The following is a 144,179-nucleotide window of genomic DNA, read 5'->3' as shown; positions in this document are numbered from 1 at the left end:
TGGGTTTGAGCCTTTTCGACCCTTAAGTGACCACTTGGTCTTTCTATGCCTCAGTTTGTTCATCTGTGAAATGGAGATTAGGTCGTTGTAAGGATTAAGTAGTTAATATATATGAAGTGCTCAGCACAGAACCTGGCACATAGTAGGAGGTCTATAAAGATTAGCTATAATTTACTGAGCACCTACTACATGCTAGGCCTGGGGCTAGAGTTTGGAGATAAGCAACACAAGGCCTAGTCCTTGCTCTCTTTGGTCCAGTGCAGGGGGAAACAACAAATAATAATCACAAGTAAGGGGCTTCCCTGGTGGTACAGTGGTTAAGAGTCTGCCCGCCAATGCAGGGGACACAGGTTCGAGCCCTGGTCCGGGAAGATCCCACATGCCACGGAGCAACTAAGCCCGTGTGCAACAACTACTGAGCCTGCGCTCTAGAGCTCACGTGCCACAACTACTGAGCCCGTGTGCCACAACTACTGAAGCCTGCGCACCTAGAGCCTGTGCTCCGCAACAAGAGAAGCCACTGCAATGAGAAGCCCGTTCACCGCAACGAAGAGCAGCCCCCGCTCGCCGCAACCAGAGAAAGCCCGCACACAGCAACAAAGACCCAATGCAACCAAAAATAAAAAAATAAATTAATTAAAAAAAAAATAATCACAAGTAAATAGGAAAAGCTTTGTGGGAAGTTGTGATCTGAGAGATGGAGGGGTATATGCTAAAGAGGCAAGGAGGAGGGTACAGGGCTCCAGGCTGAGTGAAAGTATGTTCCTGGGCTTGAAAGGTATTATTAGATCATCTGGGTTTTTGAGACCCTTTCTATTAAGAATCCTCTGAGCTTGTGCGCTGGTTTCCATTACTCCAAAGACAAAGTCACATCCTGAAAGCTGATCTTTGGACCAAAGCCTTCACAAAGATCAGCAGTGGTTCTACCAAAGATTCTTCTGGGGAAGTAACAAAATACGATTAGTACTGGGTCCAAGCCAAGTGAGTGGTTAAAAAGGTGAGTTTGGATTAAGACCAAACTGGGCCTAAGTGTTCAACTTTTGGTGGGTTTCAGGTCACCTGTGGAGACTTTTCAGTACATCCCAGGGCCAGACTCTAGGAAATCCTGAGTTGGTGACTTTAGGTGGAGTCTGGTAATCTCCATTTTCTCATGCTTAGCAAGGGATGAAAACCATAATGCTCTCACTTTGGATGCTGCCTCCTTCACCTGCCATCTGGGTGACCTTGGGCAAGTTTTGTAACCTCTTTGAGACTCAGTTTCTTCAATGAGAATAATAATATCTACCCATAGGGCTATCATAAAGATGAAATAATATTAATACACAGAAACATTTCTATTAACACAGTCCTTGGCATGTGGTAAACATTCCAAATATGGGAGTTATTTTTATTAACATTTTTGGCCAACAATGAATTATTCTTTTTAAGGTTGGCAATGGGCATGGGAATCCTGTTCCATTGCAGGCTGTCAGTGGTTCGTATACCAGCCGCCAGATGGATCAGAGATATTTTTATATTACGTTCTTGTCCTTCCCTTCTCAGTTTCTCTTCTTTGAACTCCTGACCTGAGTGAACATAACAGCACTCTGGCCTTAGGGGAACGTCAGGGCAAGAGTGAATTCATTCCTTCTACAAATCTTTGTTGAGGCCTACTGACAGCTAGAGACTTATCTAGGTGCAGGGGTGGGGACAGTGGGGGAGGGGTACAGAAGGGACAACAATCATTTCCTATAGTGATCAGTGATGAAAAGAAAACAAAACAGGGCTTCCCTGGTGGCGCAGTGCTTAAGAATCCGCCTGTCAATGCAGGGGACGCAAATTCGAGCCCTGGTCCAGGAAGATCCCACATGCCACGGAGCAACTAAGCCCGTGTGCCACAACTACTGAGCCCACGTGCCACAACTACTGAAGCCCGCATGCCTAGAGCCCGTGCTCCACAACAAGAGAAGCCACCGCAATGAGAAACCCGTGCACCGCAACAAAGAGTAGCCCCTGCTTGCCGCAACTAGAGAAAGCCCGCGTGCAGCAGCGAAGACCCAACGCAGCCAAAAATAAAATAAATTAAATAAATTTTAAAAAAAAGAAAAGAAAACAAGTAAAGGGGTAGAAAGGAAAGGGGGAGGTGCAGAGTCTGAATAACTTATCATGCTTCCTTCAAATTAGTCACTTTGAGCTGCTTTACACTTAGTCCAAAGACGTTGATATTATTCATTATGATTTTCCTTCTCTTGGAATAGCTTTCAAAGACCAGAGCACATACTTTTGGATACTCTTTATAGTGGCCAATGTTTATCCATTAAGGGAAAAATATCCTTATGGAAAAAATTTTTTTAAATTGAAGTTTAGTTGATTCACAATGTTGTGTTAATTTCTGCTGTAGAACAAAGTGACTCAGTTTATATACATATATATATTCTTTTTTTATATTCTTTTTCATTATGGTTTATCCCAGGACATTGAATATAGTTCCCTGTGCTATACAGTAGGACCTTGTTGTCCATCCATTCTGTATGTAATAGTTTGCATCTACTAACCCCAAACTCCCAGTCCATCCCTCCCCCACTCTCCCTCCGCCTTGGCAACCACAAGTCTGTTCTCTATGTCTGTGAGGCTGTTTCTGCTTTGTATATAGGTTCATTTGTGTCATATTTTAGATTCCACATATAAGTGATATCATATGGTTATTTGTCTTTCTCTTTCTGACTTACTTCATTTAGTATGATTATCTCTAGTTGCAGCCATGTTGCTGCAAATGGTGTTATTTTGTTCTTTTTTACGGCTGAGTAGTATTCTATTGTATATATGTACCACATCTTCTTTACCCATTCATCTGTCGATGGACATTTATGTTGTTTCCATGTCTTGGCTATTGTGAATACTGCTGCTATAAAGATAGGGGTGCATGTATCTTTCTGAATTAGAGTTTTGTCTGGATATATGCCCAGGAGTGGGATTGCTGGATCCCAATTATTTTTAGTTTTCTGAGGAACCTCCATACTGTTTTCCACAGTGGCTGCACCAATTTCCATTCCCACCAACAGTGTAGGAGGGTTCCATTTTCTCCAAACCCTCTCCAGCATTTGTTATTTGTAGACTTTTTAATGATGGCCTTTCTGACTGGTGTGAGATGGTACCTCTTTGTAGTTTTGATTTGCATTTCTCTAAAAATTAGCAATGTTGAGCATCTTTTCATATGCCTATTGGCCATCTGTATTTCTTCTTTGGAGAAATGTCTGTTTAGGTCTTCTGCCCATTTTCAATTGGATTGTTTTGTTGTTGTTGTTGAGTTGTATGAGCTGTTTGTATATTTTGGAAATTAAGTCCTTGTCGGTCACGTAATTTGCAAATATTTTCTCCCATTCTGTAGGTTGTCTTTTAGTTTTTTCTATGGTTGCCTTTGCTGTGCAAAATCTTGTAAGGTTGATTAGGTACCATTTGTTTATTTTTGTTTTTATTTCTATTGCCTTGGGAGACTGACCTAAGAAAACACTGGTACAATTTATGTCAGAGAATGTTTTGCCTATGTTCTCTTCTAGGATTTTTATGGTGTCTTGTCTTATATTTAAGTCATTAAGCCATTTTGAGTTTTTTTGTGTGTGTGCATGGAGTGAGGGTGTGTTCTTCATTGATTTACATGCAGCTGCCAAATTTCCCAGCAACACTTGCTGAAGAGACTATCTTTTTCCCATTTTATATTCTTGCCTCCTTTATCAAAGATTAATTGACCGTAGGTGTGTGGGTTTATTTCTGGGCTCTCTATTCTGTTCCATTGGTCCATATGTCTGTTTTTGTGCCAATACAACACTGTTTTGATTACTATAGCTTTGTAGTATTGTCTGAAGTCTGGGAGGGTTATATCTCCTGCTTTGTTCTTCTTCCTCAGGATTACTTTGGCAATCCTGGGTCTTTTATGGTTCCATATAAATTTTAGGATTATTTGTTCTAGTTCTGTGAAAAATGTCATGGGTAATTTGATAGGGATTGTGTTAAACCTGTATATTGCTTTGGGTAGTGTGGCCATTTAAAAAATATTAATTCTTCCAATCCAAGAGCATGGGATATCTTTCCATTTCTTTGATTCATCTTTAATTTCCTTTATTCATGTTTTATAGCTCTCAGCATATAAGTCGTTCACCTCCTTGGTCAGGTTTATTCCTTATGGAAAATTTTAATCATGCAGAAAAATAGAAAGAAAAAAAATTACAATGGCTTCTATTTCTAACATTCAAATATTAAATATTCAAATGTAAAATATTAATATTTTAGAGTATTTATTCCCAGGAATTTTTATGCATTTAAACATTATTGTAATACTTTCTATCCTTTTAGACTTATGTCATAAGCACTTTTCATGTTAATGCAAATCTTTATGAATACAACTTTTAAAGTTGCATAATATACCATTGAGTGGCCATATTATAATTAAATTACCAAACCTTGTTGGTGAAATTTAGGTTGTTCCTTTTCCCTCCCCTTTAATAAAGTACATAGTGAGGGACTTCCCTGGTGGTCCAGTGGCTAAGACTCCACACTCCCAATGCAGGGGGCCAGGGTTCGATCCCTGGTCAGGGAACTAGACCCCGCATGCCACAACTAAAAGACCCCACATGCTGCAACTAAAAGACCCCTGCATACTGCAACTAAAAGACCCTGCAAGCTGCAACTAAGACCCAGTGCAGCCAAATAAATAAATAAAGATTTTTTTTTTTTTAAAGCTGCATTGGACTTCCCTGGTGGCGCAGTGGTTAAGAATCCACCTGCCAATGCAGGGGACACGGGTTCAATCCCTAGTCTGGGAAGATCCCACATGCCATGGAGCAACTAAGCCTGTGTGCCACAACTACTGAGCCTGCGCTCTAGAGCCCACGAGCCACAACTACTGAAGCCCATGTGCCTAGAGCCCGTGCTCCGCACCAAGAGAAGCCGCCGCAATGAGAAGCCCGAGCACCGCAACAAAGAGTAGTCCCCGCTCGCCACAACTAGAGAAAGCCCGCGCACAGCAACGAAGACCCAACGCAGCCAAAAATTAATTAAAAAAAATAAAAACAACCTATCCCTCAGAGTGAAAAACAATATAAAATAGTGGGGTTTTCAAATAACGTACAATGAGAATACCTATCAAAACTTGTCCAGATGACCCTAGGACCAATCTCCAGCAATCATACCTTTCTACTTTGTGACTTAACCTCTTTCGAGTTTAATGGGCTAAGATCTTTGATCTAAATTACAAGGACAAGGAGAGTTCCTTGGCGGTCCAGTGGTTAGGACTTGGAGCTTTCACTGCTGTAGCCCCAGGTTCAGTCCCTGATTGGGGAACTAAGATTCCGCAAGCTGAGCGGCCAAAAAAAAGAAAAAAAATTACAAGGGCACATAAAGGTCATGCCCGATGGAGAAATAACCCTTGAATTCCCTGACCAACCCGAATCGCAATTATTATGTGCTCTACAATTTGCTATAGATAGTATTGAAGATGTTTCACCCTATGAGTTATCTGAAGTTCCCCAGAATCTGTGGGCAAGTTTATCATCAGACACTGGAAAAATCAAGAGTGCTGAACCCATAAAAATACACTCTACCAAACCTTTGCCTAAATTGATTCAATATCCACTAATATCAGAGCTACACAAGGACTCATCCCCATTGCTGAATCTTTAATTTTACTGCGGTTACTTGTCCCTCGCACCAGCCCTTGTAACACTCCCATCCTCCCAATTAAAAAGCTAAGTGGGCAAGGATGGCGATTTTTCCAAGACCTAAGGGCAATAAATAAAATTGTGATTCCTCATCTTCCAGTGGTACCCAATACAAAGACGTTATTATCACAGGTCCCACCAACTGCTAAGAGTTTCGCAGTGGTAGACTTCAGCTCATCTTTCTTTAGCATCCCTTTGGATCCAAATCACCAACATTTTTTTGCCTTTCCTGGAACAATCGGCAATATACTTGGACCATAATGCCTCAGGGACTTACTAGAACTTCCACATATTTTCCCAAGCTCTCTAGCAAGATCTGAGCACCCTACATTCCCTCACTTTTACAATATGTGGATGATCTGTTGCTGTGTTCTTCCACACAGGAAGCCTCTAAATTAGACTCAATGCATTTACTCCAACAGTTTGCAAGCAAAGGTCGCAAGTCCTCAAAGGAAAAACTTGAGTTTTGTGATCAGGTTATTTGCTATTTAGGACATGATTTACAGCACTAGGGGAGGTTCTTCCCTGGTGGCTCAGTGGTTAAGAATCTGCCTGCCAATGCGGGGGACACGGGTTCTAAGCCCTAGTCCGGGAAGATCCCACATGCTGTGGAGCAACTAAGCCCGTGCGCCACAACTACTGAGCCTGCGCTCTAGAGCCCACGAGCCACAACTACTGAGCCCACGAGCCACAACTACTGAGCCCATGTGCCACAATTACTGAAGCCCGCACTCTAGCACCCAAGAGAAGCCACCGCAATGAGAAGCCTGTGCACCACGACGAAGAGTAGCCCCCACTCGCTGCAACTACAGAAAGCCCGTGCACAGCAACGAAGACCCAAGGCAGCCAAAAATAAATAAATAAATGAATAAATTACCAAAAAAAAAAAAAAAAAAAGCACTAGGGGATTTCACTTTTCTCTGAAGTACATACAATGAATACAAAACTGTCCAAAACCTACCACAAAAAAACAACTTAGAGAGGCTTTAGGCCTGGCAGGATATTGCAGGCTTTGGGTTCCTAATTTTTCCTCAGGAGCTTCCCTGCTTTATGAACTCACCAGAACCACCACACCAGAACCACCATTGTGGGAAGACAAACACAAACAAGCACCTACTGACCTTAAGACAGCCCTCCAAAATCCTCCAGCACTGGGTCTACCCAACTATGACAAATCTTTGACCGTAGTTGTCCAAGAAAGGAATAATCAGGCTTTAGGAATGTTAACTCAAGACTGCAGTGGAAGAATGACACCTGCCGAATATTACCGCAGGCCGCCAAACTCAGTAACCAGAGTTGACCCAAATCAGCTTAAGGCAGTCGCAGCTGCAACTCAGTTAATAGAAGCCTCAACAGGTCTGACCTTAGGAAATGTATTTATCTTCCAACATCTTCTGCTGTTGGTCTAAGATCAGCATCTTTCCTCAAGTAGACCCACTACTTATGGACTCCTCCTTTTTTTTTTTTTTTTAAGGTCTTTATTGAATTTGTTAACAATATTGCTTCTGTTTTATGTTTTGGTTTTTTTGGCTGCCAGGCATGTGGGATCTCAGTGTTAAGCCAAGTTCTCGAGTTTGTGTGCCCGACTCACAGTGAGGCCAAATAAACTGAAACGTCGGAGTTTGGAGCAGAGAAAGGTTTATTGCAAGGCCATGCAAGGAGACCAGGTGGCTCACGCCCTGAAAAGCCTCGAGCTCCCTGAAGGGTTTTGGCAAATCATTTTTAAAGGCCAGGAGGTGGGGGGGTCGCAGGGTACGTGAGCAGCTTGTACTCAGTTCTCTGATTGGCTGGTGGTGAGGCAGCAGGGTGGTGTCACAGGGGTTAACATTATCAGTCCTTAGGCTCCAGGAGGCCTGGAGCTATGTGCTCATGGTCATCAAGTAGTTCTTCCATTTGGTGGGCGGGAGTGGTTCACATCTGCAAAACAACTCAGGAAATGTGCATCAAATACTATTACCTAGGTACTTCAGAACAGGGCTGAAGCAGAGGATGTGGGGAAGCACTGTCCCGGGAAGGCCCCATAGGGTCCTGCTCACTTATATTAGCTCCCCGACCAGGGATTGAACCCGCACCCCCTCCACTGGAAGGTGAAGTCTTAACCACTGGACCACCAGGGAAGTCCCTGGACTCCTACTTTTTTTTTTTTTTTAATATTTTAAACTGCTTATTTATGTATGTATGTATGTATTTATTTTTGGCCGTGTTGGGTCTTCGTTGCTATGTGCGGGCTTTCTCTAGTTGCAGCGAGCGCAGGCTACTCTTCATTGTGGTGCGCGGGCTTCTCATTGCGGTGGCTTCTCTTGTTGCGGAGCACGGGCTCTAGGTGCGCAGGCTCAGTAGTTGTGGCTCGCGGGCTCTAGAGCGCAGGGTCAGTAGTGGTGGCGCACGGGCCCAGTTGCTCCGTGGCATGTGGGATCTTCCCGGACCAGGGCTCGACCCCGTGTCCCCTGCATTGGCAGGTGTATTCTTAACCACTGCGCCACCAGGGAAGTCCTGGACTCCTGCTTTTATGTCCATCTAACATACATCTTAAACTCTGCGACGTTCTTTTTTTTTTTTAATTAATTAAAAAAATTTTTTTTTAAATTTTTTGGCCTTACTGTGAGGCATGAGGGATCTTAGTTCCCCGACCAGGGATCAAACCTGTTCCCCCCTGCAGTGGAAGCACGGAGTCCTAACCACTGGACCACTAGGGAATTCCCTTTTTTTTCTTTTTTGAATTTTATTTTATTTATTTTTTTATACAGCAGGTTCTTATTAGTTATCTATTTTATACATATTAGTGTATATATGTCAATCCCAATCTCCCAAAGGGAATTCCCATTTTTTAATTTTAATTTTTGTTTATTTTTTATTTTTGGTGCAACGTTCTTAATCCTCCTGCCTTACTTCCCTTATCATATGTGAAAGAAGAACATGTCTGTGAGACCGTCACTTTCCAATTAGTTACCCCACGTTCAGATCTAAAGGACATAGGCCTACATAACCTAGATTTAATTCTCTGTGTGGATGGGTCTTATACCGAAAATAAACAGGGAAAATATCAAGCTGGTGATGCAGTCCCTACTCAATATGAGTTCATTGAACACAGACCTTTCCCGCAAGGTAATTCAGCACAACAGGCAGAATTATTTGCCTTGACCAGAAGAGCATGCGTAATCGCTCAAGAAAAATCAGTTAACATTTACACTGATAGCTGCTGTGCCTTTGGCGAGGAACATGGCTATGGAATGTTATGGAAACAAAGAGGTTTTCCAACTTCAAGCGGCACTCCTATTCAAAAGAGGGTATAAGTAGAAGTACTTCTCTCTGCCATTCTCCTCCCTTCTAAACTCGCTCTCATTAAGATTAAGGCTCACACTAAAAGAACTGAGCCCGAATACCAGAGAAAGGCATGGGCAGATTTTCATGCCAAAGCCACTGCGTCCACAGAGAGGGATGAAATTTACTGCATGGTTCAAAGGTCCATTAATATTCCAACTCAACCTCTAACATCATAGGTCATCATTTTAGAACACACTTCTTCGCCTCCTGGGGAACACCGATACTGGAAGTCAAAGGGTCTTATATAAGTAAGACCTCCAAACTCTGGGAGAGTCAGGATGGCCACTTGGTTCTCCCATAATCTCTCAGGGTACCACTTCTCCATACCTTATGTTCCATGACACACCATGCGAACAGAAAAAAGCTTTTACCAGGTATCAGCACGTTTCTTTCATTTGGGGGAAGGAGTGAGGAAAGTACCAAACAGCAGCAGACTTTTAAACTTTAAATAGTTCTGAGTGCCTGAACTTGCTTTTTTTTTTTTTTTTTAATTTATTTATTTATTTTTGGCTGTGTTGGGTCTTCGTTTCTGTGCGAGGGCTTTCTCCAGTTGTGGTGAGCGGGGGGGCCACTCTTCATCGCGGTGCGGCCACTCTTCATCGCGGTGCGCAGGCCTCTCACCGTCGCGGCCTCTCGTTGCGGAGCACGGCTCCAGACGCGCAGGCTCAGTAGCTGCGGCTCACGGGCCCAGTCGCTCCGCGGCATGTGGGATCCTCCCAGACCAGGGCTCGAACCCGCGTCCCCTGCATTAGCAGGCGGACTCTCAGCCACTGCGTCACCAGGGAATCCCCCTGAACTTGCTTTTTTATTTTATTTCATCCCTTAAGGACTTTAATCACTTGGCATGTCTACTTCACTTCTTTTAAGAGAAAGAATACGTTTTTTTTAAAAAGAATTTACCTATTTCTTTTTCTACAAGGAAAACTTTTCTAAATTTTTTTTTTTAATATTTATTTATTTATTTATTTGGCTGCACTTGGTCTTAGTTGCAGCGTGCAGGATCTTTTAGTTGCAGCAGGTAGGATCTAGTTCCCTGACCAGGGATCGAACCCAGACCCCCTGCATTAGGAGCGCAGAGTCTTAACCACTGGATCACCAGGGAAGTCCCTCTAAAGTTGTAAAATGTAGCTTTGATATAATACTGTAAATGGAATGATGAACTTGAAAGTGCCTGTAAAGTTAAAATTAAACTTATGATATTTATTTTTTGACTGTTAAAAAGTTTTCTTTTAATAATGCAACAGGTAAATAAAATTCAGATCTTTCTGATTAGAATAAAGAACTAATTTACTGGGAAAAAAAAAAGGTCCAAATTATGCCATAAGGCTACAACTATAGTTTTTAATCGGTGCTTAACCTGTCAAATTTATAATCCTGGTAAAACCATCCAAGTTTCGGGGGAATAACTCCACCCCCAAACGTACCATTTGAATATTTGTAACTCCCCTCAATTTGCATTATCGAGCCAAACAGGAATTACCAGGAGGCATTCATGATTCAGAATTCCCTTCCTTTAGCAGATCCCTCCTCCTCTGGCTTGAAGTAAGTGCAAAGGAGGCTATGATCAGGAATCTTTCCTTAACTCCCGAAGCCACCACAGAATCTGCTACTAAAGCAATAGCTGTCCAACAAAAATCCCTGGACTCTCTGGCCAAAATTGTTGTTAATAGGATAGCCCTTGATTATCTTTTAGATGAGCAAGGAGGTATCTGTGCTGTGCCCAGCACCACTTTCTGCACTTGGATTAATAGTCTGAGGAAGTTGAGACTCAGCTACATACCACTGAGCAAGCCATTTGGTTTAAGAAGGTGACTCCTTCAACAGGGTCTTTCTTTGATCTTTCTGATCTGAGTTGGTTTGGGTCATGGCACCTTGGCCTCAGAGTCAGAGTGCCCTCCAAATGTTGGGTACCATCCTGCTTATAATCATTCTAATAGTCTCCCTTGTGTGCTGTGTTCTCTCAAAGGCTATAAATGCATGCATGCAGCCGCTGGGGACCAGACAAATGATCTCCCTTTGCCTAGAATGCCAAAAATGGCATGAATTCCAGTCAGAGATCCAACCTGACCCCAGCATTCACAAAAAGCAGTAGCTCAGAGCTGAGTTAACACGTTAAATTTTGATCAATACTCTAGTACAACTGAGAGTATTGATCAAAAGTGGAGAATTGATAAAGGACATTCCTATATCGGTACCCACAAAATGGAGGCTGCCCAGTGGCCTGGCCCAAGTTACAAATCTAAACCTAAGTCAGCCCACATGGACTGAAAACACCTCACTGTCTAGGAAACCTAACTACACCAATAACAGTCCTCCAACTCAGCTAAAGCTAGTTCACCTTATCCTAGAAAACAGGACCTGCTGGCCTTATAAGGAATCCCTGACCTCCTAGCCAATCATGCCCTGTTTCTGCATTGCCTCATCTAATGCTCTGTAAAACTCGCTTTTGCCCAGAATCCCTCAGAAGGAGTGCTCCACTACTTGTGAGGCACTGTACTCCCCCAATCCATGGGTTGTTTTCCCTTAAGTGAAGGACATGATACTCATTACGAAATTGTATTATTTTTGTCATTTGACAGTTCAAATCCTATTACCTGAAAAATGGGTTTGCCTCTTGGTGGGTGTTGAACCAAAGACACACCAAGCCAAAGATGGGGAGAAGGAAGGATTTATTATTACTTGCAGGAAGTAAGGAGATCACTGGGGATCTTTCCCAAAGCAGTGTCTACCCAACAGCAAAATTGGGGAATTTTTAAGCTAAGTGTACATGCATATTCATGAAGGGGCTTGAGCAAAGGAGGATTCACCGTAGAATTGGGGCCAAGGTCACAGAGTCTAAGCTTTAGTTGATTGAAGTCAGGAGGGTCAACAGCATCATTCCATTCCCCACCTGGGTGGAGGCCTTAGTTCATGAAGAACTCAAAGATATATTGTTATGTATATCCCTTGAGGAGGAACTAGGACTTTGCTTTATCACTGCACTGTTGTTTGACTGCCTTTTCTCTGCTCCTGCATTCCTTTGTTCTTGAAGATCATTGATTACTGAGACCTGTTCAAGGGCAAGCATTGTGGCCAGGCTTAGATTACAAAATGGCTTAGGCCAAAATGGCTTCTCTTACGTCAAGAAAGCCATTCCCGGTTCTCTTTCTCCAGGGACCCTGTAACCTATCTTCTTACAATCCTACAGCCCCAGTTTATAAGCCAGAGGGCTCTCAGTGCCTCAGTCTCCTCATCTGTTAAAGGGTGATAATAGTACTGACCTCATAGATTTTACAGAACTGAATAAGATAAAGCATATATTATCCCAGTGCCTGCAAAATAATAAGCTCTTAAAGAATGCCGCTGCTTTTTTTTTTTTTATGGGAGACAGTTTTGGGTGTCAATGTACTGTTTTACATAGTTGAAATTTTCAATTTTATTCTTACTAAAGAAGTCTTTTCTTTATGAAATGCTGATAGTACATAATAATAGTGATTTGGTGACCTTACCTGGCAAAATGAAGGGTTGGCATCCCTAAGCTTGTCCTCCACCAGTAAAATGTAGATAACGATACTTTCTAGATAATGTTGTTGTGATAATTAAAGGAGAGAAATGTGAGGCGGTGTCCTACGTAGGTCGGCTGAGCTGGAATTAGAGTTTTCTGTACTAGCTCAGCCTTAGAGAAATACAATGTGAGCCACATATATAACTGAAAATTTTCTGGTAGCGATATTAAAAACGTCGAAAGAAATGGGTAGGGGACTTCCGTGGCAATCCAGTGGTTAAGACTTCACCTTCCAGCGCAGGGGGTGCGGGTTCAATCCCTGGTCGTGGAGCTAAGATCCCACATGCCTCCGGGCCAAAAAAACCAAAACATAAAACAGAAGCAATATTGTAACTAATTCAATAAAGACTTTAAAAATGGCCCACATCAAAAAATCTTTAAAAAAAAAAAAAAGAAATGGGTAAGATTAACTCTAATAATGTATTTTACTTTATTTTTAAATTTTATTTATTTATTTATTTTTGGCTGCATTGGGTTTTCATTGCTGCTCCGTGCCCCACAGTGGAAGCACCGGGTCTTAACCACTGGACCATCAAGGAAGTCCTAATTCTGCATTTCTAGATCTAGGTGCTAACAATCACTGAGCTATGCTCACTGTGATTTTGGTTCTATGTTAAGCACTTCATATATGTTACATAATTTAAAAAACAAGCCCTAGAGGAAGGTAGTTATTATTATTATTTTAAAATTTATTTATTTATTTTTGGCTGCGTTGGGTCTTTGTTGCTGCGCGCGGGCTTTCTCTAGTTGCGGCGAGCAGGGGCTACTCTTCGTTGCGGTGCGCGGGCTTCTCACTGCGGTGGCTTCTCTTGTTCCGGAGCACGGGCTCTAGGCGCGTAGGCTTCCGCAGTCATGGCACGCGGGCTCAGTAGTTGTGGCTCGCGGGCTCTAGAGCACAGGCTCAGTAGTTGTGGCGTAGGGGCTTACTTGCTCCGTGGCATGTGGGATCTTCCCGGACCAGGGCTCGAACCCGTGTCTCCTGAATTAGCAGGCAGATTCTTAACCACTGTGCCACCAGGGAAGTCCCAATGTATTTTATTGATATTTTAAAATATCATTCCAGGGACTTCCCTGGCAGTCCAGTGGTTAAGACTCCATGCTTCCACGTCAGGGGGCATGGGTTTGATCCCTGGTTGGGGAACTAAGATCCCATACGCCGCATGGTGCAGCCAAAAAAAAATCATTCCAATGGGAAATCAGTATAAAAATTATCAATGGGATATTTATTTTTTTAATTTAATTGTTTATTTTTATTGAAGTATAGTTGCTTTACAGTGTTGTGTTAATTACTGCTGTATAGCAAAGTGATTCAGTTATACATATATATACATTCTTTTTTTATATATTCTTTTCCATTATGGTTTATCATAGGATGTTGAGTATAGTTCTCTGTGCTATACAATAGGACCTTGTTGTTTCCAATGGGATATTTTATAATATTTTTCTCCTACCAAGTCTTTAAGATGCAGTGTGTGTTTTATATTTACATCACATCTCAATTTGGACCAGGTACATTTCATGTTTCCAGTAACCACACGAGGCTGCCGGCCACCGTGTTGGGCAGCATAACTCTGTAGGTATTAGCAGCAAGGCTATAGAGAGATACAGATTTCCACTCTTCCCTTGTCTGAATCTTTTAAAAATGTGAACTCAAGCTATGAAAAGCATCTTTCTAATTCACCTTCCTCTCTTTGGAATGTCATTGTTTCAAGTGCTCTGTTCCTTGGCTGACACAAAGGAAAGGCTTTGGGCTCTGGGTGAACCTGGAAGAGGGGTGTAGATTTTCTCTTTTTGTGTGTGACCAGAAGTTCTAGCAGGAAAGAGTACTTTCTAATTTTGGAATAACAGAAACCACTTATTAACCCTCAGGCACAGTGCTAAGTGATTTACATGCATTACTTTATTTAATCCTCACAATGACTTATGAAGTAGGTTCTATTATCATGTTTTTACAGATGGAGAAATAGAGGCTCAGAGAAGTTAAGTAACCTGCCCAAAGTCACACAGCAGGGAAATGGCAGGACTTGATCTCAGTGAATCTGAAGTCATTGCCTGTACTAATGAGCTATTGTGCCATCCTTTATCATTAGTAAATTGGAGAGTTAGCATTCAAATTCACCTCTGACTCCAAGTTTACCCATTCAAACACTCTCTGAAGCCGCTGGTTTCTCAATTTAAAAGGGAATAATAACAGTCACTTTGCAGGGTAATTTTAGGGATTAAATGAGCTAATTTACTTGCAAATCTGTACTGGAAATGGAAGTGTTTTGTCTCACTACAGGAACTCTAGTTCTAGCCTTTCACTAGGGGCTCATCATGATCTGATTACCATAAATTCGATAACGTTCAGTAACAGTCCCAGAAAGTATGCCCAGTGCTTGGCACAAAAGGCCAAGAAGTTAGAAAATCTGGGGTGAGAACATGGGCCCTACGCGCACCCCTGATGATGGAGTGCAGTGAGCAGTTGGCCAGGAGTCAGGACTGTCATATTCCAGTCGGAGCTGTCTCTCCAAGGGCTGAGAAACCTTGGGCAAGTCCTTTCTCTTCTGTAAACCGAGGGGACAGAACCACAAGGGGTCTGAGCCCCTCCCCAGTTCTGAACCTTCCCTCTGCATGGCAGAGGACCGCCTCCCCGCCACGCGCCACCCCCCTACTCTCCTCCCCCCCCCCCCCCCGCCACGCTCTGCTCCCCCCACCCCGGGGTTTAAAGGCCCAATGAGTCAGCCACGTGACTGCGAATGGACCTGGTGCCTGTTCCGCAGTGGGCGGAAAACGCAGAGGTGGCCTTATTATGAATGAATATCCAGCAGAAACCATAGGGTTGAGGCTTCAGAGAGAAGTCACTATGGTGACCAAAGCAGAGAGAAGGAGCGCGGGCTCCAAGAGCCCTCCAAGGTCTCTAGTCTTTCGTTCCCGGACTCTGCCGGGCTCTTCCCCACTGCTAGCTCTGCTGAGTTAAGTGCCTCAAGGTCAAGGGAACAAAGAGAGGAGGACAACTAAATTGGCTTGTCCGTTCCCTTCTTCGTCAGCATCCATAGACCTGGGTGGAGTGGGCTGAGTCTGGAAGGAATTCGTATTTGGATACGGGGGCCAACACTTACAGAAGAGGGTCGCCTCTGAGGGTTCAGGGACTGTTTGGGGCGGGCGGGGAGGGTGTGGGAGCGGCACCACCTCCAACACAGCAACGCGAAGACAGCCAAGGTCTATGAGCTCCCTATGAATCATTTACAATCCTTGAAAAACACTTTTGGGACTTGCTTCTTGCTTTCACCCAGTAAACACACGAGAGCAAAAAAACGATGTCTTGTGGGCCAAAGGAAAACGGGAAGGGCAGGCTGGTGGAACCCTTGGGTTCTAGGATGGGGACTCCTGTTCCTTCTCCCCGTCAGATCCCAGGCAACGGAGTCATGCACACCCTGTCCAGGCAGCCCATGTTTGGAATCTTCCTATTACAAGGCTACCCAGGCTCCATTTTATTCACTTATTTATGTATTTATTTGCTGAAGTAAGGTTTTAAACATTTTCCATAAGAAATACTTGTTCATTGTAGAAAAATGAGAAAATTAGGATAACTGGGACATGTAGATGGGCAAAAAGAAAAAAACCCACAGTGATCCTACTCCCTAGAAATAACCATTCATTTAGTCATTTGTTTATGAATTCTACAAATATTTTTGAAGGCCTACTGTACTCCAGGCACTGTGCTCTGTAGGAGAGGTGCAAATGATGCACAAGACAGACATCACAAGGGTTTTTTTCTATGTATAGCTGTACATACATTCCTTCCTAAAAAACCTCTGCTGTTTTAAAAACAAACAAATACAAATAAAACAGAGAGTAGGAATTTGGTATAAAAATGAACCAAAGCTACTTAGAACTGAATATTCAGTTCATTTTTTATTTGCATATGTAGCAACTGTGTAGTGAGAGAAATTACTGGGGGTAAACACTGAATTAGCTGCGTGGAAGTGAATAGCCATGAACTAAATGCTAAGACCAGGGCCTGGCCTGCAGCTTCTGGCTCAGAATTTACACTGGACGAACCAAATGACCTCCATGCTCCCGCCCAGGCCTCCAGACCTTTGGGAGGGATAATAAGAATAGTTGCTGCTTCTTAGACCTGGTCCAGTTTTTTTGAGGTAGAGATGATGATTATCATTTGACGTAGAGATGAGGAAACCAATACAGAGAGAAACTGTGATGACACAGAAGCAATTCTATCAAAATGATCATGGGTTCATGGTTTTTCAAGAATGGATGGCATATCATATGTACCTCTTTAGCTGAGGTTTCCACCCATTTTTCAGAAAGCTTCACTTAAGTCTGTCAGAACAAATGATAGTCTTTCCAGAAAAAAACACAGGGAACTCTTTATAATCAATGAGCAAATAGATATTACTCTTTGGTACCTATACTTGCTAGCTGTGTGACCTTGGGCAACTTACTTAACCTCTCTGTGCCTCAGTTTCCTATATCTGTAATGGTGATAATTATGCAATGTACCTCATAGGGATATAAAAGGCTTAATTGATTTAAGGCCTGGTGTGAAGTAAGCACTTGATAAATATTAGATATTACTTGGCCCAGCACTGTGCTAAGGAAGCTATAAAATAAAGTCCTTACTTTACAAGGGTCTAAAAATCTAATAATAGCTATCACATTTGAAATGATGGCAGAACCCAACCTAGAGGAATGTCAAGTAAATACAAGTTCTTAGAATTTTTTGATGGGGTGGGTACAATCAGGGGTGTTTAGAATCTAAGGTCAGGTTTTGTTTTTTCATATTTTCTACTTTTATTTTTAAGGTTAGATTTAACCTGTGGGCTTGGAACTAGAAGGCTAGACACAAAAATGCACACTGATATGCTATTTACCCAAGGATCCTGTCCCAGGGGATGGCTAAGGAAACACAAGAAACAGCCAAAAGATCAAAGTTGCTGAGAGCATATTCTTTGGAGACTGAGGGGCCCAGTCTTTAGCTTTGGAAGCTTTCTTTAACCTCTCTGAGGCTCCCTTTCTTGCTGGGTTGTTGCAAAGGTCAGTGTTCATTTCTGCAGGACACAAAGCATGAACCCTGACCAACCATTAGGGTTTGCCTAGGACTGTCCCACTTTTAACACTGAACATCCTGTGTCCCAGGAAACCCTTCAGTCCCAGACAAACTGAGATGATCAGCCTAGAACTACTCCCTCCCTTGAGGTCCATTTTTTTTTTTTTTTTTTTTTTTTTTTTTTTTTTTTAAACATCTTTATTGAAGTATAATTGCTTTACAATGGTGTGCTAGCTTCTGCTTTACAACAAAGTGAATCAGTTACATATATACATATGTTGCCATATCTCTTCCCTCTTGCATCTCCCTCCCTCCCACCCTCCCTATCCCACCCCTCTAGGTGGTCACAAAGCACCGAGCTGATCTCCCTGTGCTATGCGGCTGCTTCCCACTAGTTATCTATTTTACATTTGGTAGTGTATATATGTCCATGACACTCTCTCACCCTGTCACATCTCACCCCTCCCCCTCCCCATATCCTCAAGTCCATTCTCTAGTAGGTCTGTGTCTTTATTCCCATCTTGCCACTAGGTTCTTCATGACCTCTTTTTTTTTTTTTTTTTTTTTTTTTTTTCCCTTAGATTCCATATATATGTGTTAGCATACTGTATTTGTTTTTCTCTTTCTGACTTACTTCACTCTGTATGACAGACTCTAACTCCATCCACCTCATTACAAACACCTCCATTTCGTTTCTTTTTATGGCTGAGTAATATTCCATTGTATATATGTGCCACATCTTCTTTATCCATTCATCCGATGATGGACACCTAGGTTGCTTCCATGTCCTGGCTATTGTAAACAGAGCTGCAATGAATATTTTGGTACATGACTCTTTCTGAATTATGGTTTTCTCAGGGTATATGCCCAGTAGTGGGATTGCTGGGTCATATGGTAGTTCTATTTTTAGTTTTTTAAGGAACCTCCATACTGTTCTCCATAGTGGCTGTATCAATTTACATTCCCACCAACTTGAGGTCCATTTTTAAGGAACTATGTTGACATGGCAGCTATTGAAAATATACGGAGAGGGGAGGGGAGCATATGAAAGGACACCCAAGACCATGGAGGAAGATGTCTCAGGACAGTGCCCACCTTTGATGTACTTGATCCCCACCAGGCTCATCTGGCTGCTGTCTCAGCCTGACACATAGTAGGTGCTCAATAATGGTTGGGTCAATGATGGCTCTCCTTATAGGGATTGTCCTCAATACTGGGATTTACTTTTTTAATATGATGGCCTCTTCCACCTGCCAGTTTGAAGTGAGGATCTGTTACGAGGGAGCAGGTAGTGTGGGGTGGAAAGCATCCACATCGAACAAGAGGCTTTAGCAGCATCTGTGGATGAGTATGTGGGGGTGCGGGGAGGTTTGGGGAAACATCTGGATTACTTTTCCTTTTCATGTTTTAAAATCTTTAAATGATGTGACCCTCAGCTCCCAATGATCCCTGCCTCTTGGTATTCATGCCCCTGTATGATCTTCTCCCCTTGTGTTTGGGCTGGATCTAGTGACTTGCTTCTGAACGGAATACAGCACAAGTGACAGGATGCCTCTTCTGAGATTAGGCTATAAAAGACTGTGACTTCTCTCTTCCTTGCATCATTTCTCTCCGGCTCTTCTCATATGCTTGCTCTGATGAAGCGAGCTCTAAATCACAAACTGTTCTATGGAGAGGGCCACTTGGCAAGCTGAGCACAGCCACTGAGGAACTGAATCCTGCCAAGATCATATGAATGAGCTTAGAAGTGGGCCCTTCCCTAGTCAAACTTTCAGAAGAGACTGCAGCCCCTGCTGGCATCTTGATTATAGCCTGGAGAGAGACCCTAAATAGAGGACCCAGCTAAGCCATGCCTGGATTTCTGCCCCCAGACACTATAAAATAAATATATGTTGTTTCAGACACTTACCAGTAAAAGATAACTAATATAAATCTGTACACAGAAAAGCACATATGTGCACAGCTTGATGAATTTTTATAAGCTGAACCTTCCTGTATAACTAGTGAGTAGATGAAAAACAGAAAATTGTCAGAATCCCAGAAAACTCCACTCATATTCTCTTTTAGTCACTACCTGTACTGCCCCCCTCCCCCTGCCAAGAATAACCTCTATCTTGACTTCTAACAGCATAAATTTGTTTTGCTTGTTTTTGTATTTTATATAAATGTGATCACACAGTATGTAAAACATACCTTTTTAGCAGATTCTCAGAGAGATTCCTCAATACATTGAGAACTGCTGAGACACATGGAGAGAGAGCCAGTGATTGACATGTCTGTCAGTAGTTATCCATCACAATCTTGGTCTGGAAGTGGGCGATCTGATTTTAGAAGAGAAATATTGGTTACTTGGACAAAAATAGGCCTAGAACAGGAGGAGCAATTTATTCGGCACTGTGGTTTCTCAGCCACGTGCTATCAGTTAGTTCCTTTTGTCCTGAGTCTCCACTACCCACGCTTGGTCTGTCGGTAATTTGATTTCCTGAGAGGCCAGGCCCAGAAAACAAAAACAAAAACTACTAAGCCATAAGTAGCCATTTATCCCTCTTCATGTCACCCCAGTGTCTGGGTTTTTACTTAGTCTCTCACAAGTTTGGTTATTGGGAGTCAGAGCCCCTGGAGTATGATCAGCCCCAGATGCAATGATAATTCTGCATTTCTTCTTTTTTTTGGCCATGCTGTGCAGCATGTGGGATCTTAGTTTCCAGACCAGGGATTGAACCCGTGCCCCACAGTGAAAGCACCGAGTCTTAACCACTGGACCACCAGGGAAGTCCTAATTCTGCATTTCTAGATCTAGGTGCTAACAATTATTGAGCTATGCTCACTATGATTTTGGTTCTATGTTAAACACTTCATATATGTTACATAATTTAAAAAACAAGCCCTATAGGAAGGTAGTTATTATTATTATTATCTTAAAATTTATTTATTTTTGTCTGCATTGGGTCCTTGTTGCTGTGCACAGGCTTTCTCTAGTTGCAGTGAGTGGGGGCTACTCTTCGTTGCGGTGCGCGGGCTTCTCATTGCGGTAGCTTCTCTTGTTGCGGAGCACAGGCTCTAGGCGTGCGGGCTTCAGTAGTTGTGGCACACGGGCTCAGTAGTTGTGGCTCACAGGCTCTAGAGTGCAGGTTCAGTAATTGTTGCACACAGGCTTAGTTGCTCCATGGCATGTGGGATCTTCCCGGACCAGGGCTCGAACCTGTGTTCCCTGCATTGGCAGGCGGACTCTTAACCACTGTGCCACCAGGGAAGTCCCGGAAGGTAGTTATTATTAAGACATTTTATAAATGAAGTTAAGCAACTTGCCTAAGATTATGCCCAGATCATACGCTAGTGAGAGGCCAACTGAGGAGTCACATACAGGTTCATTTGTTCCACTCTCTGAGTTTTTAGCCACCAAACTGTAGTACCCACAGAGCTCAGAGATCAAAGTCGGCTTGTGACAGTGAGGATGCACTTGGGTAGTCAGCTGGATTCCTTATCCCTGCCATTCATCTATCCACCCCTCCATCCACCCATCCATCCATCTATTCAACGATTTGCCCAATCAACCAACTATTCATCTGTTACGGTCTGAATGTTTGTGTCCCTCCAAAATTCATTTGCTGAAATCTTAACCATCCAGGTGGTTATTAGGAGGTGGGGCTTTTGGGAGGTGATTAGCTCATGAGGACAGGGCCTTTATGAAAGAGACTAATGCACTTATAAAAGAGGTCCAAGAGAGCACCCTTGCCTCCTTCTGCCAGTGAGCATACAACAAGAATTCTGCAGCCAGGAAGAGGGCCCTCACCTGACTGTGCTGGCACCCTGATCTTGTACTTCCAGGCTCCATAGCTGTAAGAAATAAATTTCTGTTGTTTATAAGCCACTCAGTCTGTGGCATTTTGTTCTAGCAGTATGAATGGACTAAGACATCATCCAACCTTCCAACCATTCATGAAAACCTCTATCCATTCAGCACCAAATACCATGTGGCTATCCATTCCACAAATACCAAGGGCCTCTTCTATGCTGATCCTACGCCAGGAGGAGACAGAAGGCAGGGGAGACTAGGATACAACAGCACATGTAAAAGCTGGGGTCCCAGTATATTTGGAACCCCCTGAGGGCAGAATCTCGATTTTGTATTTGCAGTACATAAAATATGATTTGACTCCTGTCTTCCTTTCCAACCTTATCTCAGCTATTTATCTTCTTGCTTATTACTCTTCAACCACATTGGTCTCTTCCTGTTTCTGGAGTAAGCCAAGCCCTCTTTTGCCACAGGACTTTAGCAATTGCTGCTCCTTTTGACCCAAGTGGTCTTGTCTTCAGAGAGGTATTTTCTGACCACCTTATCTAAATGAGACACTCTCTGCCCCTCCCCCAGCTATTCCCTATCACCTCACCCTGTTTATTTCTTTTATGGCATTGCTCATAATCTGTGAATCATGTTACTTATTCACTGCTTATTTTCTAGCTCCCTGACTAGAAAAATAACTCCGAAGAGGCTTTCATGTTCTTTCTGCATGCCTTCTGACTGCCTAGCCCAGTAACTGACATATAGTAGGCCTTGAATATTTATCTGTGGAATAAATCGATGAAAGATCTTCCCAGTATTAGAAAGCTTGAAGAGTAGTAGAGAACAGACCTTGAAAGATAAAGTAGGAACAGAGAGGGCCTTGAATGACAAGCAGAAGAGGATACACTTGATGTGAACATAGGGAGCCAGTAGAGGATCTTGAGTTGCATGCTGAAAATGGTGATTTAGAAGGGTGACTTGATATGCCACCATCTGCTATAAATCCTTAATTTAAAGGATTTACTGCAGCGTCTTGCAATGAATTACTGCAAGAGGTAATCAGGTCGTAGGACCTGAACTGTATTTTTTTCCATGTGGGGTATTATACAATGTGGGAACTCAATGTGGGTCTACAAGTTTCATAGGACTATATGCTTTGTTTAATTAATTGATTATGTTGAAATATAGAAAATTGATCATGGCGAAAACTCTGTAAGATAGGATCCATGCCTGTTTTCTGGAGGCATCTAGCCTGCAGGGGATAAATTATTTGCTCAGTGAATGAGTTAAACAATCATGCACTTGGAAAGACCTGGGTTCTATAGGATCTGCTGCTAGCTATCTGTGTGACTGCTAAGAAGACCTTTAACCTGGCTAAGGATCAGTATCCTCACCTGTAAAAGAGGGAGAAGACTTAACTCACAGGATTTTAAATGAGAACTTATGGGAAAATCTCTGGTACAGAGTGGACACTCAGTAAATTTATTTCCTTCTGTTACTTTGGAGATGCTGATCCTGCCCTGACTGGGATTTCCTACTTGCCTTTCCCAAGAGCCCCAGGGCTTGAAATAGAGCATATGGTGATATTTACTTTTTCCCATTTTCAGTCCTTTCAATGTAAAACTGGAATTTTTTTCTTTTTGCTGTTTTATTTTTTTAATTGAAGTATAGTTGATTTATAATGTGTTAGTTATAGGTGTATAGCAAAGTGATTCAGATATATATAGATATAGATATTCTTTTCCAGATTCTTTTCCATTATAGGTTATTACAAGATATTGAGTATAGTTCCCTGTGCTATACAGTAGGTCCTTGCTGTTTATCTATTTTATATATACTAGTGTGTATCTGTTAATCCCAATCTCCTAATTTATCTCCGCCCCCCCCCAAAAAAAACTGGAATTCTGACTATGCAACTTACTAGCTGAGTGACCTTGAGCACCCTTTTTGTGCCTCAGTTTCTTTATTTATAAGACGGGTATAATAAAAGTACCTGCCTTATAGGAGTATTGTAAGGATTAAATGAGGTGTTATACTAAATGTCTGTACTAGTGCCTGGCACATAGGGGGTGCCCAATAAATGTTGGCTGTAATTAGTCTTTAGAATTTCATTTTTTACTCCCCCTCATGTTGGCAACTTTTCTCCCCTCGCTCCTGCAGGCATTCTCAGTGCTTACAATCTCTTCTGGAGAAAAGGTTCACTCTGAGCCTTTTGAAAGAAATAGGTTCAGTAGATTCTTCCAGACAAAACAAATCAAGAAACTTAAAGTGGGAATAGAGAAGTAGGGGCATTAGAACGCTGGAGAGGCTTTTTGCACCTGTGGCATACGAGCGGCAAGGAAAGATAAAGGCTGAAGCAAGTAACCAGGTGCGACCACTTTCCAGTGAATTTGGGTTGAAAATTGGTGTTCACGTGGAAGTTCAGCAATGCCTCTGTACTGCTCTGTGGAACATTCATCAGCTTAATCCAGTGTGCATGGTATCCTTCCTGTTTTCATTAGCATTTTCCTACTTTGAAATAAGTAGGTGCATTGTTCCTAGAAAGTGGAGAGAACTCAAGGAAACACCCCTTGTGTGGGAGCTGGAGTGGCTGCCATGAGGTTATGGAGAACGTCTTGCACATCATTCTATCCCCAGCACCTAGCACAGTGCCTAGCATAGTAGGAGCTCAAATACTGTTTGTAGAATTAGCTTCAAACTTTAGTTGTTCTTCCCAAAGAAGCCTGTCGTGCCCACACGCGGCTGCAAGCAGGTCCGCGCCTAGAAATAACATTTATTCTAAGGACCTCTGCGCAGAGATTCTTGGGAAGCGGTTCCCCTCCCTCATTACCTCGTTACTCCTCCCCTCCGTAGCCTTTGAAAGAACAGGCACGGCACGTGATTCCCTCCTTTATCCCACCTCTGAAACCCTGGCTGATAATGGGCAGGAGCATAGGCCAACCATAAGACTATATTTTCTCTTCCATCCAATAGAAAGAGGCAATAAGTATAAGGCTCAGCTTTTGGCTTCTCCCCGCCCCCTTTGAGCCCGCCCCCCACTCCTCCTCTAAGATTCGACATTTGACAACTAGTCTGGCCAATGAGAAGTTCCTACTCCGTATGGGAGGGATGGACTGACTGGATGATAGACGTCCCCACCTGGCCAATGGAATATTGCAAGGGCGGGAGGGCTGTAGGACAGAACCAATGGCGCGGTGCCAATAACAAGTATCGGGTAAGGGCGGGACAAAACTGTTCGCTGAAGGGAGGGGAAGGCCCAGGGAACCAAGCAGCGCTGCCGCCGCCGCTGTAGCCTGAGTTGGAGGAGGGAGAAGCCAGGAAGAAAATGGCGGCCGTGGCTGCAGAGGCGGCAGCGACTGCAGCGTCCCCCGGGGAGGGGGGCGCCGGCGAGGCCGAGCCGGAGATGGAGCCCATTCCCGGCAGCGAGGCCGGCACTGACCCCCTCCCGGTCACGGCCACTGAAGCATCTGTGCCAGACGGCGAGGCCGACGGGCAGCAGTCCTCTCCTCAGGCCGACGAGCCGCCGTTCCCGCCGCCGCCGCCGCCGCCGCCGCCGCCGCCGCCGGGGGAGCTAGCCCGCAGCCCGGAGGCGGCGGGGCCGGAGCTGCAGCCCGAGGAGAAGCTGCCCGCCCGGGTGGTGGAGCCGGCGGCAGCCGCGCCACAGGAAGGGCCTGGCCTTTCACCTTCCCCTGCATCGCCGCCCGAGGAGCCCGCGGCTCCCGAGGAGCGCCAGGAACCGCCGCTGCCCCAGCCCTCAGCCCCGGCGCTCGTGCCGCCGGCGGGCGGGGACTCCGCGGTGTCGCAACTGATCCCCGGCTCGGAGGTGCGGGTCACGCTGGACCACATCATTGAGGACGCGCTCGTCGTGTCGTTCCGCCTCGGGGAGAAGCTTTTCTCCGGGGTCCTCATGGATCTGTCCAAAAGGTACCGCGCCCGCCCCCAGCACGCCCCGGCCCGCTCGGTCCCCGGGAGGGAGCGAGCCTGGGCGGCCCCTTCACGCCGGGCTCCCGCCTCTCCGGCGCCCCACCGCCTGCGCCGCCCTCGGGTCCCGCGCGGCGTGTGGCGCGCGCTCCGAGTGGGGCAGGCGCGCGGGGCTGTCAGAGGGCGGTCCCTGCCCCCAGGTGGGCGCCTGCGAGGCAGGTGTGCCGCCGGGTGCGGGGACGCGCTGCTTGACGGGTTCGCGGGTCTCACCCCACCCAGCCCTGGCCTCCTTCCGTGACCCGGCCCTGGCTCACCCACACTGCGGCGGGTGGGTCAGTGCAAAACGCAGAAGGATTTTCGCAGAGAACGCGGTGCTGGGTAGGGGAGATTGCTCTGTTCTCAAATTAACCTTTAACTTTAATGAGGTCGGAGAGAGGGGTGTGTGCATTGGGGTTCCCAAAAGGTTAACTGCCACTCCTTATAAAGGGAAGAACATTTATTAAAAATGAGCTCTTCGACTGTTATTCTTACGGTTAGAACTAATTCCCCCTAGCACATTTGGCTAATTGGCTAATGATAACTTTTAAGAAAAGTCTAAAGAAGAGATGGGATTTTTTTTTAAACCTTTAATATCAAGATGGTGTGGTATAAAAGTGTTAAGATACTAACTTCTAAAACCGTAGATACAGTTTAAATGGTTGAGTTCACCCACAAACCTCGTTTTAGCACATTTTCATTTTTTAATTTAAATTGTTTATGGGCATTGCTTTAAACAGATGAAGATACTCTGTTCAAAGTCTAGAGTTAACCTTTTTATTCTCTTCTTTTGCAGATGTGAAGTGCAGAGACTCCCATTCACGGCTCTCCATTCTGTTTCCTGCAACAGCACACACTGATGGTATCTCACCTGTTTAGAAATGGCTTATTTTAGTATGTTTTACTTGTTAACTGCTTGCCCTCCCATCAAGACACAAGAATCTTCTCATTTGGGGAAGAAAGCCATTTAAAATACATAATTGAAGTATGGGAAAAGATGGGAGCCTTTACAGATACTTCAAACATTGTTAAATCTCAAAAAAATTTTTAATTAGTTTTTTCATTTTTAAAGAATTTTGGGTTAGGACTTTTGCACTTTTGTTTTCAGTATTAGAAAGCAGAATAAGACCAGTGTGCTTTCTACTGATGTATTTAATAATAGCAAGAGAGAGAATGTGTATGTTCAGTAGTGTGTATGCTATTGAATCAAACAGAAGCGAAGGCCAGTGATTGTGTGAGAATCTGGATTTCAGATCTGCAAAAGGAAGGTGCAAAAAGGTAAGTTGTTTCTGGAAATGGAATGGACAGTGCTTTCCTGTTTTGAGGTGCTCGTTGTCTTGGTGTTTTGTTTTTTAAAATTTTCTTTCATGGGGAAAGCCACTCGTTTTTTGAGTTTTGGTCTGTTTTACCTACAGTGCTTATAAACAGCAGCTTCTTTTGTTGGGGGTGCTATTCTTATTATGAACCTTTTACAATTTAATGTTTTGAAGTGAAAGGATCCTGTCATTAAAGTATTTTTTAAAACGCCATTAAGGGAACCATATCAACTTTTCATTCAACAAATATTTATCGAGCACATCTGTATAAGGCACCCTCCTAGCTATTCTGAATATTATAGGTATGAGACACAGTCTGTGCCTTCTAGAAGCTTATATGGGAGTCACACACATTGTGGAAGTGGTGAGGAAATACAGCAGTGTTTTTAAAATTTAGCACTTAAGGGAATTATTGTTGGACCAGTGATTGACTAGTTGAGTATCTTTTTTCATAATTTCATATAATTTGGAAAAATAGATCTGCCAATATATTTTGTAATCTGTGCTACGTTGATTGCATACTTTATGCACAGTTTTGGGGTTAACCGATGATCCAGGAGATAACTCTTTACAGACTTTACCAAGACCGTGACTGTAGTCATCAGTTGCTTTAAAAATAGTTTGTATCAGGAATTCCCTGGCAGTCCAGTGGTTAGCACTCAGTACTCTCACTGCCCGGACCCAGGTTCCATCCCTGGTTGGGGAACTAAGACCCCGCAAGGCGGCACAGCCAAAAAATAAATAAATAAAAAAAAAATAAAAATAGTTTGTATCCTATTTGAATTGGCCATTGAATGAAACCATTAGGTAGAAATAACAAGAGCTTCCTCTTATATGGGAAAAGAATATGAAAAAGAATAGACATATGTATATGTATAACTAAATCACTTTGCTGTACACCTGAAACTAACACAATATTGTAAATCAACTATACTCCAATATAAAATAAAAATTAAAGCAAGAGCTTCCTATTGAGTGCCTGTTAAGTACCAGGCTTTGTACCACATGCTTTAATCTTCATAACTCTGGTGGTATTTTTCATTTATATAGGAGGAAATTGAAGTTCCTTCAATTTGGCTAGCTTGTAAATGGCAAAGTAAGGGCTCAAATATAGGTTGATCTGATTCTAAAGCCTATGCTTTTTCTAATTTCATATTAGGAAGGTAGTTGGGCTGGCAGATTTCCTGTTAAGCAGTAAGTAAAGAATTGCATATTTCTGAAATATAGTGCTTATCTTGATGTTAATAGCTATATGGGATAATACAGAGGTTGTGTATGGGTGTTGGAGCCAAACAGATTCTTTAGTCAGCTCATAGCCATAGAAGCTGCTCTGGAGTCTCCCCATTTCCTTAGCTTTCTACTGGGAATGTAGTAGTCTCTGAGGTCTTGGTTCTTGCCTCTTCAGTGAGATAATCAGGAAAGAATTAACACTTGGGAGGCTACTAGGTGCATCAATGTATGTGTGCTTTTCTCCGGTCTTCCAAGGGTCCAGTTATTGCTTTTATTAATTTTTTTATTCTGACATCATGCACGGTACAGAAATGACTTAGGGTTGTCGAGCATGTAGAAAAAGTGTTTGATCTTAGAGTACAGGATTTCATATACTTGTGGATTGATCAAGAGTCTGCTTTTGTAAGCATTTGTTGGACATTCTTCACCTTCCTGTTATTATATTATTTTTTTGCCTTATTTTTAGAATTATTTGATTGAAGAACACATTTTTGAAGAGACTCTTTTTGTGGAAAAAAAGGAGCAGGACACATGTAATTAAAAAAAAACCAAAACCTAAAGAGAAGAAAATGGTACTAAATAGTAGATTGATCTGGACAGTGTCAGGGTACTTGGGTGCTGACTTCTAGCACCTGCCTCTTCAATTAACACCATGACTTTGAGCATATCTCTGTGCCTCGCTGGGCTTCAGTCTCTAGTGTGTATGAGGCTAATTCATTTTGAGTTTAGGCAGTTCACTTTAAACACAAATAAGCAAACAAACTTAATGCCTCAGTTTATATAGATAAAGTGAATAGGGTGACCAGGTGGTCTGGTTTTCCTGTACCATCCTGGTTTGATTGTTACCTCCTCCTTTCTTTATTCAAAGTAGCTTGCTTTGGCAAATAAATGACTTGGTCACCCTAAAAATGAGGATATTTGAATATCTGGTTAAAATGGATTTTATATAGTGGAGTATTTATTTGAATGCCTTTAAATTGAGGCATGCATTCTCTATTTTATTCTAGGCCTCTCCACTATTTTATGCGCAGCCCTCTTAGGTAATTTAAATTACCTGCCTACTCCTGAATTCATTAGCAATGTCTAATGACAGTAGTCTAATACTAGCAGATAAAATAGACAATCAACTAACTCACAAATTCAGTCTTGGTCTTCCTATTCTCTTTTCTTCCTTAACCTTACGCTTTTGAAATTTTGACATAGGTACATTTGTTTCTTCATTTAGCATTATGTAATAAGCATTCCTTCAGGTTGCTAAACTGTCTTATTTTAGACAGAATAATCAGTGGTTGTACCATAATATTTGTTTAATTTTCTTATTATGGTAAATGAATGTCCCTTGCTTCGACATTTATCAGCTGTTAGCCAAATGTGTTTCATCCTATGCCCACCTCCAATGGATTATTTTAAAGCAAATCCTAAACATATAATTTTACCATGAGTATTTCAGTAGAGATCTGTAAAAAGATAAGAACTTTAAAAATTTAATTGTACTACTGTTGTCACACCGAACTTAATAGCAACAATTCCTTTACATCATCATGTGCAGTGTCTCAAATTCAACATCTAAGTTTTGTTCAAATTAGAATTCAAGTAAAGTTTATACATTGCAATTGGTTGAGAAGTTTCCTAAGTTTTTCATCTGTAGTTCTCGCCATTACTTTTATTTCCTTGTAGTTGATTTGCTAAACCATAGACTTTTTTTGGTAGAATTTTCCACGTTCTGGATTTTTTTTCCGATTGCATCCCCTTGGATGCATTTCCATAATGTTTTAAAAATAGGCCTTTTTCCTCAAGAGCAAACAGAAGGGACAACTGTAGTCCCCTAAGGGCCTTGTTTTGGGTCAGTAGGAATGATACGATATCTCTTGCCTGCCTGCAGACTTCTAGGCCTATCCCTTAAACACACCTCCAACTTTAGTAATTCCAAACCTAGAAAAATTTAACCAGCCTTCAGCCCAGTCCTCTGAGATGGTAGTTTCTCAGTCTTCTCAATCTATTCTTGAAGGGACATATTTAATGGGACCTGTGGTTTCTTCCTACAAGAGGGATCATTTAAACTGTTTGTTACTGTTCTCTACATCTTTAAAGTTATAAACCTGCTTTGAAATCCTGAAAAACCTTTCTGATTCCATTTTTTTGGTACCTGATACGAATTAAGGGATCATGAAGTAAATGCTTATGCTTAAAAACCCTTGTGCATTTTAATTTTGTGGTACATGCTTATTAAAGGTTGTAGCTGGTTGTATTTCAGAATTGATCTTTTACAAATACTGCCTTTTCTGTGTGTGTATGCGGGTTGCATTAAAAAGAATTGAGGTGATTTCTTTAGAAATCTTCAGATTTCACTAAGTTCTTAAGACAAGTTGTAGATTTACTTGTTTTTTAAGGAAATATAAACCAAGACAATGATTTTTTTTCTTTACAGAGATCATGAAACGTATGGTGCAATAGCCCTACTTTTGGTGGGAAAAATATACAGCCATTCTGGTGAAGCAGTGAGTAGTGGTATGAGTAGCTTCTACTAAGCGTCCAGGTTGAGAATTTAGGCCCTCAAGTAGTATGCTTGAATGATTGTGTTGAGTTGTACCTATTTAAAACACTTTTAATATTTTTTGATGATTATTCTGCTTATACTGCAAGGTGTTGATAAAAGGTTTCCACAGTGAAATCGCGTTGAGACAAGTGCTAATCACTTGCTGACCCAGGCAGCTTTAGGACACCTACTGCTGTACTAGTATATACAGTACTGAGAGTGAGCTGTTCATCACTTGTTGGACTGCAGTGATTTATTTTTTTTGGAATGATTAGTTGTTGGACATTAAAAGTCTAGTTTGAATGTAAAGAATCTGTGTAACATCACAGTATTAAATAAATTTCATGAACTAGGTAACTAGATGTGTTACACACAAATTATGCCAGGTATGTTTTATTGGAGTTGGGTCTCTAATGAGGTTAATTTTCAGCCTTTTATGTGTAAATAAGACCATACTTCATTCACAGTGTACTGTTTTAAAGCAAAGCTCCTGATGAAACTAGGTTTAATCTTCCTAAGATCAGTTTTTCTGTGGGGGGCCATTAAAGAATTTGTGTATTATGTGTTCATCTTCTCTGTTATGGCTGAGTTAATTTCACATTGATTAAAAATGAAAGATATTCTTAGTAGTTATTTGTGCCTCTGAAGTGCATCCTTATTTCTTGATATTTATTCGTCCTGTTCTACCTTAATTCCCTAATTAATTCAGGCACACCAGCAGAACAGAGGTTGCTTTAGTGGCAGATCTTGCAGGAAAGTGGAGGTTAAGTTATACTCTGGGTGGATTTAATATAGAATGTTTTGGCTAAACATCTTTTGGGCAGTTGTTCTCAAAACAAATGTGCTTAAGATTTCTGAGCTCCACTCCACCAGTTTGTTTTTAACAAGGTGATTCCGATGCAGATGATTCTTAGAGCATATTTGGAGATAACTGACTTCTAGGGGATAGTTTTGCCAAAATAGTGGGAAGGTAAATTTGTTAAACCTGTTTTTAAAGTTATTGGGTAATTTGATTGGAATGTAATTATAAAGTAAGCAATACATATGGGTATGGGCCACTTGGGTGGCAGATCCAGATACTTTTTGTAGAACTGGTAATTAGACTTGCAAATTGTTTCTTAAATCTGGCTGCCCACTAGAAATTTAAGTAGTCCATAATTTTTGTCTCTCTCCCTTTGTACCAAGTGGCCTTAAAACAGAATAATGGTTTTTTAGCTTTTTAAAACACATCCCTTCTATAGTATTTGACTTCACTTTTCTGCCTATTCCCACCATCTAGGAAGGTTGCCAAGTTTTACTTTGTAATTAATAATAGCTACTATGTATTTCCCACTCCTGTTTTAGGCACTGTGCACTTTGTGTACATTGTTTCATTTTACTCTAGAAAATTGAAATAAATTCTGTTAATACCCATTTCACAGATAAAGACAGGAAGGCTCAGAGAGATTAAATTGCCTAAAACTATAAGTGGTAGATATTAGTAGGTGTATCGAAGATGCCTTTTTGCTTATGGAATAAGATGAACAGCTGGGAGTCACAGCAGTTTGTGAGAGTTACATTTTGTGATTTGAATAGGAAAGCACTGAGAAATTGAAGATGCTTTTCTGAATGATATACAATTCTCTAAGGTTTGAAAACAACCCTGTTCTAATTCTAATACATTTCTATATTTTGCCATTACCATGTAGCTTATGACTTGGGTGGGGAGTTACCCTGGTAGGTAGAAAGGGCAGAGCGCTCTGTTCCTCACTCAACCAGGAATAGCCGCTTGGTTTTAAGATAAGAATTGCTCTTCAGTTCAATTTAGTGAATTCTTCAGGCATTTTTGAAAATGGGGTTTCTTCTTCATATATGGTCCTAGGTCTTAAATGTTTTGCCTTGGTGGGCCTGGCCCTGGCAACAGTGGAGTCCACTTCATCATGGGAGGAATCACAAAATGTCAGATTTGAATCTTGTTAAGCACGAGATCAGCATTAAGTGCTGGTGACTGAATTGGAAAAGAATTTAAAGACTAACATATAGTAAGTTGTTGGACAACCTGTTTTTGGTAAAATAGAAATAGTGAAATAAATTGAATAATTTGCCTTTTAGAAAAAGTCCATCTGTTGAGAAATAACTTAGACCTCTGTGTGGTAGACTCTGTTGGACATAATACAAAAGAAATATCAAAAGTACATAGAAATCATAATGGAAACATAGAGAACTTAAAACTGCTTATTGGTGTCTTAGGGCCAGGACCAAGGGAATTCTTTTCAAGTGTTTGAAAGCGGTGATGAGTATTTATGTTAATAATTAAAAAGATTCTTTTATGTCAGTGTTCATTTTCTTGGGAAAATGTCAAGTATCATTCTCTAAGTGATGCTGTACAAAAGTGAAGTCAAGATCTGTCTGCTCTTAAAAGTATTTTGCCACTTTGTGGTCATTATCATTTTCTTGGATGGTTTTTTAAAAGAAGAATTTACTGTTAGGGAGTTAAATAATTTGAGTACCACACAGATGTTGTGACTATTTTTGCTTTTAAAAAGGCTGAAGCGTCAGTGTTTTCTCTATAGTTGTTTCCATCTCTATTTCCAAAATATCCAGGTAAGTTGTTTTTAGAGGATTGTTTGAAGGTACGTGAGTGGGAGCTTAAAATCTGAATTATTCGGGTTTAACTTCTTTTTTCCCTCCCTCCAAAAGCAAAGCTATATTTATAAAAGGGGATTGCATAGACTTTTTAAAAGATTGAGTAAATTCTTACGGTTACAGAGATGTTCTTTTAAGACTTTTATGCAGCCCGCCCTCAGTTAATTTTAAAAGATACTTCCTGGCATTCTTGTTCATAATTCGTGGATGTTTTGTTTGTATGTTGATAAAGTCATCCTCCCTCCCTGCTCACCCATTTGGGTACCCACAGTCCCTGCAGATTGCCCTTGTAATACGTGGGGCTTTTAATTAAAAACACTGTCCATTCACTTAGTTAACAGAATTGAGTATGTTTTAATTTTACTCTAATAATAGTTACCATGTATCAAGCCTACTTACTGTGTACTAGGCTGTACGGTAAGCAATTATGTATACTCTTAATTAATCTTGAAGTTAATCTTGACAATTCTGTCAAGTTACTTAACTGCAATTCCAATATCCAAAAAGCTCTGAAAACTGAACCTTCTGTTAATTTTTTGGTGGCAGACCCTAACCTGACTGAAATTATGTGAGCATATTGTATGTATTTATCCCATTTAGCGTGAATGTTCTTTCATTTCATTTTACTGCTGAAATAGTAATATGCTTGATGATAGGTGCTTATTATCTTTTGAAAACTGGGAAAATTCTGAATTCTGAAGCCTGTTCACCTCCATGGGGTTCAGAAAAGAGTATGTGTACCTGTTAGCTCCTCCACTTCCTTAGTGGGGGCATGGAGGTGGAGGGAGAGGGGTTAAGTAACTTGAAGTGAGGGGAAGCAGTAATAGTAGTAGTAGTGGTTAAGAACCTGACTTTGGGCCGACTGCCTGGATTCATGTCTTGTCTCTACTGCTCACTAGCTGTGTGATCTTGGGAAGGCCATTACACTCTGTGCTTTAGTTTCATCAACTATAAATTGTGATGATTACATCAACTGATGCAAATAAGTACATATTTAGAATAGTGCCTGGCACATAGTAAATGCTATATAGTTGTTAACTAATAATACTTTTATGAAGTAGCTACTAAGTGGCAGCACTAAGATGACAGCAGCTATTATAGTCACTTAAATGGGTTTGCTTGAATAGCCACTCAACCTAAATGTATTGTGGCCTACAGTATAATCTGCATCTTCAAAATACCTTGAAAAAGTCTGTGGAAGCTTCAGGTAATACTGGTGAAGTATAACTTTCCCCTTTTAATAAGGAAGGATGACATTTATATTTTACGAGGGAATGAGATAACTAGGAGTTTTGTGATGGATGGTAGGGGTTGTGTCTCAATCTTTTCTTCCCAATACCCCTTGGGGCAGATGGCTTATGAGGAAATTATGGGATTTGTCATGAAGAGAAAGTTATAGTCTCATCAGGGAAATTTAGTCCTTACAGTCTCTCTGCTTCTTACATGCTTCTAAAACATAATTGAGGGACTTCCCTGGTGGTCCAGGGGTTAAGAATCCAACTTCCAATGCAGGGGACTAGGGTTCGATCCCTGGTCGAGGAACTAAGATCCCACAAGCCGCAGGGCAACTAAGCCCGCACGAACTAAGCCTGCACGCTCTAGAGCCCGCAGGTCACCAACTACTGAGCCCGTGTGCTCTGGAGCCTGCACGCCACAATTAGAAGCCCTCGCGCCGCAACGAAAGATCCCACGAGCCACAACTAAGACCCGATGCATCCAAATAAATATTTTTTAAAAAAACCATAATTGAGAAGGGCTCACATTTGAGAATGACATACTTCAAAGTTAGGGAAAGGAAGATGTTTTTGTGTTCTTTGTACTTATTAAATGGTGGGAACAGACTAGTACAGCTAAACTTTTTAATGAAGTGATGTACACTTTTGGTCCCATCACTATATATTTAATCAGAAGCCTTCACTGGTCTTGTCTTTTTAAGAGACTAGTATTCTTTTTTTTTTTTTTTAACATCTTTATTGGAGTATAATTGCTTTACAATGGTGTGTTAGTTTCTGCTTTATAACAAAGTGAATCAGCTATACATATACATATATCCCCATATCTCCTCCCTCTTGCGTCTCCCTCCCACCCTCCCTATCCCACCCCTCTAGGTGGACACAAAGCACTGAGCTGATCTCCCTGTGCTATGCGGCTGCTTCCCACTAGCTAGCTATTTTACATTTGGTAGTGTATATATAGGTCCATGCCACTCTCTCACTTCATCCCAGCTTACCCTTCCCCCTCCCCGTGTCCTCAAGTCCATTCTCTACATCTGCATCTCTATTCCTGTCCTGCCCCTAGGTTCTTCGGAACCATTTTTTATTTATTTATTTATTTTTGAGACTAGTATTCTTCATCCATCACACTCTTACCTAACCCTCCCTTATACACTCACCAACATGCCCTCTTTTTCCACCAGATGGTTATCTGTATTTTGTTGCTTGTTTAAGCCTCTGAATCCTTACCTGTCTCCTATGGAGGGGGCTGTTTGCTGACTGGTAATTCCTACGCTGCATCTTTTCACCTGTTGGCTTTTCTGCACCTGCTCAGTGTTTCACTTTTTTAAACTAACTTAAGTTGGCTACCAACATTCAAAAATGGGCAACCAGTCTCTGCCTCTGCTGTTTTGCTCTTCACTTAACCTGTTTGGACGCTTCCAGGTGTAGTCAGTTTCCTGCAAAGCTCATTGCCTAATCACTAATCCTCGGTGCTTTCTTTCCCTCTAGTCTATAGCCTCTTTTGGCAGTGACTGTGGTCTCACCTACTACAGTTAGGTCCTAGGGTTGGGACCTAGTTTTATACTGTGTGACTAATTAGCATACTTGTATTTGAATAGATTTTGTGCTTAATGGTACTTCAGGTGAGTTTGCTGGCATTTATGCTTAAGTAGAACAAATCTTTTTTATATACTTTCTTTGATTGAAAGTTTTTTTTTTTTTCTTGGCCATGCCACAGCATGTGGGATCTTAGTTCCCCAACCAGGGATCAAACCCGTGCTCCCTGCAATAGACGCCCGGAGTCTTAACCACTGGACTGCCAGAGAAGTCCCTCCTTGAAAGTTTTGATGGAACTGAGATGTAAACTGAATCTAAGATTATACTTTTAAAAATAATTGTTAAACTTTATTTTGAAATAATTTCAAAGCAGAGAACTCAAACTCTTTATCTAGATGCACTGATTTTTAACATTTTGTCACATTTGCTTTATCATTCTTTATATAAACATGTTTTTCCCTTGAACTATTTGAGAGTAGGTTGCATACATCATTCTCCTTCACCCCTTAATACTTGAGTATTTATTTCCCAGGATCAAAGATATTCTCGTACATAACCACAATATAGTTTTCAAATTCAGGAAACATTGATAAGAGAACTTTTATCTGTTTTGTAGCCCATATTTCATTACTCTGTCAATTTCTCAAAAATGTCCTTTAAAACTTTTTTCGTCCAGTAAAAGATCATGTATTGCATTTAGTTGCAATATAATATAGAATATATGTAATGGGGACTCTTTCTCAATTTAGGGTTGTCTGATACTTGCTTAGGAGAGGCTCAGGTTATACATGCAATGTTGTGTGCTCAGGGCACCACATCTGTGGGCATGTGATCTTCATGTGCCCTCATTGGTGAATGTTCACTTGAGTCCTTCCTCAGGTCAGGGTGTTGTCCTGTTATTCTCCAGTGTAATTACTGTTTCCCCTGGACTAATAATTCCTTTACTACCATGGAAATATACTGCTTCTCGTCAAACTTGCCCCTCTTCATTAGGCAGATAGACAATTTAAAACATTTTTAATTGTGGTAAAAAACATAAAATATACCATTTCAATCATTTTTAAGTGTATGTAGTTCAGCAGTGTTAAGTACGTTCGCATTGTTGTGAAGCAGATCTCCAGAACTTTTTATCTTGCAAAACTAAAACTCTATACCCCTTAAACAACTCCTGATTTTTCCCTCCCCCAAGTCCCCGGCAACCATTCTACTTTTTCGTTCTATAAATTTGACTACTTCAGATATCTTATGTAAGTGGAATCATACACTATCTTTTTGTGATGGACTTGTTTCACTTAGCATGTTTTCAAGGTTCATACATGTTGTAGCATGTGACAGGATTTCTTTTTGAAGGCTGAATAATGTTGCATTGTATGTATGTACCACACTTTGTTTATCCATTTGTCTGTTAAGAGGCATTTGGGCTGTTTCTACCTTTTGGCTACGGTGAATGCTACTATGTACATGGGTGTGCAGATATCTCTTTGAGATCCTTTTTTCTCAATTATTTTGGCTATATACCCAGAAGTGGATGTGCTGGCTTGTATTTTTAATTTTTTGAGGCATAGATATTCATTTAATTTTGTAAAATTTTCTATTGCATGTAGCTGACTATTGAACTAATTTCATTCGTCCTGAGATTAAACTCTGCCATAATAAGCAATCTTGCAGAGATGCAATATGAACCAGGATAAACTTGCTTCACAGTTTTCCCTCCTTTATGATTGAACCTGTTGCTAATTTAAGGAGTGAGGTAGTTTCTGAAAACATCTGCTTGAAATGAAATACATCTAGATATTTTTTTTAAATGAGTTAGTTGCATGTAATTTTTTCCTACTGTAGCATCTTTAAGAGAAAAGAATTAAGAGAGGGAAAGCTTTCTTTTTGTCTTTCCTTGATATATTTATTGGAGGGAGGTTTGGTCCAGAAAGAACACTGGGGCCTGTCTCAACTAACCCGCCTGAACTTTTTTTCTGAGCATTTGTTTCGCATTTACATTAGCTGAAGATTCTTTTTCACAGTGATTTTCTCTTGCTTTGACACAAAATAACTAGTAAGCCCCAGTATTCTCCCTCCTCAGAATTTTGACACTCATTACTCCTAAATTATTAAGATGATAGCTAGTTTTAAAACTTTTTATAGATTCACAGGAATTTGCAAAGATAGTGCAGAGAGGTCTCTTGTATACTTTACCTAGTTTTCCCCAAAAGCTATTTTAAATTAAGCCATAATACCTGAGTAATTTTCCTTTAGAATTTTTGGGTACAAAAAATTGTAAATGGGTAAGGGTTAGAATGAGTCACTAATACATTAATAAATACCCTCATGCTGCACAAATAAGGGGAGGGGAAGGAGCAGAGATAGTTTGAGTCTCATTACTCAACTCATGGAGTATTTGTAAAAAGTTCTTTTAGGAAAAGCTCAAGCAAGGGACACTAGTCAGCTTTCCACATCTCCACTGATCATTAAAATCTTCCTCTGCTGAGGTCACTCTTTGGTGAGCATTCATATGGGGCATAAATATCTTCACCTTAGAAAAAGCTAAAGCAGACATGCTTGCTAAAAATTTAGATCCTGGGTTCCACCCTAGGAGAGTCTTACCATCCAGTCTTGGGGCAGGGCTTAACAATATCCATTTTCAAACACCACCGAGTGTTGTTGTGTTGCAGATTTCCCTGACTATATTTGAGAAATTAGATTTTAGGGGTTTTAGGAGACCATAATTTTGTTGCTACTTTATATTCTTTTTTTTTTTTTAATTTATTTATTTTATTTATTTATTTTTGTCTGCGTTGGGTCTTCATTGCTGTGGGCGGGCTTTCTCTAGTTGCAGCGAGTGGGGGCTACTCTTCGTTGTGGTGCGCGGGCTTCTCATTGCGGTGGCTTCTCCTGTTGCGGAGCAGGGGCTCTAGGTGTGCGGGCTTCAATAGTTGTGGCGCATGGGTCAGTAGTTGTGGCTCACGGGCGTAGTTGCTCCGCGGCATGTGGGATCTTCCCGGACCAGGGCTGGAACCCGTGTCCCCTGCATTGGCAGGCGGATTCTTAACCACTGCACCACCAGGGAAGCCCTACTTTATATTCTTATTAAGGTAATAGTTTCATAAGTCAGTGGCTTTCAAACTTTTGAGCATAGTTACAAATATATTTTATCTGTAGACCCCTGTATATACATATATACATGAAACAGATTCATTGCAGTTACATATATTTACACTGTTTTTTAATTTAAATCATAGCTGTGACCCATGAAATTTGATTTCCAACCAACCTCTCCACACTCAGTTTGAAAACATGGCCATGGTATTAAATGTTGTCCATGGAAGGGTAACAGAATGATTACTAAGATGGAGTAGGACACTGATTCCCCTTTTCTTCTTACAATAATTTATCCTTCTGGTCTTTGAGGAAGTTTTATTATTAGTTAAAAATATTTTTCTACCTAGAGTCTGTCATACGGAGTGAAGTAAGTCAGAAAGAGAAAAACAAATACCGTATGCTAACACATATATATGGAATCTTAAAAAAAAATGGTACTGATGAACCTAGTGGCAGGGCAGGAATAAAGACGTAGACATAGAGAATGGGCTTGAGGACATGGCGGGGAGGGGGAAGCTGGGGCGAAGTGATAGTAGCATCGACATATACACACTACCAAATGTAAAATAGATAGCTAGTGGGAAGCAGCCACGTAGCACAGGGAGATCAGCTTGGTGCTTCGTCCACATAGAGCGGTGGGATAGGGAGGGTGGGAGGGAGACACAAGAGGGAGGAGATAAGGGGATATATATACACATATAGCTGATTCACTTTGTTATACAGCAGAAACTAACACAACATTGTAAAGCAATTATACTACAATAAAGATGTTAAAAAAAATTAAAAATTTTTTTTTCTGCTTTTGCCAATCCACTACCCACAATTACCAGTCTTTTTTTTTCCCCCTTTTTCTTTTGGTGCCTGCAGTTTCCATTCATCATTACACAATTAAGTGCCTCCCTATGTTATTAAAAACATTTAATGCTTGTATTTTATATGCTTAAGAAGGAAAGGCAAGGAAGAAGAAAAACCCAGAAGTGAAATTAATGTTCTTATTAAACTCCATGAAGGTAGACGTATCAGATTTCACAGCTTATTTGATATAAACAGCTTTAAAGTAATTGGCTGGATCATCCTCACATTGAAATAATGAATTAGAGATATAGAAAGGATCCCAAACTCTGGTAAATTACTAGTTGAAAGTAAGATCATATTACTTAAATGAAGTAAATTAAATGAAGTTTAGCCAAGAAAAATGGCTAACATTTGTTGACCTATTAATCCTCCCCTGAATTCTCTAAGGTAGGAAATAGTGTTACTCCCTTTTACATATGCAAAAACTGAATTTAGAGAGGTTTAGTACTGCTTGAGGATACAAAGTTGGTAAAAAACTTTTAAGATGCTCGAGGTTTAGTTATTCCTAATAAAAGGAAGGAAATTTGTTCTCTCAGTTATGGAAACAAGTGAAAGTGTAATGGGGCAAAATGATGGCTTCTTATACAAGTTAGAAAATTTTATTGTTAATACAAATAGTGGTCTCACCTCCTAAGTTATATTGTTTTATGCAGCTCTAGATTAAAACACAAAAATAACCTCTGTCTTCCTGTCACCTTGGAAAAGTGGTTGTTGAGCACCTCCGTATAAGCTAAGGCCAGGTGCTCAAAGTGCCTTGCAGTTAAGTAGTCAGGAAGCAACACTTGGGTATGAAATACTATGCTAGAATAGAAAGCTACTTATTTATTTATTTATTTATTTTTAATAGAAGTATAGCTGAGTTGAAAGCTACTTTTTGCAAAGTTTGATATAGTGAGGAATGTGTCCTTCCTTTGTGGATTAGCCCAGACCCAAACTTGTCCCACTCTAGGTAAAAAAGGCTTTCCTCTTCCTTTGTGGTTTGTATTTGCTAAAAGTTGTTGGTTTGTGGTAGCCAAGCTAACAAGACTTCAGGAAGAAAACCATTTAGGCGTTGGAACCAGATGTCCTGGTGTTGGCTCTTCCTATATCCCTGCCCAAGTTTAGGTGTATCTGCAGCCCTAAAAACTTAAAATTTTCCAACAAAGAATTCTGTACCTTTTTGGGGACATAAAGACATTTTAGAGAATCTGAGAACCAAGACTCATTCTCCAGAAAAACAGAACTATACAAAACATTTGCATCTAATAATGTCAGGGGTTCTACCTGACTACTTGAAGCCAGTCCTTAGGTTCTAAGCACCTCTGCTTTAGAGGATTGGTGTTAGAATTGTATTGTGTTCAGTACTGTTTGACTCAATGAGTGCCTAAAATTAGCATGTTAGCATGTACATGATGAAATCATTTGGTAGTGTGATTTTATTTTTATATGCAGGAATCTGAGTATAGCAAGTTTAGATTTAAGGGTTCTTGATGTTTAGCCCAGGCAGATTAAACCACAGTTATTTCTAAGTCTAAATGAGAAACAAGGTTATTTGACCCCTGTTTTATTAGAAACTGATAATTGTAGAGATTTGTGTTCTATACCAGTGCTTTGCAAACTGGGTCTGGACCTGTAAGGGAGTTTTGAAATCCATTTAATGCATCTGACTAGCATCAAAACAAATGAAAATAGACCAGAGTAGAAAAAAATATAATTATGTATCACATAATATAAGGTCAAGTATTTAATGAAACTTTTGCTTAAGTGTATTTATGTGCATGCATGTATACATGCATAAACATTTTATTGGTTTGCAATGTGAAAATATTTCTTAATGTATGATGTGATTTTAAAAAGCTAGAAAGCTATAGCTCTATACCTGTCTGCTTTTGAGGTTATTTGAGTATCTGAATTTCTAGTATTTTTGTGGTTTTTTTCTTGGGAGGGTGGCCAGGTTGGATGAAGGCCATAAGAGTTAGGGTAGAACAGTAGAGAAGCAAATGCCTTTGAATCTTTATAGTGTTTAAACAATAAAGTTGAGATGGGATTTTACTGATTCAATATTTTGGGGTAGTTAGGGCTGAATTTGTTTTGTGAAGCTTTTGAAAGCCATTATAACCAGAGGAAGATATGTATGTTACAAATTTATAGTTGCATTTACTAGACATGTTGTCTATAGTTGAGTGAACGTTATATCAAATGATATTAATTATTAAGCTATCTGATAGAACATCCTTACTGATTCAAGACTGGAAAGATCTATTTTAAATAACATCAGCTATTATGGCATTGCTTAGAGCAACTATTGAGTATTTCTTTTTGAGTGTAGACCTAAAATGTAAGCCCCCCAAAAATGGAGGGCTTTGGGACCCGGGGAGGTTGTCTGTAGGTTTTTGGTTTTGTTTTTTAAAGCGAAATAGTTTTCAGGAAAGGTCATATAAATAAACATTAGGTGGTGTTTCAAGAAACTGAATTATAGACACTAACTTAATGGCTTCTTTTTTCCTTTCATTTCTTTCAAAGGTTTGGGCCCCATGGGATCCCTGTGACAGTATTTCCCAAAAGGGAATATAAGGATAAACCTGAAGCCATGCAGCTCCAAAATAATACATTCCAAGAAGGGACAGATGTCAAGCGTGAAGTGAATGGTGCTGTTCCCGAAGACCCTTCTCCTGTCCCGCCTCCTGAGCTGAGCTTGGCCGAAAGCCTGTGGACTTCCAAACCACCACCTCTCTTCCATGAAGGAGCACCTTATCCTCCCCCTTTGTTTATCAGGGACACATATAACCAATCAATACCTCAGCCACCTCCTCGGAAAATTAAGCGACCCAAACGAAAAATGTACAGGGAAGAACCTACTTCAATAATGAATGCTATTAAACTACGACCCAGGCAAGTCTTGTGTGACAAGTGTAAAAACAGTGTCATTGCTGAAAAAAAAGAAATTAGAAAAGGTAGTAGTGCAAGTGACTCTTCTAAATATGAAGATAAAAAACGGAGAAATGAAAGTGTAACTACTGTGAACAAAAAACTGAAAACTGACCATAAGGTGGATGGGAAAAACCAAAATGAAAGCCAGAAAAGAAATGCTGTGGTTAAGGTTTCAAATATTGCTCACAGCAGAGGCAGAGTAGTCAAAGTTTCTGCTCAGGCAAATACATCAAAAGCTCAGTTAAGTACTAAAAAAGTGCTCCAGAATAAGAACATGGATCATGCAAAAGCTCGGGAAGTGCTGAAAATTGCCAAAGAAAAGGCACAGAAGAAGCAAAGTGAAACCTCTACGTCCAAAAATGCACATTCAAAAGTCCATTTCACACGTCGATACCAGAATCCTAGCTCAGGTTCCCTTCCACCCCGGGTTCGTTTAAAACCACAGAGGTACAGGAATGAAGAAAATGACTCTTCTCTGAAGACAGGACTGGAGAAAATGCGGAGCGGCAAGATGGCACCAAAGCCCCAGTCCCGCTGCACCTCTACCCGCTCAGCAGGTGAGGCCCCTTCAGAAAATCAGAGTCCCTCCAAAGGCCCTGAAGAGGCCAGCAGTGAGGTTCAGGACACAACTGAAGTGCTTGTGCCTGGTGAGCAGGATGAACCACAGACACTGGGCAAAAAGGGCAGCAAAAGCAATGTCTCTGTTTACATGACCTTAAATCAAAAGAAATCTGACTCTTCCAGTGCTTCAGTGTGTAGCATTGATAGCACAGATGATTTGAAATCCTCCAACTCTGAGTGTAGTTCTTCTGAAAGCTTTGATTTTCCCCCAGGCTGTATGCATGCACCTTCCACATCCTCTACTTCCTCCTCTTCAAAGGAAGAGAAAAAGCTCAGTAATTCCTTGAAAATGAAAGTCTTTTCCAAAAACGTCTCTAAGTGTGTCACACCAGATGGCAGGACCATATGTGTAGGGGACATTGTTTGGGCCAAGATATATGGCTTCCCCTGGTGGCCAGCCCGTATTCTTACTATAACTGTGAGCCGGAAAGATAACGGCCTTTTAGTCCGACAGGAGGCCCGTATTTCATGGTTCGGGTCTCCAACAACATCTTTCCTGGCTCTTTCGCAACTCTCCCCCTTTTTAGAAAACTTCCAGTCACGCTTTAATAAGAAGAGAAAGGGCCTGTATCGCAAGGCTATCACAGAGGCAGCTAAGGCTGCCAAACAGCTGACCCCTGAAGTGCGGGCTCTGTTGACACAGTTTGAAACGTGAACATGGACAGTAAGGTAGGCAAGAACCTTTGGAAGGCGCCACAGATTTTCTAGTCTAGTTAGGGATAACTTCTACGAGGTAGCTTGGCCAAATTGGAGAGAGAACTTGCATTCAGTTGGCTGCTTTTTTATACTTAACCTTACAGCCATTTTTAGACTGAGAAGCTTAAACTGAACAAGCAATCAAATTTTGTCTTAAGGAAGTGAGATTTTAGTATTTTTCAGTTTTGAAGTCTAAAACCACCCCAAGGCATAGGAGCCATAGCCTCAACTGAAAATGAATTTTTGCAGGGACTGTTAATTGCCATTTGTACCTAGTACTGTGTGTATGTGTATATGTATATACACACATGTAAATATATGTGTGTGTGTATGCATAGATACATAACATGTATCAAATATAGCCTGTCACTATGTGACACAGGTTGCATATCTGGGATCATAGTAAGGGCTGGTGAGCTAGGGGGAATAGTGAGGATATTTAATGACTACTTGTTTTTTAATTAATGAACACTTAGCCTTTCTATGTGCGTAATGGCACAGGAGTTTGATACTTAGATGTTTGACAAACTGAGATGCTTGCTGTTGAATTGCACACTGGGGAAATAGCCCAGTATTTGGGATTAAGACTGTCAAGGCTGGCTAGGTCTGAATCATCGCTCTCTCTCTTGTCCAGTGGGGACTTAACAAAAACTTTCAGACTTCTGGTTTGGGAGGTTAGATAGGTTTGTCTTTGGATATGTAAACAGTTGATTGCTAAATTTGGTCAGATTTCTCCTGACTGGCTCTTCCTAAATTCTTAGGATACGTCCTGGTAAATTACACTTTGTGAATTAATTGTCATATATGTAATTGTTGCATTTTGGATGTACCTAGTTTGATAATTTTTAAAAAATATTTCCATTTAAGGTATCTGTTTGCAGGTCAGAAAATGAGAAAATGTAATTGTGTAATGCTCTGAAATGTAAAAAAAACAAGCTGTAAATAAAATCGACTAAATCCAAATTATTTGTGTGTGTTTCTCAAAAAGCTTTGAAAAATTTCAAGATGGTAGAAAATTATTCTTTGTAATAGTGTATAGAGGAGATGAAAAAATCACTTATTTTCCTATTTGCCCTATCAGGGAATATATAATCTGAGCATGATAAAATTCAAATAAGTGACTAATCAATATATTCTTAAAATGAGGTTTTGTAGTATAGAGGTCTGATATGCTTCTAGACTTGAGACCCTCCTCCAGCCAATTTCTCATAAGTGTATGGATTTTAATTATTTCATTTTTAGCTTTAGTATTTCATCACATGCTTCTTTTTCTTTTTTTACATTTGTGTAATTAAAATCAATCTCTTTTCTGCTTGATCTTCTGCCTCAGGTATCATTGTTTTTGGGGCTTGTAACTTAGCTCACTATTTTTCTACATGGTCCATCTGTCCCTAAGATTTGATTTCTTATTTTCCATTTTTAGCTTTGTATTGTTAGTGAAAAATCTGATTGATTGCCTGTGGAGGCAAGTTTGTCCCAAGATTTTTAAAGTTGCTTTCATATTTTAGGCGTCCAACTTAGCTTTTAAATGTGATACAATGTCAGTTTGACACTTTTGGAAACTTGGAACTTTTAAAGAGAGCAACTTTTTGTGGATTTCTAAGTAATGCAGTTTGAAATATCTTAGTTACTATGGAATTAATTATGAAAAGATTAATGGAGATTGAAAATCAGTAGTCTTTGGTCAGCTTCCTTAAGGTAATGTACCGATTTCTGCAAAAGCAAGTGGAATTTCTTCTGGGGAACTCAGTCAATGCTTTTTGATTATAATAAACACACAATTAAAAAAAATGTTTCACTTGAATAGAACATATTCTTTCCTGCAAACAGAAATATAGTATTTTAAAAATTCTTTGATTATAACAGGTTGAAAGAAGTTTATAGTGTGATTGAGGGGTTTTAAGGAAGTATCTTAAAAGATTTTCAGGGTATTTGTTTCAGATTAGTGAATTTGTTCATTCAGATATTTTTGAAAGTTTGAAATCTAAGGTTCAGGAAGATTTAAACCAGGCAAAGCAAAGAGCCACCTAAGTTATGTAATTCTAAGGCTTTGGGTAATGATCCAGGTGAGTTTTATCCTAACAGAAATGGTTTTGACAGTGGATACTGCTGATGTAGTTAAGTGCTTGGGCAGATGTGCTCTTGTGGGATAAACTAAATTTGATTTGTTTCAGAAGCCATGGAGAAAAAGAAGAAAGAAAAAGATAAAATCATGATTGTTGAGTATAAAAGTAACACTTAATTTGATATAGTCCATACCTTTGAAGAAAAGGTTGAAGCATAATCACAAATGTGCATGATCTCTTATTATTATGCCAAATAATCCCTCTGTTTTAAACCAGCAGTCTGGCATATTTCATCAGAAGTTTCAATAGGGAAACAAGTTTGAAAGAATTTCTGTAATCTTTAAGATGTACTGTGTGTTCTGAACACTGAACCAATAGCTGCATACTAAACAGTGTTTTCAAACAGAAATTTCTTAAGCAGCTAAGATATATTTGTCCAGTATCCACTGTAGATGGAGATAGAGTTGAATTGGGTAATTGTAGCCATTTTTCTCTTACATTTCTCTTTAACAACAACAGAAAAGGAGACACTGAACTCTTTATATGGAGACAACCAAATGGGTATTTGTTTTCCCCCTTGCAGAGAGAAAACTAGGCTTAGGCCAGATCTCTAGTGGTCTAAGAAAAGTGGTTAGAATAGGATTAGCAAGGGGGAGAAACTAAGGGACGTAAGAGCTGTGAAAGCTAAAGATGTCTTTATTTCTAGAAATCTTTGGAAATGTAAAGCATCAGAGTGTTTTTCAGTTTTCTAGAATTTATAGACCAGAAAAGGTCTGGTCTGTAAGTTTGGAAGGGACTCTCTATAGATGTGGAACCAGAGACCTGAGATATCAATGAGACCAAGAAAGTAGAATTCACTAGTCTGAAGCCTATTTACAGGACTAGATGGTGTGTCCCTACTTGGTTTTCATGGGGAAAATCTATAAATAGTAATTTTAGATTGCTACTAAGTAGAAAAGACAACAGACAGGAATATAGATATGAAGATGGACTGTAGGCAAAGGACATGGAACTTATTAAAATCAGCTAAATGAATAGCTTCCTTAGCGGGTCTGAATTTCTAATTTAAAAACAGAGTTGCACCCCTATTTGAGCAGGTTGTACTTACTACTGGTTATGTTGAAGATACACATTTACATTCTTTTACATACATACACATTCTTTAATATAAAATAACTGAATTGAGAATTGGAAATACCTTAAGAAACCTATAATTTGGATCTAAAATTAGATTTTTCCTTTTAAGTTGTGAATTTTTCTATAGCTTGTGCTGCACTGGTTCACATTTGGTAGTATTCATAGCAGAGAAGAGATTGGCAAATGTCTAGAAAAGTTGATAATGTTTAAATTCAGGACAATGTTTTGATCTGTATCTGGTGATGGCCTCCAATAGGGAATTTGCCAGAGAGAATTCTGAAGACCCTGTTTCTAAGTTGGGACAAATTTAGTGTTTGCTTTGGAATTGTATTAATATGGTTGCTATTAAAACAATTAAAATGCCTGATAGAGGGAATTCAGAAATAGAACAGAAGGCTGGTGCTGTGCCAATAGCCAGGAGAAATAAAACAGCTAAGCTGCCTTAATTACCTTTACCTGGTTCTGACTTAGCTACTAGGCTCTTAATATTCTGTATTTACAGTTTGTGTACATTTACTGTACTCCATTTAACAAAGAGTGAATAGAAATAAAAAAATGAAAGCTTCAGTAATTAAAGTCATATAGGTGATCTATATATTTTTAGTTTTCCAGGATATCTTGGTGTTTTTACCGTGGACAGTTGATGCTGAGATCAGAGGAGAAAAGCTCAACTCTTTTTTGTTTATTCTTTACTCAAGTAAGAGACTTAACCTTTATAGACTCAAACAGCGTTTTTTTCCGGTTTACTTTCTTTGGGACTTTAGGTGGAAATCATTTTTTCCTTCATATTAATAGAGCATTGTAATTTGCTGGGTTTTTTTTTTTTTTTTTGGTATTTAAAATATTATTAAATATACCTAACATACAGTTTACCATTTTTACCATTTTTTAAACTACAGTTCTGTGGCACTAAGTACATCCATGTTGTTGTGTAGTCACCACTACCATCCACCTGTAATTTGTTTTTTGATACAAATCTTTTAAGTTTGGATGGTATTGTTCTGGCAGCCTGGCTTCCAGCGTTCCTTCCTAATCAACCTGCAGTGCTGCACGGGGCTAACGGTGCCCCCATTTTTAAGAACTATAACTACCTCTTGGTAAAATTTTTAGGTCAATTAGTATGACTGCATTTACCTATTAAATACTCTTTAAGAGTAGGTTTTAGGTTAAAACCATCACCTAATGACAAAACCAATTTTGCGTGTATGGAAACCATTTAAATGATTTTAGTAATGGAGTTAATTAAATTAGTTTCCAAAACTTTATCTATTTACATACCATCACACTCTTTACCATATTTTCATATGTGTACCGTTTTTCCACTTTTTATGTCAGTACTACCAATGGAAAACAAATATGCCTTGACATGTAGATAATTCTATTAAAATTCTAAGATCATCTTGTATACTACACATTGGCAGGAAATACTGAATTTTTATATCATGCCTTAAAGTCCATCTTGGATAGAGTCAAATTTACTGTATCTAATTAATCTCTGAAAAAACTAATTGCCAATCTTGAATTTTTTCTTATAGATTCCTATGTTATGCTAGCATAAATTAAAGATTGGTTGTGGGGATATGTAAAGGAAATGAAGAAAATAGACTCAAAAGTTACCACGATTTATCATAATAGTGAATTTTTGGTCAAATTCTCATTTTTAACTGAATAAATTACATGGCTGTAGTATATGGTCTAACCTGTGGGCCTTCTTCCGTTAGACACTTTGGTTTGTAAAACAATTTCATAAAACTTTGATGTTGAAAACTGGCCAGTTCTAAAATTACTTGTCTTAAAAGTTGGTTTAAAAGTGCATGAAATATTTCTTCTTTAAATTCCTGATATTTGTAAGATCTCATTAAAAATAGGTTGAAAACACAGCCATTATTTAAATATGGAATTTTCCTTGTATCATAAGAATGTGACAGGTAACCTTTTGTTGCCTTAGAAGTCTTAGTGCCAGAAACCTCCTTATAATTTTTTCTATCCAGTGGGGGTATCTAGAAGGAATACCAGATACCCCATAGCCAAAGTGTTAAGGCTATGTTACAATCACACTTTTTCCTTTTCATGTAAACTAAAAAACTTGTAATTATAACACATATCAAGTTGTAGCAAGAGCTTGTTTTTTGTTTTTTAAATATTTAAGATAATTTTGTAACCCTCAGTATCCCTCACTTAGTTCTCTGCAGCACAAAGATTCACTTAAAAGCTACTGAAAAGTCCTGGAAGGAATACATTTTCCCCCCCAGGTAAAGTATTATAGGTTTTTTTTTGTTTTGCCTGGGGAGACTTTTTTTAATACAACTGTGAGAGGATCATCCTGTTCAGTGTAAATGATAGAAATAGATGCTTATGAGAATGTAACTTGCCAGTGATGCAGGTGAGTTGGAGCGTCCGTTAACATTTTTGCACTAATAGTGCTCGGTATCAGTCTTTTTATTGAGCGAAGGATCATTTTTTTTTTCACTTTTCAGGCACATGGTTGAAAGTACAGGCTCTTGAGCCAGATTTCCTAGGCAAAGCCTGACTTGGATCTGCCACTTACAAGCTGTGTGATCCTAGGCAGGTTACCTCAGTGTCATGATCTGTGAGATGGGGGAGAGAAATAGTACCTCTTCAAAAGGTAATTGTGAGAATTTAAATGTTTAAAGCAATAAAGTGCCTGGCACAAGACTTACGTAAATACTTGCTGTCATTACCACAACTAGCACTTTCTGTATGTGGCATAGAAATTTCATTCTGGTAGCTTTTGATAGTATCTTTCTTCAACATACACGCAGTATAAATTTAAAAAGTGTTACAGTGACGTTATTCTTATCTGAAAATTCCAATAATCAGAGTATGATCATCCACATATATCTAGAAGTAGGCATGGTCTGACTAGTCCCAACAGGCATTTGTGGAGGGCAACTGGGTTGGAGGTCATGGGGAATATGGTGAGGGGAGAAGTCCACTAACATTTCAACTCTTGAATGAGGAAAAGTAATTATGATTCAGACACTTACGTACTAATGATCAGTAACCATCTCAGAAGCCCAGCACACCCCAGATCCTTTCAAAGGCATGAGAAGTATCTCAGCTGGTGGGGCTCAGTGGGGTAGAGGTCGTCTTAGGAGGACTTTCCAAAGGCATTAGAACCACAAAGCTGTACTTGTCAGCTTTTAAGTAGTGTAAATTAGCTTTTTTGTACAGATACTGTGTTTTCCTGGAACCCTGATGTTTTATTATTTTAATATCTTGCCAAATGGTGAAAAAGTGGACATTAATTTGAACATCCCCTTTTATTGCCACTGGTATGATTAAGTAGATTGTTTCCCATTTCTAAGAGGGAAATACCTCACATTCCAAGGCCTCGATCTCTGTGCGGCATGGCCATATTTTCCAGAGGGTAGTCATTTCTACCCGCGGCTCATGTTTGAGATGCTGTTGATTACAAATCTATGATTTCCCCTCACCGTTTAGTTTTTAGTAGGGAATCCGGCTGGGAGTGGCACATCTTGGTGTTTGTCCTGGTATGCTGGGAAGAACTATGTGCAGTTTGTCTAAAACCCTAACAAAATAACTGGTTAGAAAAATAGCATTAGGGCTGGAAAACCAGAATGTCTGTTGTAAAATGAGGCACTATGTATTCCTTTCGTGGTGGTTCATATTGCATCATGCTACATTGTATTAAGAGAAAATTTATATTGAGTGTTCAGGAAGACAGTAATCTTAATTCTTCAGTTTTTAATTCTGGGCTTTGCTCTAAGAGTGTGACCTCTACTTCCTTCTTTCATGCACTCTACAAAGGAGACTGAAAGTTCTTACCGTGTTCTGATTTGCCCCTTTATATCTCTGCTGCCTCCCAGGAGTAGTTGCCATTGTTGAATGTAAGGTTTCTCTTAAAGGACAAAACAAGTAATTCCCAATGAAATCACTGCCTTTCATGAGGGTCTCCATTTACTGCCTCACTGCTGGGGCTTCCTGGCACTTCTTCATGGATCCTGCAAGTGTGGTCAGTTTCTAAAGAAAAACCTTGAGACCCTAAAAAGCATTGAGGGGATACTCATCTTAAACATTAGCACAAAAGACTCACGGGCCAGGCTCTGTGGACTGGGGTCTTGCATGTTACTATTTTACACGGCATTTCTGGGCACTGGAGGGGTAAATGCACAGGAATAAGATCATTCTTTGATTTGACTCTCCTCTTGCCTAGAATTGAAAAGGAGATTCTTCAGAATGATTGTTGAAACCTAAGTTTTACCCATGGAGGGAGAGGTTCAAAAGATAAATTCTTTGTGCGTTCATATTTCTGTTTTTCTTGTGTGACTGCTGTTGGGTTGTAGCTAATAGTATATTTAAGTTTTCCCATCAACAAAAGGGTAAATAACCTCATTATTAAACCACATTTAAGAAAATTGTTCTCCTCTGAGTTAAAATTCAGAAGTAATCATGTTTCTTTATAGATCAGGTGTATAAAGTTTCTCCTTTTCAGTGTCAGAAAAGCCGTTTTTTTTTTAAGGTTTTGATTATATGCTACTGCTTCTGATTCAGCATTAAAAAAATATTACAGGGACTGGACATTGTCTGAATCAGTGATCCCAGAATTGCCTACACTGATATGATAGATGAGTTTTTTCTTATTTATACTGTACTTAAAGTAGGGAAAGTAAGGAAACAAGCAAATAGGTTAATAAAAAATAAGGCTTAAAATAGTAATCCTTCATTTGCTTAGTATTTGCAGTCTCTGTTCTGAAAGCCTGAGAGAAAGCTTACCTTGTCAAACTTATTTCAAGCAGGTGTTACCTCACTAAGTTCAGGTGCTGAATAGTGTGCACAGGTGCCATTGGCATTAAGGAGAAAGGGATTCAGGCAGTTTTGGTGATTCTTCAAAACGGTGTCTCTGAGCTCATTAATGATATGATACAGATAGGGATGACAACTTTGGCCCTTATTGAATACTGAGAAGGTCAGGACTACTCCATCACTAGGCTAGTGTTAGGCTAGTAAAAATTTTTTGTCAGGAGCGTTAAATTGTGAGTTAGCATTAGAGGGCAACATCTTCATGAGCCTTAAGGCATTTTGCAGCTCAACTGACTTGGGCTGGAGAGTGCCCTCTCCTGGACAAGACTGGTGTGTACACACCTCAAGTCTTCCTTTAGTACCAGAGCTTCACATTGTGTGAAGCCAGCAAGTTATCTAGAATAAATTCATTATAAAAATTCACCTGAATTTTGGTCTTATTTTTAAATTTTTTTTTGGTAAAATGGATGAAAAAGAACTCAAATGCTCTATTTTTGTTAACTTGGTTTTTTCTACCATAGGTCTCAACAAATGGCAGCTATTACATCAGACAGTGACGAGTCCTGCTGCTCCCTTACAGTGTCTGACAGACCACTGTGGATTCAGACTGGGAGCATTGAAGTTAACAGTGAAACGGGCAGGTCTGTCTGTGTGAAGCCCTGCCACAGAGTGAAGAGGGCATCATGTCATCACTTACCATTCCCAAAGTAGATTAGGCTAGACGTAAAAGAATGCACTAGTTCTTTTTCCTTTGTTTTCACTGACCTTGGTAGCTGGGTGGACCTCATGTTGGTGATAGTTTTCATGAGTGAAAATAGCTTTCAGTCAATATTACCTGCTGTGTTTAAAAAAAAAAAAGGTAGAGCCGGCCTCCTGAGAGCTTCCATAAATCCAGAGGAATTTCTTGTAGGGTGGTAGAAGTTGGGTGTCAGATTGCAGAATTATGTTAAGTAGCAACTGAGTCTCCATGGAAAGTCAGCTAGTGGATTTATCTTTTACTATCTCAGTCTTTCTTTGTCACTTTTATATTCATTACTTTAACTTCTCAGATAGTCATTACTTAATATATAAGAATATATATATATATATATCCATATATGAACATATATATATTCTTAATTAAATCAACCTCAAAACCATTGTCATTTACATAAGGCAAGTCAAAACTTAGAGGGTGGCAAAAGATAATGCTGAGGTGTAGTTGTAATCTATTTCTTTAAGTACACTTATTAAAACCTCCTTAGATAATGCTTAAAATCCTTATTTGGGGCTCTTATATGGCAGGAAGGGTTTAGGGATTTTTGTTGTGCTGCTTTTGAACTTAGGATCTTTTTTTGCTTTCTTGAATTAAGGCTATTTAACTCTGGTGTTTGAAGCTAGTGAAGAGCTGTAATTGGGCTGTATCATTGTCTATGAGCTATAATTTGCAAACTGGGTCAGAATGGCACATTTTGGATCAGAGATTAAGGCTGGGGTATTTTGGACTCTTAGCTGTATAGGAGTTGTAGCTACCTGGTGGCCCCTTGAGGGAACAGCATTTTCAATTTTCTGCACCTCCCATAGGAGTAGTAGTAAGATCTGCTTCAATCCTTAGCTTTCCTGCCAACTGGAATAGGCCTCACTAAGGTTGAAGCCAAATATTGAGAGTCATAAGCAGAAGGAAATGGAGTTGTACGTGGAACTGGGTGTTTACCTTTTCTTCTCTTTCAGTTTATAAAATGGGGATATTTACTTGCAAATTTCCATATGAGTCTAAATTTATTAGTATTATGATCATATTAGTATAATATCTTTTTAGAAAATAAAAACTTTTCTTAGCTCAATGTCAAATTTTAAAACCATGTTAATGATTCTGTTGCTTTAGTAAGCAGGGACTGCTGTTGTTTTGATGTGTGCCGTATTTATGGCTAGAAGCAATTTTTCATTGCTTGAGAAGAAATGTGATAGAATGCCCTGTGAAATTTATTTTATAGGCCTTGATCCAATAAGTGAATGAAATATGGCAGCACTGGGAAGTTAACATAAGATCAAGAGTTCTATCAAAGAATGAGAAATACGTCTACTTTGAAGTGTTTCATAGTCAAATATTGGGAAGGATGGGGATGGTTTTTCTTTTCTCCTTTTTGCATTTTTGTTTTGTCTGTTATTATTCCACTGAAGATACCATATCATCTTTGGTTTAAAAATACATTTGACCAAAAGTAATCATTATCCTTTCCATGGATCACCTCTTTTGGAATTCAAACTCTTATTGGTACTTAGGCTCCCAGGTTTGAGAGGCATAACCAGGGATTGTAGAGCGTTTCAATGGGATTCTACTACTTCTTGATATCAAAGGGAGGTCGGTAATGTTGGGCATTCTGGTCATGCTACTTAGCAGTAATTTCTATAAGCCTTGCCCTTTATAAATGTTCTGCTCAGAGTCCGGCCTTTTGTTGGAGGTATGGTGCAGAGTGCCTCTGTTGATATCTTGGTTTGCTGTTGTAACAAGGGACACTGGTCGATGGAACCAGTGTACCTAAGTTCTCTTCCAGTAGCAAAATGGTGCTCTTGATGCCTTCTGACGCGCTGTGTGTGTCTGCCTCTGGGGAGGCACCCTCCACCCCCCTCTGTTGTGCTCTTGCACATATGTAGACAGTGTCATCTGCAGCTGATTTTTCCATAGTCTGGTTTTGTATATAAATTTGCTTCTTAAGCCTGTGCTAGAGGAAGGCTGCTGGTGTTTCATAGTCCACAGCAGCGAAGCTGACTTGCAAACTTTCATATTGTTACTTGTGAAATGGCAGCATAAAGAACAAACCTAAAATTCCCTTTATTATGCAAATATTCATAAATAAGTATTTAAAAAAATACACTCAAGTGCAGATTGACTACGTGAAGATGAAAACCATTTTATCTGTGTTGGAATTTGGCCAGATATACTCCAGAAAGAACATGAATGCTTCTGCTGGTTTACAGTGGCAGTAAGTTGTTTTCTCAAAAAATCTACACTGGTCAGGTTTAACTGATTTAAAGTAAAAAATGAGGTGTGATCCCACAGTCTATATAGGGTTTAATTTAAACAAGGACATCATTTTTCTCATATAATCACTTGTGCTTAACTACACTTTCTTCCTTTTCTTTACTATATTTCAGCACAAAGACATTAGCAGGCTGCTGGTTTCATGGACCTGTACCACAATGACAGAGAACACCAGAGCATCAGGACTGAATGAAATTGGAGACTCAGATTTTTAAAGCTGCACTAAGAAGTAAATATGCAGGCAGTGGTTAAAACCAACAGTCTATAAAGGGGCACTTGCAAATTGTGCTATATTAAACCGAAGAAAAGGTATTAGGGGAATATTTTTATTAAAAAATATTGCAATAAATTATGCATGAGATGAGAAAAGTGATGTGAAATACGCAAAGAACTCTCTTGAATTTTATGTGTGAAGAATCACTGACAATACCTTCTTTTGAACATGAAGTTCTTCTCAGTACAGTTTGGACACGCCTGAAAGGCACGAGATGATGACAGAAATGCTGAATTATTTTTCATATTAAAACTTTTTGTGCTTTCTCCAAGGTTTATGTTAATCAGCTCAGATATGAACAAAGGTATTTCTAAAATGGCTCTTCTAATGAAACAGCAATAGTCACAAATGCCGAGGCCAATGTTTCCTTCAGGATGCCAGTGGAAACAACAGAAAAGATTATCTAATAAACACATCCTACTAAAAGGATGGCAAAGTGTCCCCAACCCACTAAGAAAATTTGGATCTTTAGTAAAGCAGGGCTATATTATCTTAAATATACATTTGCTTGTTAGAACATATTAAGATGTATTTATTTGCCACCAGTATTTAATATTTTGTGCACATTTTCATAATTACATTCTTATCTTTCAAATTCTGACTCAAAGTGGATCAGGCTAGTGTTGATCTTGGAGTGAAAATGTACTACTCCAAGAGCCAGTTCTTAGTTCTGCTGAGCTGGAAAGGCTTTTACTATTCTCCCTATCCTTACAGATTTCTGAACTAGTTCAGAAAAGGTGATAATATCTGAATTTTGATGTTGACCTCTCTCCACAGAGAGCCTCTCTTTCTAAGTGCAAGAAATCCTCACAGGTGTCAGATGGGACTTGACCCTGGGGAACAAGCAGCAGGAACAGACGCATAAAGATGGTGAACTTTTCATGCATAGAGTATGAATTCTTATTAATGGAGACAGACTGTAATGTTTTTCTTGTCTATGAAAAATACATATTATGAAAAACCTTAATTTTTCTTTTTTAATGAATGGAGAAAACATTAATGAGAAAACCAGATGGACCTGTTTGTTAGTACTACATTTTTAAGGCATTTTATATTTGATGGTGCCGTACTTTTAATAATAAACCTGAAGTTCTTTAGTGGCAATACTGATTTATTTTTTAAGCCAGGAAGATAATCCATATTGATTACTTAATACAAAAAAAGGAAAAAAATAGAAAATTCATTTGAAGCAACATAACTTGAGCATTTGGCTCAAGAGTTCAAGCTTTGCATAATCTTTCTTACAGTATAGGTTTGGAATTACTTATTAACCCCACACTCAAGATTAACAAAAAGTTCTGGGTGAGTTTTAGAATATTTACTATACCTGACTAGGATTTGTTTTACAACTCAAGAAAAGGTAGGCAGTCTTGCTTCTAGCGAGTTAATGCACATCCTAATTAATTACACTGAAAGTAACTAAAAGTCTAGATTGCATTCTAAAATTGTCTTTATGGAAAATTATTGATCATGAAGTCATTATACATTTGATCAAGTCTGAAAAAGTCAGCTCAGGAACTGTAGCAGCAGGGAGTTCTAAAGATGATGCACACTTCAGTGGCGCCCTGCTCTCTGGCCCCAGAGCTTAGGCTCGGGTCCCTCTTGTTCTTTCAGATATGTAACCCAGCAGTACCTTTCAGGCTCACTTCAAGAACCAGATAACTCCCAGGTCATAGCAGATTTTCTGTAATCAAAAATTCTAATTGCAGAGTGATGGAAATGACCAAGAAGTAATATAAAGGCAAAAGAACTGGGAGAGATCAGGTTTTAAGTAAGTATCTAAATATTTTTTAAGACAATTCTCAGTGGTGTTTGTTATAAACCAGATTTTCACTTTTTTAAAAATGAAACTTGGTGGTATTTAAAATCTAGACATACCATGTTGCTATTTCACTTTCACTGCTTTAGTTGCTTAATATTTAAGCTTTGCTTCATGCTTCCTTTGTCTGTATTTCAAATCTTCACAAGCCTATTTCATTTTGTGGACTTGAATGACAAAAATTGTTTCTCATCTAAACTATGCTGAGACCTAAATGTTAAAGAATGTTGTGTAACATTTATCCAATAAAGTCTTGATTTTTTAAAAAATTTAGTTACTTAAAAACTATTCATTTACTTTTTAGGAGTTAGTTAGGTTTTAAAGGTTATTCTTTAAACTGTTGAAATTCAGCCACTTGTCCTTTAGGGAGCTGTTTTATCTAGCACTGCTTCCTTAGGAGAACAACCTGTAGTTTTAATCACTGGGAGATTCAATGGGATGTCTTTATGACCAAGGATAGAGGAAAGGAGAATAGTTTAATTAGGAACCTGTGCACCAACATTACTGTTTTCTTGTCTGATGGAAACGAATAACCTATCATTCAGAGTTGGATGTAATTAAACAAACATCTACTGCTGGGCTTGTCCTAATTTTAATTAGTCTTGCCCTTATGGATAAATGGTTGCTTCTTTAAAAGCCCAGTACATCCAACGTTAGGTCAAGTGTTTGACCAGAAACACTCAGTTGTCAGGAAAAATTAGCCTCTTGATACCTACCAGACAGTTGAGATTTTTTAGGGCTAACCCAGAAACTTCAGTCAGTGTACGTTTTTGGTTTTTTTTTTCTTTTCCCATTTGAGTAAAGCAATCCTTTAGAAGGCTGCCTGTTATTCCAGAGTATCATAGAGTTCTTTAATCACAAACACTCTCCCATTTCAGTTTATCTAAATGAGTGTAAGAAGGAGGCCACTGGAATCTGGCTCCGTTAATATCTTTTTTTTTCCTCAAGTTTCCCACAAATGAAAATGGAACGAGAGAACCAGGGAAGGTAAACAAGTCATGTGCATATTATCTGGGAAGGCCTTAGAAGAGACCCCCTGCAATACCATTCCTAATCATCTTGTATACATGTCAGTATATTTATAGATACAACTCCTACAAGATAGAGGGAATGAGTAACAAAAGCCACAGATGCAACTTTGGGTGCTGTCTTCAGATAACAGCATAATAATTTAGATCCATGCCCTCAAATCATGTAAGGCTGTACCAGTGTCTCCCTGCACACGCTGGGTGTGTCACTGCACGTAAAAGTTAGTTAGCCGTTTTCTTGCTTTTATACCTGATAGCTCGTCTCTACTCTTTCAAGTAATGAGTCTTCCCTCAGAGCTTTGAATAGAGCATACTATGTGTTTTTCAAGCATACTTTCCTCTAGTGATGAGCATCCTGCAGAATCTTTGCTTACTCAAAGAAGTTTCATGGCCTGACTCCTTTGCTTTGATATCAAGAAGGCGATGACCCTGGGATGAAAGAGAATACAACTAAGGCATCCTGTGCCCGAGGAAGAAAGAGCTGGCCAAACCGAATGCTAGGTCATTGACCTGGAGAGTTAATACTTCTAGGGTTAGCCCTTTCTTCATTCCCTCCTGAAGCCCATTTGTAGAAGCAACCTTCTAACATAAAGGAGGGAAAGAGAGTGGGTGATACTAAGATGACGCTTTTATTTGAATAACCTGCTTTACTTAGTCTAAGGCAGAGACATGGACTCTAATCTTAGTTCTATCAGTTACCTTCCCAACAGAAGAATCACTCAGTGGCCACACTGGCCAAAATGGGGTATGGAAAATAAGTGTCTCACTCAACTAGCTCTTCAGTTCCTACCCAGCCAAGGCCAAAAACATGGGCAACATCAGGGAACCTTCTTCCCTGAGTGAAATATTCTGTAATCTTATGTTTCTGAACTGTCTGCGCTCAGTGCCTGACTCCTTTGGACACTGAGCAGACTGCTCAAACCAGTGATCTACAGGAGGTGAATGAATTCCGAAATGGGAAGTGCCCTGAGGTGAAGGGGAGCCTGATGTGTCACTGCCCTAGGAAGGCACAGCCAGGGGCTTCAGTGAGACACACAGCAACTTTACAGAAGACGGTGATGGGGGTGATTCACATGTTTAAACGCACCTTGCTTTAACGCCTGTAGAAAGGGAGCGGCTGGAAAAGCACAAGCTGAAGCTGTAGCTCCTGGTCTGATGCCAACCAGCCAGTGGCAGAATCCAGTCAGTGTCACATAGCTCTAGGAAATTATCAGACCTTTTCTCCCAGTTAACTTCCTGAGGCAAAGTTGCAGACAGCGTATTCTCTTTTGGGGCAGTCAAACCGTCCCTACAAAACAGTCTAGTGTACTTGAGAACAAGTACCATAGCGTCCACCAAAGCCTATATCCTTTGAAATTTATCAATAAACACTTCCCACCTCACTTCAATCCCTTGCTTCCCCATCCCTGGCCTCCTTCTGTCTTCAGTTTGCTTGACGACTTACACGTTTGTGGATTTCCGACTTGCTGAGTTTGGGGAGTTGGAGGGCACCTGTGTGCTTGGCGGCACAAGGCAGCTGCCCGGTGTGAGTCGGGTGGGGTGTCTGATACAGACATCAGCCTGGCAAAGCACCACACCAAGAACAATGAGGTTCCACTCTGCAGATCTAGCTCCTCACGTTTGGAACTAAGGGCTTCCTAAGGAGCCTCTGGGTTGACTCCCTTCACATGTGTCATGATGCCTGATGGTTGAGGAGTCCCAGTGCCTGATAGGAGTTGCCATCTGGGTAGGCTGTATTTTTCAGCAAGCCGGAACTAGCAGCTGGGACTGAATCATGGCCAGATTATTAGCTGTGGGCTTCCTTGGCAGCGGGGCAGCAGGCTCTGCCATGCTTTAGCTAAGGGGAAAATGTGAGCTTACAAAGTTTCCCCTTGAGTGAAAGGAAACGGTGTAGGGAGTCATATTTCTAGTCTGGCTGAATTAACTTCTGTGTGATGGAGCTTATTCCTAGCTTGTAGCCCTCAGAGGGTTGAGAAATTAGAAGAAAATGGAATATTCTTATCATAGAATATTTCAAACATTTGTAAAGGTAGAGTACAACAAACCCCATATACCCATCCCTCCCTTCAACAATTACCAACTCTTAGCCAGGAAGATTGAAATTTTTGATACTTTGAAACATGAGGACATCCTCACTAGTTTTCATAAACTAATTTTATCATTAGTTTCTTTGATTGCCTTTTGAAGGGTCTTAAGCAGTCACTCTGATGCTCTATGGTTTATTTTAGCCCCACCTCTTGGACTGGCTGGTAGCAAGTAGTGCATTTCTCATTTTCAGCAGTATTAATGGACTTGGTCTAGTGTGGGCTCAAGGCTGCTCTCCAGACAACAGAAAGTGACTGGAAACCTCCCTTCTCTGCGTAGCTGTGCACCTCCCTGAAGGAACAATTTCCAGCCACTTCTGGAAGTATGTGGTGGAATGTCCACACACTTCCTTTTTTAAAGGAAATCCAGGTGATGGAAGGACTGGATGGAAGGTTACTACTGAAGTGCAGAGGGGGCAGGCTGAAAAGGGTCATAAAACATCTCACTGAAATTGCTTCCAGGAGATTTTACTAGGGTGTGGGGTGCGTATCGAGTACACAGTATACACCCACAGGAGTAGAAGAGGAAGAGTACAGCGTCTTAAGGAATAGTGGAGGGACGAGGCAGGGAGGTGAAAGGCAGGGTCAAAAGCAGAAGTGATCAGAGAGCAACACCGACAGAACAGTGGGCTGGTGGCGACTGCTGGGCTGCAGGCTCAGTCGCACCAAGGAGACTGAGTTCGGGCAGCCGCAGGCTTTCCCTTCACACAGCGGGAACGCACAGAGAGCCGAGAGGGAAAGGGCAGGCACTTAATTAAGCTGCTCATTTCTTCTGTCCTGTGCCGTGTCTCAGATGTGCACTCTGGTTTGGAGGGTTATCGGGCCCTTCCCTTTAAAGACCTTTCTCAAGAAGATTAAAGCAGCCATTAACTTGCACGGCTGTTCCCATCCTCCTTGGTCTCCTATCACACACAGCCTTCCCTTTTGACATTCCAAGTTTTGCTAAACCAGTTGTAAAAGACAATTTGCAGGTCTGCTTAGCTCTTGGGAACAGACAACATTCCAAATACACCTTCCAATCAGGTTCACATTAACAGCCGCTGCCGGCTCCCCATTCCACGGCAGTCCAATCAGACCGGAACACGCCTCCATAAAGTCCCTGTGCCTGGTCTTCCTAAAGCAGTCTGGATTCTAGCTTGAGAGCTGTGTGAGATGTAACTCAGCGATACGCTTGGAAACCACCACAGAGACCTGAGGAGCACCAGAAATAATCACCAGGCCCGGCAACATTTCCTGAAGCAGTTCCCTACCTTCAACTACACAAAGTGTTGTAGGACTCAACAAACATTCACGCCTTTGACTGTACCTGAGTAACTCTGGAGGTCCAGTGTGTGAAGTCTTGTCAGTTTACTGAAGCTCACACGCGGCCCCGGGCTGCAATGTTCAGGTCATTAGCTAGCAGGCTTGGCCACTCCCAGCCTCCACATCTCGGCATGGTGTTAACATTCTCTAGGCCTATAAGCACAACAACTCAATAAGAGAGGGCGTTTGGGTGGTGGTGGTGGGGGGCGGGGGGCGGGGACAAGGAGCTAAAGGGTAGGGGAACGAGAAACCAGCTGCAGTGCTTGTGATGGAAGACCCATGTGTAAAGTAAGAGTTCTTAGAAAAAGAGGTGGGATTTTAAGACTGGGATTCAACCATACTTCCATGATGTGTGGAAAATGAACTAATCCACAGTACACTCTGCACAGAAAAACTACCATTCAAGTGTGAATTTGTTGTAGTGACAGTGCCATTTCCTGGGCAAGCCTTCTGCAGAGGCTCCCATGAACGGAAAAGCTGCTCATGTGAGAACTGGGAGACGGTGTGGAAACATATACGGAGAACACAAGATGACCTGGGAGCAGGAGGGGAGCCTGAAACTAGAGGAAAAGTTGGGGATTTCTGAAAGTCTCAAGACAAATCCTTGTAAATATACAAGATGCAAAAACGAAAATTTAAAAACCAGGAGGCAGGGCTTCCCTGGTGGCGCAGTGGTTAAGAATCCGCCTGCCAATGCAGGGGACACGGGTTCAAGCCCTGGTCTGGGAAGATCCCACATGCCACAGAGCAACTAAGCCCGTGCGCCACAACTAGTGAGCCTGCGCTCTAGAGCCCGTGCTCCGCAACAAGCCACCACAGTGAAGAGTAGCACCCGCTCGCCGCAACTAGAGAAAGCCCGTGCAGCAACAAAGACCCAACGCAGCCAAAAATTAAAAAAAACAAAAACAAAAAAACTGGAGGCATATGTTTACAGGCCAGGTTGAATGATCACCATCTGAGGACATTCTACGTGGCTGCACAAGATGCGCTCGACCAGCTTAAAGGGACTCTTTACGAATGTCTTTTTAAGTGTCAAAAGAACAGGTACTAAATAAAGGCCACAGAATCTAGAGACGTTTGGATAGAATGGTTGTTCACTTTGAGACCACTTCTCGTGGAACATCCTTTAATACCAATTTACTAAATTTCTAGTAAAGCAGTAGCTGCTGGTGCTATTAAGAATATAAATATGGCCCTTACCTTCCGGAAGCTCTTGGTCTATTCATGGAGGCAGATAGGGAATAGATCATAGTATTTTTAAACATGTTTTTGAGACTTCAAGGAAATTCTAGAAGGAGATCCAAAATTATTTTGATCCATTGCAATGTCACTGGCATAAGTATATATACGATGTCACAGTGTGATTACCTTAAAAGTAAATTCTGGTATACCTTTTTTTTTTTGTGAGGGGAGGAAGGCATCACAGAATTTTAAATCATACATCTTGGCAACAGGCCACCTTCCTCCCTTGTACGTACACTCTTCCTACTTTTCAACCCTTTCAGGATTTTTCTGTAGGTTTGAACAAGCATTTTCAAAAGGTTTGAATCTATCTTTTCTTCTAAATTTTGGAAGCAGAAAAGTAACAGTGATAGATAAACTCCTTGGCTTAAGCAAACTCACACCTACTTAGGTTTCCTTCCTTTCCCTTCCAGGTATATTACTTGGCCCAATCACTAGACGCACTTAATATTGGCCTTGTTTGGCCTCCTTTAAGATTTCAGCGAGGAAGGGGGGAGGAGGAGGAAGGATGCCTAAGAAGCAAAACCTCAACCCCCTGCAGCAATGGTACTGTCTTAAGAAAGGCTGTTTCTAGGCAAACAGGTTTATTTCCTATTCCTTGGAGACTCAGATAGCCTTCAGGAATCTCAGCCCTGACCTTTGCTTAGTCTCAGCAACTGAGCTCAAAAGTCATAATCTGACAAAGTGGTTTTCAAGGTGGTCCAAGGCTCCCCAGGGGTTCCTGAGACCCTTTCATAAGAGGTTATTTGCATCATTCTGTCACAAGTACACAGGTAAGCAGAATTTTCCAGGCTACATGACATGTGATATCGTGACAAAATGAGTACGTAAGCAGATGTGAGAATCCTTCTATATTCTATCAAGCCACACGTTAAAGAGATTTGCAAAAATGTAAAACGATGTCTCTCTTCTTACTAAAATGTGATTTTTAGATTTTTTCTAAAATACTTGTATTAACATAAAATGTATTTTGTTATTTTTAAAGGAATTAATATTTAAGAAATTTGTTTTAATTTCGAATACGGTAAATACGAAGAGATGTAATCCACGTAAACCAAAGCGCTCTTTAAATTGTTTTGAGTGTGGAGGGTTCCTGAGATCCAGAGGTCTGAGAAGGGCTGCTCCTGCTGGGGCAGCAGTGCACAGCACAGGATGCACTCATCACCGCCGGGTGGGCCCCACGGCTTTCAGCTAAGCTTTCTGTACAACTTGTACGATTTCTCACACACACCTTTAGGGAAACATCAGATGCCAGATTTATTATAAAGATAGCAAAGCAAAATTAAAAACCACATTCTCCTTCTCCCTTTCCCCTTATAAAGTGTATGAGGAATTCCATTTCAACCTGGGAGAAAGGCTTAGCACATCACAAAGTGTGGATACAGCATATGATTCCACTGCCTACCGGCACACGCTGAGGGGCTTTGAGGAACAGAGCAAAAGAACAGCACAATTCTTAACACTGGGAGCATGCCTACTGCATGTCACTTACAGAATTATACGTGTACTTCATTTCTAAGATGAAACCTGCATGTCACTGCCCTTGACACTCAAACCATAACAATTAAAAGCTTTTCACCAGCACTGATGACTAGGAAAAAAAAAAATCTACCTTTGAAACTTCTGGGTTCATGGAGTCTAAAAGAATATGGTTTTGTTCTGGGATTCACATACCACCATTCCTGAATGAAGCTATTTTAAGTTGAAATTACTAAGATTGATACTTGGTCAAAAACACTGATTTCATAATTATCTGCACAAACCTGGAGAGGCCCGGGACAGCTTGTAAGGTGGAGTTTCTGAATCCTAATACATGGTAGGATGGTCAGCTCTTCAAGATCATCTTCAAGGTGGCAACTAAGACTGGGCAGATTTGTGGAATCCAGTAACACTGCTCAAAACCAACACCGCTTTAGCTGTCGTTATGGGGACAAAATTCACAACCCAGCTCAGACTGTCACACAAAGCGTTTATTACCACAGAGGAAATTAGGAGATGATGGAGCCCACGCAGGGCAGCCTGGGCAGTGTGTGTGATCGGGGCGAGGGGACAGCAGGTGGGGACCCCCTCGATCGTGGTTGGGCAGTCTCCGACTGGCAGGTTTGCTCGGCCCAGGAGACTCCAGCTGGGCTTGTTTTTGTGGAGCTCAGGGAGGTGAGCCTTGACAAGCAGGCTTTCTCCCGGACAAAACAAAGAACAGCCAGAACCAAGGCAACAGCTGCACAGACACCACCTTAAAATGGAAATCAAATTAGGCTCATTACATCAGGAACTGCGTTTCACCCTGATCATAAAACAAGGGGGAGAAGGGAGCACTGGCCTCTACTAGATAGCCTGTCTTTGAGATAAGATGCTGTTAAACGTTAAACATTGGCGGGGCCTTTCCCCTTGCTAACACAAGCAGCATACAATTTCCAAGCCAGCTTTAAAAGCCATTGTTATCTTTGTTATCTGTTATTATTTGGATTTTGAACAAAATTGATGGAGTAGGAGCCAGTAGAGGAATCCTGTTTGATCTGGAAATTCTCTGTGGAGAGTCCAAAAGGCCGAAGAACCAAGTTCCCAAGATCTTTTAGTTTACCTGCAATGTAAAAGCAAAAAGTCCAGTAAATACAGGGAGTCAGCAGAAGCAGGAAAACCCCAACTGCCTCACTATCTGATTACAAAATAAAAAGAGAATCTCTGCAGTTAAAAAGAAACTCCTGCTTTTAAAATTATGAAACCCTCAGCCCCCAATGTACAGCAGAGCAATCACCTCACCGCCGTCCACCCTGAGCCGTGGCTTGCGTAGAGGAGCACAAGGGAGCCCGGCTGCGACAGCAAAGCCTCCTGTCCAGACTGGCCAGAGCCCCCAGGGGACAGGCTCTGGGACGAGCAATGGGCTGCTCTTCCTGGGGCCTGAAGGCCAAGCCTGGCGGGGAGGGCCAAGGCCCCCCAAGTCTGTTCTCCATGAAACAGCAGAGCGACTTGCTGAATCTAATTCCACTCTGCGGGTTTCTACTGAACCTGGGTTCAAACTCAAGAGCCTCCTGCTTTTCCAAGTCTTAGCTTCCATACCGAACTCATCATTTCTCGGGAAACGGGAGATCTTGTTCTCTTGCACAGCACCATCACCTCGATAGCCCAGTCTCTCTCCCCAAGTTTCAGGCTTTCCTTGTTAATCACCAGGTGAGTTCATGTCATAAAGACGAAATGAAGACACACAGTATAACCATGGATTTTTATGCTGATTCTCCATACAAGACGGCCATGGAGTTTATACAGAAGTTGGAGTTTCCAGGACATCTGAGAGATCTACAGGGATATGTGGGCAACAGGATGGAATATCTGAAGCTAGGAGTGTTTTGGAAAATCTTGGCAAGGATGGGTGAATACGTATTTCAACCATTTCTAAACTGTTCTAATTTTTCTTGCAGGTCTGCTTCCAATGGAAATGAGGATGAGGGTAAAAGGGAAAGAAACCCCATATCATCAGAGGTACAGGTTCCTTCCCACCTTGCCCTTGTTAGCAGCTTTGTCCCTCTGAGGGCTCCCACCTTGAAATAAACCCCAGGTAAAGAACTTAAAGATGCATGGCCTTTAAATGTCAAGGCCTTTTCTAGCAACTCTTGGAAACTTTTGGACTCAGTCTAAGATTTAGCCCCCTGGGAGCTCACCATATTCACGGTAAGTTCCCAAAACCCAGACTGACCACTCTCCAGGCAGGCTTCCCAAACTTCAACCTGGAACACATATGCTCAGTGCTGATGATTAAGGAGAATCACCGGCACAGGCCTTGCCCCTGCGCACAGGTGGCAGCACAGAGAGGCCCAGAGCACTGCTGCAGGTAGATGGAAGCGTGAATAGGGGATCGCAACAAGCCAAGAAAACAGAGGGCCCCCCCCACCCCAGAGAGCGTGAGTTAGCCAGAACTTGGGCAGTCTGTCTGTCTTGGGGCTGAAGAGAGAGAAGAGAGGAAACAAACATTTAAAGAAGCCCAACAAAATGTCACTGCTGGCACGATTCTTGGCTCTTCTGACACGGAGTGAGTAAAGTAAGAAGGAGCCTCAAGGACCACTCAAATCACAGTCCCCAGGAAGAGCCTGTCCCAGGGCCACTGTGGACTGTCGACCAAGCCAGGGGCCACCACCTGGGTTGGAGGGATCACTGCAAGTCCACCTCGACTGCCAGACAACAATTTGAAGCGCAAATGTACATATTACTTGGTATCTACTATAGGAGGCGCTGGGATCTAAAGAATACAAGTTATTCTTGGCTTCTGAGATGCCAAGTGGGCAGCCAGACACAAGACTGAGGTGAGCCCAGAGGAGCTCTCAGGCCCGTTTAGGGGTGTGAGGAAGGCGTTTCAGGAGAGACGAGGCTCTGAAGGACGGGGAACAGTTACTGAAGGTGGTGAGGAGGCCACTGCACCCTGGAGATGGCGGCAAAGCAAGGGCACAAGCGTTCAAACTGCAGATGGAGAGGGGGCAGGGGGCCTTGTGCAGGCCCGGACTTTGCCTAACTGGCTGGAGGACCTGCCGCCACAAGGAGCCATGGAGTGGCAGCCATGAACACGTGCTTCTCCAGATGCAGGGAGCACAGTTCCCTCCATGCAGAGATCGAGGGTCCCACGGCTGTTCACAGTCAGTGGCCGAGCGGGGCAGGGACAGAGCAGGGACCCCTGTGACAGGTAACTCTGGCTCCCCAGTGGCTTTGCTGAAACATCCCTGGCACCACCCTGCAGTGCAGGACTTCTCCGACCCAACTCCTCCCTCCTCTCGGGGATCTGACGGGGCTCCCACTCACATCCAGCTCCTGCCCCTCTGCCTCACTTTCCCTTGCAGGTGTTTTCTCCAATAAATCTCTTGTCTTTCTTTTTTTTTTTTTTTAATTTATTTATTTTTGGCTGCGCTTGGTCTTCGTTGCTGTGCGTGGGCTTTCTTTAGTTGAGGCGAGCGGGGGCTACTCTTTGTTCAGTGCACGGGCTTCTCATTGCGGTGGCTTGTCTCTGTTACAGAGCACGGGCTCTAGGAGCGCAAGCGCAGTAGTTGTGGCTCACGGGCTTCGTTGCTCCGCGGCATGTGGGATCTTCCCGGACCAGGGCTCGAACCCGTGTCCCCTGCACTGGCAGGAGGATTCTTAACCACTGCACCACCAGGGAAGTCCTCTCTTGTGTTTCTAATCAAATCTTGCCTTCTGTTTCTCCAAGGACCCAACCTAACACATATGGCATCATTCTTTTTTCCTTTTAATCTCGTATCTCTGCCTTTATAACATTCCACAACAGCTTGACTATTATCGCCAGAACAGTAGAACAGGAGATGGGAAGTCTGCTTGCTAAACAGACAACGTACATGAAGTCCCTGGAAGGTAGCAGACACGTAAAAAAGACACATGATTAAATAGTCTCCACATTAGAGAAGACCTGAGGTTAACCTGACTTGAATTAATTCAACCAACATGTACTAAGTACATATGTGTGGCGGGGATGCAAAGATACAGGACACTGTCTTTACACCAAAATAAGCTGGAAGATAAGACACACACAGAAGCCAGTTCACATGTAGCTGAGATATAAAATGCTATGAGAGTCAATAAGAAGAAGATGCCCTCCAGCTTGGGCAGGGAGGAGGGAGATCCGGCAGAGCTTTGTGTGTGCGAGCCTGCGTTTCAATCACCACCAAAGGACAGGCAGGACTGCAACCACTTGAGACGGAGGGAGCGGGCAGTGCAGGCAAAAATGGTAGGATCCGATGTACGGAGACAGGCAGGCAAGGGGGGGCAGTGCGTCCAAAGGGCTGAAAGGGAGGTGGGAGGGCGCGGGGAAGGCCATTGATGGTTTGAGAACAGCTTTCAGGGTTAATAATGCTACGGGGCAAAGTGAAGAATAAGCCACAAGAGGAGAGCCTGGAGGTGGTTCTGACAGAAAGTTGGTGAGACATAATGGGAAAGAGGCCGTTTATTCACTGAACAAACATCTGATGTCTACACTGTCGGGTGAAGAAGCTCTGAAATTAGGGGTATGGAAATAACAGACACAAACTACATATATAAAATAGATAAGCAACAAGGATATACCGGGAATTATACCCATTATCTTGTAATAGCCTCAAATGGTGTATAATCTGCAAAAGTACTGAATCGCTATGCTGTGCACCTGAAACTAACACAATATTGTAAATCAACTACACTTCAACTAAAAAAAGCTCTGACATTAGCGTAGGGCCAATGGGAACATAAGGAAATAAAGCACAACATTAAGGTACAACCAACAAGTTTTGGTGTCTGCAAGATTCACCTTTTACTGTTTAAGATGGTGGCAGAGAAGCACCTTCAGCAGAGATCATGCTCCTTCCTGGCTCTGCACACAATCACACACTCATGAATCTTCCTGCTGCTGTTCACAGTCCGGTTGGGCGCTCAGAGACAAGGGCAGCTTCGCTGAACCCAAGACAGGATCATCTGCCAAACTAGCCTATCTGCCACACTTTCCACTGGCTGCCAAATCCCACCCCTCCCCTTATCTGGGCAGTATTAGGTTCCTTTATTTCCACTTGTAGCAAATCTGACACCATGACTCAGCCTGAATGTGTCCACATGTCCCTAACTGTTAGGATCTCATCTGTAAGAGATCCCATGGCAAAGAGAAGAGTCCAACACTGCCTGTGCTCAGACAAGAACATTTATGACTAGAGATCAAGGCTTGGCACTGGATCCAGTTCTGATAAATATTAATTTCTGTGTCTCCAAGAAACACTGTATTATAAAAACCCAACTGACTCATTACACATAATTTCTCTTTGGAGATACTGACTGTGCAGTAGTCAGTTTACCATCAGGAGAGCCTGGAAGGCCATTTGTTTTCACCTCCTTAAGATCACTGAGGTTGGGCCCAGTGGAATAGATCCTTCAGGACTTTCTCCTATTAGGAGAACCAATTGCATCCAAGTGAATCCTAACACTGCATTTCCTCTTATGAGGCAGAAAACTAAGCCATGAAGCTGTGACTTTTGCTTTCCTCTGAGCAAAAGGCAAATTAAGAGACCACAAAATAGAGAAAATAAAATTCACACTCAATTCAAATGCTTATATATTAGTTAGCTCTTGGGTGAAAGTGGAAGTGGAAAGAAGCCTTACCAAGAACTACCAAAGAGGAGAAGCTACAGGAGCAGCAACTAGGTAATGAAGCAAAAAGCAGGGCATCGAAAACCCAAAAGTGACATTCCCTACTGAGGGGGTGACAGCAACACGAACTGGCTGAGAGATGCTGCAGTGGCCAGAGCACATGGCATGGCAAGTGTACAGTCTGTAATACTGGGCAGGACAGCAGGAAGAGAAATGTGAAAAAAAGAGCCTGGATTTCCATACCCACATGTACGGCTTCAGCAGTTTTAAGGGACAGTAACAATTTCGAGGCTCTCTTGTGATATTTGGCAAGGGAGCTGATTCTAGGACCCTCTATCACTTGCAGAGAAGCACACAATGCGCAGGAGTAGCCAAAAAAGATCTGTTGCATCCTCACAATGACAATGAACAAGTTACTTCCGGCTCCAAATCTAGCTTTTGAACATGGAACATACAAGGTGGTATTCTTAATTCAGTTCACAACTACAGACTCATTAGGATGCTAATGGCCAGGAGTGAACACCTGAGTAACTTCAGGAATCAGGAGACCAGCAACATGTTCCAAGAAGGTGGAAGGAGGGCATGGTACAAGTGGAAAACCTGGGCTGGATGCGGAACAAGGCCCGTGTGTGCCGAGCAGCTGGGTGCCAGTGAAAGGAAGGTAGGGTTTCTGGGGCAGTGCCTCACCCACGTCTCTTGATCCTTCGGGGGAATCAAAGAGTTTTATGTCACAGCTCTAGGTTTTCCAGGTCAGGACAGCCTCTCGACTGAGGTAGGAAGAGCAGATCTCCCAGAATGGTAGGAACAGAAGCTAAATGCTCTGAGCCTCTTGGGGTGCTCTGTCCAGGACACCTTTCCCGCCTCACCACACCACTGACTAAACCCTTAAGTCATTCCCTGGCTGTAACAGCCACCAGGCTATCTTCCCAGAGAAAAGGACAAAAGGAAACACTCCAGTTACTGACCCCTTTCCTCAAATCTAAAGTCAGCATGATTGTCCCTCTCTGGCAAGGACTGTGGCACTATGAGTGATTGCCACCCTGGGTCTCCACTCCTGCTCTAAGGAGGACATTTATAAATGACAGACTAAGAAGAGAGAAGCAAGTATGTTCTACCCATTCATAATTCCAATTAGAATTTTTTTTCCCAAGAAGGGGGGTACGTAGCTCTTCTTTCTAACAAAAAGGAAGTCAAGTTACAGAGAGAAAAGGAAAAGCAAGTCAACATTATCAAACAAACTTGAAGACAATCTCATTTTGTTAAATAATCACATAACTTAGTAAATGCCAGTGACAAATGGTGTTAAGCAGTTTTAAAAATCTTTAACTGCCAATCTTCCAGCAGAAGCCATCATTCCCAGAGAAACTAGCACTAAAAATCACGCAGTCCACTGCAAAAAGCTTGCTCAGAACTTCTAAGCAAGTGACGTTACTCTGCGCTTCTAGAGGGACCAGCCTCCAAAAATCTCAAAGCACATGAATCAAAGCTGGTTCATCTGTAACAAGGAAGGAAGAACACCAGAAAGCTCTTGTGGGGCTGAGAGTGATTTCTCCCTTTAAGGCTCTCCTACGGGAGGTGACACCCAGCACCAATATTTTATTCATGATCCTTATATTCATTAAGAATATAAAGGAAGGGGCTTCCCTGGTGGCGCAGTGGTTAAGAATCTGCCTGCCAATGCAGGGGACATGGGTTCAAGCCCTGGTCCGGGAAGATCCCACATGCCATGGAGCAACTAAGCCCGTGCACTACAACTACTGAGCCTGCGCTCCAGAGCCCGTGAGCCACAACTACTGAGCCCATGCGCCACAACTACTGGAGCCCGTGTGCCTAGAGCCCATGTTCCACAACAAGAGAAGCCACCGCAATGAGAAGCCCACGCACTGCAATGAAGAGCAGCCCCTGCTCACTGCAGCTAGAGAAAACCTGCGTGCAGCAAGAAGACCCAATGCAGACAAAATAATAATAAAAAAAAAAAGAATATAAAAGAGTCCAGCCATTCAGACTACTGATGTGTAACAACAAACTGACATATCATTTACCAAGCAACTTAAGTTGTTTACAAAGGGAACAACATAAGTAAAAGCCAAAGCCACAAGACAGGAAACATCAGCTCATTAGAATTTAGAGTGACAAGGACAGATGGAAGTTTTGATTCCATCTGGAACTGACAATGGCAGTAAGATTCAATTTACACCTATCCCTTTATTTTTTCATATTGGTTCAAAACAAATGGACCCAGAGACCAGTGCCTAAGTGTCTTTTCCAAATCCACTATGCTCATTCACCAAGTCATCTCTTTCAGCATGAAATCCAGCTCGGCTAAATGCAAATTCTTTCTTTCCTTTTTTTTTTTTTGCTAAAATAAAGAATCATTGTGAATAGGTAAGAAAATGCTCTCTTCCCTCTTCTTTGAAGAAAAAGTACCTCCAAAATAACAAAATAACTGTAAATTAGGGAAAGAGCCAATTCTGGAAAAACTGAGGAAGGCTCCAGAAATCTCCCCAAGTCTGAAGCATCTCCCCTTGGATTCTGAGTCCATCCAGCAGGGGCCGGAGGGCTTTGGATCGACTAGGTTAGTGGCTTCTTCTCAATCAACTTTGCTATCAGAGTGATCTTTGGGGAAATTTGTCTCATTCTCTGGATACTGATGCCTAAAGGCCATAAATGGCCAGGCTCAATTGATTTTAAATGATTTTCCTTTAGTCCCATGTAATTGCAATTCACAACATAGATTTAGAAAATATTCATAAGGAAAAATATATAGGAGGTCCTGAACAGAGAACTATCAGACAGGTTATAAGCAGACTATGCTGGGCAGGTCTCTGTCCAGGAGCCTTTACTCCCCTTAGTCAAGCAGACTGTTCATGAGAGGAACTCTCTAATTCCAACTATAAACACGCTTTGGCAAATACAAGAAGTAACTAAAACATGGGTCAAATGAAACCATTTCCCCGACCCCCCAACCCACAGTCTTTTCCCCCTTCCTATTTACTACTAATTCTTGCCCTCTCATGTGTTCTCAAACACTAAAGGGACTCTGAACGCCATTTTCAAAACAAAAATCCCCTTGGTTTTGACATGGCATTGGCTTGTACTGATTGCATCCTAATGAACTTAAAACCTGAAGTTGGGACTTCCCTGGTGGGGCAGTGGTTAAGAATCTGCCTGCCAATGCAGGGGACATGGGTTCGAGCCCTGGTCTGGGAAGATCCCACATGCCACAGAGCAACTAAGCCTGTGCGCCACAACTACTGAGCCCATGCTCCGCAACTACTGAAGCCCGCGTGCCTAGAGCCCGTGCTCCACAACAAGAGAGGCCATCGCAATGAGAAGCCTGCGCACCGCAACAAAGAGTAGCCCCCGCTCGCCACAACTAGGGAAAGCCCACACACAGCAACGAAGACCCAATGCAGCCATTGGGTCTATAAATAAATAGATAGATAGATAGATAAATAAAAAACACAAAACCCAAAAAAACTGAAGTTGTTTACTCAAATGAAGAAATTCAACTGTTTTTATGAAATTCATGATCTGAAACAGAGGTTGGTGGCAGCCCAGGTTGGGAGTTAATTATGTTTGCATTCTTGAAGGCAGGAAAATTTTCCAAAAAAAAAACAACGCACACAAAATGGAAGTTTAGTTTTTGAAAAGCTGCTATCCACTCTAAACCACACTGCTCCTTCTAGAGTTAAAAATGACTAAGAACTCACTAGCCCCACGGTACTGGTGCCCACAACAAACGAAGGGCCCCAAAGCTATTTCTAACTGCTGTATTCTCCTTTAATGAATAAAAGTACTGATGGCCCCATCTCCGGCTTCCTAGCTATTTATGGTCAAGAGAAGGTAAGGAAAGTACTTACCTAACATATCTTCCTTTAGTCTTTCATTACGTTCCTCAATTTGCTTAGGTAACCTCTGAGGGAAAAAGCACCAAAACGTGGGTTGTGAAAATCTTTTGGCTTTACTTTGAATTTGAGAAACATTAAAAACCTCATGTGAAAGTGAGACAAGGTTAATAAGTACATATACATGAGCCTATTAAACATAGAGAAGAACAAATGTCTGTCTGCAGGGGAGCTACAGAGACAGGAGTTTGGTTTGGTTCAATGCTATATTCCCAGTTCTTAGCACAGTGGCCCAAGAAGGACCTCAATAAAAACTTGGTGAAAAATACACACACACACACACACACCCAAGAAGGACCTCAATAAAAACTTGGTGAAAAATACACACACACACACACACACACACACACACACACACACACACACAGAAAATGTCTGAAAGGATACAAACCAGATGTTTACAGGGGTATATTTAGGTGGTGGGATTACAGGTGATATTTATATTATTAATTTTTTTGCTCATTCGTATTTTTTAACTTGAAGTCCTTTCTTTATATAATCTAATTTGTTGAGAAAGCATCAGATCGTTTCAGCCTTGGCACTACTGATATTCTGGACTGGGTAACTGCTGTGGGGCTGTCCTGTGCATCGTAGAGTGTTTAGAGCATCCCTGGCCTCCACCCACCAGATGCCAATAGTACCCTCCCAGTCATGACAAAGTGCCTCCCCACACTGCCAAATGTACCCTGGAACCAAATCACCTCCAGCTGATCTAGATTAGAGTCTTCTATGGTCACTTTTAGCTCTGTAATTCCCCCAAGTACTCTGGGAGTCCAGTATTAACTCAGTTGTAATAATTCAAGATAAAATAAATTCTTTATGCATATAACAGCTAGCTTTAAAAAAAGGCTCCCTTTCACGGAACTCTTAAAACTAATTTGACAGGGATAAAGGCTACCAAGAATTTAGCCAAGATTTTAAGAACTCTATTCCCTTTCCTCATGTCAAATTTAAGTTAATCCTAACACCATTCAGAGATATGTTAAAAGTCAGATAAAGGATTAAAACTGCTTTCAAATTGCTTATGTATTTTAATTACCCAAACGAGCCCTTCTCCCATTATTCAAAAGATCTGTTGTTACTGAAGGAATTCACCTCAAGTGGGTATAAAAACAAAGCAAAACAAAACCCAAACCACCTAGAATATTAGTGCAGGGAGATGAGTCAACATTTCTCAGGTCTGCTTGGTGGAATATCAGTCCCATGAACTAGATGGGAACCTGTATAGCAGGGGCTCAGATGCCCTCAGGGGCCAGAGAGGAAATGTAAATACGTAATGGACCGGGTGTAAGGCAATAGTACGGGCATGCTCAGCGCGTGGAATTGAGAGCTCCAGCTGAACGCCAGCGTGTGGGAGCTCAAGCAGGAGCCAGCCTGTCCTCATCTTCCAATTTCAAGAGGAGCCCGACTTAGATTTTTATCTAGTAAAATCTTTCCATTTGTAAATGTTGCCAAGTGCCCTCAATTCAAAAAACAAAACCGAGAAGTCTGGCTTAAATAAAAGACTCCTGTAGCTCCCCGGCTCCTGCCACCTCTGCTGCATACTGGGTGCAGAACGGACCTCTCCATCCTAATGGCCCTCTGAAAAGTCTGGCAGCGAAGAAACCTGTTTAGTTAAAGCCAGTGTTTGTCGAACTTACTTGAACACGCATTATTTTGGGGCAATAAGATATACACATCCAATACTGCAGTATATCCTTCAGAGTGTATGTTGCTCTGTGCGTAAGAGATAATCAAAGAGTGGTGCTGAAGGTAAAAGCACAAATCTGCAGTTATTTTTAAAGGGAGGAAAACCAGTAACATTTAGCTAACTTGCAACTGACATAAAAAATATTATGTCATTTAGAAGCAAAAGGATTTTTAGTGCCAAGGACAAGAACTAGAATCATTTTAAGAGAGATAAGAAAGTTAGTTTAGGATATATTCAATTGGAAATGTGCTGGCCATATGACAATGAATAGAAACTTGGTGACTGAGTAAGGAAAAGGATGAAAAGAAAACCAGAAATTTGTTATCTATAATATTAAGACTCACTTTCAACTAAACCAGGCACCTACAAGTAGACAAGATTTCCCTAGTCCAACAACGAAATAAAGTTCTTGTCAACCCTAGAGGCTAAAGGTTTACACAGATAACACTTTTAGAATGAAGATTAAATAGTGCATGGTACAGTGGGTGTGTGGCCACCACTTCAAAGTTCTATCTCCCATATATTCTGATAAGCTTCTCAAAAGCTTAGAAATGGCATATAGTTGTGTCTCTAAGGATTATTTAACATTCACCGAGTAGCAACACAAGGAATAGAAAATATTTTTGTAACAAAATTAGGTTTACCATACAAGCTTCTCTTGCTTGATGTACTGATGGGTCTTTTTCTAGTATGGATTTATAGTCTTCCAGGGCTTCATCCAGCTTGTCAGTCTTCTCATACAACTCCGCTCTCCTCAATATTGCCCTGATATAGCTGGGGTTTAACTGAATTGCTATAAAAAGAGAAGAAATAATTGTCACCATGAGGAAAAAGGGCCTATACATCCTCAGCTATATCAAGTTTCTTTATTATTTTCCATGGGTCCATAAGGAAAAGTTATTTGTCAAAGGACATACCTACAGTTGGCAAACTTCTTCTGTAAAGGGCAGATAATAAAGATTTTAGACTTTGTGGGACAGACCGTCTGTTACAACTACTGAACTCTGCTATTGTAGCACGAAAGCAAGCATAGATGATGCATAAGCAAATAAGGTAGGTGTATCACAATAAGCCTTTATTTATGGATACTGAAATTTGAAGTTCACATAATTTTTATGTGTCTTGAAATATTACTTCTCTTTTATTTCCAACCATTTAATGTAAAAACCATTCTTAGCTTGTAGGCTGTAAAAAAGCAGGTGGCATGCAGGCTGGATTTGGCTTGTGACTGTAGTTTACCAAACCCTGGTCCATACCCAAGTCCTGCTTTCCACCTACTTGTCCTTCACCCACTTCAGAACAGGCCAAAACACAGAGCTCAAGGCACAGTGAAAAAGTAAGAGGGAATTTGAAGTCACGTATTAAAAAATTGAGGGAGAACTTCGGTGGCAGACTCTGCTATCATTCTCTCTTTTCTAGGCCTCAGCTACTGAGGTCGTGCCTTGACTCCTGAGGTTACATTTTTAGCTAAATCCTCACTGTTCCTTCAAACTCCCGCTCTAACACCCTTAGATCACTGGCACATAATATCCTCTCCTTTTTCCAACAACAACCCTTCCAATAATCCTGTGCCCGCGTTTTGGTTCAAGTATACTACAGTCTTGTATTCTTTTTTGAGTTGTTTCTTTCTCTGTTAGAAAGCAATATCATGGCTCTAGAACTTCTTTTCTTTTCAAGTGATATACTCATTTTTAAATTCACTCACGCTTTCAGTAACTATTTATTTAGTACCTAATATATGCACCTAGTGCACTGTATCTTTGGAGTATAGTAGTGGCAAACAGAACAGACTACGTCCACGTTCTCATGAAGCTTTAAGCTATTCTAGGAGGCAAGAGAAAATGGCACACAAATAATTTCAGATAGTTTTGTGCTGTAGAGAAAAGTAAAACAAGGTGATGTAAATTCAAGTGAAGAGGGGAATAAGTAACTTTAGCGAGTGGTCAAATATGAGAAAGGATTATTTGAGGGAGGCCAGCCATTTGAAAAGCTGAGGAAGAGCACACAGGAAAAAGGACTAACAAGAGTAAAGGCTCTAAAGCAAGAATAACTGTGACGTGTTTGCTGGTGACTAGATAAGGGCTGCGGTAGAGATGAGGTTGAAGATGCGCAACAAGCAGGTCACGGAGGCCTTGCTGGCCAGGGAAGGGAGCTTGGACTTTTTCTTAAGTGTGATACGAAGCCACTGGAATGGTTTCAAGCAGATTAAGAAGATTAAGACATAATCTGATTTACAGTTTTAAAGGATCACTTTGGCTACAGTGTGGAGGGGACGAGGGGAAGCAGAGACAGCTGGGACGTCACTGCAATGGTCCAGATGAGAGAGGATGCTGACTAAGCTGCTAACCCTGGAGATGGAAAGGAGAGGCCAGATTAAGGAAATGTCTTTGAATCAGAGCCCAAAGGATTTGCTAATTAATTAAGCCATGTGGAATGAAAGAAAGAGTAATCCGGGATGACTCCAAAGGTTTTCATTCCAGCAAGTAAATAATGGATAATAATGCCATTCATTAGAATGAAAAAAACTAACCTCAAGTTGTATTCATGCATGCATGCATGGGGACTGCGGAGGCACCAGAGTCTGTTCTGGGCATGTTAAATCTGCAATGCCTACTAGACATCCCAGAGGAGATGTCAACTTTGCAATGGGATACAGGGCTCCAGACTACAGGGCAGAGCCAAAAATATAAACTATAGCATAGAGATGGGTTATTTAAAGTTGCAGAACTAGATGAGATCACATAGGGAGAAAATATAGAGGGAAAAAAAAGAAGAGGGCCCTACAGATGAAGAACTAGGGACTTCCAAAATGATGAGGCTGACAGAGAAGCCAGCAAAAGAGACTAAAAAGGAATAGCCATTGCAACAGAAGAAAATGAGGAATGACACACTGTGTTAAATGCTTTTGGGAGGTCAAGTAAGATGAGGATAGAGAAGCAACTACTGAACAAGAGGAAGTTGTTGGTGACCTTTACAAGAAGGGTTTCAGGGGCATGAATGAAACAGAAGTCCAATGGATGCGTGAGGAGAGAATGGGAGAAGACAAAGGAGACACAGTAGGTATAGACAATCTTTCAATGAAGCAGACCAGAGAAATGGGACAGGGGTTGGAGGGGGATATTGGTTCAGGAGAAGGTTTTCTGAAAGAACCCAAATCTCAACATTTCAACTTTACACGCTGTCAACCTCCCCTTAGTCCAGCACATCATATTCTCTTAAAATATTCCCAACTACATAATACTCACAGGAAAAAAAAAAAAAAATACTCCAATGACCTCTACTACATCTTTTAAAAAATGAACCCCCTAATTTACATTTTAACTCAGATACTGCCCCCTTCTCAACTAGTGGATAGCTTCTAACAATGCAAATATGTATTGAAGAGAAAGAACTCTTCCCATGATTACTTTTTTTTTTTGGCCACGCCTCAAAGCTTACAGGATCTCAGTTCCTCGACCAGAGATTGAACCCGGGCCCCGGCAGTGAAAGCACCAAGTCCTAATCACTGGACAGCCAGGGAATTCCCCATGATTACTTTACAAAAACCTCAAATGTCAACTTTTCACTCTAACTTGTGATTTTCTTTCCCAATCCATATAAACAGAATTAAATTAAACTTTATTTATGCCAAGGCTAAAAGACCAAAAGTGACTAGCATTAAATACTCTTCCATATAACTGGTAGTAATGAGCTCCAAATATGACCTCAGAAATAAGCTAAGTCCTTTGCCAGGGTTTATGCACTGAGTGGGCATGTGTTTGGGGGGTTGGTGGGAGGAGAAGGGTCCTTAATACAAATAAACCATACTAGTGTCAACGTATTTGGCCTATGGGTTCAACAACCCATATGCAGCCCATAACAATTAAGTACAAGCACATGAATACTGATTTAACCAAATCCAAAAACAAATCTGGAAAACACTTTGGTTGGAAACACTTTCCTCCCCCTTCCTTTCATTTTCTTGGCTCCTACACTGAGGGTTACAGCTAGAAATGAATTCTCTTTCCTAGTGTATACCCTGCTAATCAGGCTTACAAGGCATTTTCTCACCATTTGGTTACAGAGAAAAGAACTGAAAATCAGAAGCTTGTTCCTAATTTAAACTCTTCTAACCCACACATCTCACACAGATTAAGGTCAAACACCTTCTTCCAAACAAAATAGTACATTCAGAATTAGTTGCAGCCCAAGATAAATAGATCAGAAGAAGTTTGCTAGATTCTGATGTAGTAACAGTTTCATTCAGATACTCTACAGAAATACCAAGTATAAAGAAAAGAAATCCAGTAGAGAGGGTGACTAATTCATGTTAAAAAAAAAACCTAAAAAACAAAACAGAAGAGGGAATTCATGCTTGGTCTGAGAGTGGGATTAGATAATATATAAGGTTCTTTCTAACTCTATGATTCTCTCAGAGAAAATGTTATCCAAAGGAGGAAAATGGAAAAAAACAACAACAACAACCCACAAATTACAAGAGTAGTAATTAGCTAGAAAGACTCATGAGTAGCAAGATGCAAGGAAAATGATTGTGTGTTCTCCACACCAAGACAAGACAACCGTCTGGCCTATCAGTAAATTTGTGGAAAAAACAATGGTGATCCTACGTCTGGGGCTGTCTCTATCAGTTGGTAGAACGAAAAGACCATGATGGAACTCAGATAGCAGAGGCTTGATTCATTGTGTGGAACCTGAAAGGATAACTAAAATGATGGCAAGGAGGTCTGGATTAAGTACTACATCTGAAGAGAGTACCAATTCCCTAACAGCAACTGCCCTTCCAAACACACAGATTCAGGTGCCCCAATAGCAGCTAACTAAGATCTTCAACTTCAGTTTCAAAGGAGAGTAATTTGGACATACAGGGAATAAACTCTGTTTCTGTGGCCAAGGTAGCTTGGAATTATTCTCCATATATTTACCAATACAGGATAAACTGAACTATCCATTCAAAAGCATGCTTACACTAAGACAACTACTGTGCAGTACCTCTAAGAAAGGCCGAGAGCTTCTTCTTTAACTGCCTCAGAAGAAGAGTACATGTGTACAAGTACACACCTGACTGAGAGCCTCCTTATTTGCTTGTCTAGCTGAGGTAATGCTTTTGTATGTTAACATGCAACAAGACCAAAAAGCCGTACCTTTGCTGCAGTCACTGATGGCCATCTCTTTCTTGTCCTAAAAGGAAACAGATCATTAATATGTCACCCTAATTCTGTCTCAATAGCCCAAAGGCTCAATGACAAATGCTGATCATTAATAATTGCTTATGGAGATGCAGAATGCTTTTCAAGGAAATAACACCAAAACATGCATGTTACTTCCAAGCTAAAATTCAAACTATGCTCACAGCTCTAACTTGAAAGCCTCCTGGTGACAAATTTTTCAAGTAGCTTCTTCCTAAAGTATCTTTAAAGATTGTTGCAATTGACTTGTTATATTTGCAAGACACTTTACATTAGAATGTTGACAGTGAGAAAACTTTGTGATCAATTAACAGGGCAAATGACTGATATATGAATAACTGAATTAATAACCCTCTTCTTTGGCTAGCTGTTATATATCGCACCCAAAGTGGTATCTTGAAAATGTATACAGATGGTCCATCTACAGACTACTGTATGGCTTGTCGTGTAGTCTCAGTTATGAACCTTAATTTATCCACTGATGAAACAAAAATACAAAACAATTCACTAAATAAGATATCTAACTAATTTAACTTGCTGAATTGAGAAGCATGGCACAGTGGAAAGAACACAGGATATCAAAAGAACTAGATTCTAGTTTCAGCTCTGACACTAATCTGCTATTTAACTTTTCTAAGCTCTAAATGTCTATTTTCCCCAAATTAGAAATTTTCTACAATGTTAGAGAAATGTTAGTTCAAATAAACGTTCAATACTTCCATAATGGCTACTGTAGCAAATGCCAAATATTTTACAGAATATTTTAGAGCAATGTCTACCAAATTGAGTTGCAGGATTCAATCAGAAACAGTTCCAGGATGGGGAGTGACTGCTTAATGGGTTTCCTTTTAGGGTCATAAAAAAAATTTTGGAACCAGACCGTGGTGATGGCTGCCTAACACTGTGAATGTATTCAGTGCCACTGTGAATGGCACTGAATTCTATACTTTAAAATGGTTAAAAAGGTCAATTTTGTAGCATGTGTATTTTACCCACAATAAGCAAAAAAGGTTCCAGAGTCATTTGGGAAACACTAACTATATTATCTCTTCCAGTGTTCATCATAGTAATTCACATATTAAAAACTCTAACAAGAAGTCCTGTAGTAAAGAAATCTGTAAGTCAGTATTTCCCCAACTTATTAGATTTCTATAAATCTAAGATTCAACTTCATATTTTAAACTGAAATAGGAGTAAATCTTTATAACTTTTAAAAATAATTAATTAATTAATTAATTTATGGCTGCGTTGGGTCTTCGTTGCTGCGCATGGGCTTTCTCTAGTTGCAGTGAGCAGGGGCTACTCTTTGCTGCGGTGCGCGGGCTTCTCATTGCGGTGGCTTCTCTTCTCTTGTTGTGGAGCACAGGCTCTACGCACACGGACTTCAGGAGTTGTGGAACGCAGGCTCAGTAGTTGTGGCTCACGGGCTCTAGAGCGCAGGCTCAGTAGTTGTGGCGCACGGGCTTAGTTGCTCTGCGGCCTGTGGGATCTTCCCTGACCAGGGCTCGAACCCATGTCCCCTGCGTTGGCAGGTGAATTCTTAACCACTGCACCACTGGGGAAGTCCCAAATCTTTATAACTTATGTGTACAACTGCTGTGGTGGTATTCTTTGTGCCCCCAAGTAACTACTTTTAGAGCCTATTTTTTTAGGGCTTTGTCTGTTCTTGTGTAGTCAGGCCTAGAGCTGAAACTCTGTCCTAACTCCAGTTTGCCTTTTCCCTCTCCAGACATGAAACATAAAGCTTGCCCAGGCACACCCAGTCAGGGATGCTGAGCCTGCAAACTTGCCTTTCAGAAATTCTTCTTAAAGCAGTTAACCCATCACTTCCTTAAACTCAGAACATGCTCCTTAAATCACTTCAGCACATTAATTCTGAAAGTCTCCAAGTCTATAATTTTAGGATCTTTTAAAAATATTAGGAATACAAGTTAAAAGAACAAAACAAACAAAAACCCCACTAACAAACCTATCCTTTGTTCAGGAAAGAGTCACAGAGCAACTCTCTTTTGAGTTCTCCTCAGCTGTGCCAGACAGAAGACTAGCAAGGCCATACATTTTCCTAATTCAAGAACCAGTCGATCATACTAGCCCAACACTAGCAATGCCAGTAACTTGGCAATTGTGGGAACAAAGAACCCCAAAACCCAGGAGCCAAATGGGTATGGTGCGTTTTCTCTGACACTGAAGGTATCCTTGATCTCACTTCACAATGACAATTTCCAGTCTAAGAACGTGGCTAGATGTCTCCAAGAGGCAAAAGTGAAAGATCAGAATTTTCCAGCTAAGTGTAAAAACTATTAGGTGTGAATTCTGATCGATGGTAGAATATATTAATGACTGTTGTTTTAAATAAACTTAAAACAGTTGTTTTATTTCCCTTAATACAAAATGTCTATTTGTATACTCCAGAATTATTCCTTCTCTCATGCCACATGAATCACTCTAAAAAACTTCACCTTGGACACTGAATCCAATAATAAAACATACGAGTCTGGGTTAAAATAAAACTTTTTGCATGTCCAAATATTCAAGCACACCCCCACCCCCCTTTAAAAACCCTGGCCATCCAAAGTGACTTTGGTAGAAGCACTAGAGAATTCCAGTCAACATCAAAAAAGAAAGTGATGTAGATACCTGATCTAAACGAACAGAAAACCACTTCACCCAGTCTTGGGTCTGCTTTGTAGTTGCTTAAAGGTGTGTTAAAAAACCTACCCTTTGTGCTTTGAATACAAGTAGTCGCAGTTAAACAAGTAGTATTGTTTTTTTCAAGCTCTCATCATTTCAATCTGGCAAGATTTACTATGTTGACTAAATAGGAATATCAGACAAATCACAAATCTAACTTTTGGTATCCAGCACAATACCAAACAAATATATTTATACTCTCATCTATTCTAAATTCACCGTTACACCAAGTTCTCAATCCTTTGGAAATACAAAATACCTTTGAACTTTCCCTGACACCTACTTTGCATTTAAGCGTACCTCTCACCCCAACTCTTGGACGTTTCTCCCTATGTCCACACTTTCAACAGAAAATCAGAATCTCAGGGATAAGCATCTTGAAGTCCAGTTTTAAGCACTGTTTCCTATCGCTTTGGGTCTTTATCTAGAGTTCCAGAGGCCTAAAATAAGCAGCTGTAGCTATTCTAGGAGATGCACTAGGCTCTTTGCTTCATTAACCTGCCCTAGTTTGGCGGAAACTTTGCCAGGCTTCCTTCCATGGAAGTGTTCACTCAGCCATTTTAATGAGGAATGTGAACAATAATCTGAAGTTTTTCAAAATATTTTTTCTATCTTCCCCGTGCCCTTTAAATCAGGGAAATATATGGGTAGGAAAAGAGAGGCAGCAACTTTAGAGCCCCTATGCTTGTTTCTGGAGAGAAGCTATACTACGAAAACACCGTAAGTTCATGTGCTTCTTAAAAAGAAAAGGTCAAAGATACATACCTGTTTCATCCTTGCAGCAGCTCTATTTGAAAACAGAATAGACCTGTCTTTCTGGAAGGAGGATGGACACATCTGAAGGGCTCGACTGTAAGTACTTTCAGCTTCTATATAATCTGAGGATAAGGTAAAATATGAGGTCGTTATGATTTTATACCTGATATCACTGTATTCCAAAAGATCTCAGAATGCATAGCTTTCCATTCACGGGACAAAGGTCTCCAACAGAATGCTCTATATGTTCACCTTTCATTTAGCTTATCAATTTAGTAAAGAGTTTTGAAAGGGGATTAGGGAACTGGACAGATGAAAGAGACTGAAATCTGGGATTAATGGCCCAGGATGAAGAAAAAAATTCTATGTATATATTTTCATTAAAGACATTGTGCTTTCATGGAGTCAACCCCGCTAAAACTGCTTCCATGAAATGTTTGGAGAAACATTTTATAGAGCCAAAAGCAACAATGTAAAATTCAGCAGTTGACTAAACACCTTAAAAGAGAAAATGGTGATAAATTTATATATCCATTGCCACACAAAGAATTATGGTCAGGGTACTAAAAGAAAAATTGCCTACTCACTCCTTTCTCAGATTTGAAATATTTAATACTAAAATACAAGGAGATACGTTTTCAGAGAACCTTTAGTTTTCTTAGAAAAAAAGAAGTGATGATTGCTAAACCAGGATATAAGAAAACAAATTTTTTTTAACCTAAAAATAACTAGGGGAAGATGTTACTACTCTTAGATTTCTAAAGCATGCACACTCTGAGATGTGATAGAATTTGACCATAAGATCAAATAGTTCCCCCAAATTATAAGAACGAACCCCACTTATTCCTAAGCAAATATAGGAAATGCAGAAGGAACATCTTTCTACTTAAGGCATCCACAGAAAAAGGCACATGAAAGAGCAACCAAAGTACAAGCAAAATCCTTCCCTCGGCCACACCGGATGCACTGGGCCAGTATTCACAGCACTGTCACAAGTGAGTAACGGGGACCCTGTTTTGACAGCAATGCAGCAAACAGCCTTTTAACATTCCAATTTAGAGTTTCCCAAAGCAAAAACTCAAGAGTTTTTCCTCCTAATCTCTGGGTTTATAGACAGTAGATTACAGAAAAGAAAAACTATGCCTGTGCCTAGAGACACATGGTAACTGGTCACTGTCACTTGAGAATAATTTGGACCTGGTAAAAAAACAAAATTCCAAGGTGTTGGGAGGCAACAGGGTATTATTAGCAGTTTAGGTCTGCTAGTTGTTTCCAAATGTTCTTTGGTGTTTCTTCACAGAATCTACAAAAGAATGAGGAGTCAAGACGCCCAGCATCAGTGCTGAAATAGGTATCTTACCTCCTTTCTTAAACTGCTCATTTCCCTCCTCCTTTAGTCTAGAGCTCTCTTCTCTCCTTCTCTGAAAGAGATCAGAGAATGACATAAATTCTCACAATATTATGATAAATGAACAACAAGGTCAGCTTTCATTACACATTACGCTATTCAATAGGCAGCAGCTTGACTTTTGAGAACTGGCTCAGTTTTATCTAAATCTCAAACATACAGAAAAAAACACATGACCATCTGGCTAATCATCAAGTGAATTCTTGATGTTTAGAAGATAAAACCCAGGTTTTCTATGTTTCTAGCTTTTGCATGGAACAGTAATTTCTATTTACTAAAAATGAAACTAAGTACACCACTGGTACGCTTACCATTATAAATTCAAATTCTAGATCTGCTACTTATTAATTGTAGAAGATCCTGGACAAGTTCCAGATAGTTCTGAGCCTAGTTTCTTCATCTAAAAATTAAGGCTTTAATAGACTTATGGATTAATGTGATAATTTATGTAAAACTCCCAATGCACCGACTGGCAAATAAGGGCTCAATAAATATGAGCTATTATTTTTCTGTAAAATAAATAATGTAATACTTATTTAGCTACAATTGCAGTTTGTGTCATAAAGGTGACATACAGTAGCCAGCAGAGCGCATTATGGAGGACAAGTCTTATTTGCAGGGTCAGGCAGTATGCAGTTAGCAGGCTAACACAGGGAAATTTGAAGAAACCCAGAGAAACCTCTCTTTTCTTAGCTTCTTCTAACAACTCAGAAATTAACACAGATGGCCAAGCACTCTTTGAACTCAAAGGCAGAGTGAATGTTATTCTGTAGGGCAAAGATGACACGTGCCGAGTCCCTATGTGCTTTCAGCCCTGAACATCTTAGCAATATGGTCGGCAGAAGCAGAACTGGCAGCAGGGTCTGCCTGCCACCTTTTGACAGCATTTTTAAAAAAGAGAGAATCTCCAAAAATCTCTTCCTTCATTCTTGAAGCTTCTGACTAAATAAAAACTTCAAAGGGAGGAAATAAAGTTAGCAGGGTTTTTCATCCACAGTACAAACTGGGAGCCTAAACAATTGGTACTCTTAAGATTAGGAGCTAAACTAAAAATGTTATGTCTCTGGAGAAGATTTGTAAATGAGCTGTTGAGACTAGGGTGCTTTCCAAATACCTTATTACTATACTCTGGATGAAACAGAACACTTGATGAATCTCAATAAAGAAACTAAAAGGTAGGTATAAACTGAATTTAGTTTTTATGACATCTATTAATGTTCAGCAGACACAATAATAATTCATTTTAAGATATAACATATCTGAAGAAGGACTACTCTAAGGGAATACAGGAAAAAATAAAATGGGTAGTGGTGATGGCAATCAAAACACAAAAATGTGGCCACATTTACCTAGTACTACCCAGGAAGGAGGTGCTTGAATTATAATATCCTCTGTTGTACTGGTCAGGATTTTTGGATGCTAGCAAAAGGACTATCTTAGGCAAAAAATAAATAAATAAAAAAAAATTAAGGGAATATTTACTGGAAAGCTACTGTGGGGCTCACACAATCAAAGGGAGGCCTAAAATATAGGCTTAGAAAACAGGCAGGACTCAAGGCAGCTCTGTTAGGTCAAAAAGCAAGAAAACATTAAGTGTCTTTTAGTGGAAGAATCTGGCCAAGATAGGACTGTAATAGCAGCCAATAAATCCTAAGCATTCCCCTTTCTTTGTCCTGATCCAGATTTAAAGTTTTGGTCAGAAGCATCCAATGAGCCAAGCATAGGTCACATGCCTTGGCTGTCAGAAAACAGAGTGAGGGAATCGGGGGACTGACTGGCACTCAACATGATTACAGCACAGGGGAATTTCCTCCACATGAGAAAGGGGATTTGATGCTGGAGGCCAAGAAAACCCCATAACAAATCCAGTTAAAAGTTATTTCAACCCCAAATAGATAAAGCAATCTTGAGAAAGAAAAACAAAGCTGGAGGCATCATGCTCCCTGATTTCAACCTATATTACAAAACTATAGTAATTAAAACGGTATGGTATTGGCATAAAAACAGACACATTGATCAATGAAACAGAACAGAGAGCCCAGAAATAAACCCACACACATGGTCAATTAATTTACGATAAAGGAGCCAAGAATATACAATGAGGAAAGGACAGTCTCTTCGATAAGTGGTGCTGGGAAAACTGGACAACCACATGCAAAAGAATGAAAATGAACCACTATGTTATACTACACTCAAAAATTAATTCAAAATGGATTAAAGACTTGAACGTAAGACCTGAAACCATAATACTCTTAGAAGAAAACTAAGGTGGTAAGCTCCTTGACATAGGTCTTGGTAATGATTTTCTGAATCTGACACCAAAAGCAAAGGCAACAAAAGCAAAAATAAACAAGTGGGACTACATCAAACTAAACAGCTTCTGGACAGCAAAGGAAACCATCAACAAAATGAATGGAAGAAAATATTTACAAATCATATACCTGATAAGGCATTAATATCTAAAATACATAAAGAACTCATACAACTTAACAGCAAAAAACCTCAAACAATCTTATTAAAAAGAAGATCTGAATGGACATTTTTCCAAAGAAGACATACATGGCAAACAGGTACATGAAAAGATGTTCAAAATCATTAATCAGCAAGGAAATGCAAATCAAAACTACAATGAGATATCACTTCACACCTGTTAGAATGGCTATTATCAAAAAGACAAGAAATAACAAGCGTTAGCAAGAATGTGGAGAAGAGAAATCCCTTGTGCACCGTTGGTGGGAATGTAAATCGGTACAGCCACTATGGAAAACAGTATGGACGTTCCTTAAAAACTTAAAAATAGAACTACCATATGATCCAGCAATTCCACTTCTGGGTATTTATTTGAAGAAAATGAAAATACTAACTCAAAAAGATATCTGCACCCCCATGTTCACTGCAGCGTTGTTTACAAAAACCAAGATATGGAAACAATCTAAGTGGCCGTCAACGGATGAATGGTAAAGAAACTGTGGTGTGGGGCTTCCCTGGTGGCGCAGTGGTTGAGAATCTGCCTGCCAATGCAGGGGACATGGGTTCGAGCCCTGGTCTGGGAAGATCCCACGTGCCGCGGAGCAGCTAGGCCCGTGAGCCACAACTACTGAGCCTGCGCATCTGGAGCCTGTGCCCCGCAACAAGAGAGGCTGCGACAGTGAAAGGCCCGTGCTCCGCGATGAAGAGTGGCCCCCGCTTGCCACAACTAGAGAAAGCCCTCGCATAGAAACGAAGACCCAACACAGCCAAAAAAATTAAATAAATAAATAAATAAATAAGTCAGGAGCTCTTTAAAAAAAAAAAAACTGTGGTGTTACATACACACACACACACACATATATATACACACAATGGAATATCATTTAGCCATAAAAGAGAATGAACTCTTCCCATTTGCGACAACATGGATGAACCTAGAGAGCATTATGCTAAATGAAATAAATCAGTCAGAGAAAAACAAGCACCATATGATTTCTCTTATACGTGGAATCTAAACAAAACAACAAAACAAAACAAAAAACACCAGGCTCATAGGTTGGGGCTGGGGGCGGGGGGGGGGGGGGCGTAGGGTGGGGTGGGGTGGGTGTGGGAGAATGGGTTTAAGAAAAACTAAAAAAAACATTTTTTAATTCTAAAACAATTTCAATTAGGGTAAAATCAAAACCCTATAAATATTAGGGAATTCATTTGATCAATTTTAAATTCACTCAAAACCACACACACATCCATGTATCACTGGCTAATAACGTTCTAACAATGAAATGAAAAGTTGTTTTCACATTAGAAAATATATTAATGCAAGGTAGCATGTTAATAAGTTAAAATAAAAAATTATAGGATCACATGAATAAATGCATCACAGGTCTTAAAGGTCTGGAATATATTTTAAAAAAACAGTTATATCAAAAAAATTCTTTAGAGAAGGGCAACTCATCAAGTTATTAGAGTTTAATGTCCATACATTAACAATTTCAATCTATTTTAACTCTAATTTCAAGCTACTTTCTGGTCCATAATCTGCTCTCCAGTGCCAACTTATCAGGAATGTTCCATGAATACAGATGAGTCTTTCAGACTGCCAGATCAGGCTCTTGTGAAGCGTGTGCGTGCGCGTGTGCGTGCGTGCGCGTGTGCGTGCGCGTGTGTGTGTGTGTGTGTGTGTGTGTGTGTTTTAAGAGTTCAATCATTATTTGGTAAATTTAGAACATTAACATTTCAATGAGAAAAGCCTAGAGCCAAGGTACACCCAGAAGGAATTTTTGATAAGGGCCAGCCTGAGCAGGCAGCCTGAGAAAAGCTCACGGTGTCTTTATAACTAGGCCTCAAAGTTGAACTGGCCAAGAGGCGAGCTCCAGAACGTATTTCAGAGGCCAATTATTCTAAGGAAGGAATTTTATTTTTTTTGGTCTGATAAATCACAACTCAGTGACCCGTTAAGCAGTAAACCCTGGAAAAAGAGCTGCTGCTTCCACAGATTGTGTAAATTGAGGATTAATTCAAGTATCAATATCATGCTGAATATCTCCTTGGCAACAGCTAAAAATAGCACTTTGAAGAGAAAGCTGCGCTATCTCCCAGCTGTGCCAGGAGACTAACTTGACCCCAGTACAAAGACTAGGATTTATTCTGCTGCCGGAACATACTCTTTTTTCCAAAGGATGGCACGCACACTGTGTAATGTTATGGAATCCAAGGACAGATTTCATCGTGTGTAAGTCTTACTTAGCATGCTAAGTGCCAGCAGTATTCACACATAAGTGAACTGGTAGTGCTGGTATCCTGCTGCAAATTTACTGGGTGCAAATCTTCCAGGTTCTTGTCTAACGTGGTTAGGAGCTCTCTCACATGCCTCCACAATACCTTTTAACACATTGCAGAGACCTCACAGGGAAACATCTGTTCTAGAATTGTATTTCCATAAGAATGGGGACAATTCTTACAGGGCTCTTAACTCAGTAGTCCTCCCCATCACTAAAAACTCAGGGAGAAATAGTGACATTACCTTGCACTGTAAATCATCACAGGAACTGCCAAGGAAAACCTCAAAAAGACAATGCCCTTGATGAATGGAGTTTATTTCAACAGTTATTACCACAACTGCAAACTTTTCAGCCTGGCACTCGAAGTCACTATAACTTATACCAGTATAGCATTTCATTGCTTAACATCTGCTGTCACATACATTAGCTCAGCTCATCTGCTTCCCAAGACAATTCTGAGAGATGGGCATGGAGGTATTTACCTATTTTACAGGTTAAAAAAAAGAAGATTCAGAAATCTTTTATTCTTTGCAACAAACTTCTATTCCAACCTACTCAACCTAATCTCCCATTACTACACAAGTCCTCTCTTCTAGACAGCTGGATCTCTTATTCTTCACTCCATTCTTTTGCTTACCTACCCACCTTGGAATGCCATTGTTTTTCTTCTAGATTTCCCTTCCAGCTGCCCAAACCAAATTTTCCTGTTTTCAAAGTCTAGCACAAACCATATCTCCTCCCCAGGACTACCTTTCACTTCCTTCCCCACATGATCTTCCTTTGAATGTAGACTGTACATAATGCCTCTATTTGGGCAACTCAATTCTACCTCACAGGTTATTTTTTAAAATTATAAGAGGACTTTCCTGGTGGCGGAGTGGTTAAGAATCTGCCTGCCAATGCGGGGGACACAGGTTCGAGCCTGGTCTGGGAATATCCCGCATGCCGCAGAGCAACTAAGCCCGTGCGCCACAACTACTGAGCCTGTGCTAGAGCCCACGAGCCACAACTGTGGAAGTCTGTGCACCTAGAACCCGTGCTCCTCAACAAGAGAAGCCATTGCAATGAGAAGCCCGCGTACCACAACAAAGAGTAGCCCCTGCTCACCGCAACGAGAGAAAGCTGGCACACAGCAACGAGAACCCAATGCAGCCAAAAAAAAAAAAAAATTATAAGAGAATTAAAAAAAGCACTGCAAAAAGTCTGGAATGTTATAAAATGCTCAGATGGTTTCATGGGTTGAAGAACACTGTACATTCCTTAGGCCAGGGCAAGAGGGGCCCGTCAAGGTCCTCTTCTGACCGCACCCTTCCTCCCGTGGGGCCCCTTTAGACCATGCTCCAGATTTCTTACCTAAGTTTTCTTAGCCCACTTCTAGGATCTGCGTAAACCTTTGCTTGGATCTATCCCCCTAAGGGTGAACTTTGCTGCAGGTGTACATTATATTCCAGGTGCAATACTTTGTACTCTGCCTTCCCCATACCTGGAATCAGCCATTTCTCCAAGGAGTCCTGGATTCTTTTAGTGGGGAATGGCATTTAGAAACCAAGATCTAGGTGTTACTAGGGAGTCACTGCTTTTAGGCCCTCTCAATGAAGATACCCATGAAAATACATCTTAAACAAAACAAAAATCCCAGGAGTCAGAGAATACATACAAGTGAAATCTTCTATGTATGTATTCAAGTAAGTGAATACCACACCAACTCCCACAGTGAAAACTCTAGTTCCCGGTAACAGCAATATATTTACTCATTTGCTCTATCCTACAATAAACAAAAAGGTTCAAAATTACTATATGACTATCACTACCTATAACCCACTACGTAAAGTTCAAGATTTCATTGCAGTTCTTTCTGACTTTAGGATATATTCTACTAAGGGTATACAGCCAGAATATTATGTCCAAAGTTATTGGAATTATCTTCTCTATGTAATCAATTTGATATAGTTATGTTAACATGTAATCAATTTGATATAGTTACATTAATTTGTTTCTGTTTGTAATCCATTTTAGGCTTAATTTTCCTTATTCTTTCTGATTTAATTTTAACATTTGAATGTGTAAAATATTTAAACAGTTCAAAACTCAATACTAGGTGGGACTTTTTTTTTTTTTTTTTAAAGACACTTTTTTTTTTTTTTTAATTTAAAAAATTTTTTGCTTGTGTTGGGTCTTCGTTGCTGTGTGCAGCTTTCTCTAGTTGTGGCAAGCGGGGGCTACTCTTGGTTGTGGTGCACGGGCTCTAGGCGCCCGGGCTTCAGTAGTTGTGGAGCATGGGCTCAATAGTTGTGGTGCATGGGCTTAGTTGATCTGTGTCATGTGGGATCTTCCCGGACCAGAGATCGAACCCGTGTCCCATGCATTGGCAGGCAGATTCTTAATCACTGTGCCACCAGGGAAGTCCCTAGGTGGGACTTCTGATGTGTCTAAATGAGGAGGTTTCCAAACCCTCTAACCCAAAAGCAACTACAAAACTGGACACAAAGATAAAAAACAACCATTTCAGTGTCCTGGAAATTGATTACAGGATTAACAACAAAGCGAATAACACTTATTTTAGGAAAAACTCATTTAGGAAATAACCATGAAAATCTGTGGCATACTTGCTAGAGACTGCTCCCCTTTTTCCTCCCATCATTCAATGTGGTAATTCTAACACCACAAGGTAGGTTGTGAATAACCAGCAGTTTCACTGCTGGAGGACTGACTTGATTCAAAGAAGGTGAAATAATCCATGCCCAGTGGTGTTGCAATCTGAGTGGCAAGCAAACAGGGAAGGCCAGGGGTTCTACTAATCTGTGGTAGCAGTCCCGGTTTGGCAAACAAGGGACCCATGGGTCAGACAAATTTAACAGGAAGATACAAAGAGACAGTCATAGAGGCACTTGACAAGCTCTTCAAATATCCTGGCTGACTGGAGTTGATGTGCACACTTGAGAAGGATGGAGAGGGCTGAAACTATTCATGCATCCTTGTTCTATTAGAAGCCTGTGCACATGTGCTGAGGAAATGCAAGAGGGTCCAATGGGGCAGACCTGAAAACTATCTGAACTTGGAACACACTTCTAAACCCACACATAGATCCAATGACAGCAGGTGGAAGCCGTATCGATTTGATGTGTTTGAACATAACCCCTGACCAGTACTGCATGGCCACTAAACTGTGTGGAAACAGAAGCAACCTCAAGAAGGCCAGACTTAAAAATAAAAACAGGAACAAAACCAAAAACCAACTGTGCAGAGCCATCAGTGGCCACACATCCCAGAGGAAATGAATCACACAGCTAAGTCCAGGTAAATTACTAAACAAATAAGCAGACAGGCAAAACAGCAATAACAAAAATAACTGGGGGGTGGGGGAAGGTCAGACTTCAGAGTGGCTACATTATTACTTAAAATGCCCAGATTCAACAAAAAAAATTGTAAGACATGCAAAGAGACAAGAAAGTTTGACCCACAATCAGGGGGAAAAAAACAGTCAACAGAAACATGAGTATATACAGATCATCTGGGGAAGCCCCCTCACCAGTGGGGAGATCAGCTGGGACAGAGGGGGAGCTTTGGGGGCTTGGAGGTAGAGCCCAGCAACCGGTCTGTGGCAGGCAGGACAGAGTGAGACCTACACAGACGGTGCATGCCACAGCCCTGAGCTCCCCAGCCTGAGATGTGTGTCTGCTGGTGCAGATGGGGGCTGGGTGCTGGAACGTGGTGTCTGTAGAGCAGACCCAGGTAGAGGACTGCTGTTGGCTGCGAAGAGACAGCCTGAAGGGATGGGAGTCAGGAGCTCCTCAACCAGGAATGTTCGTGGAAGAAACCTGGGCCACCACAGAAATGCAGCTCCATGGCTGAGTGGTGCATGAAGGGTGGGGCTGCCACTGCAGCCTTTCCCCATGCACCAGCCCCTGCCTCCACAGGCACTAGGAGGGGCTCCCGCTTGGGTGGACTTGCGTGCCCTGGTTGCCACCTTGGCCCCCTCCCGCCTGGGCAGGCTCATGTGCCCCGGGGGCAGCCTCAGGAGCAGACGCAGGTGGGTGGGTAGCCCACACGCAGAGGTGGGGCTGAAAACACAGCTAAGCCCCAAAGGCCGTGCAACTATGAAAGAACAGCTGAAATCTCTCCTCACGGCTGTGTGAACCACGGATTTACACCCCCGCTGCCAGCTTTGTAAATTCAGCGCCTGCAGAACATCCAAACAGACGAGTGCTCCTGCAGCCGAAACAGGTCTAGCTTTAGCAGCCGTGGGCTTTGTGGGCACATACACACAAGGGGTTGGGCCAAGCCAGAGTCTGAGCTGCTTCCACAGCTCCCACAGCGGGTCCAGGTGCATGATTACTGCAGTCCTATGACCTAACTTCAGTGGATCTCTGCGGGTGCCCTGGTGAAAACAATGCCGCAGAGACACCGGAGCCAATTGCCAGCATACCCACAGTTAAGGCGGGGCCGAGAGCAGTGCCAACAACAGTTTAATTTGTGAGTGCGCACAACTGGTGAAGGGTGACGCAGCAGAGCACACTCACAGGTGAACAGCTCCAGAGGAGGAATACTCAGTGGCTTCTCTCCCAGTGGGAGTGCTCCAATCCTGCCTATCTTGCACCACAGATCAGAAACACACCTCAGAAATGGATCTGGGGGCTTCTACTCCAGCAACTGGGTAGCAGACCCTGCCCCTGACACGGCAGTGACAACCACAGAGCAAAGGGGAGGCCCTGCTCAATATCCAGTGCAGGCTCTGGTCACCACAACATCAGTCACACCTCCTACCAAGGGGATAACAGCCAGCATATACTGAGGAAAGAGGCGGCAGACATTCATACGAAAAAAAGCCCTTGCACCAAAAAATATTAAACCCACACAGGCTACACAGGGATGCTCCCACATAAAAATAGCCCTCCAAGACGTCTGAGGGTCTGGCATCGGGAGGAAGAACTCCAGGGCATTTGGCATTGAACGCCAGCGGGGCATGAGCGCAGGAGCTCCACAGGGCCAGGAGCTCTTGGAGGGTGCACACAAGGTCTCACATGCGCTGGGACCCAGCACAAAGCAGGGAATATTGATTGGCGGCCCCACCCAATAGCCTGCAGGTTCCAGTGCTGGGATGCCTCAGGCCAAACAACCAGCAGGATAGGAACACAGTCCCACCCATCAGCAGACAGGCTGCTCACAGCCACCTCAAAACACACCCCTTCACACGGCCCTGCCCAACCGAGGGACAAGATCCAGCTTCACCCACCAGGGCGCAGTCACCAGAAGCAAGAGGAACTACTATCCTGCACCCTGTGGAAAGAAGACCACAAACACAGAAAGTCAGACAAAATGACATGACAGAGGAATATGTTTCAGGCAAAGGAACAAGATAAAAACTCAAAAGAACAACTAAAGGAAGAGGAGATAGGCAATCTACCTGAAAAGGAAATCAGAGTAATGATAGTAAAGATGATCCGAAATCTCGGGGAAAAAAACCGAGGCACAGACCGAGAATCTACAAGAAATGTTTAATAAGGACCTAGAAGAACCAAACAGCAAACAAACAGAGATGAACAATACAATAACTGAAATGAAAACTACACTAGAAGGAATCAATAGCAGAATAACTGAGGCAGAAGAACGGATAAGTGACCTGGAAGACAGAATGGTGGAATTCAATGCTGTGGAACAGAATGAAGAAAAAAGAATGAAAAGAAATGAAGACAGCCTAAGAGACCTCTGGGACAACATTAAATGCAACAACATTCGCATTATAGGGGAGAAGGACCAGAAGGAGAAGAGAGAGAGAAAGGACTAGAGAAAATATCTGAAGAGATTATAGTCGAAAACTTCCCGAACATGGGAAAGGAAATGGCCACCCAAGTCCAGGAAGCGCAGAGAGTCCCATACAGGATAAACCCAAGGAGAAACACGCCGAGACACACAGTTATCAAATTGGCAAAAATTAAAGACAAAGAAAAATTATTGAAAGCAGCAAGGGAAAAATGACAAATAACATACAAGGGAACTCCCATAAGGTTAACAGCTGATTTCTCAGCAGAAACTCCACAAGCCAGAAGGGAGTGGCATAATATACTTAAAGTGATGAAAGGGAAGAACCTACAACCAAGACTACTCTACCCGGCAAGGATCTCATTCAGATTCGATGGAGAAATCAGAAGCTTTAGAGACAAGCAAAAGCTAAGAGAATTCAGCACCACCAAACCAGCTCTCCAACAAATGCTAAAGGAACTTCTCTAAGTGGGAAACACAAGAGAAGAAAAGGACCTACAAAAACAAACCCCCCAAAATTAAGGAAATGGTAATAGGAACATACATATCGATAATTACCTTAAACGTGAATGGATTAAATGCTCCACCCAAAAGAAACAGGCTTGCTGAATGGATCAAAAACGAGACCCATATATATGCTGTCTACAAGAGACCCACTTCAGACCTAGGGACACATACAGACTGAAAGTGAGGGGATGGAAAAAGGTATTCCATGCAAATGGAAATCAAAAGAAAGCTGGAGGAGCAATACTCATATCAGATAAAATAGACTTTAAAATAAAGAATGTTACAAGAGACAAGGAAGGACACTATATAATGATCAAGGGATCAATCCAAGAAGAAGATATAACAATTATAAATATATATGCACCCAACATAGGAGCACCTCAATACATAAGGCAACTGCTAACAGCTGTTAAAGAGGAAATCAACACTAACACAATAATAGTGGGGGACTTTAACACCTCACTTACACCAATGGACAGATCATCCAAAATGAAAATAAATAAACACAAGCTTTAAATGACACAACAGACCAGACAGATTTAATTGATATTTATAGGACATTCCATCCAAAAACAGCAGATTACACTTCTTTCTCAAGTGCGCACGGAACACTCTCCAGGATAGATCACATCTTGGGTCACAAATCAAGCCTCAGTAAATTTAAGAAAACTGAAATCATATCAAGCATCTTTTCTGACCACAACGCTATGAGATTAGAAATGAATTACAGGGAGAAAAACGTAGAAAACACAAACACATGGAGGCTAAACAATACGTTACTAAATAACCAAGAGATCACTGAAGAAACCAAAGAGGAAATGAAAAAATACCTACAGACAAATGGCAATGAAAACATGACGATCCAAACCTATGGGATGCAGCAAAAGCAGTTCTAAGAGGGAAGTTTATAGCTATAGAAGCCTACCTCAAGAAACAAGAAAAATCTCAAATAAACAACCTAACCTTACACCTAAAGGATCTAGAGAAGGAAGAATAAACAAAACCCAAACTTAGCAGAAGGAAAGAAATCATAAACATCAGAGCAGAAATAAATGAAATAGAAACAAAGAAAACAATAGCAAAGATCAATAAAACTAAAAGCTGGTTCTTTGAGAAGATAAACAAAATTGATAAACCATTAGCCAGACTCATCAAGAAAAAGAGGGAGAGGACTCAAATCAATAAAATCAGATGAAAAAGGAGAAGTTACAACAGATACCGCAGAAATACAAAGCATCCTAAGAGACTACTACAAGCAACTCTATGCCAATAAAATGGACAACCTGGAAGAAATGGACAAATTCGTAGAAAGGTATTACCTTCCAAGACTGAACCAGGAAGAAACAGAAAATATGAACAGACCAATCACAAGTAATGAAATTGAAACTGTGATTAAAAATCTTCCAACAAACAAAAGTCCAGGACGAGATGGCTTCACAGGTGAATTCTATCGAACATTTAGAGAAGAGCTAACATCCATCCTTCTCAAACTCTTCCAAAAAATTGCAGAGGAAGGAACACTCCAAAACTCATTCTAGGAGGCCACCATCACCCTGATACCAAAACCAGACAAAGATACTACAAAAAAAGAAAATTACAGACCAATATCACTGATGAATATAGATGCAAAAATCCTCAACAAAATACTAGCAAACAGAATCCAACAACACATTAAAAGGATCATACACCATGATCACATGGGATTTACCCCAGGGATGCAAGGATTCTTCAATACATGCAAATCAATGTGATACACCATATTAACAAATTGAAGAATAAAAACCATATGATCATTTCAATAGATGCAGAAAAAGCTTTTGACAAAATTCAACACCCATTTATGATAAAAACTCTCCAGAAAGTGGGCATAGAGGGAACCTACCTCAACATAATAAAGGCCATATATGACAAACCCACAGCAAACATCATTCTCAATGGTGAAAAACTGAAAGCATTTCCTCTAAGATCAGGAACAAGACAAGGATGTCCACTCTCACCACTATTATTCAACATAGTTTTGGAAGTCCTAGCCATGGCAATCAGAGAAAAAAAAGAAATAAAAGGAATACAAATTGGAAAAGAAGAAGTAAAACTGTCACTGTTTGCAAATGACATGATACTATACATAGAGAATCCTAAAGATGCCACCAGAAAACTACTAGAGCTAATCAGTGAATTTGGTAAAGTTGCAGGATACAATATTAATGCACAGAAATCTCTTGCATTCCTATACTCTAATGATGAAAAATCTGAAAGAGAAATGAAGGAAACACTCCCATTTACCATTGCAACAAAAAGAATAAAATACCTAGGAATAAACCTACCTAGGGAGACAAAAGACTTGTATGCAGAAAACTATAAGACACTGATGAAAGAAATTAAAGATGATACCAACAGATGGAGAGATGTGCCATGTTCTTAGATTGGAAGAATCAATATTGTGAAAATGACTATACTACCCAAAGCAATCTACAGATTCAATGCAATCCCTATGAAATTACCAATGGCATTTTTTACAGAATTAGAACAAAAAATCTTAAAATTTATATGGAGACACAAAAGACCCCAAATAGCCAAAGCAGTCTTGAGGGAAAAAAACGGAGCTGGAGGAATCAGACGCCCTGACTTCAGACTATACTACAAAGCTACAGTAATCAAGACAGTATGGTACTGGCACAGAAAAAGAAACATAGATCAATGGAACAAGACAGAAAGCCCAGAGATAAACCCACGCACCTATGGTCAACTAATCTATGACAAAGGAGGCAAGGATATATAATGGAGAAAAGACAGTCTCTTCAATAAATGGTGCTGGGAAAACTGGACAGCTACATGTAAAAGAATGAAATTAGAATACTCCCTAACACCATACACAAAAATAAACTCAAAATGGATTAGAGACCTAAATGTGAGACCGGACACTATAAAACTCTTAGAGGAAAACATAGGAAGAACACTCTTTGACATAAATCACAGCAAGATCTTTTTTGATCCACTCCCTAGATTAATGGAAATAAAAACAAAAATAAACAAATGGGACCTAATGAAACTTCAAAGCTTTTGCACAGCAAAGGAAAGCATAAACAAGACGAAAAGACAACCCTCAAAATGGGAGAAAATATTTGCAAACGAATCAACGGACAAAGGATTAATCTCCAAAATATACCAACAGCCCAGGCAGCTCATATTAAAAAAACAAACAACCCAATCCAAAAATGGGCAGAAGACCTAAATAGACATTTCTCCAAAGAAGACATACAGATGGCCAAGAAGCACATGAAAAGCTGCTCAACATCACTAATTATTAGAGAAATGCAAATCAAAACTACAATGAGGTATCACCTCATTGTATACACTGGATTATTACTCAGCCATAAAAAGGAATGAAATTGGGTCATTTGTAGAGACATGGATGGATCTAGAGACTGTCATACAGAGTGAAGTAAGTCAGAAAGAGAAAAACAAATATCGTATATTAATGCATGTATGTGGAACCTAGAAAAATGGTACAGATGAACCAGTTTGCAGGGCAGAAGTTGAGATACAGATGTAGAGAACAAACATATGGACACCAAGGGGGGAAAGCCGTGGGCGGGTGGGGATGGTGGTGTGATGATTGGGCGATTGGGATTGACATGTATACACTGATGTGTATAAAATTTATTAAAAAAAAAAAAAAAGAATACCCAGGGACTTCCATGGTGGTGCAGTGGTTAAGAATCTGTCTTGCAATGCAGGGGACGCTGGTTCGATCCCTGGTCGGGGAACTAAGAGCCCACATGCTGGCGCGCCAAAACTAGAGAGCCCATGTGCCACAACTACAGAGCCCACGTGCTCTGGAGCCCACGCACAACTAGAGAGAAGCCCGTGTGCCACAACGAAAGATCCTGTGTGCCACAGCTAAGACCTGATGCAGCCAAAAATAAATAAATAAATAAATATAAATTTAAAAATAATAATAATAAAAAAAAGAATACCCAGCAAGGCTCTCATTCAGATTTGACAGAGATATCAAAATCTTTACAGACAAGCAGAAGCTAAGAGAATTTAGCACCACCAAACTGGCTTTACAACAAATGCTAAAGAAACTTCTCTAGGTTGGGGGGAAAAAAAAACAACAAAAAAAGGGCCATATCTAGAAACAAGAAAATCACAAATGGGAAAGCTCACTGGTAAAGGTAAACATGTAGTAACAGCAGGAAATCATCCACACACAAATAGGCTATCAAAACCAGCAACCACGAGAAGATGAGAGTACAAATGCAGAAAATGGGAACTGCATTTGAAAATAAGAGCCCAGCAACTTAAAACAAACTTTTATGTATATAGACTGCTATATCAAAACCTCATGGGAACTGCAAACCAAAAAAACTATGATACACACACAAAAAAGAAAAAGCAACCCAAACACAACACCAAAGATAGTCATCAAATCACAAGAGACCTACAAAAACAAAAAGACTTGCAAAAATCAAAAACAATTAAGAAAACGGCAATAGGAATGTACATATCAATAATTACCTTAAATATATATAAAAAAATTAGAAATGAAAAAGGAGATGTTACAACTGACACCACCGACTATACTACAAAGCTACAGTCATCAAAACAGTATGGCACTGGCACAAAAACAGAAATATATATCAATAGAACAGGAAAGAAAGCCCAGAGATAAACCCATGCACCTATGGTCACCTAATCTATGACAAAGGAGGTAAGAATACACAATAGAGAAAAGACAGTCTCTTCAGTAAGTGGTGCTGGGAAAACTGGACAGCTACATGTAAAAGAATGAAATTAGAACACTCCCTAACACCATACACAAAAATAAACTCAAGGGCTTCCCTGGTGGCACAGTGGTTGAGAATCTGCCTGCCAATGCAGGGGACATGGGTTCGAGCTCTGGTCTGGGAAGATCCCACATGCCGCAGAGCAACTGGGCCCGTGAGCCACAACTACTGAGCCTGCGCGTCTGGAGCCTGTGCTCCACAACAAGAGAGGCTGCGATAGTGAGAAGCCCGTGCACCACAATGAAGAGTGGCCCCTGCTCACCGCAACTGGAGAAAGCCCTCGCACAGAAACGAAGACCCAACACAGCCATAAATAAATAAATAAATAAACAAACAAACAAACAAACTCAAAATGGATTAAAGACCTAAATGTAAGGCCAGACACTATAAAACTCTTGGAGGAAAACACAGGCAGAACACTCTTTGACACAAATCACAAGAGCTTTTTTGATCCACCTCCTAGAGGAATGAAAATAAAAACAAAAATAAACAAATGGGACCTAATGAAACTTAAAAGCTTTTGCACAGCAAAGGAAACCATAAACAAAATGAAAAGACAACCCACAGAATGGGAGAAAATATTTGCAATCAATGACCGACAAGGGATTAATCTCCAAAATATACAAACAACTTATGCAGCTATCAAAAAACCCCCAAACAACCCAATCAAAAAATGGGTGGAATATATAAATAGACAGTTCCCCAAAGAAGACATACAGATAGCCATACTAAGTGAAGTCAGAAAGAGAAAGACAAATATCATATGATACCACTTATATGTGAAATCTAATAAAAAATGATACAAATGAACTTATTTACAAAACAGAAACAGACTCATAGACATAGAAAACAAACTTATGGTTACCAAAGGGAAAAAGGGGGTGGGAAGGGATAAATTAGGAGTTTGGGATTAACATATACACACTACTATATATAAAATAGGTAACTAATAAGGACTGACTCTATAGCATAGGGTACTCTACTCAATATTCTGTGGTGACCTATATGGGAAAAGAATCTGAAAAAGAATGGAGATATATATATATATATATATATATATATATAAAACTGATTCACTTTGCTGTACACCTGAAACTAACACAACATTGTAAATCAACTAAACTCCATAAAAATTTTAAAAAATTAAGATGCTGATGTTACCAAAAAAAGCAGCTATAAACAATTTGTTGAAAAAACTAAAAGGAATGTGTTTAAAGACTTAAATGAGCATGATGACAATGATTAAAAAAGAGAATCATGAAAAAGGGACAGAAATTATTTTAAAAAAACAAAACAAGAAAACAAAGATGAAAAGTTCAATAACTGAAATAAAAAATTCACAGATGGGCTCAACAGATTTGAATTGGCATGAGAAATAAGTAAACTTGAAGTTAGAGCAACAGACATCCAATGTGAAGAACTAAAGGCAGAAAAAAGATGGAAAAAAATGAACAGACCCTTCATAATATATGTGATAAGAGTCCCATAAGAAGAGAGAACAGATATTTGAAAAAAAAATGACTGAAAATCTCAAAACCGTGGTGAAAAATGTTAATCTAAAGATCCAAGAAGCTCAGCGAACCCCAAGTATGTAGATCCGTATCTAGAGACACCAGAGTCAAATTATTCAAAGACAAAGAGAAAATCTGAACACAATGAAATTAAAAACAACTTATCAAGTATAGGGGAACAGCAAAACTATTAATACCTGATTTCTTACCAAAAACAATGAAGGCCAGAGGCAGTGTAACGACACATTCAAAATGGTAAAAGAAAAAAGACTGTCAATCAACAATTAGATATTTAGCAAGACCATACCTCAAAACGAAAGCAAAATAAAGACATTCACAGATAAAGACAGAGAGAATTTGCTGCTACCATACCTGCCTTACAAGACATACTAAAGAAGTCCTTTGGACTGAAAGGAGATGGTAAATTTTCATGAAGAAATGAAGATCATTAGAAATGGTAAATACGTCAAAGGCTCTATAAATACGTTATTTTCTTTCTTCTTTTAATTTCTTTAAAAGGCAGAAAAATTTATAAGATAGTAATTATAACACTATATGGTTGGGTTTACAAAATATATTGATATAATATATGATGATGGTAGCACAAAGGAGCGGGGAGGAAATGGAGCTATACTGAAGCAAAGTTTCTATTTTTTACTGGAATTACATAGCATTAAAGTAGACTGTAATAAGATGCGTAATGTAAACCATAGAGCAACCACTAGGAAACTTTGGCTAAGAAACAGATGGTTAAAAAATCAGAAGTATTAAAATGATACACTAAAAAAATTAACACAAAAGAAGGCAGTGAAAGAAACAGGAATAAAAAAGACATGAGACATGCAGAAGACAAAATGGCTGATATAAATATAACCATGTCAATAGCACAATGTGAATGGACTAAACACTCTAACCAAACAGCAGAGATTGTCAGACTGGAATCAATAAGATCCAACCATATGCTATCTGTAAGACACACTTTAGTTTCAAAGACACAAATAGGGTGAAAATAAAAGGATGTAAAAAATATATCATGCAAACAGTAACCATAAAAGAGAGAGTGGCTGTCTTAGTCAGTTTGGGCTGCTATCAACAAAAGTACCAAAGACTGGTGGCTTATAACCAACAAACATTCTGGAGGCTGGAAGTCTAAGATCAAGGGACTGGCAAATTCACTGTCTGGTGAAGGCCTGCTTCCTGGATCATAGGGGTATTCTCACCATAGCCTCACATGGCAGAATGGTCAAGGGAGCCCTCTTTGATCTCTTATTAGGGCACTAATCCCATTTATGAGTGCTCTACCCTCATGACCTAATAATTTCCCAAAGGCTCCATCTCTTAATGCCATCACATTGGGAGTTAGTTTTTAAGATGTAAATTTTGGGAGGATTAAAACATTCAGTCTATAGCAGTGCCTATAGAAGTATGAGACAAAATAGTTTTTAAAAAAAGAGATATTGCTAGAGACAAAAAAGGAACATTTCATGATGATAAAGGAGTCAATAACTCAAGAAAATATAACAGCTATAAATGTATATGCACTTAACGGCAGTTACAAAATACACAAAGAGGACAAATTGCCAGACCCTCAGAAACTTCCCATGTGCCCCTTACAAATCTGTAATACCCTCTCTCTCACCCCAAGCTCATATCCCCAGGCAAACACTCAATTTGTTCTTCATAACTTAACTTGAAGGATAATTTATGGATTATTGACTGAGGTTAGCATAATTCTAAGAATTTGTAATATTCATTTATGCTTGCCACATTGGGGGAAATGTGTCCAAAAATGACTCTTAAGAGATCCTAGAGGTTCCAGACCCCTAAGCATTTTGCAGTCTACACTCACGTTGAATTCTGACTTAGCTACAACTAACACTTTCTGAGTGCTTCTATGTGCTAGTCATTTAATCCTTACAACAACTTTGTGAGACAGGTACTATTATTATCCCACTTTACATCAAGTTAAATGATGGAGCTAGGACAGATCTGTCTAACCTTTTATGCTTTTAACCACAAGACTGTATTGTCTTCCACAGGTATGGAAATAAAGTAATTGTTCGCAGGAAGAAGTAACTGAGCAAGGCACAGGAACTGCTGCAAAAAGGTAATAAGCACAGAGCTTATATGTTTCACTGTCCTAAAGAAAAAGTGACTTTAAATTCCCTTGCTACCAAGAATTAGGGCACTTAAAAAGAAGATGACACTGCTCTAGAATATGTCATCAAGTCCCAGAGATCTGATGTTTAGTCATTCTGAGGTAGAGGTTTATGTTAAAAATAAACCTCTACCTCACTGAATCAGGGACTTGCACCACAGGTCTTGGGTTTTTCTTCTATAGTTAATCCAAGGCCATTTTCCACTGAGTTAGCAAAATGGATTCCTTGCAGATGGATGAATTCAACCTGCAAGTGTTTAAAACTTATTCTTTGCCCTTACAAATACAGGGATGCTCGGGATCTTTTATTTTATTCTGTTTTCCAGGAAATTATTTTCTTGCATCATCGGGTAAAAGAAATTCACATGCTTTCCCAGGCGGCTGCTGACGATGGCGGAGGGGCAGGTCCTGCTGCTCGATGGCCGAGGCCATCTCCTGGGCCGCCTGGCAACCATCGTGGCCGAGCAGGTGCTTCTGGGTCAAAAGGTGGTGGTTGTGCGCTGTGAGGGCATCAACATTTCTGGCAATTTCTACAGAAACAAGTGGAAGTATCTGGCCTTCCTCCACAAGCGCATGAACACCAACCCCTCCCGCGGCCCCTACCACTTCCGAGCCCCCAGCCACATCTTCGGGCGGACAGTGCGAGGCATGCTGCCCCACAGGACCAAGCGAGGCCAGGCCGCTCTGGACCGCCTCAAGATGTTTGAGGGGATCCCGCCACCCTATGACAAGAAAAAGCGGCTGGCGGTTCCCGCCGCCCTCAAGGTTGTGCGTCTGAAGCCTACGCGGAAGTCTGCCTACCTAGGGCGCCTGGCTCGTGAGGTTGGCTGGAAGTACCAGGCAGTAACAGCCGCCCTGGGGGAGAAGAGAAAGGACAAGGCCAAGATACATTACCGGAAAAAGCAGCAGCTCACGAGGCTACGGAAGCAGGCCGAAAAGAACCTAGAGAAGAAAACTGACAAATTCACAGAGGTCCTCAAGACCCATGGATTCCTAGTCTGAACCCAATAAAATTGACTGTTTATTCTTCATGCTTGGCCTGGCCTGCCCTTCCTCCATCGGCACCCTAGGATGTGGGGGACCCCCAGGGGCTGCCATCCAGGTGCCACAGGCAGCCTGCGGCTTAGAAGACTGGATATAGCAAAGGGGCCTTAGCCACCGCTGTTTAAGAAAGGCCTTTTTAAAAACTTTAAAAAAGTTATAAGGGCTGTGCAGGTATAATTTGCCTGTGACCTATTCATTCATGAGAGTTTTAGGACATGGGTAGCTGGAACAACCAGTGCTGTCCTAATACTGGCAAAAGTGAGCTGGAAGACCTAATTGGAAGGGACCCCCGCATCGCTTACAGGGAGTCTGCTTAAGCTTCCCACGTGGTCGGATACTATACTCTGCAGCTGTTAGGATGTGAGAGAATGCTTGGGCAGCATGAGTCTGGGGTTCTAAAAGGTGTTTATGGAAGGGAAGTACAGCCCAAGGGGTCACAGGCATAGCCCTTGTGTTAGTCTTCCCTATATTTTGTGAGCCAAAACTAATAATTTATTTTTAAAGGAATAAAAAAAGAAATTCACATGACATGGGGAACACTACTTTCTTAAAGATGAAAGAATTGAAATATATCGCAGAAAACCATCTCAGCATGCTTCCTACTTCTATACTAATCAGTTCTCCAGTTATTTTGAAATTTTATTACCACACAAATCTCTGGTGTCCCAGTCTGAGTCTAAGTGAGGTTCTCTGTTTTGACAAATAATGCCACTATAAACTAAGTTAGGTTTTAAATGATTATCTGACAAACAAGAAGAAGGTAAGCATTTCGGAAAGGATACAAACCTGGTCTTCTTAGTTGATACTAAAATTTAACTAGATCACTGAGGCAAAGATGGACTTTTAAAAACAGTGCTGGGAGAAGTTGGTAGTCATTTGGAAAAAGATAAAATTAGATTGCTATGTCACACCATACACAAGAATAAACTCCAAGTGGATTGCAGGCCTAAATGTAAAAAGTGAACCCATATAAGTACTAGAAAAAAAACAGGTGAATTCCTTTTTAAGCTCAGTTGTTGGAATGGCTTTCTGTGACTCAAAATCCTAGAGAACTCCAACTGATATAACTTTAAATACTGGCGTAACCTGACAAAAATGTCAGAAGGTGTTCACCCATTCCCTTATCAATCATAAAACAACCCCTCTCCACCAGAGACCCTCTCAATGAAGTGGCTGGCTAGGGATATTCCCTATACTTTAGGTCAGTGAACACAACATAAATACACTTGACTTGGAACTTAAAAGTGTATATCCCTTCTATCATTATTTCATTATTAAATGATAAAAATTTGCACTTGCAAAACATTTTTTACATTAAAAAAATCTTCTCTTAACACGTTACTGACCGGGGGATTTTTGCAGAAACTAACGCCTGTGGCCAGCAATTTGTTATGTAAGTGAACACTGAAACAGCCGCATTTGAGTAAATATCAACAACTTTTTTTGCACTTTATTTATTTGAAACTTTGTACATGTCTTACTAAAGCATTCTAATATTTTGTTAGCGCGTGACAGGCAGTACATCAGGCACCTCCGTGCAGGGGAACAGAACATCTATTACTAATATACCGGGTTTCACTGCACTTTCCCCTGGAAGAGCAGACTCTACACTTTCTGGCAGCATTTTTTTTTTTAGTCCTGTGGGTATTATTTCCTCTAGAATATGTTCTTTTATTTTACCTGATAGTCGACACGGTGGATCTTTGCGGGGGGCTCTTTAAGAAATGCCACAAGGACTAGGTGCGGGACTACCACTGCATTCACCAGCATGGTCAGTTACCCATTCCCCAGCTACTGCTAACAAAAATTGCTTGTAAGTCATTTTATTCTGTGCATTAAAGCTACAATAAATCTTAAACACATTGAATAAACCGCAATTACTCAAATAGAAACCCACTTTCTTATACCATTTTCGAGTTTTCTGGAAGATACTGAAGTTTGCCAGATATTGATCAGACTGACCAACTCCTTTCATATATTTATTATACTCTGATATACTAGTGGGCTTAATTATCTGATGGCCAGTCCTCCTGTCTTCCTTTCCTGTAGATGCCATGGAGGCGTCAGGAATAGTTGTCACCATGCAGACTAGCCTCTTGTCTTTCCATAGAAGAATCACTTCTCCCTTCCATAAGAATGTCATTTCTCCCCCTGTAGGTTTTTAGATTTCTCCTTTAATTGGTTTGGTAGACCACAATTCTCTCTTATAGCCCCACAAACTCTCGTTTTATTTTTCAACAATATTTCAGATGTGGACACGCTGTTGTAAATCCCAAGGTTGCATATATATCCAGTTTCACTTTCCCTAACCATGCTGACCAGAATTCCATATTTTGTAAGTTTTCTGGGATTATAGGTTTTGAATATGAGTCATCCTCTCCACTTTCATTGCCTCATCAAGTGATAGCTCTTGTTTGGGTATATAGATCGACTGAAACTTTGGTAGAAAATAATCCAAAAGAGGTTTAACTTTTGAAATTCTGTCTGCAGGAAGTGGAGTTTCCGAGTTATCGTAAAAGTGAAGAAACGTCATTATTTGTTCGAACCTTCTTCTCATCATAATCTTTGGAAAGATAGGTGTTTTATGTAAGGGATCAGTCGATCTATATTCTTTCCAGTGTGATTTTCTTATTTGTCCCATCAAAATGATTAATTCAAGAAACTTCTTCATGTCACTATTGGTCACATCAGTCCATTTTAAAGCCTCATCATACTTTTTATATGATTTTTCATTCTGTTGGTGATTCAAGTTTGTTTGAGAAGCGACCAACTCGAAAAAGTCATTACCAAAAATTGTTATTTCACTAACACTTTGTGGGTGATTATATTCAACAGTTACACCTGACACACCTGTAAAGTCTTCTAATTTTCGTGAAGTGTTATCTAAAATCCACTCTTCTGTAGAAGCAAAGGAGCATTCTCCAGCACCGTAAGTTTCATTTTCACTTTCCGTGTTAGAATCAATCACTAAGGTTTTTTGTCTTTTTATTGGTCTAATACTCACATCATTTGAATCAGAACTATACTCTGAAGAACTATCATCTTCTGAGACACTAGTATATATGTCGCTCGGACAATCAGAGAAAGTATCTGCATAAAATTCACTGAAAAATTCTTCATTCAAAACTTCACGATGCGTCATTTTTGAAAATCTTATGGTAATAAACTTGCGTTTATAATATACACAAGGTTGGAACAAAAACCTAACGGAGCAAAATGTGAATGATAACGGCAATCATAAGTTGTGTAATGAACGCTTGATCAATTTAAGCTCTAACAACTTAGCATGGTGATGTTAATTAATTGTATCATTCTCTAAAAACATACTGATACATCTCTGGTCAATAAAGTTCAGGTAACAAAAACCTATTAATATGTCTCCGGTCAATAATGTGTTAATTAAATAATTCTACAGTGAGCATGTGTTTAATAAACAGGGAGAAAAACAAGAGGTTCACATCAGCAAGTTAATTTCCATACTGTAACTCTATCAGCAGCTATCTGCTTCCCCCTGCAGCTTTGTAAAGTAACTGCTACAAAACAAAACTTGGCACAAACTTTTCAAGCCAAGCACAGTAAGCAGAGATCAATCACATCTGGGTAAAAAGGATGATTTAAAAAAGCTACACACTTGCTAAAAGGCTGGAAAGTGGAAGCATATGCAACAAAACTTTCCGCTTCAGTCCTATTTAGGTGGGATAAGGAAACCTCAAACTGAAAGGGCTAGGGACACCAGTCCTACAAATTATTCTGAAGGGAATTCTTTATCATTAAAAAAGGAACAAAAGCTTCAGTTTTGCTTTCTTTGAAATCAGACATCACTTGCTTTACACATATAGACACACTTGCTCTTTCGACAAGTCATTTTTACTAGTCCACTAGAAGTCTGGAGGGAGAATCTCTAGATTTCAGTTGTAGTTAGAACCTGACTCTCATTAAGTCTTACCCTTCTGAGGAAAGATGACTGATCTTGGAAATACTTTCTTGTTTCTTAACTCAGAAAATCCCATCTCCCAAAACTCAATTTAACAGAAATAAATTTTCTTATTTTGGTACTGCTTAAATTCTGCCCAACAACTCTTTCTTTAAGTTTTTTAGACCTTGAGCACTGATCAGGGTAAAAGAAAATATCCTATTATTAAGCTCTTCTGATGTTGGATGGAGTCACTATGCAGGTTAATCAATACTTCTTGTTTTGGAAGCTTAGTCATCTGTGTCCATCTAGCCCTCTGTCTCCCAAAGTGTGGCCACAGTTCTACATGAACCAAAATGACCTGGGAGATAAGCAACAAGGATTTACTGTATAGCACAGGGAATTATATTCAATATCTTGTAATAACCTATAATGGAATATAATCAAGAAAAAATATAACTGAATCGTTTTGCTGTATACCTTAAACTAACACAATATGTAAATCAACTATACTTCAATTAAAAAAAAAAACAAAAACCTGAGGATGCTTATTAACAAAGTAGATTCCCGGCTGCCACCTCACAAGTCTGTGGTATCAAACACTTCTGAGGGCTTTGCATGTTTAGTAAGTTTCCTGTGATTCTTAGACACAATTAAGTTTGAGAACCACTGATCTACACAAAGAGATCTTCCTTAATAAACACCGGAAACACTGAATGCCACTTTAACTTTTCCATCAGCAGATAACTTCCAAATGTTTTAGGCTAAAACAACCCTTACTTCCCCTGGTTTAAACTCAGAATCGGAAATCTAAGGTCCCTTCCTTAGAGACTGTCATACAGAGTGAAGTCAGAGAAAAACAAATATTGTATATTAACACATATAAGTGGAATCTAGAAAAATGGTACAGACGAACCTGTTTGCAAGGTAGAAACAGAGACACAGATGTAGAGAACAAACGTGTGGACACCAAGGGGGGAAAGCTGGGGCGGGGGTGGTGGTGGTGGTGGTGGCGGTGGGATGAATTGGGAAATTGGGATTGACATGTATACACTAATATGTATAAAATAGATAACTAATAAGAACCTGCTGTATAAAAAAATAAATAAAATTAAAAAAAAAATCTAAGGTCCCTTCCAGTTCTTAAATTCTAGGATTTTATTTAATCACTTGCCAATAGCATTCATTAAACTCAATACTGGTAAACTCTAAGAAATTGGTAAATATGGCAACCTTAGTTCAAAAGGATGCCCATTAGAAACGAAATAAAAGAGAAACAACAAATCAGAAAGGGTTTTCTCATGAGGTTAACAGAATATGCAGGCCACTATAGAAAAGTTACTGAAAACTTTCTGGAAGCAACCAAGAGAATTGTTCCCTGCAAACATGTCCACTGTTACAACAACACTGATAAGATTATGAAAATATTGCAATGAGGCAAGAGAAACATGGAAATCAAAAGGATTAAGTAATGTGGGATTTAAGAAAAGTGAGAGCGACGGGGGAAAGACTGATATAGAATTTTGGCACTAAACCAATACTTCAATAATGGCTCCTGTTTAAAGACTAAACAGCCTTAAAGGAAAAAACAATCCTTTACAGTTTCAGAACCTAAGGAAAACGTTTTAAAATCCCAGAAACCATATGTTCTGAGCCCATGTTCACCAAGCAACAGACTTTTGTATCCATTACTTAACTGGATCTATGTATTTGTAAATGAACACTACGTGCCGACAACTGGCACCAGGGAGCAAATCCATTAAAAGGACGAAATCTGCATTTGGGCCTACAAATAAAAAAACTTTTTCATTTGCAAGCAAAAATTAAATCACCAGCGCCCTGACGAACTCCAAGTCCCTCCATCACCTCCCTATTTGTAAAGGGCATCACCAGCTGCCCTGTAGCCAAAGCCAAGGAATCATGCTTATTTCTCACTCCAGCCCTCCCAACTGAATCCAGTATGTCTCGTCAACTCCACTTCCAAAATGTAGCCTGAAATCATTCACTTATCTTCACTCGATCCACAGTTCAAGCTACCATCTTCTTCGCCCAGCCTGCCATGTTAGGCCCTAGCTGGTCCCCGTGCTCCACTCTGCCCCCACACCCCGCGTTCTCTGCACAACCACCAGAATACTCTTAATGAGATGGAAATAACTTTCATCTTTCCGCTGGCTTACTTACCCATCTGTTTCCTACTGCACTTGGAAAAAACTTCAAATACCATGGCTCACAAAGTGTTCCATCATCAGACCCTCTCTTACTTCATCCCCCTTCTCTTCCTTAATCACTATGCTCCCGCTAATGGCCCTTCCACTCCTTGCATGCCAAGAATACACCAAACCTGTAGCTACCTTAGGGCCTTTATACTAACTGCTCCCCTACTATGGAATATTTTCCTCTCAGATACACATTTGACTCCTTTTCCCCTCCAAGTCTTTTCTGAAATGGCACCTCCCCAGAGAGGCCTTTCCTGACCAACCAATTTTAAGTAGTCCTGCCCATGCTTCCAACTCCCATGCCTTCTTCACTTCAGCTTATCATTCCCCCCACCCCACCCATACCAACTAGAATATACATATGAGAGATGAGTGTCTTATTCACCACTGTATTCCTAAGTGCCTCAAACAATGCCTGGCATGTGGAAGAAATGCAAACATTTCTTGAGTAAATGAATGATAAAATCTCTGTAATTTGTAAGACCAATTACTGGCCCTCATGGGAGAGATAAAACATTATTCAGCTATTTAATGAAGGAAGACTATGTGCAAGGCCCCATGACAGTGGTCCTCAAACTTTAGTGTGTGCACAAGAACAACCAGAGAATTTATACGTGAGGCGTAAGAACCCCATTTTGACAAGCAGCCCACAAAAGATGATTCTCTTACATCAATTCCACCACAATGCAGTATATTCTATAGGTCCCCAAACTATAAGCATCTTTGTATCAGAATATTATTATAGCAATAATTCTCATCTGCTACCAGATACGTCTTCCTCAGCCAAGCCTTTAAAAATCACTTATTTGCTTTGCAGATCTAGTACATCTCAAATGTAAGCTAAAATCCCATTCCTCTGGGTAGTCATATCTACATTTAAGGTTTCACAAATAGTTAAGATTGCTGCTGAAACAAACACACACATACACAGTGCTTTCCTTAAGAGATTTTTCCAGTTTCAACTGAATCTTAACTGCCTCCCTCCTCTGTTACTCTTGATCTGCTGAGAACTGGTACCCTCTTGAGCCTGGATCATCTTCTCAGCCACAGGGCAAGTCAAGTCAGCTTGAATAACAGACTTTAGCTATTAATACTTGATACATTTAGTAATACATATACCCTATGATAGCATACTTTCCCAAATCCTCAAAGGTCAGCTTTATGTGCTTTTTTTTTTAGTAGAAAGTCCACCCTGGTTGTAAAGAATCAAATTTTTATTTATTTATATTCTCAAATTGGAATAACTTTTATTGTTGTTGATCATAAATGTAATACTGCTAACCATAAAAAAAAGCAAACATTACAAAATTATATTAAATATAAATGAAAATTTCCCAATAATCACACCCTTTAGAGCTACTCACTTTTTATAATTTGGTGTATATCCTTCCAAACTTCCATGTATAAACATATTTTCACACAGGTTTTTAACTTAAAAGGAATAATCACTGACTGTTCCATAACCTGCTATAAAGAGAAAACACCTGGGTGCCTCCTCTACTCTCAACACTCACTCTGAACACTTCTGTGACCAAATGTGTAGGAGTTTCTCCCACACCAAGCAACTCCAGCTCTGCAGTGGACTCCAGCCAATGTCCCACACTTTAACTCAATTCTGACACTATCTACCTAGAGATAGGGTCAGACCCCACAGGTTAAGCGCTGAGTTCCACAAGACTGGCTCCATCCTCACTTCAGATACCAACTGCAAGTGCAGGTTGTCATTTCTGCTTTTTTTGGTCTGTTTATATATTTTTTCTTTTTTTCCTGAAGTATAGTTGATGTACAATATTATATAAGTTACATAAAAGGTGTACAACATAGTGATCCACAATTTTTAAAGATTATACCCCATTTATAATTATTATCAAATTTTGGCTATATTCCCTGTGTTGCACAATATATCCCCGTAGCTTATTTGTTTTGTACATAAGTTTGTACCTCTGAATCCACTACTCCTATCTTGCTCCTCCCTCCTTCCCCTCCCCAATGGTAACCACTAATTTGTTTCCTGTATCTGTCAGTCTGTTTCTTTTTTGTTATATTCACTAGTTTGTTTTATTTTTTAGATGCCACATATAAGTGATATCATACAGTATTTGTCTTTGTCTGACTTCTTTCACTTAGCATAATGCCCTCCAAGTCCATCCATGTTGTTGCGGTCACCTCTGCTTCTGACTCATGGGCTATAAATTGGCGGCTTCCACGACCACCTCCTCACGTTCAATTAATTTGCTAGAGGGGCTCACAGAACTCAGGAAAGCAGTTTACTTATTAGATTACCACTTTACTATAAAGGACATAACTCAGGAACAGTCAGATGGAAGAGATGCATAAGGCAAGGTATGTGGGAAGGGGCACTGAGCCTCCATGCCCTACAGATGTGCACCCTCCCACCACCTATACGTGTTCACCAACTACGAAGCTCTCTGAACCCAATCCTTTCGGGTTTTTATGGAGGCTTCATTAAGTAAGCATGATTGATTAATCACTGGTCATTAGTGATTAACTCAACCTTCAGCCCCTCTCCCTTCCCCAGAGGCGGGGGTGGAGTGGGTCGAGGCTGAGAGCTCCAAACTCTGACACTAGACCTCATCCTTAGGGGCTTTCCAAAAGTCATCGCATTAACATTAACTCAGGTGTGGTTGAAAGAGGCTTGTTATGAGTAACAAAATGAACCTTTATCTCTTTCCACCTAGGAAATCCCAAAGGTTTTAGGAACTCTGTGCCAGGAACTGGACAAACACCAAATACATACTTATTACAAATCATATTATCACACCTGCTTAATACATTTAACATTCAGGCATTACTCCATGCCAATACTAATATTATCTCTTTAATGACTACATTGTACACTACCACATAAATATGCCAAAAATGTTTAAAGTAATACCCTCTGTTCAACATTAGTTCTAGTTTTCTAAAATTTCTAAAATTATGAATGATCCTGCAATGTATCTTTATATATACACCTATACATATTTTTAATAACTTCCTTAAAATAAGTGACTAGAAGAGAATCAGGTTTAAAGCTGTACTGTCTAATATGGTACTCACTAGCCACGTGTGACCACTTAAATTAACAAATAAAAAATTTAAAAATTCATTTTATCAGCTGTACTAGCCACATTTCAACTACTCAACAGCCAGATGACTGTTAAAATGTGGTAGCCAATGGCCAGTGGCTACCATACTGGACAGTGTAGATACAGAGCATTCCCATCACTGCAAAAGGTTCCACTGGTAGCCCTGATCTAGAGAAATGTTCATATAAAAATTTGATATCTGTACCCCATAGAAATGATGTAGCAATCCAAACTCCCAATATTAGTACATGAATTCCTACCTCCTCTTCTTGTCAACATCAGATCAATGTTCTGATCTGAGAGATGAGACATCATGTTTCAATTTGCATTTAAAAATTATTAGTGAGGCTGAAAGTCTGCACATTTTGTGGCCATTTGTGTTTATTTTTGTTGTTGAATTATCTGAACTCTGTCTATTTTAAAAGAATCAAGCTTAAACATATCCTTTTCCCAATGACCCATAAAACCAAACCTTATGTGCAGCAAAGAGACATTTCTTCATCTGTTTTGCTGGTTTCCTAATATTAATTTCACAAAGATATTTATTAAAGCAGCATAAAAATAGCTAATACTACAATTGGGGTGAGTTACCCAGGTGTACACAGTTATCAAAACTCACTGAGCGGGACTTCCCTGGTGGCATAGTGGTTAAGAATCCGCCTGCCAATGCAGAGGACATGGGTTCGAGCCCTGGTCCGGGAAGATCCCACATGCCACAGAGCAACTAAGTCCGTGCACCACAACTACTGAGCCTGCGCGCCTAGAACCCGTGCTCCGCAACGAGAAGCCACCACAATGAGAAGCCTGCGCACCGCAACAAAGAGTAGCTCCCACTCACCGCAACTAGAGAAAGCTTGCACGCAGTAACAAAAGACCCAACGCAGCCCCCGCCCACCCCCCCAAAAAAAACTCACTGAGCTGTACACATCAGAGCTTAAACAATTTCACAACATGTAAACCATACCTTAATTTTTATAATGAGAATGGAGAGCAGAGTATGTAACATTTTGAGGCAAACCACTCAATTGTCAAACTGATGGCAATCCACTATATCAGGGCAAAATAAAGTGTTAGAAAAGCATTGCTAACATTTTAACATAGACATTTAATCAATGTTTCTAAAAAGCCTGTGCCAGTGATGTGAAAGCTGAACCAAACACTCACTTTCTGGAAAATCATTGCCCTGATGTTACTGTACGGTACTTGATTTAATTTTCCAAGCCATTTCTGGTGAGGTCGTTCATGACTTGGCTCATTTTTGCCCTTTATCCTTCTCTTCTGGTAGCACACACTAACACAAAAGCTAACACATGCATTTTAAAACCAACAGATTTGATCATGAAAAGTGCCTAAGGAAGGACACAGACAAGATGCTTTTCCTCACCTCCCACTACCTCCCCACTCCCATTCTTACACTGCACATTTACCATCTCAGTCCAGCACCAATCCATCATAACCCGTTCAGTGAGTGAGCGCTTCAGAGGCATAAGCCACAAATCTCATTCACGTTCTTTGCAAACTCAGATATTACAGTAACTCTTCAGGCGACCTTGCTTATGGGATCAGAAGGAAGGATATATGGAGGACACTAAGCCTCTCTTTCCCAAAGTGAAGGCTTGCTCAGTTACTAGCCCAGGGCAAAGTAGCAGGAAAGTGTGCATTTTATAGGACATCTGCTTTGTAGGAAGACAGCTGTTTTTATTAAATTCTACATATTTTGGCTTTGGAATCAAGGAGATCTGGGTTTGAGAATCAGTTCTGCTATTTATTAGATACATGATTTCAGGCAAGTTACTGTACTACTCTAAGCTGTTCTCTTATGGGGATGTTAACAGTATATGTCATAGACATGTTGTGAAGATTAAATGAAAACACAAGTAACATTTTAAGCTCAGTGGTTGGCACGTTACTGGTGCTTAACAAATGACAGCTACCATCACACACAATTCTGTTCCTCAAGAACGAAATGTAAATGACACAGGTCCCAGTCACTGCTCTCTGTAACCAAATCACCACCACCAGGAAATTCAGGCAGTCTTTTTGCTAACAATGGATTAACATAAACAAGCAGCATACCATAATTCTAAAGTCTGACCAAAAAAAATAGCCATTACAGGAATTTTAGCAGCCAACCATAGATCATTAAAAAAAAAGCTAAAAGGCATATATATATATATGTTGGAAACAATTACACAAGATGAACATAAGAACTCAAAGTTCACAGGAAAAAAAGGAAATTTCTTTGCTAAGCAGACACACTCAATACTGCCCCATCATGCCACTGATTTATCTCAGATCCATCACTACTAAAACAATAAACATACAGATGGGCAAGTCACTCTTTACCACAAATGAAGCAGTCTATGATAGCGCATCAGTCACATTTATTCACTTTAAAAAGCAGTTAACATGGGCTTCCCTGGTGGCGCAGTGGTTGAGAATCTGCCTGCCAATGCAGGGGACACGGGTTCGAGCCCTGGTCTGGGAAGATCCCACATGCCGCGGAGCAACTAAGCCCGTGTGCCACAACTGCTGAGCGTGCGCGTCTGGAGCCTGTGCTCCGCAACAAGAGATGCCGCGACAGTGAGAGGCCAGAGCACCGCGATGAAGAGTGGCCCCCGCTTGCCGCAACTAGAGAAAGCCCTCGCACAGAAACGAAGACCCAACACAGCCAATAAATAAATAAAAACAAATTTTAAAAAAGAAGGAAAAAAAAAAGCAGTTAACATGGCAGATCATGCACAATAAACAAAATAGTTACCTTTTTCTCTGCATCTGGCATGTTTTTTTCCAGTTCCATTAGGTATTCGTCATCTAGTTCAGAGGAATTCACATCATGATCAGGTTTGTTCTCAACCTTGTCCACTCCTGGCTCCTCCTTCTCAAATGAGGCACTTGCATCATGAAAGCACTCCTCTTCTCCTCGGTCCTCCTGGGGACGGGCCTCAACATCCCTGAGCAGCTTGCTCTGGGGATGGTGATCTTTGGCATTAGACGCTGGAGGGTTAACACGCTCTGCTTCCTGGAGCTCTGTAACTTTCAAACCATTGAACAGATCCTCTGGCACTCTACAGTTTTCTGACTTCTCCCCCATGCTGAATCAGTGAGGGAGGTGAAGCTGAAACTCTGGGAAAGAGAAAACACGTTAGGTAATGGTATCTATCTATCAAATCCTACCTATCACACCTAAACAAACTTCTGCATCAAGGCCCAAATCACACCCTAACTTCCTTTCACTGGAATTCATTCATTTATATATTCATATAGAAAGGTTATCATACGCCCATAAATAATGCCAAATGTAATTTTAACTGATACCCTTTTCAGAATTTCTTATAAGCAACAAGAGACACCGATTTTAATGTGACTCTTCCACTTTCCACTGCTCCCAGTTTGTCGGGGTAGCAAAAAATAGGCATAAGGGAAAACAATGCCAAGAAAAATGAAGCGTCTCTAATTTTTATTCAGAACGAATAGCCAGGTCGTAAATAAGGAACTACAGCCTGTCTTTCCAGCACCACCACACGAAGCTCAAAAATAAGTTTCTGGTGGAGCTAAAAATACAATCCGTGCCAAAAGAATAATCACCAACTTCCCCCACAGGCGTTTGGTAGAGCCAACGCAGGTTATAGTGGGAGGCCCTGGCTCAGGTGGCCCTTATCAGCATTCCCGAGGGAGTCAGAATCAGCCACGAAAAGCGTAGTTCTCAACCCTGGCTGCAAAACGTTAACACCTGGGACGCTTTAGCAAGTTCTGCTGCCCAGATCTTATACTCCGCAGATTCTGATTTGTTGCTCTGGCGTGGAGCCAGGGCATCTGTATCTTTAAAAAGGCATCCCAGGTGATTCTCACGTGCAGCCAATTGAGAACCAGTGCTGTAGAAGCTGAGTCAGATCGTCAGCACCGCCGCCCCTCTGGTCGCAGTAAAATTACGCCAACGACCCTTGTGTTGCGACAAGAACCCGAATTCGCTCCAGCTCGTCCCAAGAAAACTTAAAACAGCACGATTTTATTACGGAGACTTTGCCTCCACAGCAACGTTTTGTTTCTCCCCGCTCCCAGGTCTAGTGGAAGAACACAGGGGTTTGAGGCCTCAGAGTTAAGGAGGGCCACCCCACCCTTCCCAAAGGTTCGTCCCGTAGCTGTGTCCCTCACCGCCAAGAAAACAGACCCGTGGGGCTACTCACAGCTTCACAGCTCCACTCGTCCTCACCCTCTTCGCCTCTGAGATCCTCTACTTCCGCTCAGTCAGAAGCTCTTCCGTCGGCGCTGACCAATAGCGTCGCTGTTGGCAAAGCATCCTGGGAAATGTAGTAAAATCTCAGGATGACAGGGCGTTGCTGTCGCTGTGTGACGTCATTGTACGGGCTTAAATATGAGCGACGGTTGCCGTCTTGGGTTACGGCAAGAGTCCGCGCTACTACGCACTGCAGGAAAAAACGGAAAAGAGAAAGGCTGTTTCTATGGTGTTACTTTTACACCTCCGATATGACCTCTTTCATGTCAGCTATGCTGTGTATAGTAGAATCCTGAAGCATGAACCTTGTCCAGAAATAAAGTTTTCCCTCTTATGTTTCTCAAAGTGTGTCTTTCAAGGGGTCTACCGCTAGATCAAAACAGTGTTGACAATAATACTAAGTTGTTATCTGCCTTTTCCATACTCCTTCTCTCATGAACGTACAATGGATTTTTCCAAAGGTTATGTGTCCTGTGATAGTGCAATGAACTGAACGCAGAAGGAGTGATGAGACTCCAGATGTCTTCTATTAAGCCAGAGGTTTGCAAAAATGTAAAACAATGCCACTCTTCTCACTATATATATTTTTTTGTTTTGGAAAACACAGTATCTATAAAAAGATTATTTATGTTGCATATAATGGGTGTATTGTTATCTTAATTGACAAATTAACATTAGAATGTTTTCATTTCTACTAGTAAATATTGATAGGTATAACTCACATAAACAAAAGCTTTTCGTGGTCCTCAATAATATTCGAGAGTATTAAGCAGTCCTGGAACCAGAAGTGAACTGTTGGCCTATACATTCATTCAAGAAATGTTTACTGAATGTTTATTAGACCCCAAGCATTGCCCACTAGGAATACAGAATTGAGATATCCCTTAAGGTAGCCAGACATGTTACCAGCAAGAACAGCAGGGTATTAGTTAGTTTTCTATAATTCACAGAATCTATTGCAGAGATAGCTGGGAGGGACTTTTTCCGGAAGGATATCAAATTTATTTCTTCAGTTTATGTCTAAATGAGGTTATGCATACAGTTATATTTTTGTGTAAATCAAAAGCTTTAATATACTGAAAGTAAACATTAAAAATATATCAGAATTTTGGAAACCTTTTAATATTTCTTAATTTTCTAAATACAGCAAGAACTATAAAAAGGTAAGTGGTTAGGTCTTATGATCTTTAAGAAGTCCTGTTAATAAATTCTGGTGTGATAGAAAGGCTATAAATTTTAGAGCAAACTAAATAAGTAAATAAATAAGTTAAATAAATGCATTACAATGTCAGCTTCTTTACTAGCTGTCCAACTTTGGACAATAATTCTAGTAGCTAACCTTGATTGATTATGTGCTTATTAGGTGCTGCTACATGCTGTGAAAAATGCTTTAGATGGATTATTTGATTATTTGAATTCTAATTCTGGCTCTGCCACTTGACTAGCTGTGTGACATTGGGACAAATTACTTAATGCTTCTAAGCTTAATATATAAATTTACCTCATACGTAAAAATTGGGATTGGTAACAATGGTTCCTCCCTCTTTAGTTTTTTGGCAGAAAGAAATGATATAATCTAGAAGGACCCACAGGACTTGGCACATAATATTTAATTAATCTGAGAGAAAATAATGATATGTGACAGGGCTTGTGACAATAGCTGTGTACCGGAAACCTAATAAGAAACAGTCCCTGCCCTCCTCCATCCCAAGGAACTCACAGGCTAGTGGGGGAGGGGAAGGGAGGGATAAAGGCACTACTGAGCCTAAAGGAAGAAGCAATCCATTCTTTTCTTTTAATCTCAAGAAGAACAAACGTCCAGTTGGACCAGCTTGGTAGATCTTCACTAATAAGATATTTGAGTTAGTCTGTTGAAAGAGGAATAATTCATTAAGAGGACAAAAACTGGAGAGGCTGAAGGACATCTTGAAAATATTAGAAGCATTCTGGGGAATGATAAGCAGTCGGATGTTGCTGAGGTAGAGAGCACAAAGCAAGAAACATTTTTAGAGATGCAAGCCCACCAATCAATTCTGAGAACCATGGAGATTTTGTCTTTGTGCTTACTACCCCTCTGTAAAAGGAAAAGAAATGTTTTTCATCTAGAGGGCAGTTCTGTTATTTTCCCAGCGCAAAGACCATGTCTGTCTTGTTTACAGTTGTAAGGGGTCAGTGAACATCCTGTTATCACATGGGTGAATGATCCTCTTTCAGGAATTTATGGACAAAACACTGAGTAACTCAGTGCTCTGATGGGTTGCGTAAGATTTTGAGACTTCTGGAACTTCCTTATACCACTGTTGTAAGAATTAAACACAGAAAGTGAAGGGCTTAAGATAGAAAAAAATACTTTAATATTAATAGCACTTAGCGTGGCAAGTGCCCAATAAATATTTGCTGTTATTGTAATCATTATTATTAATGAAGGTGTTATAGTATTACCACTATTATGACCAATTACTAATAGTAATAGTAATTATTACTTGTGTTACTAATGATAAACAATAATATTATTAATAGTGATAATATGTGTGAAGTTTTTATTCACACCCCCCCAGACAAGGGACTGAGCACCTAAGTTTGTTGAAAGAATGGAAGCTGAACATGAATGAATGAATAATGAATGAATGAATGCTAGGCAGCATACTAGACCCTGTGGTGGGTACAGCAATAAATCTGGAGAGTAGAAAAATAATCATTTACTCTTTGCTTTTCTCCCTGGGGGGAGCAGCTGGGTGGTTTCCTTAGTGGCACATGCCCATCTCTCAGTCATAAGGAGTTGCCCACTTGGTCTGGGCCAGCTAGCTCTGGGCTGGGAGCAGATCAGGGACTAGGAAGGGGGTAAGCAAGTCTCGGCAATGGGTAGAAGTGATGGAAGATACCAGAGAAGGAGTCTTATACTCAAGGGTGCTCCTTTGGGTCACTGGCATGGCAACGGGATTGTTGCGCAGTATGGTGGTTAAGAGTGTAAGTTCTAGTGTCAGACTGCCTGGGTTTGAATCCCTGCTCTGCCTCTTAGCAGCTGTGTGATATGACCTTGGACAAGTCACTAAACCTTAACACCTACCTCAGAAAGTTTCATGAAGCTTAAATGGGATAACGATCCTAAAACTCTTTGTACAGACCCCGGCTCAAACTTTAACTGTATTTTAAGTTAAAGCAATTTATTTTAATTGCTTTGTGGAGAATCTGCAGGCAGAGATGGAAATCACTCCTGCCTCTCCCAGTGACTTATTATGTACACACTGTACTAAAACTTTAGGAGGCTCTGTGCATCTATGCTCCCTGGAGCTAGAGATTTAAGTCTCTGCTACCGATTCAGTCCCTTTTGTGCTCAATGTGAATATATTAATACCACAAGGCTACTGAGCCCAGCTTTGGGAACAAAGCTTTACACTCCGGTATCCTCTAACCTGGGCTCCTTCTCCCAGAGTTGGGGTGCTTGAATTTGCTAAAGCAGGGTCCAATATCCAGGAATAGTCAGGGATGTATATAAAAATATATAATTAACATGTAGATCCTGTATTCTTATAGTGTTTCCAAGGGATGCTATGGCTTTTTATTTTTTCCCAGTTCTAATTTTCAAATTGAGATTTCTTGATAGGAGACATAATCAAGAGTTAACATCCTGTGCATTTAGATTTCTAGGTTTCTGCTTCCCTGTGATCAGCATGTCCAATAGTGATAGATGTGAGACATGTATGTGTAACAGAGAAGAACAAACCTGACCCCATGTTAGAACTATTCCTTTAGCTCTAACCCTTGTGCTCTGTCGCCTGTGCTTAGTCATGCTGGCTCTGTACCTTTGTAAAAGAATGTTGCCTATAGCCTGCAATAGACCAGACAGCTCGTTTTCAAGGCTCTGACCTTTAAAGGTATAACACTTTCCCATTAAAAAGTTGCAGAACAGAGAATAACATTTGGCTTGTTGGAGGTTTATAGGAACATTGTGACCACATCTATGTGGACAGCTGCAAGAATCAAGGATTTCTGGCATCAAGAAGTTTGCAACAACTGGCCACACCCCCTCCCCTTTTAGTACGAAAGAAGCCTGAATTCTAACTCAGGTAAGATGGTTCTCTGGGACACTAGTCCACCATCTTCTCGGTCTGCTGGCTTTCTGAATAAAGTCACTATTCCTTGCCCCAACACCTCGTCTCTCGACTTATTGGCCTGTCGTGTGGTGAGCAGTACAAGCTTGGACTTGGTAATGTATGCAATTTTTAAAGTTCTAGCAGGGCGCTTCCCTGGTGGCGCAGTGGTTAAGAATCTGCCTGCCAATGCAGGGGACAGGGGTTCGAGCCTTGGTCCGAGAAGATCCCACGTGCTGCATAGCAACTAAGCCTGCGAGCCACAACTACTGAGCCCACGTGCCACAACTGCTGAAGCCCGCGCGCCTAGAGCCCTGCTCCACAACCGGAGAAGCCACTGCAATGAGAAGCCCGCGCACCGCAACGAAGAGTAGCCCCCGCTCACCGCAACTAGAGAAAAGCCTGCGCACAGCAACAAAGAGTAGGCCCCTCTCACCGCAACTAGAGAAAGCCCAAGCACGGCGACAAAGACCCAAAGCAGCCAAAATAAATTAATTAATTAATTAAAAAAAAAAAAACTTGAACCTGTACTCAGATTTCATAAAATTTACAGTTAAAAAAATAGATTCATATATCCAAAATTTTCAAAAATACTTCCCAAATGACTGAGTCAAATACTAGTTTTTTAATTTAAATTTAATTAATATGAAATAAAACCATTAATATGGTTGCACTAGTCACATTTCAAATGCTCAACAGCCACATGAAGCTAATGTCTACAGTATCAGATAAGAGAGGCTTAGATTTTCCAGAAAAACAGCTAACTAACATTCATAGAGAACTTAGGTGTGTCAGGGGGTGTGCGCATTATTTTACATTTGTAATTGTAGGTAATCCTTACAACAACCCTGGCCTCCCTACTTTCACCCTTTCTTCCTATGATCCCATCACCATGCAGTAGTAACCAGACTGATCTTTTAAACACACGAGTCCTGTTCAAGTCTTAACCATTTTCACTGGCTTCTCAGTCTGATTAGAATAAAATCTAAAATTCCTTGTCATGACCCATAAGGCCCATGTAAGCTGGTCTCTACCTACCTCTCTGACCTCATCTTGTACCACTGTCCCTCTTGGATGCTGACTACTCTCTTCCTTCCTAAAACACAGTATTTTCCCCATCTCAAGACCCTTCTGTTCCACATTCCCTCTGCCTGATGCCATTAACAGCTCTTCCCGTGGTTTGCTCATTCTCATTCTGCAGGTCTTGCCTAAATATCACTTAAGTAGCTCACTCTGTTACATCACCCCGTCTCCTTCATACCATTTATCACATCTGTAACAATCCTGAGTATTTATTTACTTGGTTATAATAACTCCTTCTACTAGACTGTCAGAGCCACAAGGATTGAGTTCTTGTCTGTCTGCTTTGCTGTGAAATCCACAGAGCCCCGCACAATGCCTGGCGCACAATAGACACACAAATATTGTATAAATGGATGACATTGATAGGTATTATTATTACAAATGATAAGACTGAGGCTCAGAGAGGTTAAAAGTTTTCCCCAAGGTCACACAGCTAGTCGAACAGAACAAGGACATAAAGCTGGGTCTAACCACAAAGTCTGTGTTTTTCTAAAGAACAAAAGGGGTGGGCAGATATAGTAACCTTAACTGTTAAAGGAGAAGTGGCTTTGAAGGTGATTTATATCTATAAAAAAAAAATGGATATATACTTGGCAGGAAAACTCAGCAGTTTTTCATTGTCAAGCTAATGGCTCAGAGCCTGGTTAAAGATGAGGCCTTTAATGCTGGTAATGGAAGGATGAAGATACCATATAAAATGGAGACTGACAGTCTTGGAGGGAGTCATGCAGAAGACTGCCAAGGCAAGCATCCTGCACCCACTTGCCCTACTGCCCAACCCCCCTCTGCCCTCAACCTTGGTCATTTGGATGAAGAAAGGGAATTCGTGCCCCAACCACAAATGGAATGACTGAGCTAGGACATTTTTTTCCCCAGGGACTCATCCGCTGGACCAAACAATTTATTCTGAGTTAGGACACATACTTCCAACCCTCACTTTACTATATTAAATGTCAATGCCCATTTTAAAGCATAAAGCAATGTGTTCAGGATGTATAAACCTTTGCAAGTTCAGGCAGCAGGCCAATTTTGGTCCAGCAGGTGTCAAGGATGGGAGTCAGAAGGAAGAAGGGATTGTTTGCTGAGTGCCAACTGGTTGTCAAGCACTGTGCTGAACATTTTTATTTGTCATTCCCCTCACTGAATCCTCCCAGGCTCCCATTTAAAGGAGGAGGGAATCTTTTCACTCCAGAAAGGAGACTGGTTTCTTTGTCATCCTTTGTTCAGGTCAAAGCAGAGGCAGTGGATATTGGGGGAGCTAAATAACCTACAAATTCCACAGCAAGAAGCTCTGTCCCAGATTTCAGATCGCAGCTTGGAGGTCCCCTCTCTGGGGGCTCACATTTTAAAGAGGATGCCTCTAACCACACCCCACCACTCCAGTGATTCTCTTTCACAGGGCTCCATTTCATGAATCATGGCACGTTAAAAAATTATTTTCAATTATTTTACTTACTTCTTGTCTTTTCTGCTACAGAGAAAGCATAGCAGTTTTACAGCAAGAGTTGGCAAACTTTTCCGGTAAAAGGACAGGTAGTAAATATTTTAGGGTCTGTGGGCCATGTGGTCTCTGCTGCAACTGCTAGACTGCTATTATCACCTGAAAGCTGCCAAAGACACCATGTAAATGAATGAGAACATGTATGTTCCAATAAAACTTTATTTACAAAAGCAGACATTGGGCTGGACTTGACCAGTGACTGTAGTTTGCCAACCCCTGTTTTAGAGCATGGATTGTGGCATCAGACTGGCTGAGACTGAATCCCAGCTCAGCCCCCGACTAGTCCTGTAAACTTGGACAAGCTCCTTAACTTTAATAAACTCCCCATTCCTTATCTATAATGTAACATGGGGTAACAGTATTTTCCTTCTAGGGTGATTGGGAAGCATAAATGAATTAACATAAGTAAAATACTAGAACAGAGCCTGTCTCTTAAAATTTTTAATGTTATCGACATTAGTCTTAAGTGTCAGGAGGGCAAAGGCCACATCAGGGGCTTCCCTGGTGGTGCAGTGGTTGAGAATCTGCCTGCCAATGCAGGGGACACGGGTTCAAGCCCCGGTCTGGGAAGATCCCACATGCCGCGGAGCAACTAGGCCCGTGAGCCACAACTACTGAGCCTGCGCGTCTGGAGCCTGTGCTCCGCAACAAGAGAGGCCGCGATAGTGAGAGGCCTGCGCATCACGATGAAGAGTGGCCCCCGCTTGCCACAACTAGAGAAAGCCCTCGCACAGAAACGAAGACCCAACACAGCCAAAAATAAATAATAAATAAAAAAAAAAAAAAAAAAAAAGGCCACATCAGTTGTGCTTGGCACAGTGCCTTGCAAAATGTAAGCAGTCAAGGAACACTTGTAAACAAATGAATGAGTAAATAAATGAATGAATGAATGAATGATCTCTCACTAGGATCATAAGAAAACCAGGGTTTATTCTCTGTTTTTATTTATATATATATAAAATAGGCTTTTCTTTTTCTTTTTTAGTAGCATGAAAATTTCCCCTAATCCTAACTTTTAGCTGGGTTCTTCTCTATGTGGCTCAGACACCAGAATCAGACTGACATTTTCTCGAAGCCAGAAAAGAACGGCAGCTTCCATTGTGCAAACCAGACATCCTCCGCAACAAAAACATCCCAAAGTATTTCCATAAATCCTTGGGGAAACCAATCAAAATACCAGCTTGTTTAGGAACCATCTTCCTTGGCCAAGCTGATTACCTCCCAGTATCCTGTGTCTTTGAGTTTAAGACTGTGAAAGCACTAAGTAACACCCCAAACATAATTTGAGGTCATTTCTAAAATATCATTTAGCAAGTTAAGATCTTTGTAGATATTTACTTTGCTATTTAAAACATGAATTATGGTCACCTCAGCAGATTTCTTGGATGAATAAATATTTCATAAATATTCACAGATATTTTAAAGGCACAGATTATGAAATAAACCAACTTCCTCAATTTTCCTGTCATTTGTCCAATTATCCCTGTATTTAGAGATTACAGAGGAAATGACTGGCTGATCTATGATTTTTTCTTTTAACCATGGTACATTGGCTTAAGTTTTTCAGAGCCTAAGATAACTGGAGTTATATGACCCATTGGAGAGATCTCATTTTATCTCCTTGTGTTCATAAGTAGTTCCATCCAAGTGCATTTAAGGTGCAATTTCCCCTTTATTATTGAATTTTATACTAGTTCAATCCCACTCTGGCACTAGGAAAATATATGGCTGTCTCAGGACACTTATCTAGAAGTGATAGAAAAACATCAGCATCTCTGGGAAATAGGTCTAAGGTTGGATAATTTAATAACCCATATCATTTACTTGGTACTTCAGAAGCTGACTCTGCATAATTGAAAAGGCATAAGCTCTGCATCTGTGTGTGCTCACGTGCAGATTTCTCTGGTTCTCCTAGCAGTTCTTAATTAGATAAGGCAAGTATTATTCTCATTTTACAGAAGAGAAAACTGAGGAAATGGAGAGCTGAAGGGTCTTGTTCAGGATGACCATGATAGCTAGTGGCATAGTTTCATTTACAGCCAGAGGGGCAAAGAGATCTCATATTTCAGAAGCTTTGTCTCATTTGTTCCATGGACTCCTTGGTAGTCTACTGAAGGCTATGGACCCCTTCTTAGAAAATGTTTTTAAAGGCATAAAGCAAAATACACAGGAGTATGAAGAAAATAAATTATTTTGAAATATAGTTACTAAAATATGAGGAAAAAAATTGTAAGGTAGATCTATATAAATATATGTCTCTTTATTAACACATTAAATATGGCAGGTCTAATAACTACCGTAATTTTGAGGTAGTGATGAACATAAATGATAACATATCTGAAACTATAATATGCAACTATAATATGCTCTAAAATATCTGTGATTTCTTTTGGTGAAAAAGTCACAGATTCTGCTAATATCACTGTGGTCCGTTGCCTACAGTCATGATAGAAGGAAATGCTAAATTTCAACTAGAGGTTAGGGAAAATAGGAATGAAATAGTTTTCCCCATCCAAATTCACAACCCTTCTCCCTGAATTTTATCCATGGTCCCGACAAGGGTCTGTAGACCTTAAGTTAAGAACTCCTTCTCTAGTCTGGTCCTTCATAAAGCAGATGAGAAAACTGGGGGCCAGAGAGAGAAAGTGATTATTTAGGATTGCTTAGCTATGTAATAGCAGGGATAAAACTAGAACCCAGGGGTTGAAAAGGCCTTCCTTACAGGGCTATTATGAAGAGTAAATACAATAATATGTAAATGCTGGCACAGTATCAGGCACACAATAGCCATCTTGCAAAAAACATGGCTACGTGATGCAGTGGAAGCACAAAGAGATGGGACTTTCTGGAAATCTCCTTAAATAAAAGGGGGACAGAGTCAGCTGTATGTGCCTTTTGCCTGTGTCCCTTTCCTTTTCCTGCCTGGAAGAGAGACATTGTGCCACATTAGAAGGACACTACAGGCAAATGCGAGAAGGGACACGGGGCTCTCCTCATGGTTTGGAGCGGCCGCATTAACCCTGGGTCACCTACCCCCAGACTTCTCACACGACAGAAAAAATAATCTTCTGACTTGTTCAAGCCACTGCTACTTGTGTTCTGTTATGTGCAGCCAACTCACTCACTGACACACAGCTCTTGCTGGTTGGGTGGCTGACTGTCTCTGAGCTTCTCAGTCTATAAGCGCAACACCAAGGTTTTCTGGTGAGGATCAGAGGATACAGAGAACTTAACGCAGTGCCTGGCCCAATTCAAGTGCGCAGTTAAAGGCAGCTGTTGTTACTATTACAGTTTCAGTGCCTCGCAATTCAGTGCTCTTTCTTCCGTATTGGCTCACAGCTTCAAAACCACACTCACAATTCCTATCTACCCCCCACCTACCCCCAGCACCCCTCTCCCCTCCCTCTGGTACACATGCCTCTAATTCAGCCTTGATTAAATGCTTATCATGTCTCACAGAAAGGAACAGTTTATGAAAATGCTGACAGAGGCAGAACACCTAATAATTAGTGGCTAGCAACCACAGACATGGAAGCAATTAGGAGGTTTATATAAATTCAGGGGATAAAAGCAACTTCTCATTTATTCCTCAGATTTCTTGCATAAGCCCTTGAGATGTTATTTCTGCCAGCAATGCTGACTTCACAGGAAGAATGTGGGATGAGAAGTGAGTGAAGAGGTTGTAGGGGGCTGTGAATACCCCTTCCACCCCGCTCCAAACACCCCTTCAACCCCGCTCCTGTGGCCACTCTGCTGGACCTTTACCATCAGAGCTGGGGCCCTACGGGTGGTACTCTTGGCCTATGGTCTTGTCAACAGGACGGCGCTATTTCCCCACCTGGTCCTTTCCTTCCTTGGACATCCCTTTCCCCAGCACTGATGGACTGGGGACCACTTGGGATGCTAATGCCTTCCAAAGTAGGCTTCCTGAGCCATGGGGCCTAGAAGCGAGGCACATGGCTCTCTACACTCAGGGCTGCCTGGGCCTCTGTAAGTGTACTGGGCAGGCTAAAATTTGGCACCCCTTCCAATTAATATCCTCTTATCATCATCTGTTAAAATAATATCACTAAAAAAATTCAGGTAGGAGGAAAAAAATGCCGGTAGAAGAAATAGGACTAAATTGGAATCCCAGCACCACTCCCCAGAAGTGATATTAACAACAGTTTGCTGCGTATCCTTCCAGAAAATTTTCATACACTGTAATGGACTGAATTGTGTTCCCCCCCTAATTCATATGTTAAAACCCTAACTCCCAATGTGACTATATTTGGAGACAGAGCCTATAAGGAGGTAATAAAGGTTAAATGAGATCATAAGGGTAGGGTCCTACTCCAATAAGACTGATGACCTTATAAGCAGAGGGAGAGACACCAGGGATGCGTAGGCCAGAGAAAAGGCCATGTCAGGACATGGTGAGAAGGTAGTCATCTGTAAGCCAAGGAGAGGCGCGTTGGACAAACCTACATTGCCAACACCTTGAGCTTAGACTTCCAGCCTCTGGAAATGTGAGAAAATAAGTTTCTGTTATTTAAGCCAGCCAGACTGTGGTATGTTGTTATGGCCGCCTGGGGTGACTAATACGCTGACTTCATTATATAAGTATATGGGCAGGACAATTTATCAAAATATTTCATTGTGCTTAACCTCTCTATTTCTTCCTTCCCCCTCTTACTAAGGAGGCAGTCAGCATTTGCAATTCCTTAGCTCAGGGGTGGCTGAAGCGTCTTCCTCCTTAAGAGGTTTTCTTCACTTCCATTCCCAGGAGTACTATACATGTTTGCCAACATTCTCTCCAAAAGCATATTGTCAACTTTGCCCTTCAGATTTTGTTTAGTGAGGATGAGGATGAACAGATTTTCTACAAATACAAATGCATAGGGCTTCCTTGGTGGCGCAGTGGTTAGGAATCCGCCTGCCAATGCAGGGGACACGGGTTCAATCCCTGGTCCGGGAAGATCCCACATTCCATGGAGCAACTAAGCCTGTGCGCCACAACTACTGAGCCCGCGCTCTAGAGCCCGTGAACCACAGCTGCTGAGCCCCCGTGCCACAGCTACTGAAGCCCATGCGCCTAGGGCCTGTGCTCTGCAACAAGAGAAGCCACCGCAGTGAGAAGCCCATGCACTGCAACGAAGAGTAGCCCCCACTCGCCGCAACTAGAGAAAAGCCCTCGTGCAGCAATGAAGACCCAGCACAGTCAAAAATAAATAAATAAATAAAATTAAAAAAATAAGAAAAACAAATGCACAGGGAATTCCCTGGCAGTCCAATGGTTAGGACTCTGCACTACCACTGCAGGGGGCATGAGTTCAATCCCTGGTCAGGGAACTAAGATCCCGCAAGCCACGCGGCACGGCCAAAAAAAAAAAAAAAACCACATAGAAATAGATTAACCACCCAGTAGGGCCTATTAATGTTCTAAGAAAAAAATCCAGGGGAGCATCTCTTATTGTTCCATGTACTTATTCTCTTGTTAACTCTCTTTTGTGATTTTTCTGAATCAGACAACTTTTGGGGAGGTAGGTTAAAGGGTACAAAATTAAGATTATTTAACAAATTATCCAGTCCTCATAAACAGGTCCATTATTTAGTTTCAAAATTTCACCTCTGGTGAGGTGCCCACTGATTTTGTGAGGCTAACTTCAATTATTTTCAGCATACTTTAGTTCTACCCCACCTGCATGGTTCAAATGAATTAATCACTCTTTACCACCAGGCACTTAGGAAGAAAACAAATTATTTTCTGGTGTGGGCAAAAAGGAACAGCAGGAAGCAACATCAACTGTCTACCTTCCACTCCTCTTTCGCCTGACTTCAGGGCAGAAGACACCCACAGATTGAGACCTATTTTCTAGGTGGAGGTCTCTTACCGAAAGTTTAACACTCCTTCTGGATCAGTGCGTAGAACTTGGGTCTCCCCCTCCTGTGTCTGGGAGAGTCCCAGGACAGGGCTGCTTGTGAGGCCATGTGCTGACGGATACATAAAACAGTCCTGGAGTTCGACAAGGACCCCTTCCATGCCTGACCTTCCAGTCTTGCCCCTTAGCTTCCTACTACCCATCTCTTCCAAGTTTGTAAACAGGACTATTCTACTCTAGGAGCTGAGTTCAGTTAAGGAGGGTTTTCTTTTGTCTGGGTTCTGCTGGGGAGTTGTACAGAGTAATATCTTGATTTGCGACACATCTTGAGCCAAAACATAATCACCATTTGAATACCTTTTTTTTTTTTAAACTCTGTTTTTAAAGGGAGAAGAAACATTTGTATGAAAATGTTCCCAGGCACAGGCAGAACTAGAGCTTTAAGAAACAAACTCTTTGCCATGATTACCAATGTTTCGTTGACTTTGACCAAACACGTGCACTGTACAGAGTTAGGTCTATGTTAGGAAAGAGTGGATTTAAAAAAAAAATCTCCCCATTGAGAACTGCCTTTTAGAGCAGGAATGAGACCAATTAACTTTTCCACTAATTTACCCCAGTGATGTTTTAGCATTTCTTATAGATCCTCTGTCCCCTCAGGAAGCTACAGAGCTGGTTTGCTATTTAATCCAGCTGTCTACGCTAAAGTCCTGGGGCTCTCAAGGCATCAGTTTGAAGGACATTGGAAATTCCTCAAAATGTTTTATCTAGGAAGATTTTTCTAAGAACTAAAGCACAGAGAGCTGCTTTTACTATACCTTAAAATGAACAGCCCTTTAGATCTTAGATTTAGAAACAGTACTTATCTGGGGGCTTCTTAGTAATCACTGCTCTGAGGGGCTCCTTGAATAGGATGAATGATGAGAAGAAGTCTGAGTGCCTGTGGAGGCTGCTTGGAGAGCTATTATGACCTCTTCTCACAGGAACGGACTCTGCCAGTAGCATCCTCTTGGGAGGGTAACTAGGACCAGCAGGGTGAGCACAACTCACGAAGACCTGTTTCTAACAGATCCTCTCACTTCGGGAGGATGAGGTGGGGTTTCAGAAGCAGTGAGTCTGATCAGGTTGATTGATTCTTTTCACCATTCATCCATCCCTTCCCCTGCTGAGGACTTCTGTGAGGGAGTCACAGCTGAGTCCCCAGTTACCCTCAAGGTCAGTTTCAAGGGCCTTGGATGAGAAGCCAGTTCCTGTCTCCTCAGCTTTAATTTCCAAGCTGCAGGGCTCCCTGGCTCACTCCCCTTGCTCCATCACAGTGACACAGTGACCGGGTGGGGGGTGGGTGAGGGCTGGTACTAGCCGAGTCTTAGCCAGAACTTTGTCCACAGCCCATAATTTCCAGAGGTTTGATGGCCTCTAGATCCTGAGAAGTAGCTGCAGTAATTGAACAATGTGCTGTTTCCCAGACTTCAGTCACTAGCATAGCCACACCATGATTTTTGCTGTTTCTGTGGTCCTCTATTATTTTAAAATATATATTTAAAAATAATTTCCCCACTTAATAAAATCTATTTTAAAAGAAAAATTTTATGTCACCTGCACAGTTGAAATACTAGTGCCACTTGCTCTAAAGAGAAGTTTTCAGCAAAAGTAAATACAATGAAAACAAAACAATATGATTAAAATTGAGCTCTGAGGCTGCCTGCCTAAAGCGCTGCACCTGAGGTGTGCTTTCTCTGTACTTAAACGAGAGGGAGGGAGGAAGAGAGAGAGAGAGGTTGAGAGAAAGTGTTAGAGGGGCGTTAGGGCTTTATACTAGTATCAAAGTCAGGCTTTCAATTTGATGTAATCGGAAGGACTAAAAGACACTGAAAAGAGTACTTCCTCATTTTATGGTCTAATATTATTGCCTATTCAGTGTTTTACTTAAGTCATCCTGTGGGTGGTCAGAGTGCAAAGTACACTAGCTGAGCAGTTATGGCATCTTAAAAAGTTAGGACCAGAAGCATGTAATGAAATCAACTTCCTTCTTGCATAGATGAGGGGATATGAGGACAAACTAAAACTTTTTATTATAGTAAAATACACATAACATGAAATTTACTATTAGTGACATTTAGTATATTCACAATTTTGTGAATCCATCACTGCTATCTAGTTCCAGAACACTTTCATCACCCCAAAGGCCTCCCTGTACCCATTATCAGTCATTCCCCATTTCCGCCTCTCCGAGCCCTGGCAACCACTAATCTGATTTCTGTCTCTATGGATTTGCTGACTCTAGATATTTTATATAAATGGAATCATACAACATCTGGCCTTTTGTATCTGGCTTCTTTCACTTAGCATGATGTTTTTAAGGTTCATCCATGTTGCAGCATGTATTAGTACTTTTCATTCCTTTTTATGGCTGAATAATATTCCATTGTATGGATATACCACATTTTGTTTATCCATTCATCAGCTGATATACATTTGGGTTACTTCCACCTTTTGGCTATTGTGAATAGTGCTGCTATGAACATTCACGTACAAGTTTTTGTTTGAGTCCCTGTTTTCAATTCTTTTGGGTATATACCTAGGAGTGGAATTGTCAGGTCAAATGGTCATTCTATGTTTAAGTTACTGAGTAACTGCCAATCTGTTTTCCATAGGGGCTGTACCATTTTACATTCCCACCAGCAATGTACAAAGGTTCCAATTTCTCCATATCATTGTCACCACATGTTATTTTCTGGGCTTTTTGTTGTTGTTGTTTTAATTATGGCCATTTTAGAGAGATGGACTAACTAACTTTGATGGAGCACAAACTCTCCGTTTCTTCTCTAATTAATTCTCCACGCAGCAGCCAAATTAATCTTTCCAAAATGCTCATCTGATCACATCACCCACTTTTTTGATCCCAGTCTCTTAGGATGAAGACAAAAAAAACCACCCAAAGTCCTCCAGACCCTGCATGGTCTGGTCCCTGTCTGCCTTTCAATCAGCACCATCCACCCTGGCCTTTCAGAAAGCATCCTCTTGCCAGAGCATGGACTGTTCCCTCTGCCTGGAATGCTCCCTTCCCACGCTTTCAAAGCTTAGCTCAGGCTTCATTCCCTCAGGAAAGCCACTCCCCACCAGGCCAGGGGGCTGGTCCTCAGCTGTCAGAGCACTGTGCATCTTGCCTTTTTAACACTTACCCCTGTCTGCAGTTACACATTTATTCATGTCATTATTTGATCCTGTCTGCGAGCTCCACCTTCAGTCTGCTGGCAGAGCAGAGTCAGCCAACAAAGCTTTGGACGTTGCTTGAACCTGGAGCAACTGTCTTTTCTCTTTTCCATTCAGTCCTCCCAATAAAGAAGGACAAATTTTTCCTTTCTCTGCATTCCTTTGCTCAAAGACCAACTTTTCCTCCCCAAAAGCCTCATCAAGCATGCAGGGTTGTCTGCTGGGTTTGCTTGATTCTTAAATTCAAAATTTACTTATAGGACAATAAAAAGCATGAACACTGTTAAGGAAATGAAAAGACAAGACAAACTGGGAGAAAATATTTGCAAAGCACATATATATTAAAAGAATTGGGCCTAAGATATATAAAGAACTCTTAAAAATGAATAAGAAGATTTAAAAAAACAGTAAGAGTGAGCAAAAGATTTGGACACAAAGAAGATGTACGGAGGGCAAATAACACAAAAAAGATGTTCAATATCATTAGTCATTAGGGAAGTGCAAATTAAAGCCACAAGGGAAACTATATACCTACTAGAATGACTAAATTTGAAAGGACTAACAATACCAGATGTTGGTGAGGATGTGGAGCTTCTAGAAATCTCACACATTCTTGGCAGGAATGCAAATGGTACAGCAATTTTGGAAAACAGTTTGGCAGTTTTGATAAAGTTACCACACAACTCAGCAATCTCACTCCTACGTATCTACCCAAAAGAAAGGAAAACAGACATACATTCACACACAAAGACCTGTAGGCAAATGTTTACAGTAGTTTTATTAATAATACCCCCAAACTGGAAACAACCCAATGTCCATAAACTGGGGAATTAGTAAACAAATTGTGGTATATCCATACAATGGAATGCCACTCATCAATAAAAAAGAAATGAATTACTGATACATGCAAAACATGAATGAAAAGCATAATGCTAAGTGGACAAAGCCAGATACAGAAGGTTATATACATATGAAAAAGTTTTGTGTTTCAGACGCTAGAAAGACCTCCAAGCAGCTCACAAGATCCCACTGTGAGAGACATGGGGTCTGGACACCAAGGGGGGAAAGCGGGGTAGGGTGGTGGTGGTGTGATGAACTGGGAGATTGGGATTGACATATATACACTAATATGTATAAAATAGATAACTAATAAGAACCTGCTGTATAAAAAATAAATAAATAAAATTAAAAAAAAAAAGAGAGACACGGGGTCTGATGAGGGGAATAAGACTCAGGTTTCCCATATTTAGTTCCTCCAGGGAGGATTTCATCTATATGACACTGGGGAAAACTGTAGGGAAGATCAGTGGTTTCTAGGACTGAAAGTGGGAAGAGACTGACTGCATAGGCGCAGGAGAGAAATTTGGGGAGTGTTGAAAATCTTCTACATCTTGATTTTGGTATTGGTTACACGAATGCATACATGTGTCAAAATTTATCAGACCATACTCTTAAAAAAATTTTTTTAAACCATTAAAAGAAAATTGAAGTATAGTTAATTTACAATGTTGTGTTAGCTTCAGGTGTACAGCAAAGTGACTCAGATATATATATATATATATATATACACACACACACACATATATATACACATATATATGTATATATATATTCCTTTCCAGACTCTGTTCCACTATAGGTTATTACAAGGCATTGAATATAGTTCCCTGTGCTATACAGTAGGTCCTTGTTATCTATTTTATACATAGTAGTGTGTATATATATGTTAATCCCAAACTCCTAGTTTATCTCCCCCAAGAGTGAGTTTTATTTTATATAAATTATACCCCAATAAACTGACTTAAAAACTTACTTGAGGGGCTTCCCTGGTGGCGCAGTGGTTAAGAATCTGCCTGCCAGTGCAGGGGACACGGGTTCGAGCCCTGGTCTGGGAAGATCCCACATGCCACGGAGCAACTAAGCCTGTGCGCCACAACTACCGAGCCTGTGCTCTAGAGCCTGCGAGACACAACTACTGAGTCCATGTGCTGCAACTACTGAAGCCCACGCTCCTAGAGCCCATGCTCCGCAATGAGAGAAGCCACTGCCATGAGAAGCCCATGCACCGCAACAAAGAGTAGCCCTCGCTTACCGCAACTAGAGAGAAAGCCCGCGTGCAGCAACAAAGACCCAATGCAGCCAAAAATAAGTAAATAAATAAAAAAATAAATTTATAAAAAAAAAAAACTTACTTGAAACTCAACAAAAATAATTTAATTTAAAAATGGGCAAAGGACTTGAATAGACATTTCTCCAAAGAAGATATACAAATGGATAACAAGCATGTGAAAATCCTCAGTGTCACTAACCATTAGGAAAATGCAAATCAAAACCACAATGAGATATCACCTCATACCCATTCAGATGGTTACTATTTAAAAAAAAAAAAAAAACAGAAAATAACAACTGTTGGTGAAGATGTGGAGAAATTGGAACCCTTGGGCACTGTTAGTGGGAATATAAAATGGTGCAGTCGCTATGGAAAACAGTATGGCAGTTCCTCAAAAAATTAGAATTACCAGATGATTCAGCAATTCCACTTATGGATATATATATGTAAAAGAATTGAGAGCTGGGTCTTGAAGAGGTATTTATACACCCATGTCCATAGCAGCATTATTCACAAAAGCCAAAAGATGGAAGCAACCCACATGTTCATCAATGAATGAATGGATAAACAAATTGTGGTATATACATACAAAGGAGTATTATTCAGCCTTAAAAAAAGGAAACTCTGACATATGCTACAAAATGGATGAACATTATGGTAGGTGACACGAGCCAATCACAAAAAGACAAATACTGTACATGAGGTATCTAGACTAGTCAAACTCACGGAAACGGAAAGTAGAATGGTGGTTGCCAGGGGCAGGGGCGGGGAGGTGGAGGGTGGATGAACTGTTGTTGAATGAGTTTCAGTTTTGCAAGATGAAAAAGTTTTGGAGATTGGTGCACAACAGTGTGAAATGCAAATATATTTAACATCACTGAACTGTACATTTAAAAATGGGTAAGATGGGGCTTCCCTGGTGGTGCAGTGACTGAGAGTCTGCCTGCCAATGCAGGGGACACGGGTTCGAGCCCTGGTCTGGGAAGGTCCCACATGCCGCGAAGCAACTGGGCCCGTGAGCCACAACTACTGAGCCTGCGCGTCTGGAGCCTGTGCTCCGCAACAAGAGAGGCCGCGATAGTGAGAGGCCCGCGCACGGCGATGAAGAGTGGCCCCCGCGTGCCACAACTAGAGAAAGCCCTCGCACAGAAACGAAGACCCAATGCAGCCAAAAAATCAATTAATTAATTAAAAACCTACCTTAAAAAAAAATGGGTAAGATGGTAAATTTTATGTTATGTGTATTTGACCACAATTAAAAAAAAACAACCGTAGAGTACTTTAGGAATATATATATATATTTTTTCTGTATACAAAAAAGCCAAGATAGGGAATATATGAAATAAAAAGAGAAGACCTTCTCTGCTCCTCTTTTTTTCCCTAGTACATACTCTCATTCCCATTTCCTGCTGAGAATCGTACATTCAAACATATAGCTTTAAAATGTACGTAAATGGAATGAAAGTATATGTATGGTCATGTAATCTGCCTTTTCCATAGTGTTCACCTCATTTTAGAGATTTTCTATGTCAGTATACAGCCAGGGACCTCATTCTTTCTAATCACCACATTGCATTTCACAGCGGGGCTGTGCATAATCTATCTAAGCGTTTTTCTCTGGATGGGCAGTTACATCATTTCCATTTTTCCCTTCTACAGACAAAGCTGCAGTAAACATCCTTGTACATCCCTGTGGGCTTGTAAGAGTCTCCCCGTGGGTCAGAGGCCTACAAGTGCTCTGCTGAAGGAACGTTTACTTGAAATGTTTCAGATATTGCCAAACTGTCCTCCAAAATGTCTGCACTAAGATCACCCCTTAGCACTGTATGAGGTTGCCTTTGTCTTCACACTCTCACCAGATTATCAATTTAAAAAATATTTCCTGCTGTGCTTTCAGAGGCCTCCAGAATGCCAGCCACACCGCCCACTTTTTCCACTGACACAGTGGGGACCAGCTAGGTTGTGTTTCTGTTGTCTCTCCCTTTAGGAATACCCTCCCTTCCTCTCCCCTCACTTCCCCTCCACTTTGCCTTTCCAAATCCTTCCAGGTGGGCTGCAGCTCCCCCTCCTCAGCAGTCTTCCTGGACGCCCCCACCTCACCTTCTGCCTGGAGGCCTCCATGTAGTCAAGGCTTACCTAACTGCACTTTCCACTGCTTCTTCAACAGCTCCTGTTTCTTTATCTAGAGCTTCTCAGATCTTCCCACTAAAAAATCCCTAACAGCAGGAGAGAGTGAAAGCAGAACCCAGAATGTCTGGAGAGGTCAACTGCAAGTGGCTATAGGGAGTGGAAAATTTCTTTCAAGTCCCTTGTTTATCTTAAAATTCTAGTTTTATATTAAAAGTGTTTTAATTCTTGTCTCACCCCATAAAACTGGCGCTCCAGGAGATGCCCCACATTTATCCCATAGTTTTGTGAAGTCCCTGGCACGTCTCTGTATAGCCCAGGGAGAAAAATGCAGTCTGAATCTGATCTTCCTCACTAGTCCCAAAGCTCTCCAGAAAGGGACTCAGATGTACACCTACCTGTCGGGTACAGGGAAGAAGTTCAGTAAATCCACTCCCTTGGTGTTTGGTGCACTTCCGTCTCTGACTTGAATCCTGGGGAGGCCAGTGAATTGCAAAGCAACTTGGTGCTTTCACACTCCCGTCGCTTAGGAGCGTTGCACGGCAGGTGGCGCCCGGGTCCGCCTCACTGCCGAGCTTGCCCCACTCCCAGCACCAGCTCAGGGGAAGGGGCCCTGGAGCGGTCTCGGTCACTGCGGTGTCTAAAGAACTGTTTCCCCGTCTCTGCACGTACAGAGGAAGGAAGCCCGGCTGTGGGTGGCAAGGAGAGGCCCCGGGAGGCTTCATTTCTGCTGCGCGCAGATGGAGACGCGGCGGCGGCGCCGGCCCCGGGCGCCCGCAGGAGAGCCCCGCGCACCTGGGCGTGCACTGTGCCCCCGCCCGGAATGGCGAAGGTAGCTTCCGGCAGTTGCAGAAAACACAGAAACCGAACGCCAAATGTTTATGAGCCTGCAAGAGGAGGAAATTGAAACTTCCTGGTGTGACTGAAAAGGCATGAAAACAGCTGCTGTTTGGTTTCTGGAAACCGTCTCCCCGAGCTCGTTACATCATCGCCCTTTTACCCCCAGGCCTGGCTTCTTCCTCGCTGGAGGCAGGGGTGGGGAGGTCAACAATCTGGGGCAAAAGGGTCAGATGAGAGGTTCCCTTTCTCTGAAGCCACCTGGGCTTAAGGCAGGTGGCAGACAAAAGTCAGTGACTAGGGGAGAGAGGAATGGCTCTTCCAACTCAGTGTTTACCCAAGTGGGTCCCCAAAGACAGTAGACCCTGCAGGGGATCTGGAGGGGAGTAAAATCTGATCCTTTTCCTGACGGGGTGCATGTTGAAGTACAGTGCTTCTTAACATGTCTACAGACCACCTGGATCATTTGCTAAAAATGCAGTTTACGGAGTTTTACTAAATCAGATGGAGGAGGCCAGAGGTGGTAGCGCTGAGTCTGTATTTCTAATAAGCCCCTGAGTAGTTCTTCTACTCTCTGAGTCTGAGAACCACAGCCCCAGCTCTGTGTACCAAAAGCTGGCAGCTCAGATACAAGAACCAGCCTCTGAGTGCCCATGTCCTTCCAAACTGGGCTAGCTCTAGTCCCACCCATCAGAGGGTGCAAATTTGGTCATACGAATAAGTATAATCAATATTTCTGCCTAGTAAACCCCCATCTATCAAACCTCAGGCCCTCTGAGAGAGTCTCCCCCAATATTTCTGGAGCCCCTGTGAGTTCCTTTTCTCCCCCACCTCCGTAATAACTGCTTCCCGCAAGTTGCATGAAAGAGTAGCCACAAGTGTAACCAGTGCAGCTCCTTCTCCTGGTGCCTCCAAAGCTCACTCTCTCCTGTGGGGTTAAGTCCCCACCCGCTCAAAGCTGCAAACCCTCAAGGCCAGATGGAGGTGTCTTCCCTTTAGGTCTCACAGCACCCAAACCAAGCTTTGTTCCAAACAGAATGCTTCCGTTTCTAACTCAGGATCAGATTTTGTCACCAGGGCCCAGAGGTAGCGCTGCTTGGGCTCCCAGTGTCCCAAAGTTCTTTGAGGAAAGAGCTTCTTCAGAGATTAAAAGTGGTGTACTGGTAAACTGCTTTCCAAAAAAGAAAAATCAAAGCCTTGATTTGTCATGTTTACTGATTTCTGTGGTATAAATATTCCCATCACTGCAGATTTTAAGCAAAGTTGGAAAGAGATGCTCATAATCAGTCTCACAGCTGGGAAAAGGCAGCACTGGCACAACACTCCCTGAGGGCTGGCCAGGGACCAGATACCAAAACATCATTCATTCATTCAACAACTATTTACTGAGTGCCTGCTATGTGCCAGTTGCTATTCTCTGATCTGGGGATCCAGAAGTAAATACAAGGGATCAAGCTCTTGCCCAGGTAGAGTTCACCTTCTAATGGAGGAGACAGCCCATAAATAAATAAGTAAACAAACAGGTCAGCTCTGATAAGTGCTATAAAATAAGGAAAGCCAGGTAAGGAGCTACAGTGATGGGTGGTCTATTTTAGAACCAGTGATCAGCAAAGGCCTCTCTGAAGTGGTGACATCTGAATTGAGTCCCAAAGGGGTGAAAACTGTAAATATCTGGAATAGCACAGGCAGAGGGAACAGCAAGAGCAGATACCCTAAGAAAAGCGTATCCCTGGTGTGTTCATCAAGGGGGCCCGTGTGTGTCTAGAGCAGAGGGAGGGGAGAGTATAGCAGAGGAGGTGGGAGAAGAAATGGGGGAGCGGAGCATTGCATGCAGTGTGGATTTCTTGTAGTGGGAACTCATTGGAGTGTTTGAGCAGGGGCATGGTCTCATTTACTTTTCAAGCGGACCATTCTTGCAGCTGGGGAGGGTGGTACAGATGGACAGTTTTCTAAGGGGGAAGCAGGGAGTTGAGTTGGGAGGCAACTGCTGGAGAAGGTGATGGTGGCGGTGGTGAGAAGTGGATGGATTCCAGATACATTTTGCAAAAGAGGCCATCAAACCTTTTGATGGTTGATGTGCGGTTTGAGATCCACAGGGAAGTCAAAGAGACTCTGGGATATTTGGTTTGTGTAATCAGGTGAATGGTGATACAGTTACTGGGATTCAGGAGGAACCAAGAGGTCAGTTGGGAGCATGTTAATTTTGAGCTGCCTATGAAAGGCCTGGGCTGGTGACATGATTTGGGAGTCATCACGGTGTGGATAGATTTTAACGCCTCGGGAGTGGATGAAGTCACCAGGGAGGGACGAGGAAGATCCAAGGACAGAGCAGTGGGGACCTTCAACACCGAGAGGATGGGAAGATGAGAAGGCTCTCTGCTGAGAAGGAGTGGTCAGCGAGCTTGGAAACTGTGCAAAAGAAGTGCTTAAAAGTACAAAGGAGCCTGATCAGTTGTGCTAAATGCTGCTGAGAGGTGCGGGAAGATGAGGACTGAGAAAAGGCTTGGCTTTGGCAGCATCGAGGCCCTTCATGACAAGCATGGTTCCCAGGGAGTGGTGGGGACGAAAGCCCATTTACAAAGGATGGGAGAGGAAACGGGGGAGAGCAAGTGCAGACATGGAGTGTAAACACGAAGGGGGGTTCTGTCAAGGGAAATAAAGAAGTAGGTTGGCAGCTGGAGGGCAGGCACTGTAGGTCGGCAGAGGGAAGCAGTAGTAAGGGGGAGAATCCTGCCCAGGTGTTTCCTTGGGTGCATCACAGCCAGGGGCTGGCCAGCCTCTCGGGCTCTCTGGGGCAGCAGAGTGTTCCGGTTGGGAAGGGGAAGCCCTGCTGACTCTGCTGTGTCAGGACAGCCACCAGCCTCTGCCCTGGGAGCCCCTTCCTGTGAAACCTGCTGGCTTGTCCTGGGGTCAGCTAGGGAGGGATGGAAGGAGGCTGCTTCAACCCTGATGCTGCAGCAGGTGCTTCCTCATCAATCCCTGCTTTGCGGAAGCTCATAAGGGATGGTCTTGAGCTAGATTAGCTGTGTGGACTGGATTCCTCAGCCAGGTGTGGAGTCAGCGAGCTTCATCCTGACGTGTATCACACATGCGGAGCATCTAAAGTGGCTGGATTCACCCTTTGGATGGGGATTAATTGGACATTTGGGTCGTGAGTGACTGGGTGATATTTGTGATTTTCATTCATGTTTCTGCCCCACGCCTTTCTGCCCTTTCGCTTCATTCAAGCAGACAGTAGGCTTTGTGCTTCATTCCTTCCAGTGAGGCATGGATGGCGGAAGCAGGAGAAGCTTGCAAGGTTTCCCGGCTTTTGTTTTCTAAAAGCTCAAGACTAGAGACAGGGCAGAGTCAGAGGGAAGGAGTAGGGAGCTTGGAGAAGCAGGAAGGTGAGAGGTGCTTCCTTCAACATACAAAGAAGGTTGTTCCAGGTAAGGGGTGTGTAGAGCAAAGTCAGAGGGGCTGCTCGATTCAAATTCTGGCTTTGCCACCTGGAAGCCACCTAATCTTGGACTAGTTACTTAAACTACTCTAAGCCTAAAAATGAGACAATAATGTCTACCTCACTGATGTGTTCTAACATTTTGGCTTTAGTCCCAGGGTTCTTGGGGTACCTGTTAAGGACTGAATTGTGTACTCCCCGCCGCTGCCCTCCCCCCTCCGCCAAGTTCATATATTGAAGTCCTAACCCCCACTAGTTCAGAATGTGACTGTATGTGGAGAGAGGGTCATTAAAGAGGTCAGCAATATAAAATGAGGTCATTAGAGTGGACCCTAATCCAATATGACTGGTGTCCTCAGAACAAGAGGACATTTGGACACAGACAGGTACAGAGGAAAGACTGTGTGAGGACACAGGAAGAAGACAGCCATCTA

At 41.1% G+C, this 144,179-nt stretch overlaps 3 protein-coding genes across 8 annotated transcripts; 2 read left to right on the top strand and 1 right to left on the bottom strand.

Annotated features, from left to right (window-relative positions):
• The first annotated feature begins 24,649 nt into the window (after positions 1-24,649).
• PWWP2A (PWWP domain containing 2A) lies at positions 24,650-56,340 on the top strand. 6 transcript variants are annotated; one of them, XR_009700781.1, is made up of 4 exons: positions 24,650-25,319; positions 42,281-43,245; positions 49,686-49,834; positions 52,515-52,556. XR_009700781.1 is itself a non-coding variant. In XM_061188395.1 (4 exons), the coding sequence occupies exons 1-4, from the start codon at positions 24,721-24,723 to the stop codon at positions 55,140-55,142; spliced, it is 1,698 nt and encodes a 565-aa protein (XP_061044378.1). In that variant the 5' UTR covers positions 24,650-24,720; the 3' UTR covers positions 55,143-56,340. The 6 variants fall into 6 exon arrangements, 5 of the variants coding, with proteins under 5 accessions (XP_061044378.1, XP_061044381.1, XP_061044376.1 ...); XM_061188395.1 differs by lacking the exon at positions 49,686-49,834 and adding an exon at positions 55,129-56,340 and having other exon boundaries at positions 52,515-52,634; XM_061188398.1 differs by lacking the exons at positions 49,686-49,834; positions 52,515-52,556 and adding an exon at positions 55,129-56,340.
• Positions 56,341-64,716: 8,376 nt separating this feature from the next.
• Positions 64,717-139,982, bottom strand: TTC1 (tetratricopeptide repeat domain 1). The gene is made up of 9 exons (XM_061188392.1): positions 139,868-139,982; positions 119,434-119,673; positions 118,008-118,372; positions 85,460-85,520; positions 84,109-84,221; positions 80,608-80,644; positions 76,111-76,259; positions 73,732-73,786; positions 64,717-65,345 (listed from the first exon to the last, which is right to left on the bottom strand). The coding sequence occupies exons 3-9, from the start codon at positions 118,338-118,340 to the stop codon at positions 65,212-65,214; spliced, it is 882 nt and encodes a 293-aa protein (XP_061044375.1). The 5' UTR covers positions 118,341-118,372; positions 119,434-119,673; positions 139,868-139,982; the 3' UTR covers positions 64,717-65,211.
• Positions 105,375-106,109, top strand: LOC133090114 (large ribosomal subunit protein uL13-like). The gene has a single exon (XM_061188391.1). It carries the CDS (start codon positions 105,375-105,377, stop codon positions 105,984-105,986), a length of 612 nt encoding a protein of 203 aa, XP_061044374.1. The 3' UTR covers positions 105,987-106,109.
• Positions 139,983-144,179: the final 4,197 nt, after the last annotated feature.

The sequence above is a fragment of the Eubalaena glacialis genome, chromosome 4 (genome assembly GCF_028564815.1).
Source record: "Eubalaena glacialis isolate mEubGla1 chromosome 4, mEubGla1.1.hap2.+ XY, whole genome shotgun sequence".
Classification (NCBI taxonomy): Eukaryota; Metazoa; Chordata; class Mammalia; order Artiodactyla; family Balaenidae; genus Eubalaena; species Eubalaena glacialis.
Note: the sequence above shows the minus strand (reverse complement) of the source record. Positions and strands in the feature narration are given on the sequence as shown.

Excerpts from the sequence above, each read along its gene's own strand:
- PWWP2A (XM_061188393.1), top strand. The coding sequence starts at position 24,721 with ATGGCGGCCGTGGCTGCAGAGGCGGCAGCGACTGCAGCGTCCCCCGGG. Across the intron at positions 25,320-42,280 it reads CTCATGGATCTGTCCAAAAG|GTTTGGGCCCCATGGGATCC; the intron begins GTACCGCGCCCG and ends TTTCTTTCAAAG.
- TTC1 (XM_061188392.1), bottom strand. The coding sequence starts at position 118,340 with ATGGGGGAGAAGTCAGAAAACTGTAGAGTGCCAGAGGATCTGTTCAAT. Across the intron at positions 85,521-118,007 it reads TGCCAGATGCAGAGAAAAAG|AGAAGGAGAGAAGAGAGCTC; the intron begins GTAACTATTTTG and ends GATCTCTTTCAG. Across the intron at positions 73,787-76,110 it reads AAGCAAGAGAAGCTTGTATG|AGGTTACCTAAGCAAATTGA; the intron begins GTAAACCTAATT and ends TTTTTCCCTCAG.
- LOC133090114 (XM_061188391.1), top strand. The coding sequence starts at position 105,375 with ATGGCGGAGGGGCAGGTCCTGCTGCTCGATGGCCGAGGCCATCTCCTG.